The sequence below is a fragment of the Opisthocomus hoazin genome, chromosome 28, assembly GCF_030867145.1.
Source record: "Opisthocomus hoazin isolate bOpiHoa1 chromosome 28, bOpiHoa1.hap1, whole genome shotgun sequence".
In the NCBI taxonomy this organism is placed as follows: Eukaryota; Metazoa; Chordata; class Aves; order Opisthocomiformes; family Opisthocomidae; genus Opisthocomus; species Opisthocomus hoazin.
The window spans coordinates 8,592,540-8,726,060 of NC_134441.1; the positions used below are offsets into that span (position 1 = coordinate 8,592,540).

The 133,521-nt window shown below is 61.7% G+C and overlaps 10 protein-coding genes across 14 annotated transcripts in view; 5 read left to right on the forward strand and 5 right to left on the reverse strand.

The window, feature by feature from the left end:
• Positions 1 to 27,314: 27,314 nt before the first annotated feature.
• ZNF703 (zinc finger protein 703) lies at positions 27,315 to 29,675 on the forward strand. Its single transcript, XM_075444651.1, has 2 exons — positions 27,315 to 27,500; positions 27,744 to 29,675. Exons 1-2 carry the CDS (start codon positions 27,315 to 27,317, stop codon positions 29,112 to 29,114), a joined length of 1,557 nt encoding a protein of 518 aa, XP_075300766.1. The 3' UTR covers positions 29,115 to 29,675.
• Positions 29,676 to 41,829: 12,154 nt separating this feature from the next.
• Positions 41,830 to 54,548, forward strand: ERLIN2 (ER lipid raft associated 2). The gene is made up of 11 exons (XM_075444616.1): positions 41,830 to 41,983; positions 42,068 to 42,149; positions 42,344 to 42,390; positions 43,008 to 43,069; positions 43,987 to 44,112; positions 46,015 to 46,088; positions 46,488 to 46,546; positions 47,821 to 47,912; positions 48,258 to 48,347; positions 50,479 to 50,558; positions 51,677 to 54,548. The coding sequence occupies exons 1-11, from the start codon at positions 41,877 to 41,879 to the stop codon at positions 51,881 to 51,883; spliced, it is 1,026 nt and encodes a 341-aa protein (XP_075300731.1). The 5' UTR covers positions 41,830 to 41,876; the 3' UTR covers positions 51,884 to 54,548.
• Positions 54,549 to 55,365: 817 nt separating this feature from the next.
• Positions 55,366 to 61,733, forward strand: PLPBP (pyridoxal phosphate binding protein). 4 transcript variants are annotated; one of them, XR_012766330.1, is made up of 9 exons: positions 55,838 to 55,953; positions 56,310 to 56,417; positions 56,614 to 56,649; positions 57,231 to 57,306; positions 57,487 to 57,621; positions 57,820 to 57,962; positions 58,599 to 58,697; positions 59,009 to 59,240; positions 61,129 to 61,733. XR_012766330.1 is itself a non-coding variant. In XM_075444770.1 (8 exons), the coding sequence occupies exons 2-8, from the start codon at positions 56,367 to 56,369 to the stop codon at positions 59,144 to 59,146; spliced, it is 678 nt and encodes a 225-aa protein (XP_075300885.1). In that variant the 5' UTR covers positions 55,366 to 55,456; positions 56,310 to 56,366; the 3' UTR covers positions 59,147 to 60,697. The 4 variants fall into 4 exon arrangements, 2 of the variants coding, with proteins under 2 accessions (XP_075300885.1, XP_075300884.1); XR_012766329.1 differs by lacking the exon at positions 61,129 to 61,733 and adding an exon at positions 60,296 to 60,697; XM_075444770.1 differs by lacking the exons at positions 55,838 to 55,953; positions 61,129 to 61,733 and adding an exon at positions 55,366 to 55,456 and having other exon boundaries at positions 59,009 to 60,697.
• Positions 61,734 to 65,735: 4,002 nt separating this feature from the next.
• On the forward strand, positions 65,736 to 87,611 carry ADGRA2 (adhesion G protein-coupled receptor A2). Its single transcript, XM_075444609.1, is given in 20 exon segments — positions 65,736 to 65,795; positions 65,797 to 65,963; positions 73,810 to 73,881; positions 77,275 to 77,346; positions 77,430 to 77,501; positions 77,728 to 77,799; positions 77,887 to 78,050; positions 78,126 to 78,339; positions 79,049 to 79,213; positions 79,794 to 79,995; positions 80,069 to 80,218; positions 80,352 to 80,513; positions 80,725 to 80,934; positions 81,007 to 81,208; positions 81,470 to 81,678; positions 81,818 to 81,945; positions 83,814 to 83,937; positions 84,012 to 84,157; positions 84,341 to 84,430; positions 84,710 to 87,611. Coding segments are annotated over 20 exon segments (3,891 nt in total). The 3' UTR covers positions 85,920 to 87,611.
• A 6-nt stretch (positions 87,612 to 87,617) lies between these two features.
• BRF2 (BRF2 general transcription factor IIIB subunit) lies at positions 87,618 to 90,761 on the reverse strand. Its single transcript, XM_075444610.1, has 4 exons — positions 90,581 to 90,761; positions 90,005 to 90,064; positions 89,350 to 89,671; positions 87,618 to 89,057 (listed from the first exon to the last, which is right to left on the reverse strand). Exons 1-4 carry the CDS (start codon positions 90,732 to 90,734, stop codon positions 88,346 to 88,348), a joined length of 1,248 nt encoding a protein of 415 aa, XP_075300725.1. The 5' UTR covers positions 90,735 to 90,761; the 3' UTR covers positions 87,618 to 88,345.
• Positions 90,762 to 91,223: 462 nt separating this feature from the next.
• Positions 91,224 to 105,672, reverse strand: RAB11FIP1 (RAB11 family interacting protein 1). The gene is made up of 6 exons (XM_075444714.1): positions 105,332 to 105,672; positions 101,728 to 102,176; positions 100,479 to 101,274; positions 97,262 to 99,556; positions 96,074 to 96,179; positions 91,224 to 94,384 (listed from the first exon to the last, which is right to left on the reverse strand). Exons 1-6 carry the CDS (start codon positions 105,670 to 105,672, stop codon positions 94,166 to 94,168), a joined length of 4,206 nt encoding a protein of 1,401 aa, XP_075300829.1. The 3' UTR covers positions 91,224 to 94,165.
• A 999-nt stretch (positions 105,673 to 106,671) lies between these two features.
• LOC104332159 (prolactin-releasing peptide receptor-like) lies at positions 106,672 to 109,783 on the reverse strand. The gene is made up of 4 exons (XM_075444699.1): positions 109,311 to 109,783; positions 109,125 to 109,192; positions 108,335 to 108,944; positions 106,672 to 107,305 (listed from the first exon to the last, which is right to left on the reverse strand). The coding sequence occupies exons 1-4, from the start codon at positions 109,781 to 109,783 to the stop codon at positions 106,672 to 106,674; spliced, it is 1,785 nt and encodes a 594-aa protein (XP_075300814.1).
• Positions 109,784 to 111,941: 2,158 nt separating this feature from the next.
• Positions 111,942 to 113,231, reverse strand: LOC104332158 (nucleoplasmin). The gene is made up of 5 exons (XM_009937551.2): positions 113,168 to 113,231; positions 112,903 to 112,985; positions 112,674 to 112,793; positions 112,336 to 112,429; positions 111,942 to 112,027 (listed from the first exon to the last, which is right to left on the reverse strand). The coding sequence occupies exons 1-5, from the start codon at positions 113,229 to 113,231 to the stop codon at positions 111,942 to 111,944; spliced, it is 447 nt and encodes a 148-aa protein (XP_009935853.2).
• A 3,403-nt stretch (positions 113,232 to 116,634) lies between these two features.
• ADRB3 (adrenoceptor beta 3) lies at positions 116,635 to 119,211 on the reverse strand. Its single transcript, XM_075444746.1, has 2 exons — positions 117,923 to 119,211; positions 116,635 to 116,674 (listed from the first exon to the last, which is right to left on the reverse strand). The coding sequence occupies exons 1-2, from the start codon at positions 119,209 to 119,211 to the stop codon at positions 116,635 to 116,637; spliced, it is 1,329 nt and encodes a 442-aa protein (XP_075300861.1).
• Positions 119,212 to 131,870: 12,659 nt separating this feature from the next.
• EIF4EBP1 (eukaryotic translation initiation factor 4E binding protein 1) overlaps positions 131,871 to 133,521 on the forward strand; it is a 6,811-nt gene continuing 5,160 nt past the window's right edge. Inside the window, exon 1 of one of the 2 annotated variants that reach the window (XM_075444756.1) lies at positions 131,871 to 132,100. In XM_075444756.1, coding sequence (XP_075300871.1) covers positions 131,953 to 132,100 — 148 coding nt within the window. In that variant the 5' untranslated portion in view covers positions 131,871 to 131,952. The remainder of the gene's footprint in view (positions 132,101 to 133,521) is intronic. The other variant, XM_075444757.1, reaches the window with a different exon arrangement.

Here is a 133,521-nt window from a genome sequence, read left to right on the forward strand (position 1 = left end):
TCGTTAGCGCCCGTCAGCCGAGTAACGCGACTTGACTGAGGTAATCGGGGCCGACACACTGGCAGAAGGGGTCTCCAGAAACTTTACACCACGCGGTTTCCCAGCCCGTGCCGGCAGCTGCGTTCGGAGGCGATGCTCTGCCCAGCGCGCAGGAGAGCGGGGTTCGAGCTGCTGCGATGCCGCCTGCTGCTCGGCCAGCCCCGACCCCTCTCCGAAAATGGGGGTCCGGGGCCAGCCGAGAGCTCCTCAGCGGCCGGGCTGGACTCAGCCAAGCCTCCCGCTGGCTTGGAGGGAAGGCAGGGTGCAGGCAGAGCCCCTGGCAGTGCCACCCCGCTGCCAGGTACCCGCCGGCTGTAGCTCACCCCGCGCTCGTGGCTGCTGGCCCCGGGAGCGCCTGACGCACCGTCTGCGCCGTCGCGGCCCCGCGGGGCTGCCAGCGCGTCTGCCGGCGAGGGCCGAGCCGTCGGGCGGAAGCAGGAGGAGATTTGGGGTGGTTCCAGCTGCGGCGAGGCGGGGAGCGCGCCCGTCCCTCGCACCCCTTCCACACCCCCGTGCTGTGCCACGGCGCCCGGTCGGACCTGGGCAGCTCCAGAATGGCTTCAGCAGGAGTTTGCTGGCCTTGAGGAATAGAGGCAGTGGGGTCTGCGCTGGGTCTCAGATGTGCAGCAAAGGGAGGTGGGAGAAAACCTTCTCCAGCTGTGCGGGGCACCATGGCGGGGGGCTTCCCCCCACCATCGGCCGCGGTAGGAGCCATGCACCGGTGCAGAGAGACAGGCTGGGGGCCAGCACAGGCTGTGGGAATGGATCTAGGGGGTGGGAGACGAAAGAAAAAAGAGGTTTTGAGTCACCTGAGAGTTTCTGCAGCGTGGGGAACAGCAGGACTGAGGTCGCACCACTCTCCTCCTCCCTGCCGTAGGGTCTGGCAACCGCGCTCGCCTCCAGCCGCAGTGAACCCCAGCACGTTCCATCTGACATAAAACAACGTTGTCTCAGTTATTCCAAGGAAATTCTCCCCTGGGTGAGGAATCATGAGTGAAGGTCTCCTTCCTCATCCCCACCTCGTTGAGGGAGGGGTCGGGGGCTGCGGGGTGTCCGGCACCCGGCCGAGGGTGGCACAGGCAGGCGGTGGCACCCACTGGCCACCCGTCACAGCGGGCGTTTGGCAGCAAAGGGCCAACAGCCCCGGCAGCAGCGAGGTGGGGTGGCAGGGACGGCACCGCCACTGACCCCCAGCCTCCCTAGATCAGTTCATACGGTGGGGTTTGGTGGTTTGTTCCCCAAAAATACCTTCTCGCTGCAAGTGTCGTACATAACGAGCGCGCGCATCCGGCACTCTGGGGAGATCAATATCTCTGCAGCTGTAAACGTCCCGGGAAATCGATGGGCGACCTGAAATGTGTTTTGTCCATTTTCAGTGTTAACATCTCTTTGTAATAAAAATGCTGTTTTAATAAATGAAAATGGGGAGATTCACTGCTGGCCCACAGGGGATTTCTGCGGTGCTGGATTTTCGTCATGCCCACCAGCGTTTGCGGAGCTCTGCGAGTGCGAACCCCCCCGACGAGGCTGAGCTGCTTCACCCCCTGCCCCGTCCCCCTCGCGCCGAGCCGAGGGGAGCCCAGCGCCCCGGCCCCGGCTGGGAGCATCTCCTCGCGCCGCTGGCTCCGGGGCGAGCTCGTGGGCGCAGTTCTCCCCGCGCAAAGCCTCCGCCTTGCCAAGCTGCCCGCTAAGCCCTGGAAACGGGGACTGAACACCATGCACAGCCCGGTGGGCGTCAGGCCTGTGGGGCTGGCTCTCGCCACGTACCGCCAGCCTTGCTGTCCTTTCCGTGCGGGTCCTGACCCCGTGGATGAGGTGCACGGGGGGGGGATGGCCCCACACAAAATGCACGCCTCCGGAAGAAGGTCCTCGCTGTGGCTTGGGCAGCTCTGGAGATGGCATCCCAGCCTATTTGTCATGAGTGTGCAAGAGCTGCTTGTTCGTTACAACACAGAGCCTCTCACCGTGGAGAGATGGGTTTATGGATGAAAGTCCCCGATCAACTTTCATGGCAGCACCAGGAAGAAATGTGTGGGGTAGCAGGGAATTTTTTTTTTTAATTAATTCTCTCCGTTTCAATCTTGACTGACCTTGGAGTGTGTTAAGGAAGACTTAATGCTTGTTTCCAGGAGAGTCTTTCTCGACGGGCCCTGGCTGCAGGGACCAGCCGATGGAGGCACCGGTTGCCCGTGTGGGAGCGAGCTGCCAAAGCTCCTTTGCAGCTCTGTGAAGACAAGTCTGTGGCAGAGCAGCCGGTGCTGCCCCGTCCTCTGCCGGGGAAGGACAGCGAGGGCTCCGCTGCGGGAGCCAGGCTGGATCTGGGGGCAGAGGTCAGGAAGAAATCATCCCGGCAGGGCAGCCAGCCCGCTGGCATTTGCCGCGATGGATTTTGCATCTTCCCTTGAGGACCCGCTGGCATTTCGCTGCGGGGCTCAGGAGCAGATGCCGCCCGCTCTGAGCCAGCGTGGCAATTCCTGCGGTCCGGCTCCTGTTTGCCCAGATAATAGTTGGTTATTGGGCGGTTTCAGATGTTTACCCTCTTATAAAATGTTTGTTAACCGGATTTATGCAGGCAGCTCGGTGTTAGCAGAGCACCAGCAAGCTGCTGGTTTGGATGGGAGGGGAGGAGGGAGCGAGGCTGGAGCTTCCCCCTTTGCCTGGGAACGCGGTGCTGCCGTCCCCCCGGAGCCTCACCCTCCCCGGCGAGGGCACGGACGTGTCCAGGCAGGGTCCCAGACGTTCCTGGGAGACTGCACCCCAGTTCTGGGAGTTCCCAAAGCAATTAGCATCGCTGTGCTAACAGTGGTTTTCTCCTCTGTCTAGGCAACTCCTTCATCAAGGTGTGGATCTGCTTTTGTCTCCACGCCAGCAGCGCATCGCGGGGACTTTAATTAGAAGCTTGGCACGGCGTGCGCAGTTCCAACAGAGAAGCTTTGTCCAGGCCATCACCACCAGCTCGGTCAGTAACCCCGTGCTGCCCCGGGTGCTTCCTCCCTCGGGATGACAGGTCCTGCTCCGGGGATACCTGCAGCACGTGCACTTTTCCCTGCTGCAGCTGCGTTTTTCCCCGCTCCGGCTGCCATCGCGGTGAGGTTTGGCTGGCGTTGCAGCCACGTTCGGGGCACTCGGTGCCAGGACCAGGTTGGATGCAGCCCCAGGACACAGCACCTCTCTGAGCACCATCCCAGCCGCACTCTGGGCACTGGCTGAGCGATGCAGCAGCTTGGCAAGCCGGTGGCAGCTGGCGGAGACACCTTTGGTGTCTCTGAGAGCAGAGGGGAAGTCAGCACAGATAATTAGAAGGCAGCGCATCTCTGTGCCCAGTGACTAAGGCAGTATGTAGAGCAAAGGTAGGAACAAACCACCAGAAGAGCAAATAAATAAAGAAGGCAGCCTTAATAATGGGGTAATTACCTAGCTTAAGTACACAATCATCTAGCATTTTGCTAAACTTTATGACACATGATGACAAGTTAATAAATGAGATGTCTTACCAGCAGTAAAACAGCTGTTACCAGCCACCTCGTGTGTCTGGGTAGCCCAGAGCGAAAAAACCCACCAAGCCAAATGAAAAGGAACTGGTTATTTCTGTTTGTCGAAATAGCCCGGGTAATAAATCACGATTAATGATGCTGTCATTTATCAAAGGGAAAGCTCTTGTTGCAAAAGCCTTTGAAGTCATGGCACCTATAATTTCCTACCTATAAAAAGGTACCTGTGTGTGTGTGTCATACCTGGAGCCGGCGGCAGCCGGGAGGTGCTGGGAGTTCGCCGCCGCCCCGCGCCCCGTCTCACGAGCGCGGCACTGCCGAAGGAGCGGCTGCCCCGGGCTGCGGGCTGGGCTGGACGGGCCGTCTCGGGGCCCCGCGTCTGGCAGGGATCGATTTGTGATGGTTTAAAAGGTGGTTTTGCTCTCCTACCTGTACCTAATAGCTTGTTTACCCAGAAATATTTAGGTGGTAAATTCATGTTAATTAACAGGGATCTAATGTGGTTAAAATAATCAACTTGACATTCGCAACGGCAGGACCGGCCAGGAGCAGGACTCCGAATTACCGGCGTGGCGAAGCCCCTCTCGCTGCTGCGGCTGAGCGGGCAGAGCTCGCCCTGGCTGAGCCTCGCCGGCGCAGCCTGGGTCTCCCTGCTCTCCCATCCTCACCGGGCGAGCACACACGGTACTAATGCTGATGCGATTATCGCGTTATGGCAAGAATCTTCGTCTGCCATCGTGTCCTGGAGAAACGCGCGGGCTCTGGCTCCGCGGTCTTTCCTGCCCCGGTCCCTTGCTGCACAACCGCGGGGCGATGGTTACGACCGCGGGCCCTGAAGACGCGCAGCCTGGCTGTCATCGGGGATGAAGTCCTCTGTCACCAGAGAGCAGGAGGTACCAGCCGCTGGAGCTGAAGGAACATCTCCCTTCAGACCCGGGGGAGCAGCAGGCTCATGTTAAACACACGTGGGTGCTTGGGATCGAGGGGCAGAGCCCCTGCCCGGCTCCGGGCACGCAGAGGGGTCGAGCAGAGCAGGGCAGCCCCGCTCCTTCCCGCACCGATGCCCCTTGCAGAAGGGGAGATGCATTTCCCGGGAGACATCGCACCCAGCCTCAAGGCAGCCGAAGCCGAGCTGGTGGGAGCCAGCAGCTGAGCTGGCCCCGGCCGTGTGCGACAGCCCCCAGCTGAGTCCCGACTCGCCTGCAGAGACCACCCGATGGAGAGTGAGATGCGTCTCGATTTTTGGATGCTGTGGTGTTTTCCGGCGTTACCAACGCCTGCCGAGCGAAGCAGGGCGAGCTCCCGGGCGGGGAGCGGCTCGCAGCACGGCAGCTCCAGCTCTGCCCTGGCCGCTGCACCCCCAGCGCGTCCCTGAGTGAAGGGTTCCACCTGCCAAGGGGAGGCATCTGCTCCCCAGAGCATCCTGCTCTTCAGGAGGAATGTGTTTCTTTTCTGGGGACCTAAGGAGGTTTTTTTCCTTCTTCTTGACTATGAAATGAGGCAGCTCCTGTGTAGCTTTGTCATTTTTCCCCCGCTGAAGACGCTTTTTCTTTTCTTCTCATCTGAACGGCAGGCACCTCACCCGCCTCATCAGCATCTGCTGCAAGAAGTCTTCACCTGTCACCTCTTCCCAACTGACTTGAGAAAACAGGATAGGAAAGCTATAAATAATTAAGACCCATCCAACAGAGGTGCGGTGACTAACTATCAAACCTGCCTGAGCATCACCAAGGCTCCCGTGATAGCCAAGGGGAAACTAACCTAGTTTGGAAGGAGGACGAGAAGAGAGACAGGAACCACGTGCTAAAACTGCGGCCCGGCTGGCTTCAGCTCCATCGAGGACTGCTGACCAGGGAATAACCCACTCTTGTATCGGTGCCACGTGCTGCAGACGGACAAAGGTTCACAAAGAAAGACCTGGACAGGGCATCCCAAGAGAGAGAGCGGCTCCAGCGCCCGGGGCACGCTGCCTGCCCTTACCCCCTTGTATTTCTGGGGAGAGAAGAACCTCTGGCATCTCTCTTGCTTCTCCCTATTAACATGCATGATTTACTGATCAAATCCTACAGCCGTCTCGGAGCTTGTAAGAAGTTAACATCAAAGCAGTGGAAGGGAGGGAATGGCAAGTGCTGGAGAGAGATGTCACATTAGTGTCTGGCTCTCCGAGAGCTTCTGCATTTTAAACCTTGTTCGTCAAGACTTCAGCTTCATTGCCCTGCTTCGCGGGGAGGAGGAGATGCCACGCAGAAAGAACTCGCCTTCGGCAGCCGGGGCAGCCCTGGGACAGCAGGAACGGGTCTGCCCGCGGAGAGCTGCAGCCGAGGGCACCTGGCCACGCCGAAGGACGTAAATCCTGCTGTTGTCAGGGCATAACGAGGCTGACGAGGGTGAGATGGAACCTTCCCCTTTGGGCCCTTCTGTAATTGTTCGTAAGGGCGTCAGTTCAGCAGAGTGTGATTAAATTCCCAAGTGAGCAACCAGGGAGATAATTAACTTTTGGAACAACTTACCTGTGAGACAGAGTATCCATCACTCAAGGTCTGTACGGAGCAAGCGATGCCCTGCTGAAAGCTCCTGGAGGTGACCCTGCAGCCCAACTGGTGGGAAATGTCCTCCTGGGACTGGAAAACGCTGATTTACCTGAATCTAAATGATCTGCAGTAATACTCCTGGCTCCAACTTGCAACAAAAGATAGGCAAGCTGCAGAATGTGCTGTCAGCCTGCCCAGGCCTGGGGACACAGGGTCACCCCGAGCCACGCGGCCGGGCGCGCTCCGGCTCCCCGCTCGCCTTCCCGGGGCTGCCGGCTGCCGCCCCGGCGTCGGCCTGCCTGGGAGCAGCATTTCGGCTCTCCCACCGTTCAGACTTTCCGCAGTGCTGTCTCCGTGCACGCCTGATTTCTTTTGAAGTTTGATTTTGCCCCAGTTGGGGAGGAAATAATGACCATTTTTGCAAGCCTTGTCACTGGGACAGCGAGCACTGGGACGAGCTGGGACGTCTCCTGCTGCCTCTGAATGCCGGGAGCCTGGAGACAGCCTGGACAGGCGGGAGCTGCCTCCCCGTATGTGCCCAGAAAAGAACCAGAGAAGCTTTGCCCGGGACGAGCTGCACGTGTTCGGTGGAGGCTCGGGGCGGGAGGACGCAGGGCGCCCGGAAAGCGTTCCCAAGGTTTGCTGCAAACCCTGCGCCAAGGAGCGAGCTCGGGGCTCTCCCCACGCCGAGCAGAGCAAAAGCCTTGGCCGGCCGCCCCATGCTGGTCTCTGCTGGGGGGCTGGCCCCAGCCCGACCCCCCTGCCCTTCCCGCGGGGGGCCAGGACGCTGGGACCCTCCTGGACACCCATTAAGCCCAGGGAGCTGCTTTCATTTGGGCTCCGTGGCACAGTCGCCAGGAGATTTATGGCCTGAGCGCCTTTGATGTGGGCCCCTGATAAGCATCAGGAATATTTTTGTTTCATGACAATGTCAGCCCGGGCTCTGACGGAAGGGGCTTTATGGGCAGCGATGTTTCCTGCAGCTATCGAGCCGGCTGCCACATTCCTAGGGAAGGCCAGCCATTAAAATCAAATCATAAAACCCCCTCTGGAAAGCTTTATAAACAGAGGGAAGCTTCTCCTTTAAGGGAGAGGATCGGGGAGCATTTCCATTTCAATCAGGGGCATCTCTGGAACAAGCCCACAGCCAGGACTGCGCAGAATTTGTCAGGGGATTAGCTCTGGAAAAGAGGGAGTGCAGGATTTTTCCCCTTCGCACTCAGTCGGCTGTTATTCCAAATTAGGCTCTTCGTGTTGGGCTCGGAGTTGGGTAATGAAAACCAGCAGGGAGCCGCGGCGAGGGCCTGGCTGGGGACAGGGACGGGCGCTGGCGGAGTGCACGGGGCAGCCCGGGCCCCGCTGCTGGAGCAGAGGGTGGGCAGCCCCGGGGCTGGCGTGGTGCGGGGTGCTTCGTGGCAGGGTGTGCGTGGCACTGCTGCTCTCCTCGACGCTCCGCTGGGAGCAAACCTGGCGGCAGGAGAAACCCCTGCCTCGGCCATCCACACCGCCTCGTGCAGCACGACGGGCGGGGGGCCCTGTGTTGCCCCCCCAGTCGGGGTCCCGGCTGCGGGGAAGCTGTCATGGCTGGGCTCTCCCCCCACGGCAGCCTCTGCTCGCTGTCAACTGCTGCCTGCGTGATTTATTTGAGGTTTGCGCTCCGATCTGTAACGCAGACCCGCCGAGCGCGTGTCTTCCTCCCCGTAATGAAAGCCCCCGCCGCTGAAGCGCACACCTGGTGTAAACAACTCTAAAAAATCGACCTGTGCAGCGCCAGCGTTGTTTTTAGGCTCCAGGAGCAACGCCCAGCACCGGGTGCCCATCCAGGAGGCATCGGGCCTGACGCAGCTGCCAAAGCTGGGCTGCGATTTTCCCAGGGTTTTTTGGGGTGCGTTTCTTGGGCAGGGCTGGGGGTCCCTTCCTCAGCCATCCCTCCCGGGGAACCCTTCTCCCCTCAGGGTGTAATTCCAGGGCTGAGCTCCAGGCTTTAAAGCGAGATGATTGATGCCCGATAGGTTTGAACTGCCCAGTGGCCGGGAGATTTATATAGCAATGGTTTTCCTGAACTTGGCTGAAATGCCGTGGGCTGAGGCCAGCGTGGATGCTAAAGCGCGTCGTCGCTTGGAGGCAGCAAGAGCCCCTCGCTGAGGAGCCTCGGTGGGATGGGGGGGAGCGCGCGGGGCTGGCGAAAGCCCTGTGGTCGAGTAGTCGGAGAGGAGAGCAGCGACGTGCCCAGCTGGAAACAGAGCATCCAGCTAAGGCTGAGCGCTGCTGGAGGGGCTGTGCCGCGTGGCTTTGCGGGGACCCTCTCTGACGGCCCCGGCACAGCCTCGGTGTGGGGCTCCCCGGGGAGGGAGCAGCACCGCTGCATCCCGGCCGAGAGGGACCAGGCTCCGTTCCTCCATCCCCTGCTCGGGAGGCTCTTCCAGAACCTCGCTCCCCTGACGATTTGAAGCTTTGTTCTCATTGCCAGCCTAGATCTTTTTCATGGCTAATTTATCCCCTTTGTCCTCGTGCCAGCATTGTCCTTCAAATTAAACAGCTCATCCCCCTGCCTGCTGTTTACCCCCTGTGTGTTTATGAAGAGCCATCGTTCCCCCGCTTGGCCTTGGCACTCCTGGATAAACAAGCTGAGCTCGGCTGGTTTTCGGTTGCTCTTTCCCCGGCGCTGGCAGTGCCGTCCTGCAGCCCCCAGCCAGCCCGGCACGGGATGAGACCCCCGTCCCCCAAGACCCCTGACCTCCATCCCTCTGGCTACGGCAGCAAGGTTTGGGGTGGGAAGGACCCCCGGCGAGGGCTGCGTGCCGATTCCTACCGGCACCGACACGAGCATGGTGAAACCAGATGGAGGTGGGAGGTGGGACAGGCTGTGCTCGAGCATGGGAAGTTCCCCGGCCTCCCCGGCAGGCAGCACGGCAGGACAAACAGGTTTGGTGGGTGGCACGGAAAAGAAAAAGGGAAGGTGGGCCCCAGCGTACCGTGCTGGCAGAAGAAAGTCCCAGGCCAGCGCGGCTCCTCCTGCGGAGAAGCGGGCGCTGGGGCCATGGCCAGCCGTCCCTTTGCTGTTCCCCCGGAGGGGACGTCCCCACCGACATCGCGTTCTGCGGGGTGGTTTTGCGGGGCCTTCCGTGACCGCCCGGCCGTGGCAGCAGGATGAGCCCCTGGCCCAGCCCCCCTCTGCCTCAGCCCACGTTTCGCAGCAGAGCAGACACCCATCGGCCATGGCACCACAGAAAACCAAGAACTCAAAGCAATTTTCAATGAACTTTCAAAATGATGAACAAAGAGCCCTTGTCCGTGTTATACAGCCGATAAATCACACCAAAATGATAGTTGTAATTCCCAAAAGTACACAGAGAATTGATTTTCCGATGACATTTATCATGATAAACCGGTGCCGCAGCATGCAGGCACATCTGAAGTTGCAGCTGGGTGACTCCCTCCCGTTTATCTCTCGTCCCATCTTCGCCGGCCGCATTTGCAGGGTTGCACAAGTGATCATTGCCGCTAAGGACGACAGTCCTGGGACCAGCTTCAGCTCACCCTGCACCAAGGCTGAGGCTGGGTTTGCCTCTCGCCCCACGCGAGGAGGCGTTTTCGTGGCTCCGTGAGCACGGCGCCCGCAAAGGCGGCTCCCGAGCCGTGCGGACTGCGGCTGGGTGGGCACGACGCACCGCGGCACTGCGGAGCGGAAGACCGGTGGGGTCTGGGTTGGTTTAAGCCACCCTCCAGCCCCAGGCTCTGGAGAAAGCGCCCGGGACAAAGCTCCTGGAGCAGCTGGGTGGGGATGCAGCAGGTCCTGACCTAGCAGAGCCCGGCAAGCGGGAGCGCCGGACTGCGGGTGTTGCGGCGGGCTGCAGGCAGGCAGGGCTCTGCCCTCCGGAGACCCCACAGCCTGCGGCGCGTGGGCCGGTGCCGCCGGGGAACAGCGTGGTTTGGCTTTGGGTCTCACCCAGCAAACCTCCTGATGCCTGCGCTGCTGGGGCGGGACGGACCGGGAGCATCCTCGGCCACGCTGGGCCCCAGGCATCCCAAAAAAGAACTGGAGACGCCGCTGGGCTTCGGAGCCAAGACCAAAACCCTTCCCAAACGCTAAGGCCGTTCTCCCAGAACGCGGAGCCAGCGCCATTAGGGCAACGCTGCTTTCAATCCCCAGTCAGATTTCTAAATGATCTGCGGCTGTGCCGGGGTGTAGATCTCCCTTTGTCAGAGCCTCGCCAGCCTCTCCCGCTCGCCTTTATTTGTCTTGCTGCTGTTGCAGCGAAAATGTATTGGCTTTGCAGTTAGTGATTACACGTCATCACATACCCAATTTATAACACCATACCCCAAAGAACAGATGTAATAAAGCCAGGCCAGGAAACAGCGATGTTATAAAACAGAGCAGTCGGCTCAGAGGTCCTTGCATCTGTGCAGGAAAGAAAATATTACAGACGCTGGTTTGGGGAGGGGGCGCGGGGAGGCAGGGACTGGTGGGACGGGGCCGGCGCGTCTGCGTCTCGCAGGGATGCGGATGGGGGGACCAGGGGTGTCCGGTCCCGAAGCTGCGGCCTGGGGTGCTGCACTGGGGGGGCTGGGGGCTGCAGCTCCGGGGTCTGGCTGGGGCGGCTGCTTCGGGAGGGGCAGAGGGGGTACGTGGCTTCGTGTCCAACTGCACAAGGGTTTCTCCCAGAGCCAGGCGCAGAGTCAGGGTCTGCTGGGTCTCAGCCCCCTTCTCTCCAAGGGGAGGAAAGGCGAGGCGGTTTGTTATCGCCAAAAACCTTGGTTCCCCCCCTGCCTTCCCACGAAGCCCCCCAAGCCCCAAGCTGTTGCATCAGGAGATGCTCCCCAAGAAGACTTACCCAAAGCAGCACTTTATCTTCCGTTCTTCGCAGGCCGGGGAGACGCGCACTCGCGCCGCGGGACCGGCAGAGATAGAGGCAGCCCCGTCCCGATAGCAGCGCGGCGGCGAGGGGCTGATAAAGCGGCAGCCGCAGGAGCCGGTCTGCGGCAGCCGGGCTCCCACTCCGACAGCAGCTGCTGAGATCCCAGCGCCTCGTTATCGGAAAGTTTTTGTTTAATAATCCAAGGTAATAAAATGCACCTCTGGAGGGCTTCGCCCAGATAAAGGAATGCAAGTTGGCGATAAAGAGTTTTGAATTTAGCTACCACGGAGAACGCGTTAAAGCCCATTGCTCCTCGCACCTCTGCCAGTGACCTTGGCCATGTCCGCGCCGCTGCGGCCGGTGCCTCTCCTGCGCCCCGGGGAGGGCTGGAGGGAGGGATCGGCTTCCCAGTCGGGGGGCCCCGGGGCTTTGCTGGGGAGCTGGGGGGGTCCCAAGGCGCTGGGGTGGGCCAGGCGGCGGCGGCGGCAGCAGGACAGCGCGTGGACATCTTCCAGGGCGATGCCGTTGTCCGGTGGCAGCAGAGCCAGGGCTCTGGGAAAGGGCTGGGGGAAGCATGGGTGCCCAAAAGCCGGGTGCCCCCAAGCTGGGTGCCCCCAGATCCCCGAGGCGCTGGAGACCTGCCCGGAGCCGAGCACGCGGGCGGGAGCGGGGCCTCGTCCGGGGGCTTCCATACGGAGCCCGGCAGCTTGCGGCCGGCTCTGCTGGAGAGGAGAGTAAAGGAGTGCACAGCAGAGAGAACCAGTCTGGTCCTAGGCTGTATGCGTGTGCAAACTGGTTAACTTCCAAAGCTAATCACTGGAAAGGTCAAAACTCATATTCATAATCGGACTAAACAAAAAGCTAATTAGAGGCCTTTGTTGTGCCTAAACGAGGCCGGAGACTTCTCCCTGCTCCCAGGGGTGAGGGGTGCTCAGGAGGGCTCCTGGCAGGATGATTTCTGCTGCCAGGTATTTGCTGGTACCTCCCCCTTGCCGAGGGAATGGAAATAATGACACAGAAATGGCACCGGAGCCGAAGCCGGCGTTAGCGTAACACTAAACTGCCGTTACGGACTGCAGCGTCAACTCGAGAGAGGCCGGAGCTGGAGCGCGGTGCTCGGAGCCAGCCCGCTCCCGGGGTGCAGCGGACGCCCACCACGGACGCCCACCACGTCCACGCCGGGCGCCGGACGGCTGCTGCCTGCGCACGCGGGGAGCGGCGAGGCTCCATCCTCGCTTCCCCGGGTCTTGTGCTGCTCGGCGCCCGGGTCGGCAGAGCTCTGCCAGCGGCGAAGCTCAGCTCCGCCAGCCTGCACCAGCTGCAGGTTTGGCCCCTTGGCTCTGCCGGCGCCCGGCGCGGTGCGGAGCAGCACCCGCAGCACCCACGGGCACGGCGATGGCTGCGGCGCTTCCCCCGCGGGACCCCCGGCCGGAGCCGCGGGCCCTCGGCGCGTTGTCGCGCGTCCCCAGGAGCAGCCCCCGGGCTCACCCCGGCTGTCAGCGGCACCGTCACTCCAGCTGGTCCGGAGCGCTGGAGTCCTGTTGCCAAGATATGGATTTGGTTTTAATAACAGTTAGTGCAAACATTGTAAATTTACTGCTGCTAGAGAGAGTTTTTGAAAACGTCCAACTCTGGCTATAATTCTTCAATCGCACCAGCTGTTTGTGCTCTGCTCATACCTGACATGCTGCTTTGAAATAGCAATCACTGTATTTATAAGAAGGGAAGGACTCATAAATATGTCAGGAGTGGAATATACAACGCCATATTTCACCATTTTCTATTTTAAAATTGTGAGTTATGGCTACAGAAATGTGGTCCCATTAAAGGTGATATGATGTATTTTGTGTCTTGTTCAGGAGCCCATCCATCACTGAGACAATAAAGAAAACCGCACTTACTTTTTTTCCCTGTCGTCTGTAATTTATGATGCCCAAAAAGCTGTAACCTTTTGGCAGGCTTTGCAGAAACTGCTGCACTGTTAGCAACTAAATAACCTTTTATAAGGTTTTAAATGTGTTGCTACAGTCTCAATGCACTTGCTGTATCGATCCAGAAGATCCTGCAAAAAAGGGGAAAGGAACATGATCTATACCAGGATCGATAACAGTATATAGATCGTTGAAAGATGCTTCTAATGATTTTTGCCAGCCGTCATCTTTCAATGTGCTGCTCCCCATCTTTTAGGCTTCAGTCTTTGCTCAAATTAATTAACCTTGCTCAGCCTCTCAGCGTGCCCGTGCTGCAGACAGAGACTGGGAGCCCCGCGGCGTGCTTTCAGCCTGCAGGTGAATCGGGGAGGGTGGGAATAGCACCGGGCTGGGGGGCCCTGGCAGGGAGCAGCACCCCGAAACCAGGACGCAAGCCCCCGGTCCAGCCTGGCGCAGGCAGCTGGGAAGGGTGGGAAGAAACGGGGCGTGCAGAAGCCCGGCTCCCACTGCCCATCCCTGCCTTAGGGAACAGTATTGCTGGGTTTTTCCCATGGCAAGGCACTGGCCCTTCAGCGGGAGCACGGGGCATCCTCTTCGGGGGGTCAGGACCTGTGAAATGCACCCAAAACCTGGTGGCACCCCGGGACGATGCTCCGGCTGGTGGGTGCGACGGTCCATGCCGCCGGATTTAATCATTAACCCTTGGCCCGGGTTTTAAAAGCGCTGAGTGGAAAGCAATTATAAGGCAGAAGTCTCTGTGTCCACAGGGCTATTTAATCAAAAATAAAAGCGAAGGAAGCCGAAGCGGGGAGGTGCGTGGCTGGGCACTGGCAGCGCGCTGCTCCTGACAGCACAGCTCCGCTTACCCTCCCGGCCCGGCCTCCTTGCTTTGTCATTTATGTTTTCCCCCCAGAGCAGCCACCAAATCATTATTAACATTAAAAATAAAATGAGAGGGCAAGTTATTAAATGTAAAATATGTGGAGTCCTCCTTGAACTCACTGCGTAGTTCATAAATATGATGGCTTAATTTCATCTGTAATCCAAACGGCTGATGAAGCATTACACAGCTCTCTGTTAATTGAAGTTGTTAACAAAGCTGAAGAGAGAGATTATTATGTATAGACTTTTATCCTTCAGGGGTATCATCATAACAGATCATAAATGGAAATGAATTCATCTCTCCCGCATGCCATCACGGGATCCCTGCGCGCAGTTTTATGCCAAGCGGGTGCCCAGCGTGGCTGAGGGACGGGGCACAGGACGGGTGCCATCTGGGAGGGTCCCCCGTGCCCTCCCGCAGCCCCAGCGCCGAGCCCCGTGCCCCGGCCAGCCCGGGCTCGCCCCAAGGCTCTCCTCCCGGCACCTTCGGGATGAGCTGCCCAGAGTCCGGCTGTCGGCGTGCGAAGCCCCTTGGCAGCCTTTGGCTGTGACGCGCGGTCGCTGCCATCGCCCGGGGCACGCGGTGTGCCGGGGCAGACGGGACGCCCGTTCCCGCAGCCGACACACCCCGGCCAAAGCGCCCATGGGCGGGGGGATCCTCAGAGCTCGTTCATTCACTGGGGGGCACGAGGCGAGTTTCTGTGCGGGCACCCCGGGCTCGATGATTTCTTGGCTCCCTAGACAAGGGATCGTTCCTGTCTCGGGCTGGAGCCTCTAGGTTTTCAGCACCTTGTTTAAAATAATAATTGGTTGGCTTCTAGCTAGTGATGGGCTGTTTGCTTTACGGAGAAGTGGCCGCGTGGTGCTAAACGTTGTCTGGGAGGAGAATCCCCCTTCCCGCGGCTTGCCGTGCTCGCTCCTTCCCCCCGCTTCTGCCGGGCCCCGGGAGTGCGCCCCAGCCCCCCGAACTCGCCGTCCCCGCGGCGAGGAAGCCAGCCCGGCCGAGGGCTGCAGCGCTGCAGCCGGTGTTTCTGGGCTGTGCTGCTTCCAGGTGGAGTTACGCAAACACACAATGCCGCTGCCTTCTCCTGGACCCCATTGGCTTTTTCCATCCAGCACATTCTCCAGGAAATTCTCGTCTATACCTTTGAGGAGTTGCTGTGATTATCTGGAACGCGTTACTTGCACACAGCAAATGCAAATTAATGTAGTCTTCACATTTCGCCATGGCAATAAAGGGGAATGTTGACATCAGCCTGAAAGTAGAATTAACTTTTGCATTATGTGGTGTGAGAGCGAGGTGTTGAAACCCGCACCCGAGACTTTCCAAGTTACAGTAAAGACCGTTCTGGCAGCGCTGCAACAACACGGCGCGGTTCCCAGCAGGCAGAGGTGAGCTGAGTGGTCTCTCTGTTCCCGGCTGGATTATTGCTTCTGCTGGGCTTTCAAAACCCTGCCATTTTGTCTCGTTACCTCTAATGTGCTCCTTGCGTTATTGCAAGCTCATCTCCTTAAGAAGAGAGAGTTACGGCGCTGTCAGGCTCTGCTACTCGCCGATAAAGAGCCCGCTCCGCTCCCAGCAGCGCCAGCCTCCCTCCCCCCGTACTCCCTCCAGCACCGCTCCTGCCATCACAGCCATGGAGCCCTTTGAACCGGAGCAGACCGGGGCTGGAGGGACCAATCCTGCCGGGGCCCTGCCAGCTCCTGCGCAGCCAGAACGCCGGCAGCTCGCTGTTAACACCTTGTTCGCGGCGGCGGCGCGTCCGTTACCGGAGCCCCTTAAATCAGAGGCCGAGGCTGGATGGGAAGGGACAAGGCTAAGAGCTGTATCGATCCCTTCTGCAGCGCACGGGCATCCGCCGCGCTCCCACCTCCCGCAGCGAGCACAAAACCTGGCGTGGAGCTTCTGCCCCGGCGAGGGCATCCCGGGGGCTTCGAGCCCCCCGCCCGCTCGGGGGGTCGGTCCCACCGTGGATGCTTCGGGCCCCGACCAGCGCGGGACGAGGAGCCCGGGCACGGCCGGCGGGTGATGCCCTGGTGGAAGCGGATCGGCTTGGGCTCGCTGCCACCGGCCGTGCCGGGGCGAGGGGCAGCGGCGGGGCGAGGGGCAGCGGCGGGGCGAGGGGCAGCGGTGGGGCGAGGGGCAGCGGGAGCTGCGTGGGGCTGGCGTGGGGGAGAGCAGGGGCTGCCGTGAGCAGCGCTGAGCGGGAGCGGAGAGCGAGGGCTGGGCCGGCGCGGCGATGGGCTCACCGGGTCAAGTGGGCTTCGCTTGCCCAGCAATTACACCCGGTCCTCCCCTCCTGAGGGCTCCGAGCAGCAGGGGAAATCAGGCTGCGGGATTTGAATTAACCCCTTGTCTGCCTCCGGCCTCGGCACCGCAGCGTGGGAGGCTGTTTGCCCGGCAGCGTCCCAGCGCCCAGCACCACCCTGCCCGTCCCGGCGGTGGACGCTCCGGCAGGTCCCTCGCGCGCGACCACTCCACCGTCTGCAGACCGACGTTGCCACGCAGCAAGGCCCGGTTCCATCCCCACTGCGGTCGGGGGCTTTGCTGGCGGTGGCTGCCTGCACGGAGCGGGGGGACGGGGGCAAGGGGAGCGGGGAGAGTTTGGAAGAGGAGCCCTGGACGTGCCTGCGTGCACGGGGCCGGACGCTGGCTGCAGGCTCGGCTTGGAAACCGCTTCCTTAATAAAGAGAGAGTTCAGTTTCACAGCCGTGAAGGGCGGCCGTGCCGTTACCCAGCGTGGGGCATATGAAACAGGTCGCTCTGCCGAGACCCCCCGGAAGGCGCAGAGCACAGTAACAGGCGGCCGGGGCGGCTCAGCCGCCGGACTCGGACCCCCGGCACTGGGGGTTCGCAGCCGGTGCCAAGTGCCCGGGCACGCAGCGAGCACCGAGCACCACGTCCACGCAGAGCAGAGGCGAGGGGGCACCCGGAGCACCCCGTCACCTCTGCCCGGGGTGGGGGACATGTGGGGCAGCTCTGGGGGCTCGTCGCGGCCCTTCGAGGGGGCAGCGGCCCCCTGCCTGGCCGGGCTCCAGGGCAATTTGGGCTGAGCGGGCTGTAAATGAGGAAGAAGGGAAAACAAATGATGCCAGCAGCAAGTGAAGGAAGTGTAGGAGCATTATGTAAAATATTAAACTTAATGCTATTCCATTTTCCATCTCAGTTATTAAATTAACTGGGAACTATGCTTGCACTTAAAAGATTCCTGTCATATTTTATGCACACGATGATCTCAGAGTAATTCGTGTTAGAAATATGTCATGTTAAATTACAGATACCAATAAACCTTACTTAAACTCGGCATTGATCATGTGCGGGAGATAAACTCTGCCGGGCCAGAGACCCCCCGGGTCACGCAGAACGCACCTGGCTGGGAGCAGCGGGTGACAGCGGGGACCCTGCTCCCCCCTTCCCCCCCCCGCAGCAGCAGCTCCCACCGCGGGGCCGGGCACGGCGGGGATGCGGGCGCGGGCGCTTATCTGCCGGGGCAAGCGGGTGTTGCTTGACGTGCGTGGGAGAGCCGAGGGCGCCGGGCGGGGGTGAGGGGTGATGGCTATCCGCGGGGACGCGATACCACTTATCGGTCAAGATTTGGTGTCGCCGTATCAAACGTGGCGTGGCAAGAGTCTGTCTCGTATTTGGTGTCACCTCTGCTCGCGCCGGCCCTGTCTCTCGCTTCCCCCTCCCGGCGCGGACGGCGTGGGTGGACGCAGCGACGGACGCGGTGCCCTCGCTTTCCCGGGTGCTGTGCGGGGCCACGTAAAACCGGCACCCCCCTCCAGCGCTGAACGGGCGGCTTTTAGGGGCGCCGAGGCTGCACCCGCACGCAGACTCACCCCGACCCTGATCGCTGCGGCAGCCCCGAGGAGCTGGGCACCCCGAGCCCCGACGCACCCCCGCTGCAAATGGGGAAACTGAGGCAGGGAGGTCAGCCCTTGGGGTGCTGCCCCGCGAGGAGTGCCCCCCAAACCCCGGCCCATCGCTGCGGGGCGAGCGGCCACCCAAGAGCCAGGGGAAAGCGGGCAGCAGCAGGCAGGCTGCCCGGACTGCAGCGCGGTGCCCGGCCGGCCACGCTCGCCGCAGGGCTCCCTGAACCCTCGGAGCCGGCGTCCGTCCCCGGCACAGGCAGGGCAGCCCTGGCTGACGGCTCCGCGCCGTGAGAGCGAGCCAAAGCTGCATTACGAGGCGCCAGGCTCTGCAGGAGAGGGAAAATGCTAATAATAGGCCCAGGCAGAAAGCAGTGCACGCTGCCTCCCAGCCCAGCGTCCCACTGCCGGCTGCAGGATGCGACCTCCGGTCCCCAGCGCCCGAGGGATGCTCTCCTGGTCCAGCAGCCTGCGCGTGGAGCGGAGCCCTCCGCCGAGGTGCGGGGCTGAGAGCCCTGCCTGCTCGGGGCCCGCCGGCTCTGTTTTGCAGATGCGAGCGGTTCCGGTGTGCTCGGGGCGGTCACACGCGTTCGGTCCGGGGGGTCGTGGTCGTGCCCCTGTGCCCCGTCGGGGCAAAGCTGGCACCTGGGGACCGCAGAGCCCTCAGCAGGACAAGGGGACAGAGCCCCGTCCCAAAACCCAACCTGTAGCCTCCCTGGGGCTCGCCCTGCTCCCTGTCTCTGCTCCTCATGTGGTCCAAAATTCATCTTTTGCTTTATTAAAACAGCCTCTGCCTCCCTGTGCAGGAATCACAAGCTCCGGCTGCCCCGGGGCTGCTCCCGCCGCAGCGCAGAGGCTTTTCGAGAAGGTTTGGCTTCTGCCTTCGCTTGAACAGAGCCGCTTGTTCTCGGGAGCTGGTGGCCCCGGCTGCCTTCCGCCCGCCGCCGGGCTCCAGCACCCTCCTCCCCGCCAGCCCAGCCCTCGCGCCGAAGCCCCGGCGCCGGAGACGCAGAAGCCCCAGTTGCTCCCCAGTCGTCCCCACCTTGAGTTACCCAACGGGAAAACCTGGGCGTCCCTGGGGAGCGCTACTGCTAACCCAGACCCAAGGAGCACCCGAAAGCTCGACCCTGCTGGTGCCTCCGCCGTGTGAGTCACCCCCAGGGATGGCCACAGCCCAGCGCGGGGCAGGGTCTGAGCCGCTCGCCAAGGCCACCCGGCCGTGCACCCTCCGCTGCGAGCGGGGGCTGTGTGCGACCGTCCCTATCGACAAGAGCTTCCCAGAGACCCCGAGAGCCATCTTTGGAGCTGCTCCCATGTTGTCTTGGAGCTGCTCCCATGTTATCTCGGCAGCCAGGCGGGTGCTGGCGATGCTGGTCGGGTGCTGGGTGCCGAGCACCCTCCGGCCGGGTGCTGAGCTCCCGGCACCACGCAGCTGAGCATCCCCGGTGCCAACAGCAACCGACGCCTGCCGCGGCCGCACGACACCACCAAACCGCCCACGTCGGCGGCCGTGGTCCCGCAAATCCAGCCCCGCAGCGGGCACCCCACGGCTGCCGGGGCCACGGGCACCCCTCGGCGCGGCCGCCCGCTGCCGGGGAGTCGTTGGGTGCAGCAGCAGCAGATGCTGCAGGGCTGCTTTCATCCTGCTCCAGGTGGCTGCAATCCAGTGCAGGATTTACAGTGCCCTGACCCTGAGCTGTCAAGAAGGAGCAGGCAGATTAATGGGGTGGGCGGGTTCCTGCAATAATCGTTTGTTTGATGTGACAAGCCTGATAGGCGTTGATTTACTTACAGACTGATAGGCTTTTAATTGAGCACCTCTGTCCCAGTCACATCAAAGGCAGAGGTTGACAAGGGGCCCCTTTTACCAAAAGCTCCCAGTGACTGACAGAGCCTGGATGCTAATTCTCCCGGGGAGGGGGTTCCCTCGTTTTCTCTTCTTGTTTTTTTCTCTTTTTTTTCTCAGAGTCGGCCAGGCCGGGCGCAGAGAAAGCCCCTGCTCTTGCAGGAGGGGGTCCCTCTCTGCCCCCTCCCCATCCTGCTTACCCAGAGCCCCCCGGCAAAGCCAACCCAGCCAGGCTTCTGTCCACCTCCATGAGACCTTCTGGGGTCCCCCGGCACCTCCACGATGCCCGGGCTGCTGCAGGCAGGAGGGTGCCCGCTTCCCCCTGGCACTGTCCCCACCACAGCGATGGCCGCAGCCCGTCTCGTCCCCTTCCTCTGCGAGGGGCCGGCGGGCGCTCCCCTCCTGCCTGGCTTCTGCCCCCAAAACTTTGGGCTTTGGGCTTGCCCTGGCTAATTAATACCCACCAAAGAGCAGGTTGCTGCAGGCTCTGGGTTGCTGCAGGCTCCTCGCCGGCGCGGTGCCACGCTCGGTGCCAGCACAGCCAGGTCAGGAGGTCCAGGTACGCCCACGGGCACCAGCACCGCACCCTACCCCCGTCCCCAGAGCCAGCGGGACAGCCTGGGGCCCTTGCCCCCATCACGGGACGCTTCGGACAGGACCACCACGACACCAAGAGCATCCCCGGACGGTCCCAGCGGTGAGTCGGTATCTGCTGGGTGCGCGGCACGCGCCCGTCACCAGACCCACCTCTGGGTTCGGAAAATGGACAAACGGTGGTTTAAGGGAGCTGAAAAGCGGGCAGCAGAGCCAGTCCACGGGTGGTTTATCAGTCACTGTCCGTGTGGCAGGGCGGCTGACCTGCCTCACCCACAGGAGAGCTCGCGGGGTCGAGCAACCCACCGGGAAAGGGACCGCGTGGCTCGGCCGTGGAGGGGCGGCGAGGGAGAAGGGCCAGGAGCGCGTGGGCACACGTGTGTGACCGTGCACCCAGCGACCCACCAAATGGATCTGGAAAAGCAAAAGGGAAAAAAAAACCCCGAGTGGCTCAGACATTTTGTGAAAGACTTATGGAGATTATAGTCTTAATGGGAAATTTAAGGAAGCGGGTATAAATCACAGCTCTTTGCTCTCACCTGTGGTGTAGCACTCGCCTGAGCCTTTGGGCTGGATTAGCTCTTTATATTTATGTTTTAAAGTCTGATGTGTTTTTCAGTATCTAAATATAAATTATTTTTACTGTATCAATGATTAAATATTTTTCTTTGAGATCATAGAGTCCAAAAAAATAAATGCTTCTGAAAAGGCATTCGAAAAATTTAAAAGAAGAAAAAAATCCCTCTGAGAACCCCTTTTGTCATTTGCAACCAATAAAAATGCCTATTGTTATGAAGGGCTCATAAATAATCTGATTTTGGCATGCTTTCATACCATACAGAAAATGAATAAATTAAACTTGATTTACAGCCTTTTTCATTTTTGTTAGAGCCGCTCCAAACACTTCATGTAACGTAGGTGCCAGATGAGCTACACCAAATGGTTTGAGGCTCCAGTCCTGATATTATAGAAATTAAGTTGTTTTAATTTGCATAGTTTAATTAACTAATACTGGCAAAGAAAAAAAGTAAAACAGAAGTAAAAGTGTTGCAGTTTTTTTGTTCCTGGGTGTCTGAGGACTAAACGAACCCTCCGGGGCAGAGATCCCAAAAGCGCTTGAGCCCGCGCCAGCACCCCAGCAGCGTTTTCTGGGGGAGGAGGAAGCACCCGGCCGCCCCAGGGCCCCTTCCCACTGCTCCCGTGGTAAGGGACGTCAGGAGGGTCACCATTGCCCTCCCATTTGACAGATGGGGAAACTGAGGCACGCAAGCTAGACCGCTCCGTACAGCTCTCCGCAGCGCTACGGCGAGGTGCAGTGAGGCGGGCTCGTCGGGGAGCACACCCCGAAGCGTCCTTATTAGCAGCCCATCGCCGTACAGGCCATCACTCCCCTTGCAGCCGAGGAAAACTCGGAGGAACAGGAAAAAGCAACAAAGAGCAGGCCTTCCGGAAAGCGGCTGCGGCCGCCGCCAGCCCCGCTGCCTGGCTGCCGGCCCTGCCAGCCGCGCCGAGCTCTGCCTGCCTCCCCTGGCAGCGCTTTGATAAGCCGGGGATGACGTCCTCCTCCCCCTCCTGCGATTTATCCCCTGGAAATTCACACCAGGAAACAGCTTCATCGCGTCCACCACAGGAAGACCCCACTGCTTTGTCACACAGCGAGCCAGCTGTTAGTCAGACATCAAGGGAAGAGGGGAGGAAGACGCCCCTCACCTTCGTTTGCTTTAATGTTCACGCCGTTCCTTCATCTCAATCGCCCTGCAGAGGCAGGCGAGCTGCCCGGCCATTCAGCGCGTACCCACCACCCAGCGGGCACCAGTTAATATCCAAGCGTCTTCCTGCTTCTCCTGCTACACGATTGCTTTGGAAAGAAAGATTAATTCCAACTTTAAAAAAGAAAACACTATTTTTATCATTGCCAGAAGTCTATATGGGTTTAAAAAAGAAAAAGCACTTGCTTGTCGTTTTACATCTTGCAGTTTTGTCAGTTGTTTTAAAACATGTCTCCTGTAATAAATAAGATCATTTTTATGCACTTGTTCCGCAGCTAAAAGCGAGGCCTCGGCTCGCACGGCGCTGGGGAGAGGTGGGACTCGGAGCGGGGAATGGAAACCGCTGGCTCCGGCACTTCGGCTTCCAGGGAGGCAGCTGGGGGGCTGCCCCTGCCCTCGCCCCGTCGCGGGGGTCTCGGGGAGCACCGCTCGCCTGACGCAGCAGCTACGCGGAAAGCACCGCCGCGCCAGGAACAGCTCGGCTCCTAAGCAGCGCCTTGGATCCCCATCCCGCAGCCACGGCCGGAGCCGACCCCGGGCCGGGACCCTCGTGGGACCCGACCCCGGACCCGCTGGAGCGAGGGCTGTGCCTCTGCCCTGTCCCTCAGCCGAGGTCCCCTCGCTGCCCTGCCCAGGTGGGAGACGCTGCCGTCGCTGCCCGGGGCCGGCTGAGCTGCTCCCGCACAGGCGCAGGAGCGTTCTCCCAGGCTCCCTGAGAATCCTGGAATCACAGAATCATTCAGGTTGGAAAAGACCCCTAAGACCTTCCAGTCCAACCATCCCTGCCCCCCCCATGCCTGCTAGACCGTGTCCCGCAGGAGGGAGCCGGGAAAGGCGTTTATTCCAGAATACAGCAGAGAGAGGTGCTAGAAGAGTTACGGCGAGTTAAACTGGTGTCCTATCGTATCCCACCACGCTTCTCGGTGCAGGCTGCGGTGCCCCGATGCCGCTCTCCTTCTGCCCTGCAGAGTCTGGACGCCGCTCCCTGCCCGCTCAGCACCCCGGCTCGGCCGGGACTCGGGATGCGGGCGCCCGGAGCCGGCCTCTGTCCGCGCCGTGGTACGGAAAACCCAACGCGAAGAGCAACCATATCAGCGACACGAGAAGATGCTGCAAAACTGGAGGGGGTAGAGACTAAAGGCGCCGAGGGCTCGACAGTGTGACGTCCACAGGTACGATCCTGCGACGCTGCCAACACAGGCGGGCAGAGGAAAGCACTTGACGCCCCGGGAAAAACCCTTTCTTTCGATGGAGGTCGTGTTTATGTATTTAATGTCGTGGTTTATGTAACGGCCGCCTCAGAAAGCAGTTTCCTAGAAGCCAGGGCTGCGGTCCGGCCCGTCACGACGGGCACGCGTGCGGCGCAGTCAGCGCTGCAGGCAGGGCTGGGACCCGGGGGCTTGCAGCAGTCCCTGCACATCGCCCCTCTCCCTTCCCTCGCTCGTTACAAACCCCCGGCGCCTCGGCGTGCCTTCCTCAGCATGCCTTCCTCGGGAAGCGTCTTCCTCGGGAAGCGCCCTCCTGCACGCCCAGGGCCGGTGGGACGAGGCCGGAGAGGGGCCCAGGGAGCGAGGGCTGCCCCGCGGCGTGTCACCCGAAAGCCGTGGTGGGAGCCATCCCAAGTGGCTGAAAGATCTTCATCTGCAGGAGACCCACAGTCCCCTCTGCCAGGGCCCCGCTCCGCACGTTGGAAAGACGTCAGAGGCCATCGGCGCTGCTGAGGCTCTGCGCTGGGGAGACGTCCTTGGGAAAATAAAACCTCTTTAATGGCAGCCAGGTGGGGCGAGCCCTGATTAGGGAGCGAAAACATCATTAGTCATTTCTGAAAGCGCTCACGGAGGCTCTTTGTCTGCTTTGGCTTTACTCTGATTCAAAATATTTTGCTTTTCATTCGGTGCCGGTGTTATTTTTATGTGGCAAGGGGTCTCGCTTATTTTATTTGAATGCCCTCGGTGACGAGCGATGCGTGAGGGGAGAGTCCAGCCGAACCGGAGGGGAAACGGGGCGGCTGCGCTGTCCCTCGGCTGAGGGCTGCGGCCAGCGGCGGTGCGGGCACCAACCCCGAGCGGGACTCAGCCGCGACGACCCCCCTTGATGACACTTTCACCCAGCGAACGCCAGCCGAACCCCGAGACGTCGCGAGGTGCCCAGCACCAGCGCAGCGTCGGGCCCTGCGGCGGCCGAGCTTCGGGGCAGCGACGAACGCAGCGCCAGCGGTACCGCGGCCCCGGGCCCCCGCGGCGTTTCGGCGGCTGCTGCTGCTTCGCCGCTGCTCCCGCACCCGTCCCACCTTCCTCCGTGCTGCTTTGTCGAGGCCGTGTTGCTGTTGGCGTACAACCCGAGCGACTTTGAGGAAAGATTTTTTCCTCTTTCCTCCGTACTTGAATGGCTCCTTTGACAGGCAGCGCCTCTCCGTTTACATCCCCGCCGCCCGGATTGCATCAATCTCGCGGTCAGCTTTGGAAGGGGGGAAAAAAAGCAGAGAAAAGCCTCACAGAGAGGGAAAACAGACAGGTCCAACCATCGGCGCGATGGGTAGCGGCGGGAGAAGAGGGGCTCGGCAGCGGGCTGCGCCAGGGCGATGCCGGCGCTCGCTGGGGACACCCAGCACGGCCTCCTGTCCCAGCGCCCGGCGCAGACGGGCTCGGTGAGCGGCGGCCGCGTGAACTCGGTGACAGCAACGCTGTCGGAACGTACAGCATCTGTCAGGCGTCGGCATGCTTAATTCGAGGCGTCTCCTCTCCCCCTCTGCCTCTTGGGGTGGGCAGGGGGGACTGGTACCCAAGCCCCGGGGGGCAGAGGTGGGTCTGTGCCGTGGCGCTGGCCAGAGCGGGCGCCCGGCCGGAGGAGAGCTGCTTCCTCCCCACGCCGTCGCCGGGCAAGCTGCCGTGGGCAAACGGTGTGCCCGCAGCCGGGGGTGCGGGACGGCGAACGCCCAACGTCCAGCGTCACCAACGCGCCGGTGGCACACCGCGTGGCGGGACGGGCGGCCGGGCTGGCCACAGGGAGTTTGTCCCCGATAAGCCTCGATTTTGGCAGCGCAGCGATGACCTCACCCCGGCACGCTGACTGCTCCTTCCTCCGCTTTGCGGTACCCGGCGTGGCAGAGGGGTGCCGCGGGCGCAGGGCGCGAGCATCCAGCCGGAGCACCCAGCCAGCTCCTCGCCTTCCTCCCCTTCCTCCTCTTCCTCCTTCCTCCAGGCCAAAGGTTTTCAGGACTCACCCCAGCCCGGCCCCCACGACCTTCTCCCACGACCCCACGCTCCCACCCCTCTGCACATCTCTCCCCAAGCTCTCCCTGCAGCTCCCAGTCGCAGCCCCGCAGAGCCAGGGGAGCCTCCCCAGCCCACCCGGACCCCGCAGCTGCCCCACGCTGGACGCTGCTCCAGGCTGGATGCGACGAGGTAAAGCCCCAAGATTTCTCCATGTGCCTCGGCTCCTCATGGAGTCCAGCGGAGGGCTACGAGGATGGTGAGGGGACTGGAACATCTCTCCTACGAGGAGAGGCTGAGGGAGCTGGGCTTGTTCAGCCTGGAGAAGAGAAGGCTGAGAGGGGACCTAATAAATGCTTACAAATATCTGCAGGGTGGGTGTCAGGAGGACAGGGCCAGACTCTTTCCAGTGGTGCCCAGCGACAGGACAAGGGGCAACGGGCACAAACTGGAGCAGAGGAAGCTCCAGCTGAACCCGAGGAAGAACTTCTTCCCTCTGAGGGTGACGGAGCCCTGGCCCAGGCTGCCCAGGGAGGCTGTGGAGTCTCCTTCTCTGGAGATATTCCAGCCCCGCCTGGCCGCGGTGCTGTGCAGCCTGCTCTGGGTGACCCTGCTTGGGCAGGGGGTTGGGCTGGGGGACCCACAGAGGTCCCTTCCAACCCCCAACATTCTGTGATTCTGTGAAGGCTCTCAGCGGGACGGGGCGCAGGGCACGCGCGCTGGGCGCAGGGTGCAGGGGCTGGTCTGGGTGCGGGGGTCGGGCTGGGCAGGGGGCAGAGGGGCGGGGGGCTGGTCTGGGGGCAGGGCACCCAGGCTGGGGGCAGGAGCCATTGCAGCAGGGGTGCTGAGCCGTGTCACGCCATGCCCCGCCACGCTGCGCCAGGCTAGTCTTGGCTGAGCCACGCCAGGGCAGCCAAGCTGTACCATGCCATGCCAGTTCAGCCATGCCACGTTTTATCAGCCATGCCATGCCATTCCAAGTTTTGCTGGCCATGCCAGCCAAGCCGTGCCGTGCCATACCAATCGAGCTGTGCTGTGCCATACCAAGCTGTGCCATGCCAGCTGAGCCATGCCATGCCAGCCGAGCTGTGCCATGCCATTCTAGGTTTTGCTGGCCATGCCATGCCATGCCAGCCGAGCTGTGCCATGCCATTCCAAGTTTTGCCAGCACTGTCATGCTGTGCCAGCCAAGCTGAGCCATGCCAGCCAAGCTGTACCATACCATACCAAGTTTTGCCACCCGTGCCATGCCAGGCCAAGCTGTGCCAGCAGTGCCACACTCCGCCAGCCGATCCGTGCTGTGCTACGCCATGCAACGCCGCTCCACTCTGTGCCATGCCATGCCATGCCATTCAGTGCCGTGCCGCTCTGCTCCATGCCATGCCGCTCCGTGCCATGTCATGCCATGCCACCCCACGCCGTGCCGTGCTGCTCTGTGCCATTCCATGCTGTGCCATTCCACTCTGTGCCATGCCATGCCATGCCATTCCGTGCCATGCCATGCCACTCCGCTCCGTGCCGTGCCATACCGTGCCATACCACTCCATGCCGTGCCGTGCTGCGCAGTGCCATACTGTGCCATGCCATACCGCTCCATACCGTGCCACACCGTGCCATGCCGTGCCATTCTGTGCCATGCCATGCCATGCAGTGCCATGCTATTCTGTGCCATGCCATGCCATGCCATGCCATGCCATACCATGCCGTGCCGTGCCATGCCATTCCGCTCCGTGCCATGCCATTCTGCGCCATACCGTACCGTAACGTGCCATGCCGTGCCATGCCGCACCATGCCATGCCATATACCGCACCATGCCGCGCCATACCGCTCCATACCGTGCCATGCCATGCCATATCGTGCCATATCGTGCCACACCGCACCGTACCGCACCGTGCCACGCCACGCAGTGCCATGCTATTCTGTGCCACGCCATGCCACGCCACACACCGCTCCATACCGCGCCGTGCCACGCCACACACCGCACCGTACCGCGCCGTGCGGTGCGGCGGGCGGCTCTCCCCCACGCGGCGGCGCGGGGCGGTGCGGCGGCTCGCCCCCCCCCCCCCCCCCCCCGGCTCTCCCCGCCCCGGGGGCCCGGCCGGGCGCGGATTGGTGCGCGGCGCCGGCCCCCTCGGCGCGCGGCCGCCATCGGGGCTATTTGACGTGTCGGCGGGGCCGCGGAACGGCTTCTCTCGCCGGGGCCGCCGCCGCCGCCGCTCCGCCGCCCGCCCGGCCCGGCCCGGCCCGGCCCCCCCCCCCCTTCCCCCCCAACCCCCCCCCCCCCAAATGAGCGCAGCCCCCGGCGGGCCCCGGCCGAGGACCCCGCCGAGCCGCCCGCCCCCCGCCGACCCGCTGCGCCAGGCCGGCCGGCTGCCCATCCGCGTCCTGAAGATGCTCAGCGCCCACGGGGGCCACCTCCTGCACCCCGAGTACCTCCAGCCGCTCTCCTCCACGCCCGTCAGCCCCATCGAGGTCAGTGCCCGCCGCTCCCGGCCCCCCCCGCCCCGCCGCTCCCGGCTTCCCCCCCCCCCCCCGCCGCTCCTTCCCGGTCCCGCTCCCCCCCCGCCGCTCCTTCCCCGCGCCCTGGCTCGCCGCCGGGCCCGGCCCCGCTGGCCCCGGGGTTTGGGGGGTGGGATTGGGGAGGGGGGGTTGGGGAAGGCCGGTCCGGGGGTGCCGTCGGGGTCCCCCCCCTGACCGGCTCCGCTCCGCCCGCAGCTGGACGCCAAGAAGAGCCCGCTGGCGCTGCTGGCCCAGACCTGCTCGCAGATCGGCAAGCCCGACCCGCCGCCCTCCTCCAAGCTGAACGCCGTGGCCTCCGCCGGGCTGCCCGCCGCCGAGAAGGAGCCCGCCGCCCGCCCCGCCGCCCTGAAGCCCCCGGGCCCCGGGGACCCCCCGCCGGAGGACAAGTCCAGCTTCAAGCCCTACTCCAAGGGCGGCGGGGAACCGCGCAAGGAGGGCGGCTCGGACAAGGCCGGCTTTCGGGTGCCCAGCGCAGCTTGCCCGCCGTTCCCCCCGCACGCCGCCGCCTCGCCCGGCAGCTCCCGCGGGGGCTCGCCCCAACACGCCGACCCCAAGGCCGCCGAGGAGAAGAAGGAGCCCGAGGCGGGCAAGCCCAGCCCCGAGGGGACGGGCGGGGGGCTGGGGCGCGGGGCGGCGGAGAGCGGGGCGCACGGCGAGCCCCCCTCGGGCCGCAAATCGGAGCCCCCCGCCCTGCCGCCCGCCGGCCATGTGGCCCCCGTCTCGCCCTACAAGCCGGGCCACTCCGTCTTCCCCCTGCCGCCCTCCAGCATCGGCTACCACGGCTCCATCGTCGGCGCCTACGCCGGCTACCCGTCCCAGTTCGTGCCCGGGCTGGACCCCACCAAGCCGGGCCTGGTGGGCAGCCAGCTGCCGGGGGCTCTGGGGCTGCCGGGCAAGCCGCCCAGCTCCAGCCCGCTGACCGGGGCCTCGCCGCCCTCCTTCATGCAGGGATTATGCCGGGACCCGTACTGCCTGAGCTACCACAGCGCCTCGCACCTGGGCTCCAGCAACTGCTCCAGCTGCGTCCACGACCCCGGCAGCCTGAAGAGCGGATACCCCTTGGTGTACCCCACGCACCCCCTGCACTCGGTGCACACCACGCTCTCCTCCGGCGGCACCCCCAGCCACCCCCTCTACACCTACGGCTTCATGCTGCAGAACGACCCCCTGCCCCACATATGCAACTGGGTGTCTGCCAGCGGACCCTGCGACAAGAGGTTTGCCACCTCGGAGGAGCTGCTCACCCACCTACGGACCCACACGGCCCTGCCGGGGGCCGAGAAACTCTTGGCGGGTTACCCTACCTCCGGGCTGGGCTCCGCAGCCTCCTGCCACCTCCACCTCCCGCCCGCCGCCCCCGGGAGCCCCAACACCTTACCGGCCTCCCTCTCCTTGAGGAGCCCACACACTTTGGGACTCAACAGGTACCACCCCTACGGCAAGAGCCATTTGCCCACGGCCGGCGCGCTGCCCGTGCCCTCCTTGCCAGCCGCCGGACCTTACTACTCGCCATACGCGCTCTACGGCCAAAGACTAACTTCAGCTTCTGCACTGGGATATCAGTAACCGCGGCAGCCCCCGCTCCGGCCTCCTCCTCCTCGCCCGGCCCCTCGCTCCCTCCTTGGACTGTGTATTTATTTACTGTATGTTAGCTTAAAGCTGGGAATATAAGTGCATTAATACACCAATGAATCGATGGTATGCAAAAAGTCTGTGTCCAAAAAAAAAAAAAAAAGAAAAAAGAAAAAAAAAAAACCGCTCTTTACTTTGCAGGTGTGGGGCTTTTATTTTTCCCTTCTGTTTCTTTTGAATTTTTTGTTTTTTCCTCCTCTTTCTTTATTCCCCCCTGAGAAATTCTTGCATGACTCCTGACACACAAGGAAAAAAAAAAAAAGGCATTTTCCTCCTCCCCCTCCACGTTTATCGTTCTGGAATTCTGTTCCTCTTCGTTTGTAAAGTTAACAGATGTAATTTTTTTTTTTTAAATCTTTTTTCTTTTTTTTTTTTTTTTCTTTTTAAATTTTTTTTTCTTTTTATTTTTTGCGATGTGCCGGGGGCGGCTGCAGCGGGCGGGCGGCCGCAGGCCTGGCCCCGCCGCCCCCCCCCCCCGTCCCCCCCCGCGGCCGGGCCCCGCCGCGGGCAGCAGACCCGCGTACCCCCACCCCGCGGCGGGGGGGGGGGCCCGAAGAGCGGCGGCAGGACCGGAGCAGCGGGAGGGCGGACGAGCTCCGGCCCGGTAAGTCTGATTTTGGGAATAAATGAGTCCTGGTTGCACCCACCCACCCTCTGGTCTCGTCTCGTCCCTCCCGGGGCCGGGGGTTGCGGGGCTGCGGGGGCTGCGGGGCCGGGGGCTGCGGGCTGCCGGCTCCATCTAGCGGCGGCGGCACCGGGAGCGGGACCGGGCCCCGCCGACCCCTCCGGGCACCGCGGAGTGGGGAGGGGGGGGCTCCCATGGGAGACCAGGGGCGAGCGGGGTCTCCCCCCCGGTCCGTCGTGTCCCCGCCCCCCCCCCCCCCGGCCCCCGCGCGTCCGTTCCCGGGGGGAAGCGCCGGGTCCGCTCGCGCGCGGAGGGAAGGTTCCAGAAGGCGATGGAGCCGAGATGGGTGCGAGGGGGCCCCAGGCACCCCCCCAGAGACCCCTGCCCCCCCCCTCCCCGCGGCCCCCCCCGGGGGGAGCTTCGGGGACGGAGTCGCGATCCAAGCGGGGTCCGGGATCGCGATCCAGGCGGGGTCCGGACCCGCTCCCGCGGAGGGGGGGGGTCTCGTGTTCCCCCCCCCCCCGTCCCCGTTTAATCTTTTTGCTGTGTTGGAGGAGCGCGGGGGGGGTCGGTGAATGGCTCTGGAGGGGGCACGGCGGGGTCCCTGGGGCGGGCAGGGGCAGGGCAGAGCTGCCCGGCTGCCCCCCCCCCCGTGCCCCAAGGAAGGACCCTCCCCAGGCTTCCTCTCCGGCAGCAGCCCAGCCTTCGCCGCGGGACCCCCGGCCCCCCCTTGGACCCCCGGCCCCCCCTTGAAAGCCCACCGGCTCCCGGTGCCCCGCATCGCTTATTTTTTTGGCTCCTGCTGTCGAGTGCTTTGCTCCTGTTGCATTTCGGGTGAGTCACGCAATTAATCCCAGTTAATTGCCTGCTCTAAATTGCCTTCTGCCCTGTGTTGGAATTCCTTTGTGTCCTCCGAGCTGAAAAATAACGCGCTGAAAAGAGGGGCTTGCTTCGCCGACGGGATTTTTATTTTTCTGAGCGCGGCCGCGGGCGTGCGGCCGGCGGGGAGGGCCCTGGCCGGGGTCTCCCGCTGCAGACCCACGGCCGGGCGCTGGAGGTGGCAGAGGCTGGGGGTGCTGGGCGCTGGCGGCGGGGTGGGCAGCCCCGTCCCGAGCCCCCCAGGGCTGGGGGGCACAGGCTGTGCGCGTCCGCGGCTGCCCCTCGCTCCGCTCGCGACGCGTCTCGTGTCCGGCTCTGCCCCAGCTCTGCGTGCGGTGGTCCCGCTCCCTCGGGGCGCGATGTTCGCAGGGTGGGGGTCTGGGTTTGCAGGACGGGGGTCCGGAGCAGAGGGGGCTTTGCTGCGGCTGTTTTTGCTCTGCGCGTGGGTGCCAGCCCTGGGGCTGCCGCGACCGCGCCGGCGTCTCCCGTCCCGTGTCCCAGCGGGGAGCTGACCCCTCTGGCTCTGGGTGTCGCGGCCGACGTTCCCCTCGCAGCGGGGCGTTAGGGTTGGACAGGGTGACCCGCAGAGGTCCCTTCCAACCCCTGCCAGTCTGTGATTCTGTGATTCTGTTGCGGGGCGGTGGGCAGCACAGCTCCCGTGCTGCCGTCCCCTCCACCGCGGAGCTGCGCGGTGGGATCTGGAGCATCGCCGCGCCCTGGACAGGGACCCGGTCCCACCGGCCATGCTGCTCAGCGTCGGCCTCGCTCGAGGGCCACCGGTCCCTGGCCTAAATCAGAGCAGCTCCAAAGTGCCGTGCCCGTCGCGGGTCGCTGCCGCGGGGTTTTGTTCCGCCGCGGTTCTCCCCAGCCGCGGCCGGAGAGCCTCGTGCCGCGGGGCGAGAGGGCAATGGCCACGGGCGCGCACGAGGCACCGCAGCCCGGCGCAGCCGACGCTGGGTCACGGGGCTGCCAGCGCCGTGCCGCAGAGCAGCCTGGGCAGGGGACGAGGGGCTCGCACAGCCCGCTGTCCTGCCGGAGCCCTGCTCCCAGAGCTGGACAAGCTGCCGGCCGCGTCCTCCCCGACAGAAAAAGTCCATCTGCCCTCTGCCCCCCGAACCCCTCCTCGCACCGGGACGCTGCCGGCTCCAAAACCGAGCCCGTGCGCCTTCCCTCCGCCGACGGTGGGAGCTGGGTGCTGCTCGGATACGTCCTGCCGTGCAAGATATTCCCCCGAGGAATATTTTTTTCCCCTCCCTAAAGACTGCAGCACCGGGGCCCGGCTGTGTAAACGCTGCGAAGTATCGTCTGATAGCAGTCGACACTCGGGGGCTTTATCTGCTCGGGAGTGATTGTGTCGCCAATACATTAAATAACTCCTATCTAATGTATGCCCAGGTTGCTGCGGAATTCATTTTATAATAAGAGCGCTGGGATGCACTTTATTAATCATTCTGTCTAACAACCTGCACTCCGCAGTTTCGGTTTGATTTGATTCAATCCTGTCTTTCTGCAAAATATATGGCTGAGTGGGTCGGATAATGTATGGCTTAATTTAGAGTTGTATGGGTTTGAATTACCATTTTCATAATGTGCTGTGCATTAATGTGTTGCATCATTTATACAGAAAAATGTGCGAGGTTTCAAACCTCTCCGGGAGGCCAAAGTCACCTAAAGGGAGCGTGGAGCGGCAAAAAAAAGGCCGTTTCGAACGCAGCCGGCGGGGTGCGGGTTGGGGTGGGCGGGCAGGGGCCGGGTGACGCGGGTGGGCGCTGGGCACGGGGACGCGGGCGCGGGGCTGCACCGGCCGCTCCTCTCCCCGTCGCACAGCACCAACTTCTCGGGCTCGCCCCGAGGTGCCGGGGACCTCCGGCGCTTGACTCGCCGGTGACCCCAGTGCCGGCGCTCGCCGCAGTCGCGCCCGCCGTCAGTCACCCCGCGCCGCGAGGAAAAAGCTCTGATTATCCAAATACAGTCATTAAAGGGGAAATGTGTTTTTAGGACTGTCAGAGTGATTAATGAGGGTTAGCAATCCTTGCAAATGCACTTGTTTAGTCTAACTGGCAGCCTCTATTTTCCTATTGATTTATTGCGGCAGTTGCCGGGGCCACGGTGTGCGTGGAGAGGGCCGGGACGCGCCGGGAGCGAGCGCGGTTTGGACGGCGAGCGCAGGGCTGCGTGGTGCGCGGCGGCGGGGCCCGGCTGCGCGGTTCGGCGCGCTCCGCTGCGCCGGGCGCTCGGAGGCAGCCGAACAAAGGCGACGTTGTGCCTTGTGCCGGGGAAGGAAGGACTTGGCCGCACACGCCGCACAGCTCCGCCGCGCTGCGCGCCGGATAAATATCCCCGTTTGTAAAGCCGGAGCCCATCGACCGCAGGCGATCTGTCCACCTAATAAATACGTGAATGAGAGAGCAAGGCCGTGTTTTTGTTGCTGTTTTCCTTCCTCTCCTGCACGCGAGTCCCCGGTGTCTTTAGGTGACGCGGAGGTGTCTGCCCGCAGACGTACGAGGCGTTGCAGAGACCGGAGCGGAGCGCGAAGTCTTCGAGGGCTGGCGCGCGCCCGCCGGGAGGAGGTCAGGTCGGGATGCACGGGCGAGGGCCGGAGCAGCAGCCATGGCGGGCGGATGAGAAGCTTCTCCGCTGCACAAAGCGGCTTTGCTTTCGGCGTGAGCCCTGCTGGAAGCCCCGGAGAATACCGGCTCTGTTCGTCATCCCAGCTGGAGCGGTGCGGACGTCTCCCATCCCCGCGCTCAGCCCCCGGGTCGGGGCTCGGCGCTGGGGGACGCTTCCCGCTGCCCTGGGCTCTGCTTTGCCCCCAGCCGGTTTCAGCAGCGGGACAGACGACGGGAAGCCTTGGAGGAGGAGCGCGGAGAAAAGCAAAGACCTCGAGGTGCTCAGGGAGCCCCCCCAAGCCAGGAGACCATGGGCAGGCGCCCGGGGCTCTGTGGCGACCGGGAACGCCGTGCGTGAGAGAGGGCTTTCCTATGGCTTTGAAGCTGCTGGCCATAAACCGGTGTGTGGTGTGAACCCTCCCAGTGCCACCAGCATCGGCTCCCAGTGCGATGCGCCAACATCTGCCCCACCGTACCAGGACACCCGCCTTTGGCTGGGCACCAGTTATCCCGTGGGAAGTGCCCAGCGTGCCCCACAGCCGTGCCTCCCCCCTTCTTCCGCAGCGTCTGATCCCGGGCGCTGGAGCCGGCCGACCCACGCGGCGCGGCGATCCGGTGCGGGGCCGCGGGCGGGCTGGAGAGCACCCCGGTCCCCGGGCTGAGCCCGGACCCGCGCTGGGCTGCAGCCGTTCCCGCGGAGCGCAGCCCCGCTCGCGCAGATTTCCACCGGTGCGCGTGTAAGCGATACCGTTCATTACCATGATGCGTGGTTAATAGTTGTCTCTCTGTTTGTTATCGTGATGAATAACTGACGAGTCGTGATTCTGTACACACAAACGTTGCAGCTGAACGCTCGCTGGAGAACGCCGGGAGACGCGCGGCTGACAGCGCGGTTTGCAGAGCCTGTCCCTGCAGCTCGGCTCGCGATAGCAAACACATTTCCGCAGACCGTGGTCTGCTCTGACACGGTGTTTATGGAAACCTCTGCCGTGACTTCATCCCACCCTGCAGCGCGGTGCACGAGGCGGGACGGGGGATGTGGCCTCTGCGAGGATGGACCCACGCGGGAGGAGACGGTGGGACAACGCCGATGACGACGCGCCGGCGGAGCTGACCCCGCCGGGCTGAGCAGAGCTGGGTGGCACGCTGGACGCCGTGCAGGGCACAACGAGACCTCCACCAACGCCTCGTGGACCCAAACTCCATGGATCGTCACTCCCGGCACGGAGAGCCAGAGCCCCCCCGGCCCGGCAAAACCTGGAGGCAGCCAAAGGCCATGCAGCGTCCCGGGCACCGGTGGCTCTGGGGGGCTTCATAACCCGCTGTGAACCCAGCCTGCAGACCCCCCGCCCGAGCAGAGAGCTGAAATGGCCTTTTTTTGTCCTGGATGGTGCCTCACTGCTCTCCACACTCCTCTCCCCAAGGATGGGGCTGCCCATTGCCCCCTCGGCGGCGGAGCCGGGGGCCCCGCTCCGCTGGGCAGAGCTCCTCTGGAAGCGGCGAATTGTTTCTGCTGGAGCGGCGGGTGCCGTCGCGGGGTTTCGTTCCGGTTCCCGGCACGGGCTGGGTGACGTCTGCGGGGCTGGAGCGGGACGGTGGCCAGGTCCTCCCTCCGAGGTGGGAAGAGCCCTGTTCTGTGGAAAATGGCTCCGACACGAAGCAAAGCACGAGCCGGGGAGCCGCTGGTTTGTCGCAGCCACGGAGCAGCCTGGGGTTTGCAGGAAAATTATTGCTCAGCCTGCCCCGCAGAGCAGCCCCTTGCGTGGCAGGGCTGGGCAGGGGGATTTGCCGCCCCGGCTGCCGGGAAGGGGAGCCGAAAAGCCCTGCGCTCCGCCTGGGGGTTCTGCCCGTCTCTGGGTGAATCTCGTGTGAGGAGCAACTGCTCGGGACGGGCGCGCAGCTCACCCGCTCCTCCGGCTGCGCAGACGGCATGCTCGGCGCCGAGTGCTGCGTTGATAATTCCCAAGCGTTGGTAACTGGTGTACGCCGGCACAGCACCGGCGGGGGTCCTGTGGCACGCGGTCCCCATGCCCATGGCCATGGCCCGCTGCTGGCTGGTGAACCTGCCCGGCTGCTCCGGCGGCGAAAAGCTGGGAGAAGCCGTGGGGCCGGGCTCGGTGGGGCTTCTCCCCACGGAGCACCATGGGGGGAGCGGCAGCCGCATCGCTTGCTGGTGCAGTGCAGTGCGAGGCAGAGCCCGCAGCCCTCCCCGCCGCTCTCACAGCGCTGGGGTCTATCCCGTCATTTTTGGGGTCTGGCTCACGCTGCTCGAGTGCTGGGGGTTGTGTACAGCACCCGGGATGCTCGTGGAGGGGTTTGGGAGGCCAGAGCAGAGCCGGCGCGGGGCTGGCAGTGCCGGGGGCTTTGCAGGGATGCTCCGTGTGGGCTGGGGCACGGGGAGGGCTCAGCACCGAGCTGCGGCACTGCCAGAGGAGCCCCCCAGCTCCCGGCCTTTGGTTGCTCCAGGTTGCACCCCGCATCGCACGCTGACCCCCGTCCCTTGCCCCCCAGCACGGCGCAGCGATGGGCTTTGGGGAGAGGAGCCAGTTTTCCCCACGGTGGGAGCGCGGGGCGGAGCGGGGTACCAGGGATGCTGCCGGCATCCTGCATCCCACCGCCGCCCCGGGGAGCCCCTGCGCGTCCCTCTCCCCTGCGCCCTTGCCTCCCCCGCCGCGAACGGCCCTTTTATCTCCTGGGTGGGTACAAATGGAGCTGTCAGATGCGATCAGCCCCGCGATATGACAGGTTGCGGGAGCCGGGGCCCCTCGAACAGAGCAGCCTTGTCTGTCAGAGCCGCCTGACACTCCCCATAATGGCCAGATGGATGAGACTCTGAAAGTAGGGCCCGGCGCGTTTTCAACTCTATTTTGGGTGAAAACACTTCTTGAAAGATCTTGAAAGGAGCTGGCAGTTTAGTAGTTCAAATGATTAATGAGCCCTGGCTCTGCCGGGTGGATTTCTCGCGCCGTGCCAGCAGCCGGGCTGCTCCAGCGGGCCAAGACACGCCGCTCTCCCCCGGCTCCCCCCGAGCCCCCCTGGCTTTCCCGGAAATGACACCAGCGCGACAGGCCCCGCATATGGAAAAAGTTAAATATAAATGACTGCTGAAAGAGGCCTCGCTGAGCGGAGTTAGTTAAAGATGTTTATGGATTCAGAAACACGGGCCTGCATATGTATTTAGGGATGACAAATGTGATTCAATAAGTCAGGAATTTCTCCGTGGGCTGAGGCGGGACCCGCGCGGCGCGGGCGCTGCTCTGGGCTCTCGGGCTCAGCCACGCCAGCGCCATAAATCCTGCAGACAGGCTCCTTTTTCCTTCCCGGGCAGCTCGGCGTTTATTTTCCTTTTTTTCCCAGATCGGACCAAGTCGCTGCGTCTCCTGCTCTTGGGACGCGAGAGCAGCGCGCCGTGCCCGAGCCCTCCGCCTGCGTCCCCCGGGGCGGCTTCGGGGGGCTCGGGAAGACCGGACGGAGGGGACTGCACCGTCCATGCCGCCACCGGTGCCAGGCACGTCCCTGTCCCCAGGCTCTGCCGTCCCCCCGGAGAGCCGCGCTCGGCAGAGCAGCCGGACCCTTCAGGGCTGTCAGCGGATGATTAATGACCAACAACCCCGAAACTGCCCCCGTTGCCAGTTTCGGGGTTGTCTGACCCAGTGCTTAACGAGTTCAGCCATGCTGCTGCGAGCTGCCGCACGCGGGCAGCTGGGCGGTGGCGTGGAGCCCTGCGCTCCGCGCTGCTGGGGTGCACGACGGCGGGGACCCCGACAAACTCATGCAGGGAACCCCTGCACCGAACTCCAGCTGCCGTGGTGTGGGCCGGGCAGGGACGCCGGGTCCCAGAGAGGGGTGCTGGCTTTGGGGTGACAAACCCCAGTGAGCCCACAGAAATGGGAGCGCCGGAGCCAGCCCCTCGGCTCCCCCCATCCCTCCTCCTCCTCCGTGGGGCTCGCAGGGAAGCGCCTGTCGGGGGGTCAGCGCCCGGCCGGGCTTCTGACCAACAGCCACATTCCTTTGTCCTGATTTTATTCGTTAGCAGCGTTTGGCCTGGACACAGAGACAGCTAATGAGGGCCTGAGTTTATTGCAGTTTGATTTTTCTGTTAAAACAATACAATAAAATAAATGCACTTGGAAATCTGGTATGTGTTTGTACATAGTAGATTTATGGCTCTGGAGGCTTCCAGAGAGACGCAGCCTTTCATTCCCTTCCTTATTGGAACAGATCATATTGCAGAGTTTAAAGGGCTCTGGAGCTGTGATTTATTTGAAGGGAGAAACTAGGGAAATCCAACTATCTGTTCCCTGGCTCAGAGCGTGCAGCAGCTCCCTGGCCAAGGGGACGGATCTGCACCTCCTCCTCGGAATTTTTTCTTTTTTTCCTCCGGTCGCTTACATTATCCCGCTCTAAATATATCACCGAGACAGGGCTGACTCCTGACCTGGGCTTCAGCACCTCGCCGAGGCTTCCCCAGCCCTTCCTGGAATCCCACAAATAAATCACCCTCCTGGAGCCCTTTCTGAGCTCCTCTGCGCCGCTCACGGGACGGAACCCATGCGGGGCCAGCCGCTGCCTTGGTCCAGGGCAGAGATCTTGGTTTCATCTCGGGATCGGGTGATAAATCCTTGCCACCGGTCCCTGCTTCCTTTCGAGGGAGCTCTTTCCCCCCCCCTTGCTGCTCTCCCGGCGTTTGCACGGCCCCCGGGCAGGTGAGAGCCCAGCAGCTCGGATCCAGGTCAGGATTTGTGCCTGGAAGCCTTTTTCGTGCATTTCCTAACCCTCCTGCACAGCCTTGCTCCTGCGGCGCGGCCGGACCCGCTGATGCGGCGATGGTGCTGCGGCTCCTGCACCCGCACAGAGCTGGGCTCTGGGTCGGGGCTGCTGAGGCCGCTTCCCTCCTGCCCTCGCGGAGGAAAACCACGTTCTGCCCTCTCTGAGGTTCCCCCCCCCAGGGACGAAGCACCTCGATGGCTGTCGTGGGGACAACCGGAGCATCACCGTGATGGCTCGACGCTCGGTGCTGCCGTGGTGCACCCCAGCGCCGTCCCAGTCATCCCAGTGGTTCCCATCAGCAGGAACAAGGTGAGATTGTTCTCCCCAGCCCCAAACCGGGCTTTTTCTAAAGCATTTGGCGTTTGCAGGCAGGAACTCTCTGGGGTTTGGTGCAAACCCCCTCCTGCTTCTCCCTGGTGCCGGGTACCTCTGGGACATTCAGGAACCACCAGTGTGGGTCCCACCGCAGCACCCATCGCTCCCCGTGCCGTGCGGGCAGCCCCACGGGAGGAGGTTTCCATTCTCCTTTGCCGTGACCGTCGTGGCTGCGAGGCAGACGACGAACGGGAAGGAGTGACCGAGGTCTGCAGCCCGGGGGGGCACGGGCTCTGGCAGCCGCTCTCCTCCTCCCAGCCCTGCTCCGTCGCAGCTTCCCCAGCCGCTGTTTTTCGCGGGGTGTTTTCTCCCCCTGCGCACAGACGGGCTCTGTTTGCCATTAGCTTCCCCTCCTCTGCCCTAGGAGCTGATCCGAGTGCTAATTCTCACGCATGTTTTGGGTAAATCTACTTTCTTTCCCAGGATGAATTGTGGTTTCCAAGCGCCATTAATCATTTCCCTTTAGAAAACAGCGTCGGGGGGCTGGAAACATTGCTCCTTTATTTACTGGGAGGATGACCTGGCACGCTGGCGCCCGGCCACGGGGCTGGCGTCTGCGGGACGACGCGGAGCGAAGCCTTGGGGCGAGCTCCCCTCCGCTGCGCCGGGACGGCAGCGTTGGCTCCCACCGGGACCGTTCCCCCCGAGGACAACCCCCCCGGCCCCGAGGTTAGGGGTGAGCAAGAGCCCGCGGAGCAAGAGGGTGGAGGATGGAGAGGAAAACACAGCCAAATCGCCGCGTGTTTTAACCTTTTCCCGAGAGCCTCTCCCCGGAGGGGTCGTTCCCCAGGGAGCTGGTTTGCACCGTGGGACGTGGCGTGGCGACGGCAGAAGCGCCAGCCCTGTTCTCCGCCTGCCCCGCGCCCCTCGGAATGCCCGGGACGTGAAGGCAGGACCCTCCGCTCATCGCCCGCCGGCGGGGCTCGCCTGGGCCGGAGGAAGCTTCTCCCACCCCGATCGCAGCGAGGGTAAAGAGGTGCAGCGAGCACATGTGGACGGTTTCCTCCTTCCCAGCCCAGGACTGTCAGAGGATGATTAATGGCCAGCGCCGCAGAACTGCCTTGATTGCCAAGTGCTGTATTGTTAGCACTGACATGTAACGAGCCCGGACATACTTTAACACAATTCTGCTCCGTAATCTGCAAATAACGTTCGATAGACTTAATTTGTTAAGTATTTCCCCCCGCGCGGTCCCTCTCCCCACCTTCTCTCCCTTTCAAAGCCACGTCAGAGAGGCCAGGGGCCCGGCCGAGCGCCCTGCAGCCCCCAGCCCCACCGCAGCCCCCCTGGGCTCGGCTGCTCCTTCAGGTTTCGGCTAGGGAGCAGCTTTCTCTCTTCTCCCCAGGCAAACAAAATAATCGACTTTTTCTACACTTTCAACCCTGTGCAGATTCTGTCCCCTGCTGCCGTGCGTCGGTAGGAGCTGCAATAGTCACTGGCAATTTTGGGGTTCCGCCAGATGACTTTGGGGCTCCCCAGGCCAATAAACACGTCACCAGGCCAGCCGGCACCCGGGTGAGGGGCCCCTGGCACCCGGGTGGGAGCCCCGGCGGAGCCGTGGTGGGCTACAGCAGCGCCGAGGGCTCGCGGGCGCCGTTCCTCCTCCAGGCACCTTACAGAGCTCACCATGAGCGGCTGTTCAGCATCCCAGGCAGCAGAGCACTCGGTTTGCCCCGTAGGGCATGCCGGAGGGTGCTGGGAGCACTGATGGGTGGGATGGGGATGGGATGGGGATGGGATGGGGATGGGACAGGAATGGGATGGGGATGGGATGGGGATGGGGATGGGATGGGGATGGGATGGGGATGGGGATGGGGATGGGATGGGGATGGAGTGGCTGGAGATGGGGATGGCAGCGGGGATGGAGACGGGAATGGGGATGGGGCAGGACTGGTGAGCGGGAGCTTCCCACCCCAGGAGCTTTCCGCCCCACCACTCTGGCCGCGCACGGACGTAACCTTAAACGCCAAAGCAGGAGCCGTGGGGACAGAGTTTTTCCACCCCTATTCACAACTGTCAGGCGGTGATTAATGGCCAACAGGCTCGAAATTGCCTTTATTGCCAGCCCGGCATTGTTGCTTGTGACAGCTAATGAGGTTAGACAGACTGTTAGGCAGCGCTGTACGCCGGTCCCGGCGGAGCAGCCCTGGGGGGCTCGGTGCCCCGGGCGGGGGGACCCTCCCCACTCCCCAGCAGGGACCAAGCCCGGGCCCGTCCCGGGGGTCCAGGAGGGGCAGCGGGCAGGCCGGGACCATGGTGCTGACGAGAGCCCTCGGAGACCTTCCAACCTGTCTCAATCAATGTCACAGCAAGACCCACGAGATGTTTTCATACGGGCTCCGCTGCCGCGGGGCAGGGAGGAACGGGGCAGGGAGCAAAAAGTTTCCAAGTGCCGGAGCGAAGTGAGTGTAATAAACCATTTGTTCATACAGAAAAGTAAAAAAGCCCGTGCTGTTAAAAACCAGAGAGCCGCAGTACAGACACCACTGAATATTCCTGGCCCCGGGTCCAGAAGTAATGATATTTGGGGCTTTTTTTTTTTTTTCCTTTTGTGTTTTGAGGATTATTACAAATAATATTTACCTTTGTGCTGGTTCACATCTTGATGCTGTTAAACACGTGGGCGCAGCTGGTTTCCCGTTCAGGGTAATGATATAGCGCCGATGTTATGAAGCAAAACCTCGCCTGCGAGCCAGAACACCCCACATTTAAAAATCTATTACTTTTCAATATTATATGAACGTATTTTGCTTCAGCTCGGAGCAATTTCCTAGTTTACCCTTATTAAACTGTGAGGGGGCTGAGCAGAGGTTCTTGATTTATGAAACACATACTAGATTCATTAAAACCTTTAAAGATTTAATACATTTTATCAAGGCCTTAAATCTGGGCAAGCGCTTTAGAAAAAAACCACACGCAGGGTGTATTTCATCTCTGGCTCCCTTTCGCGCTTATTTAAGACCTGTAAAATTTGGATTGACAAATATCGTGGATATTTCATTCCTGATTTCTAAACGGCGCTGAATCCTCCTGACAGGTTTTTTATGTATAACCCTCGGAGATCTATCAAGTGTAAAGATCAAATTATTCTGCTTTATTGACGTTTTATACATCTCTCCCCTGCTTTTTAAGACCCCTTCAGCAACTGCAGAGGTGGAAGATGGAGGATGTTTCCGCCTGGCCTGTGTCACTGCCCGTGCGGGGCCCAGGCGGGGGCCGGGGGGCTCCGTCGTGGCGGGTCCCGGGGCTGCGCATCCCCCCCAGCCCCGCGGGGCGCGCGGCGGGGGCGCGGGCGGGTCTCGAACCCGCGGTCCCACGTCTCCCGCTCCTCCACCGCCCCCTGGCGGGGCGCCGCGGCGCCGGAAGGGGCGGGTCGCGGGGTGATGACGTCGCGGCGGCGGCGCCGGGCCGGGCCAGGAGCCGCCGCCGCTGCCGGGCATGGCCCAGCTGGGCGCCATCGCCGCGCTCTCCCTCAGCTTCCTCGCCGCCGCCTTCCTCTCGGCCATCCACAAGATCGAGGAGGGGCACATCGGCGTCTACTACCGGTGAGGCGGGACTCGCGTCCCCCGCATCCCCCCGCGCCCCCCGCGGCCCGGCCGCCCCTCACGGCCCTCTCTTTCCTTCCGCAGCGGCGGGGCCTTGCTGACCGCCACCAGCGGGCCCGGCTTCCACCTCATGCTGCCCTTCATCACGTCCTACAAGTCCGTGCAGGTGCTGCTGGGCCGCCACCGGGGCCCTTGGGGGGGGGGTCCCCCGGCTCGACCCGGAGCCGCCGCGGTAAACGGGGGGGGGCGGCGGTCGGGGCTGTCCCGCCGCGGCGGGCCCGGGGGAGGGGGTGTGGATGGGGGGGGGGTTCGCAGGGCAGAGCCGGCCCCTGCAGCCCCCTCCCCTGCACCTCCCTGCAGACCACGCTGCAGACCGACGAGGTGAAGAACGTGCCCTGCGGTACCAGGTGAGACGTTCGGGCCCTGGCCCCGCCACCCTGCAGTTTCGCTGCGAACCTCTGTGTCCTCTCCCTTTCCCCCCACCGCCTGCCCCCGGCCACTTTAAACCGGTTTAGATCAGGTGTGGGGAAAGGCTTCCCCACGGAAAGCGTTACCGAGCGCTGGCACAGGCTGCCCAGGGAGGTGGTGGAGTCACCATCCCCGGAGGGACCCGAGAGACGTAGACATGGCACTCGGGGACACGGTTTAGTGGCAGGCTCGGCAGCGTTAGGTTAACGGTTGGACTCGATGATCTTCAGGGTCTTTTCCAACCTAGATGATTCTGAGTTGTCGTGGGCCGGATTTCCCACCGGTGAGAGGTCCGTAACGCATCGCCCGAGCTGGTGAGCCCCGCGGAGGTGGCTGATGTGCTGCCGTCCGCAGGGGCTGCGCTGGATTTTCCAAGCCTGGGCCCACGTTTCACAATCTAATTTCTGGAGAAAGGTGTAATTGGAGCCTGGAGCAAGGAGCGGGGCGTTGGGGGTTTGCTGCATGCCCAGGGTGGGTGCCTGAGTGTCCCCCGCCTGCGCAGGCAGAGAGCCTGGTCTCCAGCAAACATCTTTCTCGCTTTTCCTTCCTTTTGCAGCGGAGGAGTGATGATTTATTTTGACAGAATCGAGGTGGTGAATTTCCTCATCCAGAGCGCAGGTGAGTGCTTCCCCTGCGAGCCCGCCGGTCCGGCCGCCCGGCGCCGCTCGTGCTGCGGTGCGATGAGCTGCGGAGGCCGTGCTGCGGGCTGCAGCCGGCGCCTGCCGCGCGTGTTCCCTGTGCGCCTTGTCCAGCCCCGCGCTTCCTGCGCCGAAACTTTGAACCAGCTCTCGCAGCCGATTGTGCATTTATTAGTTCTTGCACATTCTTGTTCTGCGCTGCGAGGTGCTTCGCTAATACCTGAAGGCCATCCATTGCTTTTATCATTTGTGCTGTTACGGCCCCACTGGGCTTTGTGCTTCAGTGAAGATCTTCCGATTCGAATAACGAGGCGTTCAAGAGGCAGGGCAGAAAGAGTGTCCGCAGGCAGAAGGCTGCCTCCGAGGCCCGAGGAGAATGACCCGTGCAGCCTTTTTCCCAAATTCTTTGGTTTTTAACACCCTGTTGGTTGCAGGCACGGTGTAACTGCCTGGCTCGTGGGTGGCCTGCTCGGAGGCCTCTGCTTCGCCCCAGCTGCAGGATCCCCTTCCCCTCCTGTTTGCAGACCGCGCAGCCTCGGTGTTCTGCAGCTCAGACACGACCCGTGTGTCGTCTCGACAGAGACTTGCAGATGGTGCGGACAGACGGATTTTGTAGGCAGTGTAGGGCTGTTATTAGGTGTTCTTCTGCTTACAAAGCTTGTGACAGAATATCAGTTGGGGTGTTATGAAAAGTTAGCAATAAATAAAGCTCCCCCAGACAAAGTATTTGCGGTGCAGGCTTCTCTTGTGGGTGCACTCCCCACCTCAGACTGGCACTACAGTTATTGCTGGTGCTGCTGTGACTGAGCCACAACATTTTCACTGCAAGCACTCAGCCCGACCCAAAACACCCCTCCAGCCCAGCCATCAGCACCGGCTTCTCCTCTTCTTTTGCAGTGTACGACATAGTGAAGAACTATACCGCCGACTATGACAAAGCTCTCATCTTCAACAAGATTCACCACGAGCTGAACCAGTTCTGCAGCGTCCACACGCTGCAGGAGGTCTACATCGAGCTGTTCGGTGAGCTGCCCCTCTGAGCTTTCGCTGTTGGATTGACAGCTCCTTGAGCAATGTTTCTGGTGGTTGTTTGCATGGTCACTTCCCCCAGCTGATGGGCTTTTTATCTGTCAGTCCAGCTCTGTTCGGAATCAGGATTGTTAACCAGCTACCATCGTTTACTCCTTGTTATCTTTTGGTGCTGAGCGCTTCAGTATGTTGTAACAAAAAAACCACAAACCCGAGCCTGCCAGTAGCAGCAGAGGGCTCTAGGGAAGGGAGCAGTAATTCTGTGGCGTTCTTTGTGTGTTTAGCAAATGTGCCTTGTTGAATCAGTCGCAGGGTTTGCTAGTCTGGATGGACAAGCCAGTCTTCTGCTCTTTGCTGTTACAAAAAGTGTGAGGCAGCACTCCCTGGCCGGTGGGTTTGATTAGCTCTGTGTCGTGCCCGTGGCTGCCGTGCCCGGCACTGCGCGTGAGCACTGGAAAACGGGACTGCTTGGCAGGGCTGTGCTGACCGTCCCTCCCTCGCTGCAGGCCGCTGGGAAATCGGGCAGCACAGACACCGGGAGAACACATTGCAGGAGGCCGACTGGAGAAAAGTTGTGGTTTCTTGGTAGAGATAGACCAGCTGCTGCCAGCGCTGAGCGCTTTGCTTATGGCTTGGGGGTGGTGAGAAAGCCCTTGCAGCGTTTCGGCCCCGCAACAGTGCTGACAAAGTGTTGCTGTGAGCAGTCTGGGACCCCAAACGGACAGAATTTGTGCCCAAAAGAACACAGGGTGTTTGCAAACTCCTGTTCTCTGCTCAGACTGGGCTTTCTAAGAAGCCTGGCTGTCTGCTTGCTGACGGGCCTCAGCACCAGATGCAGAGCTGGGGCTCGGTTCCCCTCCAGTTCCTTTATGGGACTGCTGGCGGGTGTACCGGTTCTGTGCCGATGGAGTCTCCAGATGTCAGCAGCTGCTGACAGCTGCTTGAAATGGACTCGGAGTCGCTGATTTGCACAGAAGGAACTTGTAAAAACTCCCGTGTAACTCTGAGCTGAACGTTTGCTGGCTCAGGAGCTCTGAAGTGGGGCGCAGCCCGTGCCGAGCAGACTCGCGTCATTCTCTGCCCCACATCTGCAGCCAGGTGTGGGGAACTGATAACAGCTGTGGCCGGGCTCCTGGCCGGGCTTCGTCACGAGCGCGAGTTCCAGGGAGCGAAACCGGCACCAAAGCAAATAATCAAGGAGTGCGATCTGATCACTCTCAGGGCTGTTAGGTTTTTATTTTCCCTTTGCACTTCTCGGCAGGCCCCAGCTGGAAGCGCTGCTATCCCTAGAGCTTTTCACTAAAGCGGCGTTTTGGTTCGTATTTCCTTTTGAAATTTCTTAACTACACTGGAGTTAACTGTTATCCATCAAGCCAAACAGACGTTACCAATGATTTTTTTGCAGACTATTAAAATAACTAATGCAGCCATTTCACATTGCTGCCTTTCCATTTTCTTTGTCTCCTGCTGGCACAGATGCAGTTTCTAATCAGTCACAATTTAGCCAGACCATGTTACTTCAGGGTCTAGTTGGGAAGACGTTAATGGGGAAGTGGGTTAGAGCACAGATTATTCTTTATCGTAAAGATACTGCTTCTGGCTCAGAAAAATTCCAACCTGCAGGTTAGGGGAACCTGGAAAGAGTTTCAGTTTATGCCTGCCACGTTCCTGTAGTCTGTCCCAAGGGTCAGTGCTGCTCGACTTGCTGAGAGAGAGATGCAAACCTGCCTTGGGGTCAGGGATGGTTTTTCTCAGCCCAGCACTTCCACATCAAACTTGATTTGTACTTACTTTCCAGGAAGAAGAGATCTGAGCCATTCCAGCTAATTCTGTGTGTGTTGACAGCAAGCTGCCTTGTGGGGTTTTTAGTAATTTTTTTTTTCCCCTTCTAATCAGATCAGATTGATGAAAACCTTAAACTGGCCTTGCAGCAAGACCTAACTACGATGGCCCCTGGATTAATTATACAGGTAATCAGGATTCCACTTTGAGATGTTTAAGGTGCAGATCGTAAGGACTAGAAGGAAATAGGAAGCTGTGAAACTTGTTTAGAAAATTGCTTTCTGATACAGACTTTAACTTCAGGAATGAGAACAGTATCCTTTCCACCCCACCTTAGCTTTGATGTGTTGGGCTTCTTTTGGTGGTATTCTGGGTGCTGGTTTACCCAGGTTACAGTCTCCTGTCGTGTCAGGAGATGGTTCAGTCCTACGTTTGCTCTGTGGAGTCTGGAGCTGGTCACAATTTCTGCAGCGTGTCGAAGCTTTGTGTGACAGAGCGTTGGCTCCCCCGTCCTCTGCAGCCTCAGGGGCTGTTTGGCTTTTGATTGTTGGCTGCTTGCCTATGTTTTCTTCGGTCTCTCTTTCCAGGCAGTTCGAGTTACAAAGCCAAACATCCCTGAAACAATCCGGAGGAATTATGAGCTCATGTAAGTGCCTGAGACTTGCACCTTTGTCTTTCCAAAAGGAATCGGTCATCCAGATTAATGTGTTTTCACAGCACGCAGTGATCAGGGTGCCCTCTGCCAGGCCTGCTCTTGGCCTCGTGCTGCTGTCCAGAAAGGGTCTGGTGAGGCTGCAGCAGATGAGCGCGTGTCTGTCACTGTGAGTGGCTGGCAGGCCGCTGCCGAGGTAGAAGGTATTTCTCCATTTCGAACGCATGAGCACGGAAATTATTTGACCCAGGGGTCCCTCCTCTTGAGACTGGCCCAATTTTAAAGAGGCCTCCCGGAGCGTGTGAGTGAGTGGCAGGTGGATAGATTCCACCACTAATCCTGTTGTTTGACTAGGATGGAGAAACTGTTGATTCAACAGGCTGAAGACTTGCAAAGCTTTGAAATAACTTTCTTTAATAGCACTTGACATACTGATCCCTTTTCAATGCTTGGAGCCAGCTGTCTTCTCTTGCACTTGATCATTCAGAAATGCTTATGTTCTCTGAGCTCTCTGCCAGCAGAGTCTGTGTAGGCCAGAATAAGATCCCTCTCCTCCATTTTGCTCCCCTAGCATTTCATATGACCTTTTGCTATCCTGGTAAGTCATGTGCGGTATGGTCATGATAGGCAGAATCCCAAATCAGGCTGTTACCCGTTGCCATAAATACAGCAGGGTATGTGTTGAGAGAGGCTTGTTCTTGACTAATCTCTTTTCCCTCATGGGGAGCAGGAGCAGAGTATTTTATTTATATACATGCTTTTAAAACTTACTAGTGTATGAACAAACCAGTGAGACAGAAAAGGTTTTAGCATGTGAAATGCGCAGAGCCATTTGGATGGTGATTTCAAAGCTGTGTACTTCCAGGTGAAGAAGAATAACCATCCACGAGGGCAAGGCTTTTACAGGATTTTCATTTCTTGCTTTATTTAAATAATTTCCTCATTAACAGTAGCCCAAAAAACTCAGATGTGTATGGTCTGTGACCTGCCTCTTGCAGAAGGCATTGTGGAAGCCTGCAGCGAGCGGCAGGGACTGTTTCACACTGATTTGACTCAGAAGTCTTCCTGCTTTGGAGGGGAGGAAAAGGCACTTTGGTTTAAGAAAAAAGGTCTATGTGTGCAGGTACATGCCCTCGCTTTCCTGACTGCTGCCTGCCCTGAACACGTGCTCGAAGGAGGACGGAGCCAGCAGCTCATCCTGGAGATGCGGTAGGCCACACCGCTTCAGTAAGCTCAGGGTTTGTAACTGGCTTCTTCTGGCTCACTAGGGAGAGTGAGAAGACAAAGCTGCTGATTGCAGCGCAGAAGCAGAAGGTGGTGGAGAAGGAAGCGGAGACAGAAAGGAAGAAAGCCCTCATCGGTCTGTATATCTTTGCTTGAAGGCAGTAACTACAGGGGCATCTGGTCGGGCAGACAGCAAAAAGAATCCAGACACTGGGGCAGAATGCGCCTGGATCCCTTTTGGGTGATCTCTCTGCTGGGTCTGTTTGCTGCTGAACTGAAACTCTTCCAGAGAAACTGAAGAGTTTTTCGCGTGGGTTCCAGCTTTGCCCACAAACGTAGGCTGATGCCTTCTGGGAGCTGAAGATTCTTCCCACAATTTGTTTCCACCAGAGGGGGTGGTGAGGGCTTTCATGGGTGAAGCTACTTCTGGCATTAGGAAGACTGTGTGACGACAGCGTGGATGTGTTCTTTTTCCTTTCAGAGGCAGAAAAAATTGCACAAGTTGCTGAAATAACTTACGGGCAGAAAGTGATGGAAAAGGAAACGGAGAAGCGAATTTCAGAGATTGAAGGTGAGTGGTGAGCTTTCCAGTAAGTGAATGGTCTGTGGTGAATTTTGTGTAAGGTCCTGAAGCAGTTCGCTGTGGAGTTAAGTAGTTCTTGAAGTGTGTGTATTGGCTCTGCTCTTCAATCCCAGCTGACGTTCGCAGGGGTGAAGTTACTGGTCTGAAGTCTTTCATTTTAGCCCACGTACATCATATCTTATGTAATGCATTGCAGTTCTGACTAAATCTGAATACTCAGATCCTCCCGACATTTCCACAGCCTCTTTTGCAGTGGATTTTTCAGGGGGGCAGATCAGTCAGGAGAGTAGAAGGCATTCAGGATACTTGGACAATGACAGAGTTAGTGAAGCTTGACTTTGCATTCTTAGGTGATTCTTCATATGACCTAAGTGCAGAAATACAGTTGTCAGGTATGGAGGAAAGGAATGGCTGGCTGGTGTCTTGCTAAGAGAAGTCGTGCCAGGTTTTGGATAACAGCTGCAGACTGATGGAGTGGAGGCATCCTAAAATGGGGGCAGCCACAACTCTTGATTAGCTGCAGTAGGGCAGGGTTGTGGAAGCTTTCTATCCTTCTCTTGCTTAGGATTCTTCTAAAACCTGTTTCTTTCTTGGAGGAAAGAAGTGTTCAAATTCAGCTTTTTTTTTTTTGTGTAGTGTGAAATGTTTAGAAAACAAAGTGTAGTTATATACACACTGTGTAAGGGCAGGGATCTGTTACGTAGCTTCCAGCTCTTAAAGGTCAAGAGAAGGGGATGGGGAGCTTCCTAGAAATAGGAATGTTTTTTTGCAGACTGCGTTTCTTGAAACTCCCTTTTTCAAGGTGATCTTTCTAGGAGGTTGTAGTGTTAAGAGGCTATCTCCCACCCATCTGATGCAGTGCTTTGTCAGGCAGCCTCCAGGAGGTGAAAAGGGGTCTGCATGTCCAGCTCGGAGTGGCAAGGGCTTATTTCCAATTACATTCATTATAGGTCCTGTCAAGCTTTGCAGAATGCCACTGAAGAGCCAATTAAGAGTTTACAGATCAGCAGCTTCTCATTAAGAAGTTCTTTGCAGAAATACAATGTTTTTTATTTCTTATAAATGTGTGTCACTGAGTGTCAGGCCTTCAGTTCAACTCTGTGCGGGCAGAGGATTCCTGTCTCCCTCATTCTTTCTAGTGTCTCTGACTGGGACCACTCTTTTTAGCCAAAAGAAAGGAAGTTGCAGGCCAAACCATCCAGTTGCTTACATGATTTTAAAGTGCAGCAGCTCACAGGACTCCCTGCTAGCATACGTGAACAAATGGTTTATCCAGCTGCGCAACTCTCAAATCCAGACCGGCACGTATTGCAATTGTGCGGCTCCCTGTCGTGGAAGGAATGTCAAGAGATCACATCAAACCAGCTAGGTTAAACTCATCTTAGCCTTAACACGATGGCTTGATATCGCATGATTATCAGTGGACAGATAAAAAGTCAGAAGGAAAAAAAGGAGTGCAGTACAGAAAGGGGAAGCGTTTCCTTCCTTAAATGCCTTTGCTAGGAGTCAAGGAATTTCAGTATCCTGCAGGATCAGACCCCTTACGCAATTGTTGATCTTGCAGAGAAACAGCTCTCCAACATCTGTCCAAGGGGCAGAGCCTGTAAAGGTTAAAATCGCCTGCCTCTGCGTGCCAGAATGTAAACCTCAGTATCCCAGACAAAATCCCATCTGGGGAATTGCATTCACAGTCACAGACTTCATCTGTAGAGCAGTCTGCTGTGCTGTTCTTGGAGTCCTGGGCAAATGTCATGGGTAAATACCACTTTGCAGTGGAACAGTTGCTGCGTTTTCGGCACGAGAGTTAGTGCCTGGCTAGAGAAGAAAGAGTGTTCTCAGCCCGCGTGACAGGGTTGGTAATAAAAACCTTATGTTTATAAAATGCTTTGAGGTCTTCAGCTGCAGATGTAATTTACTTATTTAATGCTATCATCCTGCAGCGTTTTAGATGCAAATTGAGATCCCATTTCTGGGTTTCCCGTTTTGTTCCCTCTTCCCCTCGTTGTATCCCGCACAGTTTAGATGTTGTATTAGCCACTTGAAAAAGTTCTCAGCTGCAAGTGTTGCTAACCTGGCTGGAAAGAAAAATCTGACTGCGAGAGTATGTGTTTTCTTCCAGATGCTGCATTTCTTGCAAGAGAGAAGGCAAGAGCCGATGCTGAATGCTACACTGCTATGAAAGCGGCCGAGGCTAACAAGGTATTGTCACTTGTTTATGCTGTGCCTTGAAGCAGGGCCCCGTACTAGGCTGGACCGAAGCAAAAGAGCAGCTCTGTGTTTATTGTTTGCTTGTTGTGCTCATTGTTTAAGTTGAAAAGCAAAACAAAGCCATCTCCTCTCAGGAAAATTTTCACTGAGCCTGAAGCAATTAGATCCTTATTTGCAAATTCATTTTCTTCTCTGGATAGATAAATTTACCTCGGGATGCGTGAACCATCTGGTCATCTCTGGAGACAGCTCTGCTAGATGCTAATGGGGCTGTGGCTCCCTCTGTAGAGAGAGTATCCAGTTGCAGTGTTGCCCTTTCACGCTGTTGTAATCAGAAATGTCGATTCATTCCGATCTGCAAGCTGGCAAGCAGTCAAAGCAGGGAGATCTCTAGAGTGACAGGCAGGCTGAGAGTAAACAAGTGTTCAGGTAGAGAACAAATGGAGCTGATATTATACACCAGACTAACTAGCCTGGCAAAGCCTTGGTCCTGCAAAAGGGAAAAAACAAAGAAACAAAAAAAAAAAACCACCCTGGAAACAGAGAAATTATATGGATAGAATTGCCAGGCTTGTTACTGCCTACAGCACGTTCCCAGGACATCCCAGGAGGAAGACTTTCTGTTTTGTAAGGGTCAGTGAGAATGGACAGAGGTCTGGGATGTTTGTGCACAAGTTTTGTCCCAGTTATTCTGTCCTTTCTGTTATAATGTCATTATCCTGAATGAATGAGCTCTGCTCTCCGAAACAGACTCGTCAATCTGCTCTCTGGGAAAAAGCCAGTGGTATTTTTTCTTTCCAGTAGCTTGCATTGCAAGGGCTTTCAGTGAGTTATGTGCTTTCGAGCATCTCCATCTCTGGTACATTTGGATTGAACACTTCCCAGCTGCTTCCATCACTTTCTCATTTTGCCATTTAGTCACTGGGATTTAGAGCTTCACTTAGACATACTGAAAGAGAGCCTTCTGCTGGGCACTCCGTCTTTTCAGCTGAGGAGAGGACAGGCATGCCTGCTGGTGTTGTTGAAAAGTAGACGCCTCGTATGCTCATGACAGAGATTTGCTTTTGGCTGAATCCAAGCTGTTGGTGATCCATTTTCTTTTTGTGCAGCTGAAGTTAACTCCTGAGTACTTGCAGCTGATGAAATACAAGGCTATTGCAGCAAACAGCAAGATATATTTTGGCAAAGATATTCCAAACATGTTCATGGACTATGCGGGAAGCCAGACCAAATTTGCAGAGGGATTGGCTGAAGGAATCCAAGAAGAGGACGGGGCAGGAACCAGTGAGGACACAAAACTACGTAACGTCCACTGAAAAGAAAGATTTCTACTCGTTTTATATCAAAAGAAACATGGACTGGGAAGTTCCTCTTTGTTTCCCCCTTTCCTCTACTGAAAAAGATGATTTAGACTTAATCCTTTCCATCTTTTATATGACAATTAGACACAAAGACTTTGGTATTTATGGGCTGTTTTTTCTGGTAACTTCTAAGCAGCCAGCTCCAAGTATGTTGTCTAGATGCACTTCTCCCTGCTTTTGGACATACAGACCACGTTATTCTGGAGAGCCTAGCTAGGCTATTTGTTCTGCACCCAATTTAGACAGGTACTTAATTTTGTATTGAGGTGGTTCGTAGCAGTTGGAAGTAAAGAAATTTTGCGGTTTTGGAGGGAGGGGAGTTGCTGCTACAACTTGTTGTTTTGGGTTTTTTTTTCTTGTTCGAAATTTCAAGTACTTTTATTTCAAACCCCATTTAAAAAAAAGGTGCTAGACTTTTGTACACTACGCGTGTCTGCTTGAGGGCCCGGACCTTGTGCAAACGGCAGGTTCTGCCCGGCGTGTGGGGCGCTGGGGTGATCCAGCAACCGGCGTGCGTGCTCCAGGTCCAGCCTGAGTGCGGGCTGCAGCAAACGCACGAAACCACCGTTTGCCTAGGTCTGAGACAACGTGTTTTGCCTTGGTGGGGCAGCTGAGACCACGTGTGCAGGGAGTTGCAGGATTTCAGGTGAAATCCTGCAGGTTACCTAGTTCTGTGGGAGGATCTAAGCCTTAGACCATGTGTCATGCAGGTGGTGGCCCGAACTGTGGATTTTCTGCATCTTGACACTGGTTTGTTTTCCATTTGTCGTATTTGGGGACGGCAAAGGGGAGTCTGTTTTGAGGCTTTTGCCAGCGGTTTAGCTGCTAGGTGTGAGGGGTGTAGGCGTGCTGATGGAGGCAAAGCCCTGCCCGTGGATAATCGGACTTGATTTTCAGTGAAACCAGACTGCGAGCATGGTACTTGTCACAGTCGTCATAGTTAGAAAAACTATTGAGAAAAGAATTTTTGTCTCAGGGACCCTGACTTTGCAAAAAGCATTGCTGGCAAGTGACGGCTTGAATGACTAGTCCCACAGTCATTACAGTACGTTACCTGCCTTCACAAGACCAACTGGATTTCAGTGTTTACAGTGTCTTATTAGGAAGGGGACATTTAGGTAAACTGAAATGAATGGGACCGAGTTACTGTTGTTTTGGGGTTTTTTTTCCGAATAGACCTTGTGAAAGGAAGATTTCCTCGTAGCAAAGGACACAGAACATAGTCACAGGGCAAAGAAAAGAACCCCTGGACTGTCCAAAGATAAATTTTCCTTTTTTGCTCAGAACAATGCTATACAATGTACCTTTCGTTTCAGAAAACTGATTACTCCTTCACGTACCAGATGCAAAGAGGTAATAGGGTTTTGTTTTTTTCCACAAGTGCAAAACATGAGGGGGTGTTAAAGACAAAAGTTCAGGCCTAGAGAGAACATTTTTTTTCTCTCCCTAAGCCATCTGCCACTTGGCAGGAGAGCCTGTTTATTAATTGCTGTTACAATTTGCAGCCAGCACCCTAACAGGAGAGAATGCAAGCGTAAGTGCTAGCTGAGTTGTCAGAGACCGGCCTATTGCATTTACGATCTTGTGCCCCAAACACTTGCTACCTACTACACTTGGTTCCACTCCTCAGTGTTTTAAATATGCATTAGTCTTTTTAATAAGGCGATCACACTAAGATAGAAATGTGAGGAATTTCAGCTGCTGGTCCCAGTATTATTACTTCAGTTTTCTTTTTCCTGTTAGGAGAGTGAATACTGATACTTGAAAATGCAAAACAAGAGATAAGCATCAGTTTCTGCTGGAGAAAAGTCCCATCGCCTATGCATCTTCTTTGTATTTGTTGGAAAATAGGAGCTAAGGGAAGTTCCATCTCCAGACCTATGTACTACGATAGACAACACAGCAGTCAAAAAATTGCATCAATAGGTAGGCTGTTCATAATCTTCCTGCAGAAACTTAGGAATGAGGTCATAGTACCTAAACCTTCGTGGATGATCTCATTCGGGATTGTTCTGTGTTCATGTTAGAGTTTTCCACTAGTAACTAAAACCTACTTTTTACACGAGTATTTTTCACTAATGAAAAGACCCAAATAAGCCAAAGTGGTATTATATATAAAGTATGGTTTTGTATGACTTCATGGTAAGACAGTAGTTTGAATAAATAGGTCTTAATGATTTTCTTTTTAATTGAAAACATGACTGCTAAAGTATTCTTGTTATTTAGTTAAATGGCAGTAAGAGTAAAAAAAGCAAAAAACAAGTTGAAATCATACCAATCTTCACATGCCAAAATCCATTGTTGTGTTTTCATTCAGGTTTCTTCATTATATGTATAATTTCATTGATTTTCCAGAGTAGATCTGTCACTACATGTAAATCTTTATGCCATCTATTTATCCTAATTTCCATAATCTGAAATCTTGAAATGAAGATCTGAATTTTAAAACCGCTGTGTATAACAAAGGAAATACAGGGTTGTGGCGCTGCCGATACCTGAGAATTGCTGGCGGGAGCGTGGTGATGCTTTACCAGTACAGTCTTTAATCTTCTTATGTATTGAATTAAAAGCCTTTTTATTTTGGTATTTGCTATGACAATAAAATGGCCTTCAATTTTAATATTAGTCGTCTTTTTTTTTTTTTTTTTTTTTAATGGATAACCTTTAACACAAGGTGTAGATATATTTGCAGGGGAGAGTTTTCCAGGGGTGCTGTGCCGGCTCTGCCTTTCCAGCGAGCAGGAGAGAGGAAAGCGGAGCTCTGGCAGAAGAAGAGGGACAGAGGTGTCTGCGTCGGCTCAGCAGCCAGCCGAGGAATGCCGCAAGCATCTTTGCTAACCAGATTAGTGAAAAATACAGTAACAAGACTTCAGTGGCAAATATCTAGGATTTGGTAAAGTTTGCAGAAAATCGTTGTTGTGTTTTACCAAAGGGCAGGAACCTTCTGGGTATTTTTAAGCAGCTGTGTAAATACTGTCACTGCTCAAAATACGGGGAGGGAGAGTAAGTTCTGCACATTAAGGCAAATATTTTCGTTAATGGGTTCCAGCTGGCAGCGTCTGGTTCTTTCCCTCTGCTGTGCTGATAAAGGCTGGCATTGTCCGGGGGCCGGGGGCTTCGTGCCTGCACTGCCTGCCGCCCGGCCCCACCTGCTCAGCTCCACCTGGGAGCACGCAGCGAGGTTTTACCGCGTTATTTTCTGTAGCAGTTGTAACTTCCACCCTGGGGGGGCTGTTCTTGAGGAAGGTGGGAAGGACACGGGTTTTGGGAGGTGGGTTGTGGGTTTTCTTGGTTTGGGGGTGTTTTTTCTTGGAGCACGTAAGGTACACGGGTCAGAACCAGCTCCGCAGCGTCAGCGTGAGGGGCAGCGCTTGCTGCCAGGTTCTCTTTCCAGGGGCGATGGCCAAGGCTTTCCGCAGACGCCTTCCTCGCCGCTGAGTGAAGACTCCGGCCCAAACGCCCGGGACCCCGCTCTCCTCGCAGCCCCTCGGAGCGGCACCGGGCCTGCGCCCACCCGCCAGCGGGCAGGTAGGGGGGTCTGGGCAGCGCCGGGCGGACTGGGGCAGCGCGTCCTTCCCTTTCCCGGGGGCCTGGCTTCCTCCGCCATTTTGGCCAAAATACGTGCAAGGTGTGAGGGGAGGGAGGAGGGCACGGCAGCGTGTGCGCTGCAGGCAGCCCTGGCCAGGCCTCCGCGGCCCGGCCGCCCCCTCCGGAGCCCCCGGCGGCCGGTCCCGAGCGGCTCGGCGAGCGGGGCTGCCCCGGGCCGGCCCCGCGGCCAGGCCTCCCCCCGCGCTGCCCGCCATGGCTCCCGCCGACCTCCCCAACATGGCGCCGCCGCTCTGGGCCCCGCCCCGCCGCTGCCATTGGCCGGCGGCGCGCCGCCGGGCGATCCCATTGGGCGGGGCGGAAGGCGGCGGGGCCGGCCGGGGATGTGGAGAGCGGGCATGGCCGCCGGGGACGGGCTGGGCCCGGCGCTCCGCGCCGTCACCGAGCGGGTGCAGCAGGCCGCGGCGCGCAGGCCGCAGGTGAGGGGCGCGGAGGGGGCCGGGGGCTCGTACCCCGCCCGGGCAGGCCCGCTCGCCGTGGCGGCAGGTCCGCTGTCAGCGTGGAGACGGCCCCCATGGCCGTGGAGACGGGCCCGCCGCGGAGGAGGCAGCACCTCGACATCGTCCTCAGGGCCAGGCCTCCCCGTCTAGAGCCGGGCCCCCCACCCTGCAGAGGGACGGGACCCCCCTCACCGAGGAGGCCTCCCTGGCCCCCGCCCGCGGCAGCCCCGGGCTAGGGGGCGGCTTGGCTGGGTCCTGCGGGATGCCGAGGGGAGCGCAGGGGGCGGCGTTGGAGTCCCCCCGGGCGTCCCACTCACCCTCGGGTGCTCCCGCAGGGGCTCCCGGCCGTGCAGCCGCGGCTGGTGGCCGTCAGCAAGACGAAGCCGGCCGAGATGGTGATCGACGCCTACAGCCACGGGCAGCGCAGCTTCGGGGAGAACTACGTGAGTTGGGGGTCCCCACACCGGCCGCAGGCGCCAGGCAGCCTGGGGAGCTCAGCTTGGTGACATTGCTAGGCCCCTGGCCTTGTATTTCTGAGGCACGCGTTGGTCCCAGGACCCCCGGTTCCAGAGAGAGCGTTCTTGCGGTGCGGGCATGTCTGGTGTGGTTTTAACACGAGATTTTCTTGAATTCTCCCAGGTTCAAGAGTTGCTAGAAAAGGCATCGGACTCCAGAGTAAGTATGCAGTTACTTGTATATTCTCTCTCCTTCTGTAGCGGTGTCCCGAGAGCTGTTGAGCAAAAGTCCTGGTTTCTGTTAGGGTTTTGGCAGTGGAGGCTGTTTGATCCTTCTCTTTTCAGATAAGTGGTGGGGTTCTTAGCTCTTTGCCTCTGCCCTGTTACCCCTCCTTGCCTTGCTGGCTCTGGAGGATCCTGTGAATATGTGTGCCTTAGTCACAAAGTGTTTGTTGGAACAGTGCTTTACTTTTTGTGCTTTCTGCTGTAGGAGACGCACAGCCCTCATTTAAAAACAAAAAAGGTAACAGTTTGAGGAAAATATCTTTTTATGACTGCTGGGTTACAAAAGAGCTTTGCCTTCCCCGTTCACCACGTAATGCTGTGCAGCCCCAGCCCTGTGCCTCTCCAGACTGTGAAGCAATCTCAGTACACACCGCAAGCACTGCCTGAGCTGGGTCTTTCAGAGTAAAGAGAAGATTGGGTGTCTGGTATTTTGTTTGTGGGCAAACTAAGACTAAAGTGCTGCGTGGGGGAAGGGGGAATTGTCATTCAAACCTAAGTGTTCCGCTCTGCTTTCAGATTCTGTCGTCTTGTCCGGAGATAAAGTGGCATTTTATTGGTCATCTGCAGAAAAATAATGTCAACAAGTTGATCGGTAAACCCTATTTAATTTTATGTGCAGTGACCCTGAGGGCAATAGTCTTGTAATAACAACAAACCTCACGTTAACCTACATTAACTGGCCGATGCCTGTCTCTGTGAGTGAGCTGAGTTGTAGGTACAAAAACTTGTGTGGCAGCAGTTCTGCTGGCCTCAGCCTGTGTTTTCTCCCCAGCTGTCCCTAACCTGTTCATGTTGGAAACGGTGGATTCTGTGAAACTGGCAGACAGAGTCAACAGCTCGTGGCAGAAGAAAGGGACATCTCAGAAGCTGAAGGTCATGGTGCAAGTTAACACCAGTGGAGAAGGCAGTAAGTGGCTTTCTCTAGTGATATGCAGCTTCGTCCTGCTGACTTGGTAGAAACAACCGGGATGGGATGGGTTGGTTTGCGCTCTTAAAGCACTTTTCTAAGCTGAGATGAAACTTGCTCGTCTGTTGGCTTCTGCCTGGCTGCAGGGAGGGGAGGTTTCTGGCAGAGCTTGGCACAGATCTCCCTGCTTCTTGCCAGGTAAGTATGGCCTTCCTCCCGGAGACACCGCAGCTGCTGTGGAGCATGTCATCAGCAGGTGTCCAAGCCTGGAATTTGTGGGGCTGATGACGATTGGCAGCATCGGGCATGACCTTAGCAAGGGGCCAAATCCTGACTTCCAGGTAAGATTTTTCCAGAAGAAAATGTGAACTGTTGGCTGGCCTCCCGTTACAGTCTGTTGTCTGTCCCAGCCAAACCGGTACGCAGTCAAGCTGTGAGCCTGACTGTAGACTGTCGGTAGAAACGCCTTGTTGGGAGCAGTACAGACCTCAGAAGTGTCAGTATTAGTGCAGGTGTTAGGCTCGTGTCGGCAGAGGCCGGGTGCCCCTGTGTGTTCGGCCCCATCCCTTCTCTCAGGCTGTAGCCAGGATATTGGCAGGGGCACCTTAAGCAGCAATGTCTCTCCTGGATGCTCCGGCCCTGCTTTCAGGTGAAGGTTCAGTCAGCGCCCAGGGCTGCAGCAGGCAGAGGAGCTGGGCCTGCGTTCCCTCTCTGTCGTGCTGGTGTGGTAATTGGATGTCAGCAGAAGATGTGCAGACTTCAAAGTACGTGTGTTGTCAGGAACGTAGCCTGTAACGGAAACTCTCCAGGCGCCGTTACAGTGATGCAGAGCAAGCTTCAGTGTGAAGTGTGGGAATTTCATGTTCCGGGTGAAGGAGACTTCAAAGAAAGGCAGAAATTGTGATCTGTGACACTCTGAAACTGAGCTGGCGTGGCTGTCAGGTGTGTGATCCTCTCTTCTTCCTCCTCCCTTCTAGATGCTGCTGTCTTTGCGGCAGGAAGTGTGCGAAAAGCTCAGTCTCCCCGTTGAGAAGGTGGAGCTGAGCATGGGCATGTCCACAGACTTCCAGCACGCAGTAAGTCTGGCTTCCTTCTGCCACCCCTTTGCTCAGGAACCAAACGTACCAGCAGTAGGCACCCCAAAGTCCAGCCCAGGCATCATCCGAACGGGCCTCGTAGGGCTCCCCTTGGGTGGCGATACTGATGGTTCTGGTGTGGGGATAGAGTTCTGGGCGTCAAAGCCCTACCCCTGGCTGTAGCTGCGGGTGGCGAGGACATGGGGAACCGTCCCACTGCGGCGTGGTGAGCATCGAGGCTGGGTCTGGGCTGCGTTGGCAGGCGTGGGTGGCAGCCCTGCCCTGAACCTCTCCTTTCCGTCTCTTCGTAGATCGAGGTCGGATCCACCAACGTCAGGATTGGAAGCACTATTTTTGGAGAGCGAGATTATTCCAACAAAGCAGTCGGTGGCAAGGCTCCCGCTGAAACGAAAGACAAAATGGAGACCTTGACAGTGCAGGGTCATTAGGTGGAGGAAAAAAAGCGGGCTTGACAGAGGATGGATGATGGGAGACCTCTCTATGCATTCTTACCTCCCTCCGTGTCGGCACCCGATCATGATGGTGAGAGGGAATTCCTTGTAACTGACCAGAGGCCAGAAATGCCTCGTGATTTATTGTGATTATAGAGTACCCGTAGAAACTGGAAATTTTTATAACAAACGATAAGAAAATTTATGGTTGAAAGTGACTGTGGTGTCTTGGCTCCTTCAGGGTCGTTAAGAGCAGTGACTTTTGGATAACGAGGTCGAACAAATGGAATGTTTTTCGGGATGGAGTTGCTAATGAGCAGGATGTATCTGCAGCAGTGTCAGTGATTATGTTTTCACTGAGGACTAAATTCTTCCTTAAACAAGCTACAGTCTTGCCAGAGACCTACAAATGTTTCCCCAAATAAAAGTTTTGCACGTGGTCACTGCTGCGGGCTGCTTGGATAGCAGCTGTGACAGAGACGTTCTGTGACACTGGCGAGGCTCTGTCCCCTTACACAGGATGTGCAGCCGGCACACGAGGGGGGAGAAGGAGCACAGCTGCTGGCACGAGCTCCTGGCGTCATGGTTTGGATGCAGATCACAAGTGTGGGAGTGTCTTTTCAGCTGAAGTCTGTATTTGTCCTTTTCAGGCTGACACTGCTGACTTTCCCCATTGGTTCCATGTTGCTCAGATCTTCGGGGATGCTTTCAACCATCCCCTTCCCCTCTCGTGAAGTGCTGCTGGGAGCTATTTTCATCCTGTGTAGTGGTTCTTGATGCTGTTAAGTTCTTTTTGGTCAGGGTGGGGCTTTTCTGCGAGGTCCTCGGCCCACCATCAGCTCGCCGTTGCTTTCCAAGTCGCTTGGCCGTCTGGGGCCTCCGCCCCCCTGTCTGCATCTGTGTGGGGATGAAGGCGCGCGCTTGTCTCACAGCGCAGCGGTGGGGTTTGCCAGAGGCCCTTCAGGAAAAGTACGTCAGAAAGTGAAGTGTTGTTATTTCACTGTGTTCTGGGCTCCTGAAAAAAAAAATATTATCGCCACTGACACAGCTTCTAGGCTGTGTCTTAAGCTCTTAAGCGCTGGTCTAGCCTTCACCTCTCCTGGGAGAGGGAAACGGGACTCTCACTGCAGTAACTGTTTCATTCAGATGTGAGCAGAAGCTCCTGCATCGTCGCCTGCTGTTTGGCCAACGGCAGCTACAGCGAGTGTGAGCCGTGTTACAGCTGCGTTTTTGGGCTTTTGTGTGCTGCTAAGAGGAGGAGACATCGGCTGCCGGCGGAAACGTCCTTCCCAGGCTTTTTTCTGTGTGCGTGTGGTTAGATCTAGCTGCTGGTTTGACTGTCTGACCATAAATGCTGAATGTAAACGAGAAGAGTCAGCGCTAACTCCGACCTGTCATAGCTACGTGGTTTAGAAGCAACATGCAGTCTGAGCTGCCCTCCTCAGCGCTGCGCCGTGTGTTGTTTCGTAGTCATTAATAAAAAGTGGTGAATTTTAATACCATCTGTGCCAGCTATGAAGCTATTAAAGATGTTATTTTTATGTTCCAGCGTTGTGAATAAATGCCCTGAGTTGTCATTGGAGCTGGTGCCCTAGCCTGGAGCTGCTGTTGAGCAGCGAGGCGTGCTTCTCCCGGGACGGAGGGAGGAGGGTGGTTTGAGAGACCTGAAACAGAGCTGGCGAAGCAAGTGGAGCTTGCTTTGGTCAGAAGGGAAACCAAACTCGCTGCTGGGCTGGGCGAGGTGCCGGATGGTGTGAGCTGTTTCTGGGGAAGCCCTCTGGGTGGCGCTGCTCCCCAGCTCCTCGGCAGGTACGGGTCAATGGCGAGACCCAAAAACAACCGGATATCCCAGCTGATGGTTGGAGTGCATCCCTCCCTTTTCCACCTCGTTCTTCCCAGAATTTCAGCACTGCGCACTGACTACAGATCCTCACGCTCGCAAGTTTCACGACATTAAAAAGCTTCTGTTTATTTTGCAGAACAAACTCAGGACACCCGTTCTCCTATCTGAACGTGATTCCGACGCGCAAAGACTGCCCGTGTCCCTGCGCTGTTTGTCTGCTGCTTGTAAAATGTTGGCTGGAGCTCTCCGTAGCAAACAAGGAAGAAAGGTGATCTGCTGCCTCAGCTTACAGAGGTAGCCCAGCACCGGAGCAGGTGGTCCTGAGCCCGAGGGGGTGATCGGGGGCCCCCTGCTCTGCTCACCCCTCGCTGACGGCCCTTTCCCACTGGCCCGCGGCTCCAAGCCCAGCCGCGCTGCCCCAGTTCCTTCTGTTCGAGCGCAGAACAGCGGGGTGGGTGTACGTTGAGAGTTGCCGTGCGCTGTGGCTCACGGCCCCTCTTGCTTTTCCCCTCTCGGGCATTTTGTGCTTATTTCCTGAGTTGAAACTGGACAGTAGCCAAGCTTAACGAAGTAGTAAATGGTGTAAACTGGGAGGTGAGTGTGCACGGGTGGCTGTGGGGCAGGGCAAGGCTTGTCCTGGCTTCCGTGCCCTGGAGCTCTGACACAGGAGTAGTTATGGAGCAGACTGGCTCATGAAAGCGTGTGGTCCTCTGGTTTTCCAATCTGCCTGCATCCTGTCTGCTAAAGCCTTCAGGGCTCCCTCAGCTTTTTTGGTGGCCTCCTGCGTGAGACCGGGGCAGAGCTGCGTGCGTCTCCGTGGTCACGGAGAGCCCTGGGGCTGCTCTCGGCTGCGGGGCACCTCTCCCTTCCACCCTGTCACCAGGCAGTGGAGAGGCGAGGGGAGCAGCAAGCTTCTGCTCCCGTGCTCTGCAGCTGTTCCTCTCGCCCATCCTGCTTCCAATGGGTTTTTTTCTCCCGACTGCTCCGTGCCCGAGGGCTGGGCTGTGCTCCCGTGGCCGAGCCTCCCCGACGCCAGCGCAGCAGGCACTGCCCGCCTGCGCCTTCCCTTCCTCCCGGAGCCCGGGCCGGGGGTTGCGGAGCCGTGGTGACGGTGACGCCGGACACCTGTCCAGGGGAGCGGGGCCCAGACCACCCGCTCCCTCCGCAGAGGTCACCCGGCAGATGGTAACTGTTGGTCACTGGAGAGGAGCCAACGAGCCGGAGATGAAAGGCTCCCTGGCCTCTTAATGAACCGCTCCCCGCGCAGGCACCTCGGCCCCTGCAACGCAGCCTTTATTTACATCTATTAAAGCACTTGGCTGGTTTGTCGAAGCAGTGGTGCTCTCGCTCCCAGCTCCTCGGGGCCGTGTCACTGTCAATATTTGCCTTGGAGGAAGGCGTCCAGCAGATGAAGGCTTGTTCTGCGGCCAGGAGGACTGGGGCTGCTCCTCGCTCCTGACCCGCAGCCCCGGCCACTGGCACAGCCGCCATTCCCCCCGGGAGCAGAGACACCGCCCTGGCTTTCCTGGCTGTCACAGGAGGTGACTCTTGTCTCTACGCTGTCCCTTGGGTGGGGGCTGGCCAGGGTGACCCCCTCCCCGAGCTGTGCCGGCGTACGAAGCAGGACTTCACATGCGCTGGGGAGAAAAACTCTTCCTGGGGATTTGGGGAGCATCTGCGGGCGGATTGTAAAAGGGATAAAACTGGGAAATATGCTGGGGCTGGGCAGGATGATGTGCTGCTGCTTCTCCTTTCCTGGCTGCCAGGGCGATGGGCGGACTGCCTGAGCCCATCCTCATCCTCAGGGAAGCGCCGAAGCAGCAGGCTCACTGTTAGAGGCACTCTCTGAAGCCGCTGAGCTCCGCAGGCTCCCGTTGCCCGTTAGGTGAGCGTCGAGGCTTCACGTCCAGCCATCGTTCACTCCCCTTCCTCTGCAAAGCCAGGCTTGATTTATTTTTCATCAGAGAACATCCTCTGTGTTGCGAAGGGCCTGGAGCGGCGCTTGGCCTCCCTGCCACGTCGCAGCGTAAGCCGGGCGCGCGGCGCACGCAGCAGACGGGCAGGGGGGAGCGGGGCCGAGCCCGGCTCTGCGAGCAGGGAGGGCTCGGAGGGACGCGAAAGCCTCTGCTTCCCAGCGCGCGGCACTCGGTGCCCAGCACCCCGCTGTCTGCGGGGCAGCCTTCGGTGGGAAAATCAAGAGATTTGGGTCAGTTCCCTGCTCCGGCCGGGGGTGCTGCGGGCAGGTGGGAGCCCGGGGGCGGGCGGGAGCAGCTCGGCCAAGGCAGAGCCTGCTGCAGCCCTTCAAAGTGGAAAGCGTGTTTATTCCCGGGATATCTGGTTTCCGGCAGGAAGGCTGGCAACTGCCGAGGTTTTTATTGGATCCCAGTGAAAGGAATTCAGAGTCTCCTGCGCTTGTTGTCTTTCCCTGTGCCTGCAGTGGTTAAGCAGCGTTTTTACCTTTGAGTGGGAGCGAGGGGCGCGGGGATTTGGCATCCGGCACCGGCACGTCGGCGGTGATGGGGTTTCAAACAGGTTGCCTTGTTGTCTCCCAGGCAGGAGGCAGCAGGAGGGGTCGGGGCTGGGAGAGCACGGAGAGGGGCTTGGAAGGAGTTGAAAGAAGCTGAGCTCCGTCGGGCTCAAAGCGTGTGGGAAGTGTTGCTTGAGCTCCACTCCTTGTAGCAGGACTGGGGCCGGTATTTCACATTTGTTACTAGCTTGGACAGGGTTTTGACTGTTCTTGGAGGTAATTTTATAGGAGATTTGAAATTCTGAAGACCACGTACAGTGGCTTGATTGCTTCAATGTGTCGTGGAGACAGCTCCAGAGCTCTGATTGCCCTTGGATGCTGCCAGCTCTGACCACCGTCCCCCAGTGCCCAGCCCCCACGCCAAGTCCCGCTCCTGTCCGTGCGCGGGGAGCTCTTGGCTGAATGCTGGGGCTTCCCAGGCGCCTTCTAGCCCGGCTGCAGGGCTGCTGCCCGAGGAAGGGGAAGAAGAGGGGCAGCGGCTGTGGTGTTGATCAGGGTGGGAGCAGGACTGCGAGCAGCTCCCTGGCTGTCCCTGCAGAGGAGCAAAACCACCATTAAGGCAACACGGAATAACCCAGGGCTGAGTGCTCTGGGGCACCTGGGCGAGGTGTGAGCCCAGGCTCTGCTCAGGGTCCCTCCCGCCGCTTGGCGCTGTGGCATTGGCCGTTCCCTTGGTGCCAAAGTCGTGTGTTGTGCTCCCAGCTCTTGTGCTGGCAGGCACAGAGGTGAGCGGCGCTGCGCGGGGGCTCCCGGGGTCCCTGCGAGCGCTGGAGTTCTTGGAGACGAGCGTTTCGTAGCTTAGGGCTTGATCCGGGGGAAGGCGGTGGCTGAGCCCTGTGGACTGCGGCGTTTCGGGATCGCGCCCCTGTTTGGTGCTGGGTTGGGTGTGCTGGGAGCGCCTGTCGTCTAAATTAGGTGTCAGACAAGAAATCTCTTCTCCGTGTAGGTGGGGACACCCGGGGAGAGCAGTGCAGCCCACGGGCTCCTCATCTCCAGAGCAGGAAGGACACCGCTCTTGCTTTCTGCGGAGTTTACAGCGGGAGGCACAGCTCGCCATTTTGGGTTTTGGGAGGGGTTTCGCGCGGTGCAGATGCTCGCAGGATCGCTGAGCGGATGCTGGACACGGGCGGTTTCCTGTTGCTCTTCCAGCCTCAGCTGCAGGGTCTGGGACCAGCATCCTGCAGCGCTGAGCGCTGGGGAGCAACTCCGCGGTGGAAATTTTGCTCAGTGGAAAAATGGGGAGGAAAAAAAACAACAAAGAGGGGTGGGGAAGATGTGGGTACGCTGTTGATAGTCAGGTTTTTGCTAACACGCTGGGGCTGGTCTCCAGGCTCTGGGGTCCCACGGCTGAGCCCCCGAGGGTGGAAGGCCATGGAAGAGCCCTTGGGGCCGCGGTCCTTGTCCCTGCCTGGCTGGTGGCAGCGCGTGCCCTGGGTGCGGGCAGGGAAGAGCGGGAGAGATGAGGCGAGCTCTGGCGAAGCGGCTAACGAGCTGTGCGGGACCGGGGCTGCTTGTGCGGGTGGAAACAGCTCGGAGCGCGATGAGCATCCCCTCTTCCCGACACCCACCGCCGCAGCGAGTTGTGTTTATTTGGAGAAAGGAGTGAATTTCTTTTCCCCTCCGGGAACTATCCTGAAGAGCAACCGCGTTCCCGGAGTCGTCTCTTGTCATCCTTCCATGCCCCGCTTCCTGCGTGGGGTCCGGGAAATACCGCTGCCTGCTTTTGCTCCCTCCCGGGCTGAAGCTGCAGTCAGCCCTGGCCTCGGAGGAGCCGGAGGGGGGGAAGGAAAATATTGAATTTAGGGCAAAAACCAGCGAGGCAAAGGGAGGGAAGGCGAGACGGGAAGAGCCTGAGCTGGGGCGCGGGGGGCCGGGGCGCCGGGGGCTGGCAGGGACCGGGGTGCGCTGGTGCGGGGGTCCCCCCGCGGGGTGGGGGGGGTCGGGGGGGCCGTACCGCGCCACGGCGCCCGGGGCTGGGCGAGGCAAGCTCTGCTCCGTGGGTCCCACCCGAGCACGGCTGCAGCCCCCCAGACCCGGAGTTGGGGGGGGGGGGGTCTGGAGCCGTGCTCGGGTGGGTCCCAGCGGAGCCCGGGGGCGGGGCGGGGGGCGTGGCCAGTCCCGGCGGGGGCGGAGCCGGCGGAGCCGCCCCCGGCGGGGAGCGGGGCGGCGGCGGGCGCGGAGCCGGAGCCCGGAGCCCGCGGCCCGGGGCCGGGGCCATGCGGCGGGCAGCGGCTCTGCTGCTGCTGGCGGCGGCGTTCAGCGGGGCGGGGGGGGGGGGCCGCGGCCCGGGGCTGCCCGGCGCAGAGCCTGGGCTGTAAGTGCTCGGCCGAGCGGGCCAAGGCTCCCGGCGGACCCCCCGCTCCCCGGCGGCGGGTGGTCTGCAGCGGCGGGGGGCTCCCCGCACCGCCCGAGCCGCGCCTGCTGCCACCCGGCACCGCCACGCTGTGAGTACCGCGACCGGCATCGCCCCCCGGCCCCGGGCATCCCCCGGGCATCGCGTCCCGGCCCCACGCATCGCCCCCCGGTCCCAGGCATCCTCCCAGGCATCGGCCCCCAGCTCCAGACATCGCCCCCCGGTCATCCCCCCCCCAGGCATCGCCCCCCGGGCAGCCGCGGCGCCGGGAGAGGGACGTGAGCCCACGCGTGGGTCGCTCCGTGATGCTCGGTGGCCCCGGGGATGGGGGAATTGGGGGGGGTGGGCTGGAGTGGAGCACGGCGGGGAGACCCCCGCATCGCCCCACGCTGCGGGGCCACACTCCCACGGGCGGGCAGGTGCTGGGGGCGGCGGGGGGCAGCGCCAGCGGCTCCGGTTTTCCCGTTATTTTCGGAGGTGGTGGGGGAATCCGCACCGGCGGAAGCGCCGCTCGGTTCTGCGTGACTTGGTTGGAGCCGCTTTAGAGCCGGGCGTTGTGGAATAACGGGAGCAGCGCGGGTGGGAAGCGTCGACGTGAGCTGGAAATCCAGGAAACGGGCTCCTTCGCCGCGCTTCCCTCCGCAGCGTTTGCTGTCGGAGCGCCGGGGGAGGGTGTTTGGGTTTGAAAGCTGTTGCTGGAAATATTTGCCAAAAAGAGATCGGGAGCAGTAAGTGGGTTTCGGGTCCGAAGCTGCCACTCGCTGCCTGAAAGCTTCCCTCGGTGCCGGGGAGGGCTGGGGCTTCGGCCGGCGCTGGCAGCCGGCGCGCCTGCTCGCTGCGGGATTGCAGGGTTTATTTATAACTCCGGAGGAGACGTTTGAATTAAAATCTGGTTTGGAGGGCAGGGCCGGCAGCGCCGTTGCTGGAGGGAACGTCGCCTTCGCTCCCGACGGCGTCCCGTGAGCGCGGCCGTGCCCGCCTGCCCACGCCAGCGTGCCCGCGGCCTCGGCTCTCCCCCTTCTGCTCCTCGGGTGGGTTTTGTTGGACACTGCGGAGGATCGGGGGCCGCGCGGGGCAGGGCTGGGGGCTGCCGTGCTCCAGGTCCCGTCTGCTCTTGCGTGCTTGAACCTGCTCGGCCGCGTTGCCGCTCGCGCACCGGAGTCGTGCTGTTTCTAAGCATCGCTTGGCCCCCGTGTGCCGTGCCGCTGGCTGCCGAGGGGCTTCGTGTTGGGGTGACGACGTCTGCGTTGCGAAAATGGGGTGGCTGCGGAGGAGACCCAGCCGACGGCACCGTCCGCCACGTGGAGCGCGGCCATGGAGCACGCCTGTGCTGCACGGGTGCCACGAGCGGCCCTTGGAGTGCGATGGTCGTAATTAAAGTGTAAATCGTCCCGGAGCAGCAGCACCGGTGCGTGTCCAGGGCTCGCCATGGTGGAGAGGCTGCAGGGCAGGTGGAGCCTGGGCTCTCCGCTCGCACTCTTCCTCGGAAGGGCCTTGCTCTTCACTTTGTCCCTCATACGGCCCTTTCGAACGTGTCAGCCCCTTGCAAATACCCACAGGGACCTCTGAGTCCTTTGTCAGTTTGTGTTTGGGAGAAGGATCCCGTTAAGTGCCTGCCCCGGTGCTTTCTCCAGCGTGAGCGAGTGTAGTCGCGATGTCGAGCACAAGTCGGGCCCCGCTGCAGCCCTGTGCCGGCGGAGCGGCCGAGGTGGGCTGTGCCCGGTGGGACGGGGGGGGGTTGGAGCCGCCGGGGCCGGCTCCCTCGGAGGGGCCAGGATGACCGTGCAGAAGCATTAGGGCATTACACGATCCCACTAAAACGTGACATGAAACCTACAGGCGTAGGCAGAACCCTACAAATATGCGGTGACCCTGGGCTCTGCTCTCGCGCAGTAAACATGATTTATTCTAAACCCTTTCCAGATGGAACAATCAAAACCAGAGGCTCCGGCTTCGGCAGCGTCTCCCGGAGCTGCTGGGGTGCGGGCAGGGAGCGCGGGAGGCAGCGGGGCCCGGGCACGTGGCAAGGGCCGCACGTGCCTTGGGGACGCCCCACTGGGGACAGCCAAATTCTGAGCCCCGCGGGTGAGCCAGGTCCGAGCAGGGCTCCTGCGCGTCCCGGGGGTGCTGAGGTCCCGTGCGTGCCCCGGGGGTGCTCAGCATCGCTCTTGCCCCAGTCGCGGGAAGCGCGTGGTGTGTTCGGTGCAGAGTGACGCTGAGAAGCGGAGCCCTGTTCCAGTCCTCGTCCAGTCCGGCCTGGAAGCAGGCGCGTGTTGGCGTTAACAAGCGGCACTGGTGCTGTGCACGGAGCAAAGCCGCCGGCGCGGGATTGCTGCTGTCCCAGCCGCAGCTCCGGCCGCCCGGGCGATGGCTGGGGGGGACACGCAGGCGGCAGGAGGGGGTCTGCTGCCCTGCGGGTCCCGCTCCCCGCCTCTCATTTGGCTTTTTCCCACACTCTCAGTTTGCTTCTTTATTTATCTTTAATTATCAGGCCTGCACTGAGGAATCCAAGGCTGCCTCTGTGGCAGCTGCTGCGTATTTACCCCGCCGTGCCTGAGGAACGCTGGCTGCCGTCGCAGCCCGCGGATGGCCAGGGCAGGGATGAGGGGTGCCCGCGGCCCCGGGACCTGCCCTGCAGCCAGCGCTGGGCTCGGCCGTGGTGTCCCCATGACCCAGGGGCCGCGGCAGGTTCTCGCGAGGAGCCATCTGCCAAGCAGAGCCACAGCTCCTTTTCTCTTCCCTCGGCCCCTCGCAGCGATCGCGGCTTCGGGAGGGCGCAAACCGGGGCCGAGGCAGATGTGGAGCTGCAGAAATCAGCTCCATGTGGGGAAGCCATGGTGGTGGGGAGCAGAGCTGGTGTGGACAGGGATGCTGGGACCCCCAGCCTGCCGGGACCGGTGCAGGCAGAAGCGCTGCCTTCATCCCGGAGCAGGCGCAGGGAGCCGGCACGGGGATGCGTGTGGGGTCTGGCGAGCAGGATGGTGCTCACAGGGGTGCGACGTCCCCCAGCAGAGCTGACAAGGCGTGTGCTCTCTGACAGCCGCCCCGTTTTATACCCAGAGCTTGATTCCTGCCCCCAGCTCATCGCAGGGAGGGAGGAAGGAGGGATGCCCGCCCTGACGGAGTGGCTCCTCGCCCGTTTCTGACTCGCAGCCCTGCACAGCTCGCCTGGCTGCGGCTGTCGCGGCAGAGGTTGCACGGCTGCAGTGCATCCCCCAGCCCCTCCATCGTGGTCCAGCCTCCTGGGACTGTGGTGTCCCCATGGTTCAGGGCCGGGGGCTCTGGCACCTCTCGGGGACGTCCCTCCGGCGCGGCTGCGAGGTGCCGGAGCTCTGCGGACCGGCATTAACAAGGCTTTAATTCCCTCCCCCTCCAGCTGACCCCCGTGCTAATCGCCTAATGGAAACAGCGCCGTATCCCTAACGAGACCCAGAACGCCGCGCCGGCTGCGGCCAGCCCCGCTGTCACACGGGCGGGAGCCCAAACCTCTTCCAGATGTGGAATCCCAGCACAGGCCTCATTTATGTGCACAGCTTGATTGCACTGAAATTACAGATTGTCTGCAGGGAATAGAGGGCTTTGACTTATGACCAATTTCCAGTTCTACTTGAACTCCCCTCTCCGAGGCCAGTTTATCTTGAGCCCTGCAGATGGTTGCTTTCCCAAACCTTGCTCAGCTTTAGGTTTGTTATTTATTGGGCTGCAGCTCTGGCAGGTTTGGGTTTTCCAGGGGCTGTGGGTCACGGTGCTGCCCGGTGCGTCGGAGCATCCCGGCCCTGCCGCGCTGGCTCTGGAGGTTTCGCCCTCTCTCCCGGGCTGATTTTTCCTGTGCTAACAAAAGCCGAGCGTTGGAACAATAATTTTCACCATCCAAAATAGCCGGGCGTGACGCGAGGCTGGAGGCAACGCCCCGGGCATGTCACAGGGAGGGGAAGAGCCCCCGAGCACCCCAACAAAGCGGGGAGGGGGCGGCCCCGGCCGTGTCGGGGCGTCTCAGCCCCCTTGGGCTGGGAGCTGCGGGGTCCCCCCTGGGTGCTGCCACCTCCAGAGCCCTTCCCAGCGCCGGAGCCCTCAGCACCTCACGGCAGTCCCGGGGCCCCTCTTTCCTCTTCCTAAAATCCCTCTGCAAACCAGCGAGCTCTGCTCGGGGCGCAGCCTGCACCGTATCTGCCGCGAGCATATGCTTTGAATTAATGCACTTGGAGAGCAAAGCGTAGCCGGGCTCCCCACCCCCGCCGCGGCCCCCCTTATTAACCTCCGCGCCGCTGCCGCTGCCTTGCCCCTGCGCGCCGGGGCCGGGGAGCCACCATCTCCCCGCGTCCTTTTTTGGTTGGGTCCAGAGGAAGTTTATTGTTTCAGCAGCCCAGTTTCTGGAGCCGTTATTTATCCAAGTGGATTCCAGCACGCTTGAAAAAACAATCTTGTTTTTTTCACTTTTGGCTCCTCTTTTTGAGATGAAAAAAAAAAAAAAGAAGAAGAAGAAGGGATCTCTATCTCCCTGCCTGCTGCCTTGTGGGGTCCGAGCCCCGGCGCGGGTGGGTTGGAGCGAGGACACTGAGCCCCTGCCAAGGCTGAGCCCCCCCAAGACTGGAGGGTGCTCCTCGGGGGCTCCCTCCCGCCGCCCCCGTCCTCACCACGCATCCCCCCGTCGTTTCTGTTTGACTCGACGCTCCGGTCCTTAATCCCCACATTGTCCAGAGAGACTTTTCCAGCCGTCGCTCAATTAGCCGATTATTGTCCCGGTGGCGGGGCCGTCCCCGCCCGCCCACGCGCCGCCATGCCGGAGGGTCTCGGGGCGGCCGGCCGGGCCGAAGGCTCTGCTTCGGGTGAGAGGGTGCTGGGGCGGCACGAGGGCGGTCGCGCGTCGAGGGCTTGGGGGGTCTACAGGGTCTGCAGCCATTGCCACCACGCCGTGCTGGGCGCGTCGCTCCGAGCCCGGGCTGGGGGCACCTCTCGCCGCGGCGTTTGCCGCCGCCGCCGAGGTGAGGAGTCCCAGCCTGGTCCGCAGCCAAGGCGCAGCCGAGCAGCGGCTCCGGAGGAGCACAGCTGTGCTTTCATGGCCTGCCAAGCCTGCGGACGGCTGGGACAGGGGGCACCGCGTCCCCCCTGCACCCCCGGCCCCGTGCGCCTCGGCAAGCCCCTGCCCGGCACGCTCCAGCCCGCTGGAAGCAGGAGCCACAGCGAGCAGGGGGAACGGGGGGCAAGGGGGTCTGCTTCCAGCCCCCTGCCCGCTTCCCTCCCCAGCCGATCCCTTCTCCCGGCTGGGTGCGAGAGCGGGGACAGCTCTTGGGGTTTGAAATCGAGCTGAGGGGTCCGGGTCCGGGTCCAGCCCCAGCCCCACGTGCCGAGGGCTGGGTGCTGGTGTGGGGTCCCGCTGCAGCTCGGGGGCTGCTCACCCGTGACCCCGGTGCGCTGGGCTGGGGTGGCCTCGTGGGCACACTGATTCCGTCAAATCTTGGGGTTTCTTGGTTAATCTGCTGTAAGGGGATAGTGCCAAGGACTGCGGACGTGCGGGGCCGGAAAGTCCCGTGGAGCCTGATGGGAACTTCCTGGGGAAAAAAAAAAGGAAAACATTTTAGAACATAATATCCATGAAAACAGCAAAAACAAAATAAAACCATGTTTGAGGATATGAGTTGTAACAGGGAAGCGCGGCCCAGCTGGCTTCTACACCATGGGGGAAAAGAGCCAGGATTGCTACCTGGAAAAAGCTTTTCTCAAAGGAAAGGGAGCACGATTTTGGTGTGCCAGGCGCTCGTTTTGGTCGAGGGCCTCTTTTCCTCAAGGAAGGGCAGGCCAGGCGCCGAGCAGTGGGCATCGCACGGGCGGGCAGTGTCTGCATCTCGGGGTGCCCCCCGCACCGTGCCGGGGTCCCTGCCACTCCCGCTCTCCCCGACGCCGAGGGGCCGGCAGCTCCGGGGGTGGCTTCGCCCTTGTCTGAAGCAGCCGCCTTCCCGGCCGTCGGCGGGCGAGCTGCCGGCCGGGCCGCCTGGCTGCGGATCACAGGGAGGCCGATCCCATCGGGGCCGCAGGAGCGTTGCCTTTTAAGGCGGGGAGTTCTGTTTTTATGGCGGAGGCGCGGATGGTCCCAGGGGTCCGCGAACAAAGCGAGCATCCCCGGCTCCGGGGCTCAGCCGGTTCCCGGCCGGGCGCAGCTCTCCGGTGCGCTGGACGCCGGTGCGGGCAGCCGGCCGCCTGCTCCCTGCCCGCCACGCTGGCGGCACGTCCGTGGCTGTAACCCCCTGCAAAGCCCGTGCCCCGGGAGGCTCTGGCACGGCCGGGTCCGGCTTGCCCGGGGTGCCCAGCTCCCCATGTCCTTGGCCGTGCTGGGGACCCCCCTTCCGCCCTGGGCTGGGGCGCGGGAGCAAACCCGGGAGGTCTGAGAGTCTTGTGCACTCGTCTGGTTCTGCGTTTGCAGCTCAGGCATCCCCAAGCGCTGTTTCAGCAGGGTCCGCCGTGCGTCCCAGCTCAACCCCCCAGCCCACAGCTTTCTGCCTGCCCCGGCTTTAGCAGGGAGCCCCCGAGGTCCCCCCGTGTGCGCGCAGCCTGCGGAGGCTCTGCTGGGTTGTGAAATCCGCTGTCGCTGGAATTAAAACCTTCTGGAGCTGTTGGGGCCGGCACGGCCTGGAGCAACAGCCCTTGTTGACGCCGTGATGGGGAATCGGGACGCGCCGTGGGGCTGCCGTGCCCCAGAGCCAGGGCTGCTCCGGGAGCGATGCAGCTCCGGGAGCATCCCTGCAGCCCCCGGCTCCGGACGGGGTCCCGGGGCTGAGCCGGCCGGCACCAGTGCTCGCTGCTGCAGCGCTGGGGCAAGCCAAGCCCTGTGAAAACGGGGTCCCCGCAGGGAGGAAGGGGCGAGAGGTGGCCCCGGCCACTGCAGCTCCGTCCACCGGCGTGTGGAAGCAATTTGCGGGCTGGCAGGGCTGCCAGCCCTTCTGCTCCCGCCACCGGCCGGGTCGCAGGGCCCCGTGGCCATGCCCAGTGGCAGCTTCTCATCAGCACGGGGTGGGGGGCTGCACTGCCTGCCCCCCCCAACCCTCCCCACCACCCCCAGGGGTGCGGCAGCAGCCCCCCGAGCCGCGTCTGGGTGGGCAGCCCTGGCACGGGGAGCCGAGCGTGGCTGGCGACGGCGGAGGGGCCGGAGCTGTGCGGCACACAGCCGCCATTCAGCGCGGCCGCAGAGCCCGCCCGTGTGTAAACAGCCCCGGCTCCGGAGCTCAATGAGCCCTTTTTTCCCCGCGCCGCTCCGCTGGCCGGGGCTCAGGGTGCCCTCCCGGCCCCGGCTGGCGGCTGCCCCCCGCTTTTGGGTCACGATTGCCGGCAGAGCATCGCCAGCATCCCTGGAGCACCTCTGCTCCCCAGGCCGGGGTCCGGCTCTGCCGATCGCCGCGGCAGCCCTCCAGCAAGCTCCTGGCTGAGCTGTGGGTGCTCGTGCCTCCCTCCCTCTCCTGGCACCCTGCAAGGGCCCCTGCGGCCAGCAAAGCTGGGGTTAAACCTCGGTGCTGGGAGGCTCCCAGCATGGCTGGGAGTGGGCCAAGTTGGTGGGGAGCAAGAGCTGGGGGTGCCATGGGGTCCCCTCCTGGCTGCCGGTCCCTGGGGTGCCCTCTCAGTGCGGATGCTGGTGATCTTGTTGCCCACACGTGCAGCTCCTTGAACCCAGGCTCAGGTACAGGAGCAGTGCCCCAAGATGCCATGTGGACCGTGGCGTGGCATCCCGACACGACCGCTGCATCCCGTGTCCCCACCTGGTCGTGCCAGCCTGTCCCTGGGACTTCACCACGGCCACCACCGCGGCGGCACGGCCGGGGCTGCCTCTTCGTGCTGCGGGTCCGGCCGTCCTCGCTCCCCCTCCAGCCCCGCGCGTCCCCCGGGCACGGATGGGGCTGCCCAGCAGGCCGAGTAACGGGGCGGCCCCTCTCCCTCTGCTCTTCCCACAGGCTGCTGGGTAACAACAAGATCACGGTGCTGGAGAACGGCTCCTTCTTCGGGCTGCGGGCGCTGGAGAAGCTGTGAGTGTGTGGCGGGCGGCTGGGGGGGTCGGGGCGGGCAGCAGCAGGCAGGGGGGTGCGGGCAGGGGTTCCGTGGGGTGCCAGCGGGGAGGGTGCTGGCAACACTGCACAGGTCCTGCTCCCGACGTCGCTGCTGGGTGCGGCGTTGGGGCCGGCACTGGGGTCCCCGGGCACCCCGGGAGCCGCGCTGGGGCGGGAGGCACTGGGGGGCCGTGCTCTGTGGGGGCCGGTATGAAAAGCGACATTGTCCCCCCGAACAAAGTCAACTTTCTTATCTCTCCATGAAAGGCATCTCTATGGAGGGAGCTGTAATAAGGGGAGATTTATGGCCCCCATATGGGTTTGATCTGTAGGTATGCAGGAGCGGGGACCGGCGCACTGAGGGCGTTTTGTTCCCCGCCGTGGCCCCACGAGGGTCTCGCGCATTCCTGCGCCGCGCGGGGTTGGGTGGGCTCCCACCGCGGGACACCCGGTGTGACGGTGGCCCAGCTGCCAGCATCCGTGGGGTGCTGTCCCCCACAGCCCACCGCAGCCCACCGCTGCCCTGGGCATCCTGGGCGTCAAGGCCAGGCGGGACGGGGCTTGGAGCAGCCTGGTGCAGTGGGAGGCGGGGTGGGACCTGGGTGATCTGTAAGGTCCCTTCCGACCCAAACCAGTCAGTGATTCTATGACCCTCTGTGGCACACGGTGCCGGGGTCTGGGGCTGCGGTGGTGGGGTCCCCTCCCGTTGGCCACGGGTTCCTGGCCTGGTGCTTCGCACAGGGCATCGCTGGGGTGCAGACAGGCAGGGGCGGGTGGCCGGGGCAGCGCAGGGTGCAGGCAGGGGCAGGCAGCGTGCTCGGGGACACTTGGGAAGCCGTCACCCTGGGACCCTGCATGGTTCCAGGCATGGAGTCGCCTCCTCCTGCCTCCCAGCACCGAGCCCTCATTAGCAGCAGGGATTAACGGGCCATGGCGGAGCCAGGGGGGCTGCATCCCAGGGGGACTGCGGCTCTGCAGCCCCCGGGGTCCCCCTAAAAGCCCCTGTGCTGCCTGCCACTCCGCTCGGCCGTGCCGAAGCCCCAGGCGGGTGGAAGGGGAGCAGCCAGGCACCCTGGGGGGCTGGGGCCAGCGCTCGCCCGTCCCGGGCCGGCCAGCATCGCGCCGCGCCCGACTGCTCTTGCCAGGAGCCCTGATTGTTTTCATCGGGTCGGTCCCGGGCCGCGGCGCGGACGTGCCCCATAGGGGGACAGCGCTGGCGTGGCGGGGACGTGGCGGGGGCTCCAGGGCCCCTCACTTCTCGTCTTGGGGCTCGCGGGACCCCTGCCCACCCTGGCTGCCCACCGTGGGTGCTTTGGTGTCGCGACGTGATGGGGGGAACCCATTCCCGGGGTCTCGGATGTGTGCAGGGTGCCCCTGCGGGCCGCTGCCCCTCCGGGCTTGCAGCTTGGCATCTCCGGTGATTTGCAGCAGCGTAATGAGATTAATGAGTCTGAGCGGGCCGGTGTGCAGCGGGGCGGCCGCGCTCATTAGCGCAGCCCCGCTTGGGAACGACCTGGGGCCAGCGCTCCCCCCTTGGCGCGGGTGGCAGCAGTGACGGGGATGGAGTCTGTCTGTCTGTCCGTCTGCACCGGGCTGCGGTGGGTGCTGCTGTGCGTGGGGAGCTGCTCCTGTGCCAGCCCTGGCTGCTGGGCTCCTCGCGGCTGCACCGAGCTGGATCGGGCCCCCTGCGCAGGGGCGTGCATGCGCTGGGCTGGCTGCGAGCCCCCAGGGCCCAGCACGGTCCCCGGTGGGTCCCATCCCTGGCCGGTGGTCCCCTGCAGCCCCCAGCCCCCGCCTGCATGCTGGCCAGAGCCAGGGACCCGGAGCTTTGGCAGCAGATGAGTTTTGGCTGCTGCTGCCAGCCAAGCTGGTGGTGTGTGCTGGGTGGGCGTCCGAGGCACGGGGGTCCCTGGGGACCTTCGGCTGGTGGTGTGTGCTGGGTGGGCGTCTGGGGCGCGGGGGGCCCTGGGGACCTTCGGCTGGTGGTGTGTGCTGGGTGGGCATCCGGGGCGCGGGGGGCCCTGGGGACCTTTGGCTGGCCCCCACCGGGGAGCGGGGTCTGCCTTGGCGTGGGTGGGTGGGCGTCTGCAGGGCAGGTGTTCGCGCGTTGGGTGTCGGTGTCGGCGCAGGTGAGCAGAGCTGTTCCTGCAGCACTGGTGCTCACCTGGCCCCTGCATGCATCTGCCTGCACATCTGCCTGCACATCTGCCTGCACGTCTGCCTGCACACCCGGCTGGGCACGCGGCCGTCGGAGCTGCCAGGCCACGATTTTGCCCGTCAGGGAGGCCGGGGAAGGCAGGCGTGGGCGGTCGGTTGGTTGTTTCGCCGACCGAGCAGGGCTGGGAGGATGCCAGCTGGGAAGGCGTCGCGCCACAGTCCCCCTCCCCGGGGCTGGCACCGCGGGGCCGTGCCCCCCCGCAGCCAGCCCTGCCCATCTGGGGTCGGCTGGGGACCCCCAGCAGCCGCGTGGGTGAGGTTTAGTCTGGAAGCAGAGCATGCCTGCGTGTTCGCGGGTGCAGGCAGCGTCGCCCAGGTGTCCTCTCGCCGTGTGGCTGATGATGGGACCCCCGCTCCTGCCTGCACCCCCAGGTCTGCTGGAAGGGTTTGCACCGCTCCCCCGTCCTGGGTGCCGGCTCCTGGCCTTGAAACGGGGACTGTGGCTCGTGGGGTGTCCCTGGGGCCGCGCACGGAGCGGTGGGCGGCCCAGCGATGAGCACCATGGAGACTGCTATAAATAAACGCGGCATCGCCAGATGGATCCCATTTCCTCTCCCGGCCAGCGCCAGTGCTCAGCAGGAGCCGCCTCGCCAGTCCCGGGGGCTGGATGGAGCGGCCGATGCCACCGGTGCTCCCCAGATCCCCCCGCGCCGGCACACGCCTGGCGAGCTTCTGATTAGATACGTGCCTCCAATCGGGCTAATAACCCAAACGAGCTTCCTGCGGGCCGCCAAGCCCATTTGGGGCCACGCTGGCAGCTGCAGCGTGCTCTTATCCCACGTGCGGGAGATAACCCGCCGGGATGCGGCTGCTCTGGAATAAACGCGCAGGGGGGGACGGCGGCCACGGCCGTGGTGCGTGCTCGGGGCGGGCAGCGGGGCTGGCATCCCCCCCAGCAGCGGCGGGGAGCCTCACGCGTTCCCTGCGCCCTTCGGAGAGATAACGAGAGGGAAATGGGACGGAAAGCTGCTAATGAGGCTCTTGCAGGGGGCTTCGCGGTGCCTGGGGCTGCCGAGGAGCCCAGGGCTGGGGGGACCGGGGTGCGCTTGTGCCCCTGTCCCTGCTGTGCCGGGTCTGCAGTGGACGGGGCAGAGGACGCGTCCCGGGCTCCCTGCGGCACACCCTGAGCTCTGTGTCTGTCTCCTCCCCCCGCAGGGACCTGAAGAACAACCTGATCAGCACGGTCCAGCCAGGCGCCTTCCTCGGCCTCCCCGAGCTGAAGCGTCTGTAAGTGCTGGCGCAGCTTCTCGGGGAGCCCCGGGGACAGCGGGACCCCCCCGGCCCCGACAGCCCCTCCGCTTGCCTTGCAGGGACCTCTCCAACAACCGCATCGGCTGCCTGAGCGCCAGCGTCTTCCAGGGGCTCACCAACCTCCTCAGGCTGTACGTAGCTCGCTGGGGACCCCCGCGCAGCCCTGTCCCCTGGCTCTCGAGGGGACCCCCGGGGCTGGCTCCTGGTGCCGGGGCTGGCTCGGCTGCGGCTGCCCCATGCCCACCCCCGCCAGGTGCCGTGGTGGGGTGTGCGGGCACGGCGAGGGGCCTGGGGGGTGTCCCCTCTCCCGGCAGCTCCCCGGTCCCCTCCACACCGCCGTTCTCTCCTGTCCTGCAGGAACGTGTCCGGGAACATTTTCTCCAGCCTCCCGCCCGGTGTCTTCGACGAGCTCCCCTCCCTGAAAGTCGTGTGAGTTGGTGCCCCGGGATTTTGGCACGCAGGGGGGGTCCCTGCCGGAGGGTCTCAGGGATGCTGGTGTGACGCCGGCCCTTGCAGGGACTTCGCCACCGAGTACCTGACGTGCGACTGCAACCTGCGCTGGGTGCTGCCCTGGGCTCGCAACTGCTCGGCGCAGATCACGGAGCGGACGGCGTGCGTCTACCCCCGGCACCTGCACGCCGTCCCGCTGCGCAGCGCGCGGGAGAGCCAGCTCCGCTGCGGTGAGCCGGGGCCGGGGCGGGGGCGGCGGCGGCGGGCGGGGGCGCGGGCTCACCGGCCGGCCGTGTCCCCCGCAGCGGGCGCCCCGGAGCTGCACACCCACCACCTCATCCCGTCGCTGCGCCAGGTGGTTTTCCAGGGCGACCGGCTGCCCTTCCAGTGCACGGCCACCTACCTGGACAACAGCACCCAGATCCGATGGTACCACAACCGCGAGCCGGTGGAGGAGGACGAGCAGACGGGCGTCATCGTGGAGGAGAGCCTCATCCATGACTGCACCTTCATCACCAGGTCAGGGATGGCGACGGGGATGGGGATGGAGATGAGGATGGAGATGGGATGGGGACAGTGATGGAGATGAGGATGGGAATAGCGATGGGGATGGGGATGGAGGTGAGATGGGGAGAGAGATGGAGATAGGGACAATGATAGAGATGGGATGGGGACAGGGATGGAGATGGGGATGGGAATAGCGATGGAGATGGAGATGGAATGGGGAGAGAGATGGAGATAGGGACAATGATAGGGATGGGATGGGGATGGGGACAGGGACAGGGATGGAGATGGGGATGGGAATAGCGATGGGGATGGGGATGGAGATGGGGATAGAGATGGAATGGGGAGAGAGATGGAGATAGGGACAATGATAGGGATGGGGATGGGGACAGGGATGGAGATGGAGATGGGGATGGGAATAGCGATGGGGATGGAATGGGGAGAGAGATGGAGATAGGGACAATGATAGAGATGGGATGGGATGGGATGGGATGGGATGGGATGGGATGGGATGGGATGGGGACAGGGATGGAGATGGGGATGGACACTTGTGGCCACAGGGCTTGCTGGTTTGCAGGTACCGAGTGCCGTGGGCGAGTTGCCAAGTGTGGGCACCTCCTGTGCTTCGTGGTGTGTGTCCCCTTGTCCCCAAGCTTTGGGGACCACGGCTGTGGGTTGGCTGTGGGGCAGACCCGCCGTGCCAGCCCGTCCCCTCTGCCCACAGCGAGCTCATCCTCTCCAACATCCACGTCTCTGCCAACGGCGAGTGGGAGTGCGCCGTCTCCACCTCCCAGGGCAACGTCAGCAAGAAAGTGGAGATCGTGGTGCTGGAGACCTCCGCGTCCTACTGCCCTGCCGAGCGGGTCACCAACAACCGCGGGGACTTCAGGTGGGCACCGGCGGTGGCCCGGCCGCGGGGTGGGTGCCGTGGCAGGGCAGGGGCGTGCGTACGGCGTGAGCAGTGCGTGCCGGGGCGGGGGCTCGCCGCAGGTGACCGGGTGTCTGGTAGTGATTAGCGGCTGCGGGGAGCGCGGGCGCCTTTGAAGGGCTTCCCGTGCCGGCGGCACAGCCCCGCTCCAGCAGCGAGAGGTGTTGGAATTTCTCTGGCACGAGACGAAAGGCTCCGGGCGCCCGCCGTAACCCCGGTGGGGCCATTACGGAATATAAATTACTGGTACAGTCAATGTGGCTTAAATTAGCGGTGCCCCCACCCTCCCCTCGCCCGCCTCTTCCCTCTGCGCTGTGCTGAGCCCGGTGGGATACGGGATCGGAGCCGGGGGCGGCAGCTTTCTGGGGAGCATCACCCTCGGCCCCCCCGGAGCCAAGGGGAGGCAGGGGCTCTTTGGGGGGGTTGGGGGCCGTGGTGTGGTGCTGGGCAGGGTCCCCACGAGGGGAGCAGGCTGGGGGTTGCAGCGGGGGGGGCTGCTGGCAGTGGTTGCCCCATGGCCACCACGTTTGGGTGCCCGCAGGTGGCCCCGCACGCTGGCCGGCATCACCGCCTACCAGCCCTGCCTGCAGTACCCCTTCGCCGCGGGGCCGGCCGGCGGGGGCTCAGCAGCCGAGAAGCAGGCATGGCGACGCTGCGACCGCGCCGGGCGCTGGGAGGAGGGCGACTACTCCCACTGCCTCTACACCAACGACATCACCCGCGTCCTCTACACCTTCGTGCTGGTGAGCCGGGGGGCCGGGGGGGCTCGGCCGGGCCGGGGGGCCGGGCGCAGCCGGTGACCGTGCCGCTCTGCAGATGCCCATCAACGCCTCCAACGCCCTGACCCTGGCTCACCAGCTCCGCGTCTACACGGCCGAGGCAGCCAACTTCTCGGACATGGTTGACGTCCTCTATGTGGCCCAGATGATAGAGAAGTTTATCGGCTACGTGGACCAGATCAAGCAGGTAATGAGCACTGCTCCCGTCCCCTACTTGCCCCAGCCTTGCCTGTTACTTTTGGGGTGGAAAAGCATGAATTGGGGTGTTTGCCGCTGGGGACGGCGGTAGCTCTTTGCGGAGCCGCTTGCTGTCCTCGCAGCTGACCGACGTGATCGTGGAGATGGCCAGCAACATCATGCTGGTGGACGACCACATCCTGTGGATGTCACAGAAGGAGGAGAAGGCTTGCACCAGCATCGTCCGCTCCCTGGAGAAGATCGCCGCTCACACGCTCAGCAGCAACTCCCAGCACATGGCGGTGGTGAGTGGGGGGCCGGGGGGGGCTGCCTGGAGATGGGGGGTCAGGGGGAAGGAGGAGGTGGTTGGGCCACTGGTGTGGGATCTCTGCCCATGCTGGGGGTCTCTGGCCACACTGGGGTTCTCTATCCATGCTGGGAGGGTCTCTGTCTGTGCCGGGGGGTCTCTGGCCATGCCAGGGCTGACGGCCACCCTGTGATTGCTGTGCCTGGCAGAATTCACGCAACATCGCCTTCGAGGCGTACGTGGTGAAGCCCGAGAGCTACGTGGGGCTGAGCTGCGTGGCTTTCCAGCGGCGGGACGGGGGTCCGGCTGGGCATCCCCCTCGGGCCGAGCGGGGGGCTGAGCCCGCATCTGACCAGCAGCTGAGGCTGCGCTGCACCACGGGACGCCCCAACGTCTCCCTGACCAGCTTCCACATCAAGGTACGGGTAAGCCGGGGGACGGGGGGGCACGGGGGGGCCAGCCCCTGCTCACCGGAGACCCTGTGCCCGCAGAACAGCATCGCCCTGGCCTCCATCCAGCTGCCTCCCAGCCTCTTCGCCAGCCCCGTCCCGGCTGCGCCGCTGGCCGACTGCAAGCTCCAGCTGCTGGTCTTCCGCAACGGCAAGCTCTTCTGCAGCACGGGCAACTCGTCCCGCCTGGCCGACGACGGCAAGCGCCGCAGCGTGGCCACGCCGGTCATCTACGCGGGGACCTGTAAGGGCTGCCTCTCGGGGGGCTTGGGGTGCCCTGCGTGGGGCTCTTCTTAGGGGATGGAGCTCCCTGGGGCTCAATGGGGCTCCTTGGGGTGTTGCCCTGGTGCTCCTGAAGCACAAAGCCATCCCTGGGTGTCCTCATGGGGAAGTGACAACGTGCCTGTGGGATGCAGTGGGGGGCTCCCCCATATCCAGGCTCCTTTTGGGGTGCAGGTGGAGGGGTGGCCCTTGTCCCGCTGACCAGGTTTCCCTGTTGCTGCAGATGGCTGTGGAGTGGGAAACCTGTCGGAGCCGGTGGCCGTGTCGCTGCGGCACCCCGGGGAGGGCGCAGACCCCGTGGCTGCGTACTGGAACTTCGAGGTGCTGGGGGGCATGGGGGGCTGGAGCGTGGAGGGCTGCCAGCTGGCTGCCCGGGAGCCCAACGTCACCTCCCTGCACTGCCGGCACCTCAGCAACGTGGCTGTGCTGATGGTAGGTGGGGGGGAAGCAGTAGGGCTGGGAGCCTTGCCCAGGGGGTGCAGAGCCTGGGGGGTGCAGGGGGGCGGTGGGGTGGGACGGGGACGCGGGGACAGGTGGCATGGGGACTGACGGGCTGCGCTGTGCTGGGCAGGAGCTGAGTGGTTTCCCCAGTGAGGCACGAGGTGCCGTGGAGGTGCTGCACCCGGCCATGTACACCTGCACAGCCGTGCTGCTGCTCTGCCTCTTCGCCACCATCATCACCTACATCATCAACCACGGGTGAGCTGGCGTCCCGGCGCGGTCCTGGTGTGGTGACGGCTGGAGGGGCTGTGCTAGGGTGGGTGCCTCTGTGGGCAGCTGGAGGGGCTCCCCATGCACTGCCAACGCCTCGGAGAAGGTGTCCGCATGGCATGTCGGATGGCTGTCTGGAGACATGACCACCCAGGAGATGGCCCTCCAGGAGCTGGCCCTCCAGGAGATGGCCCTTCAGGAGACAGCGCTCCAGGAGCTGGCTCTCCAGGAGATGGCCCTCCAGGAGACAGCAGTCCAGGAAAGGCTGCCAGGCAAGTGGTGCTGCCACAGGAGCCCATCTTGGGGCGATGGCTGGATGTGTTCTGCCTTTATGGTGGTGGAGGCCTTGGGCTCGTCGGCTGTGTCTTGTCCTGCAAAGTGGGGCATGGAGGAGGTGAGCAGGACTTTGAGGGGGGGGTGAGAAGACCCCCTGGGACCTCACTGGGTCGGAAATGGTGAGCAGCTGGGGCTCAGGGATGGGGTCCCCCCATACCTGGGGCCAGCAAGACCCCAGGTGGGGGAACAGGGGGCAGCAAGCAGCGCTCAGCAGCAGCTCATGCTGAGGGCCCTAGTGCTGCAGGAGCCCCTCGCTGCCCCACAGATACCACCGAGCCCCCCCTCTGCCCCCCACCAGCACGTGGAGGGGGTCCAGGGCAGCAGTCGCTGGGTGAGCCAGGGTGAGACCACCTCAGCAGGCCACTACCAACAAGCTGCCTTCTTTAAAGCAAAAAGAAACAGAAGCAGTTAGAGCTAACACTTAATGAGTCTTTAATGAGCTGCACATAAGGCCAGAGTAAGACCCTCCTGCTACAAGTGAAACACTAACGAAGCCAAGCGATGCCCTCGATCCATGTCTATTACCCCTTGGAAGAACCCACTGAGAACGATGATATCTAACACTTAACAAGCACTTAATGAGATACAGCTAAGGCCAAAACATTTCTCTTACTATAAGTGAAAGAAAGACTAATAAAGTCAAGCAACGTTGTTAGCTAAATCTGTTATCTGTTTCTTAGGAAGAACCCAGTAGTAAGTATTGTATCTGACAAGTACTTAATGAGATAAATATCAGGGCAAGCCATGCCTCTTACTGCGAGTGAAACAAACACTGACAAAGTCCAGCAGCGTTATGAGCCCACGTCCATTACCTATTTCTCAGAAATAACCCAATAAGAAGTATTCTATTTAGCACTTAGCAAGCACTTCATGAGGTGCACCTGCAGCCAGCCCCCTCCCCTCGCTGCAGGTGAAGCAAACGCTAACACAGAGTCCAGGAACACTCCCAGCCCCGATTTGGAAGAACCCCATGGTAATTCCTACATCAGATACTCCTCAGCACTTAATGAGGTGCAAGGCCCAGCCGCTCATTTTGTGCAAAGTGACTCCAGTGTGGACAGGTAGAGCCGAGCACCACTGTGAGGAACCCCGGGATAATTACGGCAGCTAGCACTAACGAGGGCGTTTTTAGAGGAGCACAAGGCCAAGCCCTTCCTGTAAGGGAAGCGAGCAGCAGCGGAGCCCGGCCGCGCTGTCGGCCCTCGTCTCGCCCTGGAAACACAACGCTGCCCAGGAGCAGCCCTGGGCTCCAGCCCAGCTCCTGCCATCCCCTTCTCCGCGTCCCAGCAGCGGTGGCTCGCTGCTGACAGCCCCGTGATGGGCACGCTGCGGCACCTACGAGAAGTCCTTTGCCCACGTGCACGCACGTCTGCAGGTGGCTTCTTGCCCAGCCACGCTCCCTGGCCCGGCCGGGCACGGGCTGTGCGGAGCATCCCTCCGGAGCAGGAGCCGTGCCGGCAAATGACTGTCCCGCTCAGGGCCGGGCAGGAGCTCACAGGCGCCCACTGTGCCTCTTCCAGCACCATCCTCATCCCGCGGAAGGGCTGGCACATGCTGCTTAACCTCTGCTTCCACATCGCCATGACGGCCGCCGTCTTCGCGGGAGGCATCACCCTCACCGGCTACCTGATCGTCTGCCAAGCGGTAGGGAGCGGGCAGGGGGGACGCAGCCGTGGCTGCAGCCCCCCCCGTTGCTGACCACCGCCTCTCTCCCGCAGGTTGGCATCATCTTGCACTACTCCTCGCTCTCCACGCTGCTGTGGATGGCGGTGAAAGCCAGAGTGCTTTACAAGGAGGCGACCTGGAAGGTGCCGCGGCAGCCGGACGGGGACGCGTCCCAGCCGGCCCCCAGACCCATGCTGCGGTACGACGGCCCCTTCCCCTCGCCCCGGCCCCACGGAGGAGCAGGGAACTGGGGCAGCTCCCCCCATGCCACGTCCGGAGGCTGGGGCAGGACTTGCTCTGCCGCACGAGCCCGTGCTGCCTGCAGCCGTGCTCTCCGAGGGCTCGCTCCGGGCGTGCGGTGACACCGTTCCCCCCCGTGCAGGTTCTACCTGATCGCCGGCGGGATCCCCCTCATCATCTGCGGGATCACGGCAGCCGTCAACATCCACAACTACCACGACAACAACCCCTAGTAAGTGTCCCTGCTCGACCGTGCCTTCCTCCCCCAACGGGTGCCCTCCCTCCGCCTGGGCAAGGGGAACCAGCAGTGCCAGGAAGCCGGGCGAGCCTGGGAAAGGCTGGTGAGATCTTTCCCGAGAGCAATCCCCATACTGGGAAAACAGCACCCAGCAGCCTCCGCGGAGCCCGTGCCATCGGGGCAGGGGGGCCGAGCATCATGGTACCACGGCGCGTGGCTGCCGGCCGCGCAGGCACCCGGGTCTGCTCCTCAAAGCCCCTTTCCCCCGTACAGCTGCTGGCTGGTGTGGCGGCCCAGCCTGGGGGCTTTCTACGTCCCCGTGGCTTTCATCTTGCTCGTCACCTGGATTTACTTTCTCTGCGCCGGGCTCAGCCTCCAGTGCCGACCGTTGAGCCAGAAAGACGTCCCCGAGCCTCTGGAGCCGCCGCCGCGGCTGGGCGCTGCCGGTGACCTCCTGACGGACTCCGGCTCCATCTCGGTCACGCTGAACTCGGGGCCGCCCTGCCCCGAGGCGGACGGCGTCCACTCCCTGCAGGTGCAGCTCTGGGCGCTGGTGACCACCCACGCCTTGTACCTCGCCCTGTGGGCGTTCGGCGCCATGGCCGTGTCCCAGCGCTGGTACCTGAACATCGTCTTCAGCTGCCTCTACGGCGTCACCGCCGTGGCACTGGGGCTCTTCATCTTCGTCCACCACTGCGTCCGGCGCCGGGACGTGCTCAGCTCCTGGTTCTCCTGCTGTCCGTCCTACAGGAACGCGCTGCCCATGCAGGCGTACGTCCACCCCGGGCTGGTGCCGGAGGACGGCTCGCAGGTCTTCATTGGCTGCGACCCGGAGCTGGCTCGCTCCGGCGCCTCCTCCTCCTCGCCCAGCAGCGCCGGCTCGGCTGGGGGCCGCTGCAAGCTCACCAACCTGCAGGTAGCCCAGAGCCAGGCGGACGCCCGCCCGGCTGCCTGCCCGGAGCCGGACCCCGCCGACGGGAAGCCCGCCGGCACCGGCAGGCACACCAGCAACCTCCACGGCCGCAGGAACCTCCGGGGCAGAACTAAGCAGTGCCGGGACGGGAAGCACCACCGCTTGAAGGTGCTGCGGGGCCCCTCCTCGGAGCACCCCTCCAGCGAGAGCGGGAGCCTCCACAACAGCCACTCCGAGAGCTACCACAGCGGCAGGAACAGCCCCGGCAGCAGCGGCCGCGCCGGGCCGCGGGCCCCCCACGACGGGGAGACAGCACCCAGCCACTCGGAAGGCAGCGACGGCGGCCGACGGGCGCCCGACTTCGCCGAGGCTCGCCGGAGGAGTGCCAGCAGGGACAACCTGCGCCAGGCCGGCGCCGCAGAGAAGGAGGCGAAGCGCCGGTCCTACCCGCTCAACGTGGCCAGCCCCAACGGCGGCCTCAAGGGCAGCAAGTACGACATCAACCTGGCCAGCGCCGACAGCGTGGCCGGCATGAAGACCGGCCTCTGGAAGAGCGAAACCACCGTGTAAAGGTGGGGAAGAACCGGACGGCCGCAGCGTTTTCCTCCGGGAGCCGCTCGGGGTGGTGGCGAGGAGGCGACGCTGCGGGAATCGCCACGTGCACTAGTGGGGACGGGCGGCACGGTCGGGGGCTCCGGCTCGGCCCGGGCGGAGGGCGATGCCAGCCCGGCCTGTCCCCTGCGGAGGCTCAAAGCTTCCCGCGGCGGCACCGGCGTCTCGAGGTGACGGGCAACCCTCGCTCCTCGGCGGCCCGAATTGCAGCCGTACTTTAATCGCTCCTGCATGTCACCTAAGACTGATCCTAAATGCTATTTTATAATATAAAGAGGAAACAAATGTCTATTTTTCAAAGCTATATTATTGAATGTATATATGTACAGACAGATCAGTAAGTGATGCGCGTGCCTCGTTACCGACCAGTGTTCTCCGGGAGCGGGCAAGCCCTGCCCGTGCCGCGACTGCAATCTTCCCTCCGAGGGGACCGCACCGGGCGCCTGTCACTTGCAGGCTCCGCAGCGCCGATGCCCGGGTGACCCCAGCCTGAGCAAGCGGCTTCTGAGCGAGCCAGAGAGCAGCTTCCACACCTGAAATGTTTTTACATGCAAAAGTTTTTACCCGCCTGTGTTAGACGCCAGCGTTTAGCCCTGGGGGTGACGCGGCTGCCAAAGGAAAAGCCATATTGCAAAGCAAGCACAAGGGGAGAGCAGCCTCGGGCGCAAGGCGAGGCGATGGTCGGCGCTGTTTTAATGGCAGACACCAAAGCGGCGGCTCCCCAGCCCTCGGAGGCAGGAGCCACGCCGTGGGGTGGGCTGGCAGCGCCGCGCCACTGCCGGGGCTGAGCCTGACCCTCTCCCACCAAGCACCAAAGAGCCGAGCTGTGGGCACAGACCCAACGCAGGGCCTCGTCCTTAACCCAGGGGTGCACGCTCAGAGAACGCTTGGGTTTGCTCTGCGGAGGGCAGAGAAAGCCCCCGGCTCCCGGCCGTGCCCTGGGTGAGATGAGAGGAAAGCGCCGGGGAGCAGCGGCCGCTCCTGGGACAGCGGGAGAAAGATGCCAGCTGCTTAGGGACCTTCCTGGGGCCGTTCACAGGATGCATTCAAAGGGCTGGAACTTGGATAAGCACTTATTTTTCCCCATTTGAAAACAAGTCCCCCCTTTTTATCCTAGCACGCAGCTACAGAAGCCATGCTGCGGGCAGCAGCAGGCCCTGGGAGCCGTGAAGGTTTCCTAACACAGGAGGAGGTTCGTTACCCCGCAGCCGGGCAAGGAGCGCCCGTCCCAGCTCCTAAGGGCGACGCAGAGGAGGCGGACGGGGGCCTGGAGCCTCCGCGGCCCCTTCCAGCCTCCCCCGCCCCAGTCTCCTCCTACGTGCAAACGAGTTTAATTACTCAGCTACCTCCTGCTCGCCCTGCCCCACCGCCGGCTCCCACCGCGCCTGGTGCTCAGTGCAGCTCCAGTCCTCGCCGGCCCCACAGCCTGCACGGGCTTGCTGATGCCGAGTCCTTATATACGCTTGCTGCACTGTGACAGTATTATATAAAAAGCTTTGTATTATTAATTACACTTCTGTTTGTCTGTTTACATTACGAGCAAATGACATATCAAGAGAGAGCTTCTTGCAATATACGCGGGGGAGGGAGGGGAAAGTATGCCAAAGAAGTGTTTTTAAAGGGGTCTTTTTGCATTTTTATATAAATAGAATGTTTCTAGCAGATATGTTTTGTTTAATATATTAAAGATTTGCCAATCTGCCAAGATCTACTGTCATTTCTCGCCAACTTTGCGTTCCGATAGCACAGGCCGCCGGGCACGGGGCAGGCAGGGTTTCCCGGAGGGAGCAGCCGGCAGCACTGGACACGACCCAAAGCTGCGTCCTCGCCACAGCTCCCAGCAGCTTCGCGTCCCTTCGCTAACCGGGACAGGGGCAATTTCCTCTCAGCGAGTTTCGGCGTCTCCCTGACCCACTCACAAACCCCCTCTGCCGAAGGAGGCGCAGCGCGAGGCGGGGAGACCGCCCCGGGAAAGCCGGAGCAGCGCTACGGCAAACCGGCGCCGAGGAAGGTGCCAGAGACCTTCCCCGGGCATCACGCAGCGTTCAGTCCCCGCGCTCACCAGACTCGCTCGTGATGCCGCTCCGCAGGACCGGGACTCGCCAAGGCACCTTTGCCAGAGGCTGCAAAGAGAGAAAATCCAGAAACCAGCCCTGGCGCCCGCACTTCTGTTTATTTCTAACGGAAACGGAACATAACCCAAAGCAGCTCCTCCATAAAAAGTCCTGTTTTGGTCCAGAACATGAAACAGGACACGGCCCACAGCCCCGCTCCCTTGGGCAACTGCCCCTGCCCCTGCTGCGGGCGACGGCTCTGTCACCGTCGGGTTTCCCCCTCTGGTCCCAGTCCCAGCTGTCCCGGTGTCCCCGGCAGCACCGTCCTCTTCACGGCCAGGCCTTGGCCTTCCTGAGGGCCCGCATCTCCTCCGGGCCCCGCAGGTACTGCTCGATCTCGCTGTCGGAGATGGGCTCGTCGCCGGTGATGGCAGAGGCCGACACGCTCGGGGCTGCCGTCCGCAGTCTCTTCCTCGGGCGGGTAAGGCATGGTGGCAGCAGGGGCCTCGGGCCGCCCTCACGCTGGCGCTTCCCTTCCAAGGGACAGGCCCGCTCCTGTGCCGTCCCTCCTGCCCCCGGAGCAGAGCCGGGGGAGCCTTCGCCCGCGGCCGCAGCACCCCGCTCCTCCCCGTCCTCCAGGCAGAAGGCGTTCTTCAGCAGGAAAATCCGGTGCTGCAGCAGGTCCCCGACGTGCTTGACCACAGTTTTCTTGTCCAAGTTAAACACGCGCAGCCAGGCGAGCTGGGAGGCCATTCTCAGGAGGATCTCGAGGAGCTCCTTCAGCCTCAGGTGCGCCGGCGGCGGCAGGTCGATGCCGGCCAGCGTGCAGAACCGTGCCAAGGTGCAGGAGAGGCGGGCGGCGGGCCGCAGCGACTGCCACGACAGGAACGCCGCGGCCGTGACGACGGGCACAGGGTGACGGCCGGTGACCAGCCACGTCTCGCTGGCCAGCTCCACGATCTGCGCGGTTCGGGCGACCATCTTCTCCTTGTCCTCCACAAACGGGGCAGGGACATCGGCCGCGTGCTGGAACAGCCGAAAACTGGAAGAGCAAAGCCCGCCGTCAGCACCAGGGCAGGGGGAACGCCCACCACGCAGCGCCTCACAGCCCAGCTCGGGTGGGTGCGGGCTGCACCAAGGGCCTCTCGGACGCCCACCGTGCCCACATTGCCTCGCGGGGTCAGGGTAACACCTGGCCAGATGACCTGGTTTTGCCTCGGTGCTCCCGTGCCACCCTCTCCGTGCTGGTGGACTTTGGCCCCGGCCGCGTCTGAGCAGCTTCTCCACCCACGGCGTCACCGCGGGCGCGGAGATGGCTGCGAGGGCCCCGTTACCTGTTCAGGTGCGTCTTCACCAGATCCCCCAGGCTCAGGGCCGGCACGGAGAGCCCGAGCTCTCTCTGCAGGCTCACGAAGACGCCGGCAAACAGCTCCTGCTTCGCGTACAGGAGGGAGCAGATCGTCCCCATCGTCAGGGGCCAGTTGTGCTGCCGGCAAGTCACAAAGACGCAGCAGCCCCCCAGGAGCTCCTTCTTCTCCAGGCTGACCAGGTGGAAGCAGGGGAGCTGCAGGGCCCTCTGGAAGTACGACACCGCCGTTTCCTCGAACACCGTCGGGAGCTGGAGGACTTTACAGAGATCCTGGACCCGCCGGATCCCTGCGAGAAGACACCGCGCTCACGCATCAGCTCCCGCAAGAGCACGCCCCTCCTCAGTACGACAGCGCAGTCTGCGTTCACCCGGCCCCTGGCAGAGCCGCGAGAGCTGCCCAGCGCCCGGAGCCCCGCAGGCAGCATGCAAGTATCTCCCAGGCCCCTCAGTGCAGGCGCAGCGGGGTGCTGAGGGCGGGCACTGGACCCGCCGTCCTCATCTCTTCCGGCCAGCTCCGAAGGCTGTCACCATTTCGGAGAGCGCTAGAAACACGTTACGCAAACCGAGCGGGCAGCGGCGAGAGAACCGGGGCGTGGGGGAAGCGAACGGCGCGCTCTTACCTCGCTGCAGGCAGCGGCTCCGCTGCTCTCGCTGGCCCGTGCTCTGGGAATACGCCACCTCTGAAAAACAGCCAGCGTCAGGCCAGATGGCGACGCCGGGGCACGGCATCATCCCGATTCTGGGCAGCCGGGTGCCCACGGAACCGGGTTTCCATTACCAGAACTGACCGGGCTTTGAGGCCGCCCTGCGAGGGCTGGCAGCGCCGGTCACGGAGCAGAGGGGAGCAGGAGCCCGTGGAGCCGCTGCTCCCCGACACAGGGCCGGCCCCGGGGCTGCTCCACTGCACTCAGAACAGATTTAAACGCCAGAGCAGGGATTTAAACACCGGGCCCCGCGCCGGGCAGAGCCGCGCTGTCGGGCCGCTCCGCTCATGGCAACGCCCCTGGGAGGGGGGGCCAGGCCCTGCCCCGCGCAGATCCCCCCCGGCAGCACGGAACCCGGCCAGCGGCCCCGCGGGGAGCGCTGCCTCGCTCAGACCCACTGGGACCGGCCGAGCCGCGCCGGGCCCGGGCAGGGCCGCACCAGGCCGGACGCCCCCGGGCCGCTCGCCCCGCCGGGCCCGGGCCGGGCCGCACCTCGCAGGTGCTCCTCCTCGGCGTAGGTGGTGGTGAGCAGCCCCTCGGCGAGGACGCAGCCGCAGGCGGCGCAGACCAGCTGCTGCTGCGCGTAGTGCGCGTCCTCCACCAGCGCCGCGGACCCGCACTCGGGGCACCGGCCCCGCGCCGCCATTGCCGCCGCCGCCGCCTCTGACCGGGGGGGAGCGCTGGGGCGGGCGCACCGCCGCCCACCAATCGCGGCGCCGCCCGCGGTCCGTCCCGCCGCCCGCCCGGCCGAGGCGCCGCCCCCGCACTCCGCGTTCCGGGCGCCGCGCGTTCCGCCCGGGCCGAGCCGCGGACCCCGGGGAGGGGGCGGAGGGGGCTTCCGGGCACCGGGCGGGGGGCACCGAGGGTACAACGCGCTCCCTCGCTCGGCGAAACCCTCAGACCCTTCCCCTCGGGGGACTCGTCAGCCGCAGCTCAGCGTCCCCATCCGCCTCCGCGGTGCCAGGGGACTCGGGGTCCCGTCCGCCCCCCGTGAAGCTCGGCAGCCTGCGGGGATGGAACCGGCCCCGAAACACCCCGAGGACGAGCGGTTTCGGGCAGCAGCGCCGGTCACGGGCAGGGGACGAGGCTGCTTTCGGAGCTGCTCCTTCAGAAAAAAGACAAAGTGCTCGGAACACCGGATTAAGGTATTTTTATTTTAGTGTTCCACAAAACCAAAAGGCATTTAAAAACAAACAGGTACCCAGGCTAAAAGCAGACAGTATAAACAGGGAAAAATACATTCAGATCCTTCAATAGTAAAACAACAGATTCGATTCTCAAGGCCCTTGAAGTCACGGTGAAGCACCTTGCTGGACATAGAATGCCAGTCCCCTTACGCCGCAGAAAGGCTTTAACTGGTGTTGCCAATAAAAGACCGAGGTACGGGGTCTGTGCGACGCTCCCACGGCCACGGAAGCCGGAGCGTGGCTGGCGCTGCCCTGGCAGGGGCTCGGCCTCCGCGACCGCCAGAGGGAACAACGCCGGGGGCAGGAGCCAGACGCAGCCCGGGTCCCTCAGCGGGCACAGCTGCGGCCGGCAAAGCAGCCTGCCAGGAGACCACGCTCCAAGCTCTAAGGCCTCCGCCCCGGGCAGGCCGCGCAGAGCCCGTGCCCCCGCTCCGTCTCCGGCCGCGCGGCATCCCTGCCCGCGGGAACGCGCGTTACCCAAACTCCACAGCAATCCCCGCGCCAGCAGCATCGCGCACAGCACCACGGTGCCCTCGGCAGCCCGCGACTCGGCAGTACCCGCACTGCGGTGAAACGAGCCCAGCACAAGGCCAGAGCCCAGTCTCGCTTCCCACACAGCCAGTTACGAGCACCAGTAACACCATTTTGGACTTCTGAACCATTAATTCACCGTTCAAAGGCACAACTGGTTTTTCTGACTCTCTGACCTAGAACATCAGAAAGCTGTGGAATCCAGTCTAGAAGACAAGTTTATTAGTGAGGTATAGGCAGCCGCTTCTTTCCAGAGATCCACCGAGGCACGAGGAGGAAACCAGTTAATCCTTCATCTTCCTCACTGGTTCAAGGCACGAGAAGCAGCCGCAGTTTTCAGCGAGGCCAACCAGTACCACTCCAAATTAAAACCACCGGCCAAGAGCTGCAGATGCCTCTAAGCCCTTCTGCGTTTCAGACCCTTCATTCACAGAAGAGGGTACAGCAGAAAAGAAGCAACCCCTCCACCAAAGACATCTGCTCGAACAAAAATAAAATTGGAAAAAAGTACCCGCAGTCTCTGAAGACCCTCAGCGCTTAAGGCTTGTTTCAGCTCAAGCTTCCCGTGAAGGACAGCTCAGCCAGAAGAGCTCCAGACTTTGGTAGTTAGTCAGTTTGCAGCAATAAAAATGTAATTAAGAGCATTTTAAAAATTTTCCCATAAATGTATACATCTCTAGGCAAATATATTAAACTACTCTTCACTACAAAAGTACAGTATTTGAGAAGTCTCCAGTAGTTTTCAGTGTTTTATGAACATCGCAGGCAGACTACTAGCAGGCTGACGGTCGCTCCAGCTGGTCTAGTCCCTCAATAAAGTGCTTTGCTGCAGAAAAACCGAGTTGGGAGCCTCCCCCCTCCCGAGCTGAGCCAGGAGCAACCCAACAGGCCCTTTGCACTTCCAAAGGCAGGAGCGTGTGCTTTGGTCCTCTGCTACCCACGCTTTTGGTACTCTCCCAACCCTGACAAACCCCAGGGCTGCAAAGAGGCATCTCATCTTTCCATCTTTGACAAGAGCTCACCAAAAGGAAAGCCACATGCAGTTTTTCCGTGGAGGCAGGCTGCTGTGGCAGCTGCTCGACAGCGCTACGCCGTTACCTGCTGCCCGATGAGACGGGGCGCGGAACGTACGTGCCTGGATCGAGCTGCCGCCACGCACTAAGGAAGCGGACTGAGGGTATCGATTGTCCAGCAAAACCAGCACTTGTTCTCCGCTGCCTAAAACCTTCACTCCTTTCCGAGCATCCCAAACCAGATCCGAGCGCCAGCTCAGCTCCCCGGGGGAGGGCGATTCGGCTCCTCTCTTGGCAAGACAAGGATGCACGAAAGAGCGCGCTGTAAGCCGACCACCTTTGCAGGCTGTTCCGAGGTAAGCCCCAGCCCCCAAATCCAAGCTAGTTAAATTTAACAAACTGCAACGGTGTAAAAGGAAAATTGTCACAGAACTCCCACACAGCAAGAGACACAGGCCAGGCATGTGTACGGCAAAACCCACACCTGTGCAAGGCTACAGATCAGAACAGGTGTACCTCTGCCTCCCTGGTTTGACCGACCTTCAAGTTAGGAATCTGAAGTCTGTGAGAGAACAGCTTCTGATTTAAATTGCACCTTTGGCCACATTCACTACTGCCATTCCTGTGGCAGACAAACGTACCATGACGTCTCAGTGTTTCCTATACCAGAAAAACCTTCCCCTTGGAGAACGGCTTTGAAACAGCGCCTACTTCATGAGATCAGCTAAGCTTTGCTTCTTCCTTTCCAATCTAAGGTTTAACCTGCACTTAACTTTCAGGGCTTCAGTTACTTCTAAAATACAGCCCACGCAGCCCTGGTCTGAAGCACACATCTTTGGAATTCTCCAGTGTAGTTATTAATATTGTTTTTTTTTTTTAAAACAATCAATTCCTCTAAGCTCTACTGTACAAGATTTCATATTGCACTACAACTTCAGATATGGAAAGAAGAGTAATTGATCTATCAAAGCTGCTACAAAATAAAACCACGGAAAAAATCTTCACAAAGGATCATCAGTGCCTCGCTTGGCAAGCAAAACACATCAAAAACCCTTCACCCTTCCTACCGCAGTCAGCCTTCGATTAGATGCCTCAACGAATCTTCCCAAATAATGGAAAGCAACCAAAAAATAAGTATGATAAGCTGACTCCACTTCTGGACTCCATACACAAGAGCTGGTGTAACAGCGACTAATGAAACGGAGAGTTGCTCAAGGCAGAAACAGGAAAGAGGTCATTTTCTGTGGGCAGCACGACCGGCACCACCCACTTCACATCGTCTCCTTATTAATCAAACCCCACTGGCAGGGATTCAGCCCTTTGCTCAACCAGCGTCCCGAGAGCTTTCACATCTTTCCAGCTTTCTTGTTTCCAGACGTTGAGACACGAAGAATGTTTGGGGTTTCTTCCATGACTCTGACAAGCAAGTTATCAATGTAGTCTTCCAGCTCACGCACCTGGAGATCCTTCTTGGTAATCGTATCCTTCTGCTTCAAGACCAGCTGGATCAGCTCATCGTGTGTCAGCTGAGCATAAGCATAGGCCGGATCTGAAGGATCATATTTCTGAGAGGGAGAGAGAGGGGAAAGGCAGGGTCATTACAGACATACGGGCATTTCAGAAGAGCAACAGAACGTTATCTGCCAGCTGCTTGCGGGATTTAGCGCAGCAATGAACAACTTCGCAGACGGTGCGTGCAGAACCACAGCTGCTCTTCAGAAGTGCTACTGCGCGTCCTATCTTTTTATAAAAATCTGTTCCAGCCAAACGACATGGCGGGACGTCAGTCAGTAGCCCTTCATGGTGAGGAAGAGCAGGCTGCCCAGGGCCCAGCTGCGCACAGTGGCAGGGGGAGGCTGGCAGCCCAGGCCAGCTTTCTGCTACAAAGCACCTTTCGGGCCATCAGCAAACCTACCCTGGAAAAATCCACGCAAAACACCACCCACTCGTGCCCTTGCAGCGTGCAGAACAGCACATTGAAAGCATTTGGAGGAAAAAAGAGCAACTACCTCAGAGTAAGCGCATGCTACTTATGGCACAGAGACACGATTTATGGTGCTTGGGCAGTCTTCTCCAGAACAGCAGGCAGGCTCAGAGCGAGACAGACGTTATGGACGGTAACCAGGCCATCGGTTTTAGCATAAAATCTGTGCACCATTTCAGTTCTGTAATTCGGCTCTGCTGCAAATTACGCTGAAAGAATGTCACGCTGACTGCAGGCAGCAGCCCACCCAGCTCAGCCGAGACGTACGGCAGTTACCGCCACGCACCATCAGCTACCACCATTTACAGAAGAGCACTGGAACAGCTATTGCTTAAAACACATCAAAGTCTAGGAAAGCCAAATTCAGGTTAAAAAGCAAGAAACACCCACCTAGGCACGCAGCATTTCCCTCTTACTGATCACTGTGAAAACCCATCACAGCACAGCTCCTCCGAAAAGCCTGCCTTCAGCCCTTAAGCAAGCTTGGGCGGCACGCGGCAGCTCCTGCCGCTCCTCCGGCTGCCTGCGCAGACGCTAACCCCCAGCGCCAGCCCCGGCACACAGCAGCAAGCATCATTTCTTACGTGGAGTCAGAGCACCACACCAGAACACTAATTACAAGTTTTCAACTCATTCGAAACAGCAACACGTCAGTTGGAATCACTCACCTCACACTTCCTTCTCTTCCCCTCACACCAGGAGGAGGCACTACGGTTATTTCAGTACTCGCTTCGCATTTTCCCCAAAAATCCCTCAGAGCCAATAACGGTACCCAGGGTTTTTCCCTGCTGACTCAGAGACGCTTCTAGCCATCCTGATCAACACGACTTTTAAGCTGTGCCTCAAGTCTGGAGGGCTCTTTCGAGGCCAAGATTACACAGAAACTCCTTTAAATCTGCGTGATCATGCAAGCGGCACAGCGAGGCTGTCAGGAAGCAGCCGCGCTTTAACAGCAGGCGCCTGCTCCCTCACCCTGCACAGGACATTAACGCAGCACGTTTCAAGGCAACAGCCACCCCGAGGTGACGTTTTCCCACCTTCTCAGCTTTAAGAGCCACAAGCTTATTTCAGGGTGAAAAGAAGCTCTGGAGACTGATCACGTCTGAAAACACACAGTGTCTGATTTGTCCAGTCTTCACGCGCCCCACGGTCTAGTAACCACTGTTCTTTTTCTGCTCAGGGTATGCGACATGAGCCCAAGCAAACCCCCACCAACACACGAACTCTGCTCAGTTTACTGCTTCAGCTTCCGTTTAAAGCGCCTCCGTACCTTCAGATTCACCTCCAGCAGCTTTTCGTGCATCGTGCTGATGACATTCAGGTTTTTACTTTGAGATTTGTTTGCCGTGGCATTCATTGGCTTCACAGGGTGGAGTCTGCAACGTTAAAGGAGGTTTATGTTATTTAGGCAGAGCACACAACACCAGCACTACACAGATATTCAGACAAAAAACTCATATAGCAAGAAATTGGGAAAAAATCCTACCCTTCTCTATCTCCAGAGAGATATGAGATTCACCTTCAGGCAGACAAGACATTTCTGTCTAAGCTACAGGCTTTTTAGAAGTATACTCCAGTTCTCTTTCTACTATCCTGACTGACTTCAGGCACTGGCGATAGAGCAGCAGTAGCAAGGGACATGCACCCCACATGGTATGCCACAAAGCAAAGGCAGGTCTGTCTACAGGAGCAGGCAGCACGCAGCAGCAGCTACTCTGACCTCTCACACACCAGGATTCGAGCCTGGCTGTCCTAACGAGAACACACCAAATACTTCTGCTATCCTGGGACAGGCACGTATTACGCCTTTTCCAGTCTGAACTTAGGCCATAAGCTGCCAAAAAGTGCTACCTTCATTTGCTTGAGCAGGGTTTATATTGCGAATTTTAACACAGGAAGAAAATTTGACTTGTATCTCAGCAAACGTCAGCCCAGAAGCGTCCTGGACCCTAGAGGGAGTGCTGCAGATAAAGTACCGAGGGCTGCCAGGCCAGCAGCACCGCTCCTCGGACAGCAGGACCTCAGGAGCCCAGCTCGGCAGCAAAGGAAGCATCCCAGTTTACCAGGCTTCCTGTGACCATTCTCCCATTTCTGAAACATGGATGAATTGCAATCCGTTTCCCCAATTTGATGAAATTACCCCTATTTCTTTAACTGTGACCAAGTTTCCCTAACGTTTTGTCCTGCAAGGCAGCACTGTGATGAACGGCAGGTCCCCTGGGCGTGCTTAATAGCTATGCAGATTTATCTGACGGCAGCAATGACCCTGCGCCGGCAGGACCGGACCCAGGCCCTGGCAGATCCACAGGCTGGAGGGAGTGAAGGCCGTACGATGCCACATCACTGCAAAGCAAAGTAAATTCCTGCAGCTGGAGAGACAGAGCTGCGCTCCCAGAAGAAAAAGCAAGGCTCACCTCAGCTCTGCGATACTTTCTCTGTGTTCCCCAGGTTCTCTCACCTGTGCTTAGGAGCCACGGTTTCACCACTCTGCTGAGTTTGGTTAGGATATGTTTCAGAGGGTGAAACCCAGGCCTGAAGAAGCTTCTTCTTGCCAGAATTTCCTGCTTTATCTGCGGAGCCCTCGGCTGTTGGCTTTTTCGGAGACTCTGCTCTAAGACTCGGGGTGTCACAAGGGAGAGAATGAGAGGAAGAGTAGGGCTGGGAAGGACTGGACAGGGAGGAAGAGGAAACAGAAGGCTCAGAGAAGTCACACTCCTCAACACCTGCACCTATTTTCAGTTCTTGTTTCTCAAAACGACTACTCCACTCTCTGGAATGAGACGTCATGCCTAAGCCTGAGTCAGCTACCTGCTTACTGAGACTGTGAACACCCACTCTGGCAGGCAGCACGGGTGGTTTGCCCGGCTCACAGGCACCAGGAGCACTTCCTCCTCCTCCTCCTGGAGCAGCCGGGGTTGCCTGGGCTGCGGCAGAGCTCTCAGAGTGCTCTTTCAGCTCTCCGTGCAGAGGCATTAAATCCAGGGACTGCTTTGGAGTCTCTGAAACGTTTCCACCACCTGCAGCAACACCCCGGTTCTCCTGAGAGTCACCCAGCAGCTCGTCGTCGGAGCCTCCCTCCGGGATAACGGGAAGGCTGGCCAGTTTCGAACCACGGTCTCCACTCATGGGAACAGCAGACTTTAGATTTGTAAGACAGTCAAATAGATCGTCATCACCTTCATGTTTCAAATGCCAATTATTGATGTCATCCCTGAGCGTCACTGGTGAAGTGACAGTCTCTAACGAGACACTTTGGGGGAGGGACCCACGAGCATCTGAGGCTTTATCATCAGCTAATGGGAGCCCCGGCGCAGACTGGACACCATCCCCTGAAGAAGGCACAGCACCACTTAACTCGTCAGCCTGAGGAAGCGTTAAGGACCGCCGTGGTGCTGGCTCTGGAGCGACCAGCCCCTCACCGCCAGCCCCCCCTGCCCCGGCTTCCCCAGGGGACAGCGTGCCAGCTCCCGCGGCTGGCTTGGCAGATCCCGCTTGAGCAAATGAGTTTTTATCCAGAGGAGTTGCTTGGGGCGCACGTTCTCGTCTGTTTACACCAAGGATCTCCCGCTTCTCGTGGGGCTCCCTCTCAGGGGAAGGAGGCTGTTCAGCACTGACCCCTGCCACGGGGCTACGACTACACTTTGAGAGAGACTCAAAGCATTTGCTGGGCTTTGTGCAGGGCTCAGCGTTTACAGCGCTCACTCCCACACCACCCCGCACAGGGGTCTCGCCGTTTCGGATGGGACCTGCGCTGTCACTGGGGAGTTCTGACGATGGGTAGCACCCTGCTTCCAGATCCTGAGCAAACCCTGCTCGCTCTCCTGCCGCATCTGAACCCACCAGTAACACTCCAGTGAAACCAGAGTGCTGCTTTTCACGTTCCTGCCCACCCAAATCCTCATCACCCGATGTGACACCCTCCGATCCGTCACGGAGGAAGGACACAGGTTTCGTGCTGCCTAGCTCGCTTCTTTTCAAAGAAGCCTCAGCCTGAAGCTGGGGAGAATCGCACCGCTTCTTTGGAGCCAGAGCAGGGCTGTCAGCAAGGGTGCCGAGAGGCTTCGAGACAGCTTTGACGTTACTCGTTACAGCCACGTCTGAAGAGCTCCCTGAAGCATCAGGACCAGAGCATTTCAGCTCAGCAGAGCGTTCTGCTGAGGAACGGTCTTCATCACAAGGAAGGCCGAAAGGGGAAGAACCAGCAGCAGCTTTGACACCCGGTGCATCTGCTTCCCACCCAAGCCTGGATACAAAGGGATTATTGTCATTAAAATGGCAATCAGAGGGGAGAGAAGGTGCAGGTGGGTGAGGGAGACCCTGGGAAGCCTGTGTACCAGAGCTTTCAGGACCGTGGCCCCACGAGCTCTGCCCCGACTCAGGAACAAAAGGATTACGACCACTACCAGAGACCTGCCCAGGAAGAGGCACTTTGGGAACGGAGGCTGCAGGATGATGGGACGAGGGGAGATGGGCAACGCCTTCGGGATTCAGGGCTGCGGATGCCCTGCCCCAGTCAGAAATAAAGGGGTTCTTGCCACTCAAAAGCCCTGCAGCAAAGGGAGGAGGAGAAGTGACAGATGCAGGAGAACTAGTAATGTTTTCAGAGTCTGGCACTTTGACTTTCTGTCCCATTTTAGAAATAAAAGGATTATTGTCACTGCTGATACGGTGTGCAGAAAGAAAAGCAGGAAGGGAATCAGGTGCAAAAGTAGGAAGCGTGGCCTTGGTTTCCTCCTCTGAAGACACGCCCAGTCTGCAAAAAGGGACAAAAAACTCGCATGTCACTTGCAGATGCAACCCGAGGCAGGAACAGACAAGCTTTAGCACCAGACTCCATCAACTCCTAGCACTGGAGGTGAATTATACTTGCAGGAGACCTCAGAGCCTATCTGATAGGCTTTATGTACTTCAACGTGCCTTTACATGAGAACACTTCTGCTCTAGGGTTTGCACAGGTTACTGCCCCGGCTGCTTTTAAGCGCTACCTCAGCTTCTGCACCCAAGCCATTTTATTAGTACGCAAGACGCTTCATACGCACGATGTTTAAAGATGAGAAGCCCTGAAAATAAGGAGTTAGAGACAGACACAACACATAGCCCTATTAGTAGGACACACCCATATATATATATATAAATACACACACACAGATGGGGTTTTTTTTATACACACACACACATATATATATATATATGAAGGACAAAGGAGCAGAATTTCCGAAAAAGCCTTGTGTATAACTTCACACAAATGTCCCTCATGTTGCTGTGATAATGCCAGAAGCAGCAAGGCTCCAGGATGAACTCTTTCGAAGGCCACAAGCCAAATATGGAAGAGAGGAGCAGAGATGTTAGAAATGGTATTTCAGCCCCTGGGTACGTCCAAGCCCCACAGCTCAGAAGAATGTTAGTTCTTTCAGCAAGAAAAATCACCCCTAGAGTACCCGCAGATGCCTGTGCTCAGAGACCCACTATTTCGGCATCACTTACAAGGAACACCCCTGTATCGACCTCTCTTTCATCCCGAGAGAGAACTCGGAATGATTCTTTGTTACGAGGGCCCAGCGGCCAGCCCAAAGCCACGCGGCTCTGCGAAGCGCTGCTCTGTGGCAGGAAGCAGCCGCGCCACAGCCTGCCACCGCCGCTGCGCATCGCTATTTGTGTCACCCTCCGTGACTGACCTGGGCTTGACAGCTTTGGTCTTTGCCGGCGCTGCAGCTTTTTCAGGTTTCCGTTCTTCCTCAAAAGGGTTGAGCGGCTGCTGATTTGCAAAGACGTCTTCTGCGCGGTGACTGTCTTCCGAAGGATTCCCTCTGCTTGAATCTGCTGGAAGCTCACGGTGTTCGGCCTCTTGTTTGCTCTTCTCTTCTGGAATTCTGTTTTCCTCCTCCTGCAGGGTCCTGTCAGAAACATTCTCGGCACTGCTGGTCTTCACCGCTTCCTTCTTCCCCGTGACCAGAGAGAGTACGGCAGACTTTTTGTGGTCCGCTTTTTTGGTCTCTTTAACAACCTCGACACTCGGAGGAGCGCTGGTTTCCAGGTATTCTTCACTGCAAAGCAATTTGTACGACGGCAAAGTCATAGATTTAAAGGTCTCCAAGGATGCAGACCCAGAGAAAGCATGGCTAGGAGACGTTCTGCCCGTCTCCTCAGGGCCTTTAGCAGGCCTGGAGGACAGGTTCTCTTCTGAAGCAAAGAGCTGCTTCCTCCTGAAGTTGTGAGGAGAGGGGGAAGAGGCAGGAGTGTTGTCTTTCGTCGTGCTCTCTTCCATATAAACGTGACTGCCATTGATGCACAGACTAGACTTGGACACAGGATCGTTTTTGGATTTAAGGCCACTGAACAAAGAGAGCCCTTCTTTCTTGGTGTGGCCAGCGGTTACTTGGTTTAGCTGCCTGCTGTCCAAAGTTGCTGTTTTACGAGATTTCAATACAGGAGGAGGAGAGGACTTCTCTTCCAGGACATTTCCAAAGGCTTCTGGAAAAGACAAACAGGGAGAAATTCAAGATGCAAGAACATCCTTTCCTCTGTCCCTGGCTACTGACAACCTCCGTGCTTCACAGTCATCAGCAGATCGCAGCAACAGAAACAGGGCAGGCGTGGCTACACCAGCCACGGCCAAATGTGCCGGGTCCCCCACCGCCGCCAGCCCCCGGCACACCAGGGCGCACGCGCCGTCCACACAGATCACTCGGCGTGAAGCTGCACCGCCAGCTCGCGCGGACATCGCTCGCGCAGCCCCACAGTTCTGATGCCATCCCAAGGCAAGCTTAGCCGTGAGTGCCTGATGTCCTACACGCGTGACCACGTGGGTACCCTCTTTCTATGGATTCCTTCAGTAAGAAGAATTTAACGAGCAGTGTAAAAAGCGTGAGCAGTGCAAGCAAACCTTTAGAGCGAGGCCTTGTGCCAACCAGTGCCAACACTCACTTTCTGAGGTCGGAGAGATCTCAAACTCGTCATCGTCGTCGTCCCATTGCGACTGGAAGTCGCTGGGCCGGAGCCGAACCCTCCCGGTGACAGGCGACTGCGTCGGTAGGACTGACATGGACTGGGAGAGAGAAGTCTTCTGCAGGCCAGGTTTAGAAAACAGGGCTTTGAACTTTGATTTCTTCTTTTCCTTCTCAACCGACTCATCCTCGCTGTCAGCGGGGGAGTGAGTCGTGCTGGGAATGATCGCCGACGCCGTGTCGGAAAGGCCACTGCTCCTCTTCCCCTTGAGCTTGTCTTTGAGCTTGCCAAAGGGAGAGCGAGACTTGTCTTTCATGGACAGATCAAACATACTGGCTGTCATGTTGCTCCTCATAAACTGGATATCCACTTCGATCTCCCCTCTCTCCTTTTCTTTCTTCCCTGGTTTGGAGCGAAGCTTGTACCACCTGCAGAAACAAGGAGGTCTCTTTTACAGACACGTTCTTGAGAGGCACAGCTAATTTAGAACAACAGAGGCTGTTCACGTTTTAAAAACCAAATAAGCCTACAGTGTAGGGAAAAAAAAAAAGAGAAAAGACTTTAATCTTACAACTACGTGCCAAGGAAAACATGTCTTATCGTAAATAAGAAGTAATTTTTAAAATTTGTTTTAAAACACAGACCAGGAAAGGTTAAAAAAGAAAGAAGGTAAAAAAAGAAACACAACATGGAATTCCTGTGTTTCAGCTCAGCCACTCTCTTCTGTGCTTTTATCTGGCTTCCTGAAAGAAACGCGCCGAGACTAGGACTTTGAAGTGGGTGCGAAAGCAGCAGCCTCAGAGAGCTGAAACTGCTACCAGAAAGCTTGCACACGGGCCCCACGCCCTCATACCTTTCATTCCAGCTTCTTTTCAGTCGCTGCCTTAATGCCTCGTAAGCACAGGAACCCCTAATCAACACAGCCAGAGCCGAGCCAAGCCTCGCAGAGCGCCTGCGGATTTCCACTCCCCTCCACCAGCTCGTGACTGGAGCGCAACAGCAAGGACACGCGTTCCCCACAGACCCTGATCCCCCCTCCAAGGCAGCTCCAGAACATTAAGCGTACCCCGTGCGCGCGCAGGGCATCCTGCCCCGCAGAGCACCACCTGCACGGCGCCGTCTCACGTGCCCGGTCAGCGCTCAGTGACATTCAGACCACACGCGGGACGGCAAACAACCTTATCAGCACCGCGCACCACCGCCTTGGGTCTGCTGCTGCAGCCGCAGGCTTCCCGGCTCCACAGAACCGACAGGAAAAGCCGCCTGGAAAACGCCGGCTCCTTGCTCCTCAACAGCCGGTGCGGGAAAGCACGGGCAGCGAACGGAGCACGCCGACCTGCCTCTCCAGCAAACCCACTCTTCGTTCCTCCAAAGGTGCACGGGAAGCAACGAAATAAGACTGGGAAAAGGCAATCTGCTTCAGAGAACGTTCAGAACTAACGAGCATTAGCTGAAGGAGATGAACTCAGAAATCTGCTACAGAGGAACACATCAGAGGGAAACGAACGCTCGAGCGCCAGGCTCCAGTCCGACGTTCAGACCCAGGCTCCAGCCACCCGCCGCAGGGACACGGTGTCACACGGAGCTGCCGGCTTCTGCCAGGTCCCCGAAGCGAGGGAAGCAGGAATCCTCTGCCTTTAACGCAAGCCAGCGCTGGGCACTTTTGTTCTCAACCGCGCGATTTCTAGGAGCGTCCTGCGTTGGTACAGAGCCACAACAACTCGCTCTGCGCGCCCTCTGCCCCGGGGGAGAGCAGGCCCTGTTCCAGCGGCGCCCAAAACACAGACTCTGTGCTCAGCGAAGGGCAGCTTCGCGCCGAAACACGGCCATCGCTTCGAGAAGCACGCTGCTATGCCCACCTCGGAGCGGCTGAGAGCTAAGAACACACTGACGACCTCCCCCCCGAAACTACGCAACACAAAATCTCAGCGACCTCATTTAATAAGTTAGTGTGCACCTGTCAATCAACACGCATTTATTTCCCAAATAAAACCAGCTCTACAGGCATGCGGCAGCCAAGCGATGACAAAAGGAACAGGCTTCAAACAGAAAATCGAGGGCTGGGGGGACGCTAACTGGAACCATCAGCAGCTTTCCCAGAAGTTGGGGTTTTTTCACCCCCTCTATTTTCCCCTGGCCCAGACACAAAGAAACCAGCCCGGGAGGACTCGCCTCGCAGGGCTGACTCCCTGAACTCTGCTGACCGAAGGCACTTTATGCTCCGCAGCGTAAACACATCGGCGCCTGACACAGCCTTGATGGCAGCCGGGTTATAATTACGGCTTCCCCAGCGGCGAGGGCTTTGTCGAGAAGCGCGCCGCAGACCTCGGCTCTGGCCAAGGCGGTGTTGGTGCCCGGCTCTGCCCAGGTGAGCGAGCAGAGGAAGGTGACTCACTGGCCACCCCAAGGCACATTACAGAGCTGCTGACTCCCAGTAAAACCCTCCCAGTACCCACCCCTGGGATTTCGGCACACGGTCCCAGCGTTCAGAGGAGCAAGTATGACCCAGAGCTGGCGCGAAGGCAGAGCCTCCCAGCTCGGGGTCCTGCCGACAGCGGCGCAGCCAGCCGGCGTAACACCGAATTATCTGCTCCTCCACACGCTTGGGCTCTGCTGAGTAGTCATTAAGAAAAATGCACAAGCCGCTGGCTGGAGCCCGCGCTCGCTCTCCACCGGGAGACGGCGGTTGGCACACCGGGGTTTCTCGGGTCGATCTGGCCGGCCCCAGCGCACGCTGTTCGCGCTCACGGATAAAGGTGTAAAAATCAACCCCCCCACAAGGCAGGGCCGAAGAGCACCGGCCGCACTGCCCCAGGTGCCAGGGCCCCCGGCCCCTTCCAGGGGTCTGGCACCCCCCAGCCATGGGGGGCCAACCCACATCGGGGGGACCCTGCCCCAGGGGATCACCCCGTGGGCCCTGGCACGGCTTCAGGGGACCCCGTGGGGCACAGGGATGCCCCCCCCCCCAGATCCTCACACCGCCGGGGGGCACAGGGATGCCCCCCCCAGATCGTCACAACCCCGGGGGCACAGGGAATCCCCCCCACAAGATCCCCCCCCCCAGATCCCCAAGGGACACAGGGGTTTTCATGGGGCACAGGGACATCCCACGGGGAACTGGGGTCCCCACACCCCCCAGGGGGCACAGGGCTCCCCCTCCCCCCCAATCCCCACACTCCCGGGGGGCACAGGGCTCACTCCATCCCTCTCCCCGGCCCTGACGGGACCCGGAGCCCCCCGTCACAGCCCCGATCCTCCCGAGCCCCCCTTCACGGCCCTGATCCCCCCGAACACCCCCCCCCGCCCCGGTCCCCCCGAGTCCCCCCCTCACAGCCCCAGTCCCCCAGAGCCTCCCCTCACAGCCCCGATCCCCCCGAGGCGCCCCCCCGCCCCGGTCCCCCCGAGCACCCCTCACAGCCCCGGTCCCCCCCAGCCCCCCTCACGGCCCCGATCCCCCAGAGCCCCCCGCCCCGGTCCCCCCGAGCCTGCCCTCACAGCCCCGATTCCCCCGAGGCCCCCTCACAGCCCCGAGCCCCCCAAACCCCCCCCGCCCCGGTCCCCCCGAGCCCCCCCCCGGCCCCACCTGCTGTGCCTCCGGCCGCCGGCGGCCCGCAGAGCGGCCAGGTCGACCTCGGCGCGGCCCAGGAACTTGTCGAGGCCGACGAGGGCGCGGTGCAGCACGGTGAGGCGCAGGGCGGCGGGCCGCGGCGGCAGCTCGAAGGTGGCCTCCTCCCGCCACACCGGCTGCCCCTGGCACCGCTCCGCCACCGACGTGGAGAACTTGTCGCGGCCCAGCGCCATCACGGCGTACGCGTCGCTGCCGCCGCCGCCCGCCGCCGCCTTGGCCCGCAGCCCCCGCGCCCGCAGCACCGTCACCTGCACGTGGGTGGGCACCCAGCCCGCCGCCGGGCCCGCGCCCGACATGGCGGCGGGGGGCGAGCGGGGCCGAGCGGGACGGAGCGGGGCCGAGCGGGGCGGCGGGAGCGGTGTGAGCGGCCCGGGGGCGCCCGCCCCGCCCGGCGGCCACGCCCCTCTCGCGAGAGCACGGGGCGAGGCGGGGCCCGTGGTGGGCGGGGCCCGGGTCGGACAGGTGCGTGCAGGTGCGTACAGGTGTATATTCAGGTGTGCGCATGTGTGTACAGGGGTGTGCAGGGGCGTACGGCACGTACAGGTGTGCCCAGGGGTGCACATACAGGTGTGCACATGTGTGTGCAGGGGTGTACTTACAGGTGTGTCCATGTGCAGGTGTGTACAGGTGTATATACAGGTGTGTGCATGTGTGTACAGGTGTGTACAGAGGTGTGTACAGGGGTGCATACAGGTGTGCACATGTGTGTGCAGGTGTATACTTACAGGTGTGTGCATATACAGGTGTGTACAGGTGTATATACAAGTATGTGCATGTGTGTACAGGTGTGTACAGGGGTGTACACATGTGTACAGGGGTGTACTTACAGGTGTGTGCAAGTACAGGTGTGTGCATATGTGTACAGGGGTGTATGGCACGTACAGGTATGCCCAGGGGTGCACATATAGGTGTGCACATGTACAGGTGTGTACAGGGGTGAGCATGTATGTACAGGTGTACATACAGGTGTGTGCATGTACAGGTGTATGTACAGTGGTGTGCAGGGTGTATGTACGGGCGTGTACAGGTGTGCAGGGCTGTGTGGCACACACATGTGTATGTACAGGTGTGTGTATGTACAGGTGTGTGCAGGTGTGCGGGGAGCAGAGCCAAGCCCCCCGATGCAGGGCGGGAGGGAAGGGTGCTGCAAACCCCCGCGCAGGCAGGAGGACCCCGTTTGCCTCCGGTCGCACGGGCAGGATGGGCATCCCCGACCCCTCGGCAGCGGGGGAAGCTCTGCCGTGAGCAGGACTAAGCCCGCGGCAGGGGAGGGTCCGGGGAGCGGGACCCCAGGCTCAGAGCACGCCGCCGGCAGCCCCGCAGCTCCTGGAAGGGACGACCTTCCTCTTGCAGGCGAACATCTTGCGGAGCTCCCCGCGGAAGCGGTCGTGCAGCCAGGCGTAGAGGAAGGGGTTGCAGCAGGAGGAGCTCATGGCGAAGCAGTGGCAGAGCAGCTGGAGGAGCAGGAAGTAGCGCTTGTCGATGAGGCTGATGTCGACGTCCCGGATGATGTTGAAGACGTGGATGGGGAGCCAGCAGACGCCGAAGGCCGCCACCACCAGCACGATGAGGCGGAAGATCTTCCTCTTCCTCAGGCGGTCGAACTCGGCTTGGCTCTGCGTGGGGTGGCCGGGCACCACGCGGTTCCGCAGCTTCACCGAGATGCAGATGTAGGAGAGGGAGACGGCGGAGAGGGGCAGGATGTAGGTGACGATCAGGGTGCCGTAGGCGTAGGCCAGGCGCTGCGTCTCCTCCTCCATCCAGAACTCCTCGCAGATGGCGAAGCCCTCCTGCCGAAACTCCACGTGGTAGGTGTGGGCGACGGCGGGGGCCACCAGCCCGCAGGAGAGCAGCCAGATGCCCCCCACCACCGAGATGCAGCTGGTGACCGAGATGCGCTTCTTCAGGGGGTGCACGGTGGCGTAGTACCTGCGGGGAGAGAATCGGGGCAGCCCAAGCCCCAGAGCATCCCCGGGGCAGCCCAGGACCCCCCCGGCAGCCCAGGACCCCCCCGGCAGCCCAGGACGAGCTGGGGCCACGGAATGCAGAGCCTGGCCAGCTCCGGGTTTGGGCTAAAATAGTCCGTTTGTAGTAAATCCCAATAATATTTTATGAAGGTGCTGAGAACAGCATAACTTGGGGGCTGCCTCTTCAGCAGAAGCAGCAAATCACTTTTGCTCAAAAAAATGAAAAAAAGGGGGGGGGGGGGCTTTGTTTAAGAGCAAAAGAAGAACGCCAGCACTCCCGGGGACACCTCCAGCCCCCGGCGAGGGAGCACGGCTCTGCCAGCAGTCCAGGCTTGCTCCGCCATTCCGATCAAACCTTTTATTCTTTCTTTTTTTTGCCCTTCCCATCCTGCCCTGCCCTGCTCTCCCCCCGCGGCCGAGGCAAACCAGGGCGAGAGGCACGAGAGGCACTCCCAGCACTGCCGTCGGTGCTCCCAGCATCGCACCCGTCCCCGCGGGCTCTGGAGCATCTTTTACGAGAGGTCTCCCTGGAAACACGGTTTTTATAAACCACCCCCCCACCCCCGCCCGGGAGACACCAGTGCTCCTCGCCCAGGGGCGCGAACACGCTGTGACCTGGGGGCAGATTCATCCAGCGAAGCGTGAGGAGCCCGGCGCGAAGCCCAGCAAGCCCCGTGTGCGAGGGCCGCGCCTGCCGCGGGCACAGCCCCGGCCGCGGGCGGACGGGATGTCGGCAGAGATGGCTTCACACGGGCGGGCACGGAACCGCACACCACCGCTCCCCGACGCACCCCAGCAGCCGGCCGAACACCCCCACCCGAGGCCGAGCCCCGATGCTGAAGAAAAGGCTGCAGAGAGACTGCAAAGATCCCCCGGGCTTTTCCTTTCCCAATTTTGAGTGTTTGGCACGCAACACCCCGAGCCGAGCGAAGCAGCGGCCGCGGGGGGACAGACCCGGACCCCCCCAGCCACCCGCCCCACCAGCGCTTACCTGTCAACCGCGATGGCCGTGAGCGTGAAGACGGAGACGTAGACCGTCATGGGCTGCATCAGGAAGACAAAATAGCACAGAAACTTCCCGAAAACCCAGCCCCGGGGGTTGAAGGCGTAGGCCAGCGTGAAGGGCACGCACGTGGCGCACATCAGCATGTCGGAGAACGCCAGGTTCCCGATGAAGAAGTTGGTGACGTTGTGCATCTTCTTGGTCTTGCAGATGACGTAGAGGAGCAGGTAGTTGCCGAAGATGCCGACAAGGACGACCAGGGCATAGCAGGGGATGATGAGGGGTTTGAAGGACTGGATGAGCTGCACCCCGGTGAACTGCGCGCTGGCGTTGGAGGGGCCCTGCAGGGCGAGCTCGTAGACGCTGGCGTTGGCCCCGTCCCCCTCCATGGCTGCGGCTGAGCCCCTCTGTCCGCAGGCAGCTGAGAAACCCCCTGTCTCGCCCAGCCTCGGCGCCCCAAAACCGGCCGTGGGTCTCAGGTGCCCACGGGGCGCATCCTGCTCCTCGTCGCGGTGTTGCTGTGCCCCCCGCAGCTGCACAGGACCCTGCCCCGCGCTCAGGGAGGATCTTCGGGATGGCAGCTTTGTCCGGCAGCCTCCTGGGGAGAGAAATGGAAAATCAGGCTCAGAAATGGGGTGATGTGGGCGAGCACCCTGCGCCGGGAGGGAGACAGCCCCGGGCTCAGCAGCAGCTACGGCTCAGGGGGAAGAGGAGCAGGAGAACAGCAGCGGGGCTGACCGTGGGCTCCAGGGGAGCACTTACCGAAACCCAGTCTCACCAACACCCCTGAAACGAAGCGTTTGCAGCAGTCCTGCCTCTGCCCTGGCCGGCACGGAGGGGCAGCTGCTGGCAAAAGGACAAGGGAAGCAGCAGCCGAGCCAGAAAACGGCTCCCAGTGTTGCTGGAAATAACAGCAGACATTAATGGATAAACGAATGAAGATGCTCTGCCACTTCTGCGTTGCCTCAGAGGCTCGTGCGCCCGCACCCCGCTCGTCCGTCCCTCTAACGAGGTTAACGAGGCTCTGCTCAGCGCTGCGTCTGGCAGCCGCCAGCCTGGCGTTCGCTGCTGCTCCGGCTCAGGGGGCTCAGCCGAGGTGCGCTCACAGACCCCGGCACGGTCCTGCCGAGAGCAGCGCCAGGTTTTCAGGTAACGAGCTGCGAGGGGAATGCCCCCTTGCAGCGGGGTGACAAGGTGACATCCCTGCACCGGGGATGGAGACCATTTCAGTGCCAGCTGGGTGGGCGCAGCACCAGCCACATGCAGTGTGCCCAGGGGCCGCATCCTGCGCCGGGGCTGTCCATGCCCAGCTGGTGTGCAGCCCCGCACCTGGCACGCTCCGTTTGTGCCCGTTTTGTCTCCATGACATGGAGACTGGTCTATTAGATTCCTGGCAGTTGCCATGGTTATGCCAAAGCCCTCCAGGAGATGCTGCATGCAGGACGGGCCAGCACACCGCTGCCAGGGCTGCGGGAAGGGGCACAGAGCATCCCCCCAAGACGCTCCAGCCATGGGCCGTGGCTCTCCAGGTCCCACGCCGGGGTGGGCACGCTGTCCTGCAGACCAGGCTCCAGCATGAAGCTTGCAACCGGCGTGGGGTGACAGCTCGGTCCCTGTGTGCCCACCAGCAAGCTCCAGGGAGTTGGTCCTCGCACACAGGGGCAGATGGGGGGGCCTCGCCCCTGGACCCCCACCGCTCTTGAGCAGGTGCTGGCAAGCCAACCATCCCCACGGCTGCTGCTTGTGCGCTTGGCTGCCAGGTGCTCCCCTGACACGCACCGGGAGCTGGGGGGGCCACTGTGCAAATCCACCAGCACTGACCTAAATCCACTTTGTGTTTCTTTTCTTCCTGGATCTCTTCCTAGGGCTCAGTCTGCACCCCACGAGACGTCTTAACGCAGCTGCTGGGTCACGCCGAGCAGCCGGCATTCGGCAGGCTCTCCAGTTCCCAGCGCGCTTCATCCCCGGCGGAGGGGTCAGGAGCAATGGATTCATCTGCCCATACTCCCCCTCCTCGGCAGCCAGCACCCCCGCCTGCAGAACCCCTCTGGGCTGGGGAGCGGGGGGCCGCATCGCCCCCAGGCTCACCCCACGAGGGACCTTCAGCCCCGGCAGCAGGGTGCAAGGGAGAGCCCTCACCCCCAGACCGACCGCCTCGGGGCAGCGGCGGGTCCTCGAGCTGATCCCGGTGGGGGAAATCAGCCAGAATCGCCCGTTTCAGCGAGAAATGCGGTGCTGGGGCTCGGACGCTCTCCTCGGAAGGAGCACACGGTCTTGTGTGCTGGGAGAAGCTGTAACTGCTCCTTCTAGTTCTGCTCTCCCCCCTCGCTCGCCCGCAGAGCCCGGGGCTGGGCACAGCAGTGCCCTCCTGCCCCCCACCCCAGGGCGCGTCTCGGACCCCCGGGCAGGGAGGGGGCTCGGGGCGCACACTTGCCTTGCAGGAGGTGATGCCCAAGAAACCCCTTCCCAGGGCGAAGGCTGCGTGCGTGTGGTCGCCCTGCGGTCCTGTCCCCTCGCGTCCCCTCGCCAGGCACAGCCCACGCCAGCGGCTGACGTGGGGCCAGGCTGCAGCCCATCAGGGCTGGCCACTGGCTTCACCCAGGCCCATCTCTGGCCTCTCCCAGGCCATTACAGCGTGACGACAGCAATCATCCCTCTGTGCGCCCATCAGCTCCTCTCGCTGGCTTTTTCTATTTTAAGTGGGGAAAATAAAGAAAGACCTGCGTGCTCCCTTCCAGCCCACCCTGCCTGCGGATTCAGGGCTCCCCTTTAAAGTCAGCCTCCCTGCCAGGCAACACCACACTCGCAATGGATTTGGGCAATTTTCACAATTAGGAGTTTTAATTATATTATTTCAGCGGCTGCTTGTTCTGGGCAGCTTTTGGCTGCGTTTCCCGGGGCTGCCGCGCAAACAGGAACACGACTTTGTCCCGTTGATCCGAACGGGCGCTGGTGGGGTCAGAGCCATTCCTGCCGGAACAAAAGGCCCATTAGAAGGGAGCTGGCTAGAGAATCAGTGCCGGGGCTGCGCAGGGGGGCACGAGCGCCTCGGCCTCCGAGCATCGTGTCCTCCTCCAGCAGGGTGGCTGAGCTTGTGTGTCCATTTCGGAGCACGGTGACACACTGGGGCTGGAGAGCCCCCGCACCCCCCACCCTGGCAGTGGTCAGGATCTCCCCAGGGGCTGCTCGCTGCAATCCCCAGCCCCTCAGACCCACGGGTTCGCAGCACGACCCACAGCATCACGGTGATCACACCCGTGGAATGAGTTTTCCTGAGAGGCTGCTGGGAGCAGCCGGAGGCAGCAGGGACAGGGCAGCAGGCGATAGCGCAGGAGCACCAGAGCACTGACCAGACCGTGTATTTGCACTTACCCAGTGTCATTGCAATAAAAAGAGGCAAAAGGAGCATTTCTGGGAGCATGGGAGGAATGGAGGGGGCAGGGAGGAGACAAGGGATGATGTCCAGAGCCCAGTTTGTGTCCCCGGCAAGCCTCCACCCCCTTCAAGGATCATCCCGGCGCAGGGCGTCCCCACCATCACCGTCACGCCATCTCCACTCCCAGAGCCACAAAGTCTTCTCCAAGCTGCAGCTACTCTACGATGCTCTAGCATCATCCTCATCCCCTGTGTCTTCCTCTGAGATCTCTTCCTCATGGGCTTCGGACCTGGCATCGTCTTCCACTGAGAAGGGGGGAGACGCAGGGCTGCAGGGGGAGGGGGTGGCCCCGGCCCGCCGAGGGGAGGTGAAACCCCCCGGCTGCGGACACAGCCGGCGATCCCCCCCCACGCTGGGAGTGGGAACACAGACACCACCCCACCCCATGGCAAAGCAGAGCGGAGAGCCGGCACCGACCACCGTGTCGAGCCCACGAATGCAAACAAGGAGACCAGCAACCCCCCATCCCCGGGGCGAAGCAGCCCTGCCACCGCAGCCACCACGGGACCGTCCCCAGCGCAGCCCCCAGCCCCCACAGCTCGGTGGCACTCACGGGTGACGTGCTGCCCGCTGAGATAGACCGGTCCAGCTCCACACTTGAGCACGAAGGTGACGGGAGGGAGCAGCTCCAGACCTTTGAGGCTGATCTGCAAAGAGTCAGAGCTCAGAGCCCCCCCAGACCAGCAGCCCACGTTAACCCCTGCGGCTCTGTCACAGGGCGAGCAGCTCCTCTGCCCCACAGAGGGGTTTGCAGACCGTCGGATGGACACGGCCAGAGCGAGAAGAAGACCCAGCGTTGCCCGGAGCCTCACCCACAGCCCAGAGACGAGGTTCCTGGGGTGAAACCATCACCCTGCGGCCAGGGGCTGCATGCCGGGGGTTTGCCCTCACCATGGGGAGCACCGAGGTCCGCAGCGCCGCGATGGGCACCGGCTTGTTGTCTCCAGAAGTGTTTTTCGAGTCAACGGCCACCACGTGCAGCTCGTCCCCGGCCTCGGCTCCCAGGCAGATCTGCAGAGCCAAGCAGAGAGCCCATGGCAGGGAGCCCGGCTGTCAGCCGGCCCCGCTGCTGGGGCACAGGCTCGCTCCGAGGGGCTCTTTGGCAAGCCTTGGAGCTCACCGTTCTCAGCAGCACCAGGTGCTCCAAGAGGTCGTCGTCCTCCTTCACCACGCAGCTCCGGGCGCCCGCGTTCAGCTGGCAGCCTACGGGGACACAGCACCATCTGCACACGCGTGTGCTGCTGCCCCGGGCGAGCCAGAAGCAGCGGGGAGGCTTTGCTGGGCACACACACCGTGAGAAAGGGGAAACACCCCCCGGGTCCCCACGGGGCACGGCCACCGCCTCCCCACTCCACCAAGCCAGCCCAGGGTGCGCAGGTCCATACCCCACAGCGCAGCAACGGGTCTGTCCTCCGACAGCAGCCTGGAGAAGGGAGAAGAGTTGCTCATCCTCCACAGCTGACCCAACACCAGCAACCAGCTCCTGGGGAACAAACACCAGAGAAAGCGGTGTTCGGCTGCTCGGCAGCGGAAACGCGACTCACAAGCACCGAGAGCAAACCCTCCAGCCCCAGAAGCCCAGAGCCAGGAGAGCAGCACGCAGCTCGCACCAGGACAGCGGCTGGACCAGCCCTCCCTGAGCAGGAGAGGGGAGAGTAAATCCAGGCAGCTGCCTGGGCATCCGCTGGGGAAAGGAAAAGCCCCTTAAATGCCTTTACAGACAAAACCAGCTCTAGGAGGACAAGCAGCCTCCCTGGGGCAGGGGAGCACGGTAAGCAAAGGCAGCACAGGGAGCTCGGTGCAGCCCCCCAGCACAGAGCAATTTTGGCTGACCGGAGCAGCTACAACCTGGAGGAAGCCCTTAGTCACGAGCAAGCGCTTGGGGGCCTCGAAACGCCACGCAAGCATCCAGCGCTCCGCCAGCATCAGCACAGCCAGCCCGGAGCTGGGGTGTGGGAGGGAGCTGCCCCCCTCCCCACACACACAGTGGGGGTCTGAGGGGACCACAGGGTTTGTGTCCCCCCCAGCAGCCCACACCCAGCCAGGGAAAACAGCACCCAGAGAGGGAGAACCCCAACACCCAGTGCTGGCTGCTAATAAAGAGGAGGGGGACCTCGAGGGAGGTGCAGCTTGGGAACGCAGCGCAGGTGCTGCGGGAGGGGGTCTGCCTCCCCCCAGCTGGCACCAATGCACCCACCACCCCCTCCCCACCGCACACCCCCCGGGAGGACCCAGGGCAAGCAAGGAAGCCCATCTGAGCCAACTTTAGCTTGATTAGAGATGAGGACACTAGCCCTGGACAGGCAGAGACGTGGGACAGCCCCCCACGTCCCCTGGGACAGCCCCCCTTCACCCCCTGCCCAGGGCTCACCTGCCATAACACTCATTAACACGGTGCCTTCTGGGGGGCTAACGAGCGGCTCCTGGGCTGGACCATGTCCCTTTGCAGCCCGCAGTGGGTCACTGGGGGTAACCCAGAGAGAATGCAGCCATGGGGGGGCCTGGGGACACCCGGGACCTGCTTGTGCTGGGGGTCAGCTGCAGGGATCAGAGAGCAGCCCCCCAAGAGCCATCAGAGCCAGCAAACCAGCGCCTGAGGCTCTGAGACGGAAGCAGTTGGCGAGAGCTGTGTTTTTCTCTTTATTTCGTGATCTCACCCTTGCGGGGTACTAAAAGCAAAAGGCACCAAGGGACAATCCCAGCAGGGAGACCCCCAGCACCCCGGTCCCTGGGGCTGCAGCCAGACCAGACCCCCAGCACCCCGGTCCCTGGGGCCGAAGCCGGACCCCGCGGCTCCGTGTGGGAGCTGGGATTTCCCCAGCACGCAGAGGTGGCACTGGGCCCTCTGCACGGGCTCCCGGGAGGGATGGGGTGGCCAGGACAGCCTGGGGGGCACGCGGGATGCCCTGGCCATCGTCCTGGCGTGGGGCTCTCTGCCTCTCCCGAGCAAACGTTCACACTGTTAAGAAGCTCCAGATTGACGTGGGATAGAGGTGCCCTCTTGCTGGTGCACTCCCAGGCTGGCAAAGCCCTGGGGGGCACAGGGGAGGTGTGGAGGGCTGGGGCTGGCCCCACGGCATGCCCAGAGCCCGGCTGCTCCCTGCCTGCCCGCTCAGCCGGTCCTGCGGCCACAGCCTGGGGAGGGGGACGCAGCCCCGAGCCTCGGGCAGCCCCTCGGGAAGGGCGCATCAGGAACCATCCCTCTGCTCGGCACAGACCGGGAGGCATCGCAGGGTTTCGGAGATTTATTTCACCCAGAGGGTGGGGGGGGGGGGGGAGACAAAACAGGAGAAAAACTTCACAGTCACCGTGACGTATTTACAGCCAGCATTATCCCCAAAGTCACGGCGTGGCGGCGTGGCACGGACACAGCCACGGACGTACGCACGCCCCGAGCTACCGCAGCCCTGCCGCTGCCTCCCACCGCGCCGGCAGCACAGCGAGGGTTCAAGGCAAGAGCGAATCACCTCCCCGTCCTCGCCCCGCTGCCCCACGTACCCAGACCAGCGCGCAGGGGCCGCGGGATGAAACCCGCCCTCCTACAACGCTCTGCCCGCCTGACCCCGCTGCTGCTCCTCCAGCTCCATCTGAACTTCCCCCCATCCCCGAACGGCACGGACACCTGGACACCTGCCCCACACGGAGAGGGAGAAACAGGAGGAGACTGGACAAGAGCATAATTCACATTTTTTGCCCAGGCCCCCCTGCTCACAGCTTCCCTTGCTCCCCCCGCGCTTTTCCGTCACTAAAGGCATCGCTGCGGCTCCCGGAATCGCACCCAGCCCTGGGGACGCAGCTGCTGGGGCAGGCATGGATGGAGATCCTGGAAAGGGCTCAGGTCTGCAGGAGGCTCTGCTGCCCTTCCCGATGGGCTGTCCGACACCCGGCCGAGCCCCGGACGGCAGGGGCCTTTGGGAGGGCAGAGCTGCTGGCCAGGAAGCCCCCCCGGGTGGGAGCTTGTCCCCCGTCTGCCCGGGGAGTGCAGGGACGTCCCCGAGGCTGCACATCCTCTTGGCGAGCGTCTCGGGAGCTTTTTCCCAGCTGGCTCCAGCCCTCCACGTCTCGAGAGACCACAAGCGCTCCCGAGGAAGAGTCCCCCTCCTCTCCGGGTCGGTGCATGCACCGAAGGCTCCTTCCAGCGCCGTCACCCCCAGCACCGCTCCTCCGTCCCCTTCGCAGCGCCCGGCCCTGCAGGAAGATGGCGGGAGGCGATGCAGCATCACCCACCGGGCTCAGCCCTCGCCGGGGACAGGGACCCAAAGCCACCGCCCCGCAAGAAAGGGGAGCAGCAGGCACGGAGAGGACCCAGGACTGGAGCTGGGCAGAAAGCACCGTGTGTAAGGTCCGGAGCTGCGGCAGCCGTGAGCCAGCATGGCAGAGGCAGCCGCCCCGATGGGGGTCGAAGCACCTGGGGTGGGCAATGGGGTGTCAGCAGACGGCCGGGGGTTGAAGCCCCCCAGGGTGGGCAGTGGGGTGTCAGCAGATGGCTGGGGGTCCGAGCCCCCCAGGGCGGGCAGTGGGCTGTCAGCAGATGGCTGGGGGTCCAAGCCCCCCAGGGCGGGCAGTGGGCTGTCAGCAGACGGCCGGGGGTCGAAGCCCCCCAGGGCGGGCAGTGGGCTGCCAGCAGACGGCCGGGGGTCCGAGTCCCCCAGGGCGGGCAGTGGGCTGTCAGCAGACGGCCGGGCTGACGCCAGGCTCACGTGCCGAGAGCGGGCAGCTGCCTGCGGGCAGGCCAAAGGCTGCGCTCCCCGGGGAGGGCAGCGGGCAAACGGGCAGAGGAGAGGCGGCGGGGGACGACGGCCCGGCCGGGGGAAGCACACTCACTGTCGTCCCGGCTCTCGGCGGCTCCCGCTCAGACGGAAGGACCCGCTGGCGTCTCTCTGCCGGCAAACCTTAAAGAGCAGAGCACAGCGCGTGAGGAGCCCAGACCTCTCCCACCATTTACTGTCCCGCGTTCCCAGGACGGATGAATCCTTCCTCAGTACACGCAACTTCGGAAAACTCTTCCCAGCACCTCTCTCTGCACTTCCCTGCCGACGGCGGCTCTGCCTGCGCGTGCTGGCAGGAACCTCTCCTGCCTTCGGCGTCAGGAAGGGTTCCGGACCAGAGAAAGCCACTTAAAATCCAGACTAACCAGAAAAATTCCAATTTCATCATTCTGATTAAAAACTCAGGGGGAAAAAACCCACCCTGTAATTTGCCGACGGAGATGTGAACCCACGTGAGGGCGCAGGCAGGGGGCTGGCAGGGCAGAGCCCCAGCGCGGGCGTCCCCGCCAGCTCTGCCCCGGCACAGGGCTGCTGGCTCCGGGCAGCCCGGCTCCGTCCGCAGGGCTGACGGCAGCGAGCGACGGAGGGCGATGAAATAAATTCCCCTCCCAGAATGACTCTGTCGGAGGGCAAAGCGACCGGCAGAGCCCAGGCTGGCAAGAGTGACCCCCCAGCTGCCTCACTGCAGAGGGGCTCCCCGCGTTTTCCTTCTTTACCAGCAGAAAGTGGGAGTGGGGGGAGAAGGGGGGAAATCCCAGGCTTTGGGCATTCCTACCCAGCTGCTTTGCTCCCTGTTCCCCACCAGCTTTTTCTTCACCCAGGAGCAGCAGACCTGGTCCCGGCAGGCTCGGCTGTTCCCCGGGAAGGGACGAGGTGGGACTGGGACCTCAGTTTTGCAGCGCCGGGGTTTTAGGGGAACCTAAAGGCAAAGGGCAGTGGTTCCCAGCCCCACACCCCAGCACCTCTCCCACGCACCCCAGGCACTGCCTGTCCTCCAGCTCCAGGGTCTGCCTGCCCTCCGGCTCCGGGGTCTGCCTGCCCTCCGGCTCCGGGGTCTGCCTGCCCTCCAGCTCCGGGGTCTGCCTGCCCTCCGGCTCCGGGGTCTGCCTGCCCTCCGGCTCCGGGGTCTGCCTGCCCTCCAGCTCCGGGGTCTGCCTGCCCTCCGGCTCCGGGGTCTGCCTGCCCTCTGGCTCCGGGGTCTGCCTGCCCTCCGACTCCGGGGTCTGCTTGCCCTCCGGCTCCGGGGTCTGCTTGCCCTCTGGCTCCGTGCTGCGCCATCAGACCACAGCCCTGCCATCCACAGCCCCCCTGGTCACACCCCAAAGGTCTGGTCCCCCGGAGCCCCCCGAGCGGGTGCCGGCGGGTACCTACTCGTCAAGCTGCGAGCACAGCGTGGTCTGGGTGCCCTGCGGCCAGGACTCGCCCAGGGGCCGCTGCCGGTGTCCACTGCCCTGGGACGGGCTGGTCTCCTCCGTCCGGCTGCTGCAGCGGCTGCTGCTGCCGCTGCCCCGAGCCTCGCCATCCTCCCCGGGGTGCCCGGGGGCTGCCACCTTGCTGTCCTCCGAGGGGCCCCCCTGGGGGCTGAAGGCACAGGGGCAGCGCTGCAGGTCCTGTGAGACGGCATGGAGCCGGCGGTCGGCGCGGCGCGGGCAGCACAGCAGCTTGCGGAACGCGCTCCTGAAGTCGGGGCTGCGGCAGTAGATGATGGGGTTGAAGGCTGAGTTGACGTAGCCCAGCCAGTTGAGGAAGAGGAAGAGCTGATCGGGCACTAGCGGCCGGCAGAAGACCTTGATGATGTTGGCCACGAAGAAGGGAAGCCAGCAGAGCGTGAAGGTGCCTATGATGATGCCCAGGGTCTTGAGTGCCTTGTGCTCCTTGATGGCCAGCAGACGGGAGGGCCGTCTCCGCCGGCCACTCCTGGAGCTGGGGCTGGGGGGCTCCTGCAGGAACCTCATCTTGTCCTTGCCGATGAGCCGGACGTGCCGCGTAGCCACAGCAAAGACACGGACATAGACAAAGATCATGACGACCAGGGGCACGTAGAAGGAGATGGTGGAGGAGATGATGGCGTAGGTCACGTTGGTGACAAAGTCGCAGCAGCGCGGGTCATCGTAGCAGCGCAGCGCCTGCTCGTCCGCCCCGTCCCGCCACCAGTGGTTCATGATGGGCAGGAAGGAGATGAAGGCAGAGATGGCCCACACCAGGCACACCACAGCCCGCGCCCTGCCCTTGGTCACCAGCACCTTGTACTGCAGCGGCGACGTGATGGCGAGGTAGCGGTCCACGGCGATGGCGCACAGCGTCTCGATGCTGGCCGTGACGCACAGCACGTCCAGTGAGGTCCACAGCTCGCAGACCACCGTCCCGTAGGGCCAGTGGCCGCTCAGCAGGATGGTGGCCCCCGGCGGCACCACCAGCAAGCCCATGATGAGGTCGGCGCAGGCCAGCGAGGTGATGAAGACGTTGGTCATGGTCTGCAGCCGTGGCGTCTTGGCGATGGCCACGATCACCAGCAAGTTGCCGGCCACGATGACCAGCACGGTGAGGCTGAGCGCGGCCCCCACCGCCCACTGCCGGCTCAGGCTGGGGGTCCCGCTGCAGTTGCCCAGCGCTGCCGTTGCCCCCCAGGCGCTGCCGTCGCCCCCGGGCAGGGGACCCATCGCGGCCGGGCCGGGGGGCTGCGGGGGCTGCGGGCCGGCAGCCCCGACGTGCGCTGCCCGCTGCCGGAGCGCGGAGCAGCCCTCGGGGCGGACCGGGGGGGCGGACCGGGGGGGCCGGGCTCCCCTCCGGCCGCTCCCCGGGCCCTCCCGGAGGAGGAGCCTCTCAAGGAGCGGGGCCGGGGCCGGGCAGCCCCCGCTTCGGAGATCAGCGGAGGGAGAGGGGGCTGCGGCACCGCCTCCCCCCCCGGCCGGGCACCCCCCTCCCGCCCGCTCCCCTCGGCATCCCCCCGGTCCCGCAGCATCGCTCCTTGTCCCTCCCCACGCACCCCGTGTGTTCCCCCCCGCCGTCCCCCGGGTCCCGCAGCATCGCTCCCTGTCCCTCCCCACGCACCCTGTGTGTTCCCCCCCGCCGTCCCCCGGGTCCCGCAGCATCGCTCCCTGTCCCTCCCCACGCACCCTGCGTCCCCCCCGCCGTCCCCCGGGTCCTGCCCCGCTCCCCCCTCACCCTGCTCCCCCCATTCCCCTCACCGTGGGCTCCAGCCCCGCTCCACGCACCCCGGGGTCTCGCCCTGCACCCCTCACCGCACACCCCGGGCTTGGCCGGGTGCCCCTGGCCGCGCTCAGGCCCTCCCTGGGCAGGGCGGGCTGTCCCCGGCGGGGACGATGACACCCCTGTCCCCCCGACAGCAGCAGCGGGACGGCCGGCTGACGGCCCCCTCCCAAAAGATGACACCCAGGGCATCTCGCAGTCCCCATTTCGCTTCCACGTTTATTGCCCAAAGCCCCTTCCCAGCTGATGGAGGAGGATGGGCAGAGCTTTGCCGCTCCCCCTCCTGCTTTCGGGTGGGTGCTCCTGCTCTGGAGACCCCCAGCCGCCTCCTTCCGCCCTCACGCGTGGCAGCAGGAGCCGTCTCAGCCTGGAAGGCCCTGGGCTGCTCCAGAGCCCCAGCCCCATCACTGCCCCCAGCTCCGCTCCTCCTGCGGGCCCCTGGGCAGGCTCCAGAACGGGTAAGTTTTTCACTATCAGCTATTTATACAAATACTGGAACTTCTAAGACAGGCGCTCTCCAAATAAGGCATTTTGAAGTTTCAGCCATATGGGGGAATGTTGACAAAGAGGAGAAAAATACGTGTAAAAAGTTACCGGGTTGGCATTTCTCCCCATTCACGAGCTAGCAAAACAGAGCCCCATTTTTACAAGCCTGATCTTTACAAGATTGTTTTGGTTCTTCCAAGCAGTCAGACGAGGGCTTGATGCAACCGCTGTCAGCTCCGGGCTGGCTTGGCCCGCGCCCTGGGCTGGCTGTTCACAGCGCGTCTGTCCCCCCAGCGCCGCGCTCACGGCACGAGCCGGACGGGCACGGGGACGTCGCTGTCTCTCGGACGTGGCTGCACACCCAGCGTGGCAGCAGACGGGGCTGCAGCTGGATTTTGTGTCTGAGAAATAAGGTGGTAGCATCTGCGGGGATGTCCGTGGGTAACGAGGGCATTGGGCTCGGCGCCGGGGAGCCAGCAGAGGCCGGGCACGGCAGGAGGATGGTCAGCTCTGTCACAACGCCGCTGGGTGACCAGGGGCTGGTGGCTCCTCATCCTCACCTCCACTCCCCATCTTCGCCTCCGCTCCCCATCCTTGCCTCCACTCCTCATTCTTGCTTCAACTCCTCACCAACACCTTCACTCCTCATCCTCACCTCCACTCCCCACCCTCACCTTTATTCCCCATCCTCACCTCCACTCCTCATCTTCACCTCCGCTCCCCATCCTTGCCTCCACTCCCCACCGTCAATGTCCACTTCTCATCCTCGCCTCCGCTCCCCACTGTCACCTCCACTCCCCACCCTCGCCTCCGCTCCCCACCAACACCTTCATCCTCATCCTCGCCTCCACTCCCCACCCTCGCCTCCGCTCCCCACCCTCGCCTCTGCTCCCCACCTACACCTTCATCCTCATCCTCGCCTCCACTCCCCACCCTCGCCTCCGCTCCCCACCCTCGCCTCCGCTCCCCACCAACACCTTCATCCTCATCCTCTCCTCCGCTCCCCACCCTCGCCTCTGCTCCCCACCAACACCTTCATCCTCATCCTCGCCTCCACTCCCCACCCTCACCTCCGCTCCCCACCCTCGCCTCTGCTCCCCACCTACACCTTCATCCTCATCCTCGCCTCCGCTCCCCACCCTCGCCTCCGCTCCCCACCCTCGCCTCTGCTCCCCACCAACAACTTCATCCTCATCCTCGCCTCCACTCCCCACCCTCGCCTCCGCTCCCCACCAACACCTTCATCCTCATCCTCGCCTCCGATCCCCACCCTCGCCTCCGCCCCCCAGCAGCCCTGTGTGCGCCCACCCGTCCGAGCTGGGCTGTGCACCGGCTCCTGGGCGCTGGGGGGGCTGTAGGGCTCAGCCCCAGGGGTTTTACGCCGTGTTCTCCCGCAGACGGTCCCTGCGGCGTGCTCAGACCATCTCCACGCCACCGTGCCCTGGAGGGGAGCTCCCACCACGCTCGAAGTGAGGAACAGACAGACGCGCTGCCCACAGCAGGACACACAGCCAGGCTTTGCTGAGGCTTCCAGAACGCCACTGCTGATGTCTGCTCCCCGGCACTTACACTTTTCCTCCCAGCCCCAGACAGGAGAGCCGGGCGCCCGCCTGCCTTCCCCGCGAGCCGGCTGGACTGGGGAGAGGAAGGGAGAGTCCCAGGCGTTCCGTCGAGGCAGGGGAAGTAACGTGGCTCCGTATCTTTGTCCCAGTTTTACAGCTGGAAAAGCTGAAGGGCAGAGATGCTGGGTCTCGCTCCGCCCTGACCCCCCCCACCCCGCTCTACAACCTTGACCCAAGCCCCCACGCGCCGGAGACCCCGGCTGCACCCTCCAGCCCAGGGCTGAGGCTCCAGGGAAAGCAAGCAAAGCATCCTCTCCCCTTGCCCGTCCCTGTCCTTAGCCCCTCGACCTGAGCAGCCACCACGGGCAGGGGAGGCAGAGCTGGCCCCGGGGAGACCTTGCAGGGAAACGCTGCCCGGGGGGGTCAAGTGGCTGTTTAGAAAACTCTGGGAAAATATGTTTATGCTGTGGATCAGAGCGGCTCCTTTGGCTGTCACTGCAGAGTAAACAATGGGTATTTAAAAATACTTCTTTCTACACAGAGAGAGAGTCCAGATGGATTAGGGAAGATCCCTGCTTGGGGAGCACTGGGATGCGGGGAGCGCTGGGATGCGGGGAGCGAGCAGTGCAGCTCTCCTTGCAATGGAGCCTGCGGAGGTGTCTGGAGGAAACAGACACCTGAGCTGGTCCCAGGCACGTCCAGCGGGCACAGGGTCTGCCATGGGGGCAGAGGGGTGAGATGGCACGAGAAGCACCAGCTCTGGAGCCCTTTGCAGGGGCGGTCTGGCAGCACCCGGAGGGTGCCCCGTCTCGGGGCAGTTCCCCCCGCCAAGCCAACAGAGCCTCTGCCTCCAGCCCGCTCTGGGGAAGGGCGATGCAGCCTGAGGGTGCCGAGCTGGCGCGGGTCGCAGCGTCAGCGCTGCAGAGCGAGCCAGAGACGCGGCGGAGCTGACCCTGCCACCCGCAGACCGGGGAGCCAGCCCTTGCCCAGAGCAGAGGTCCGCCGGCGTGCCTCTGCGGATCTGCACCGGGGGGAGGCTGGCCGAGGGAGGACCGACCATCTCCATCCACCCAGGAGATGAATCCAGCCTGGGCAAGCGGTGTGCGTGCCCGTGCCCGGGCAGCTGGCAGGGAGGAGGGTGCCAGCGGCCGGATCCCTGCCCAAGATCCCAGGACCTGCCACCTCGGGTGTTAAGCACTGTTTTAATCCTCCATCCCTCCTGCTCGGTGGGTAATCGCATCTGTGAGCTCGCTAAAGCTGGCTGGGCCCAGGGAGGGCAGGCGGGCACCGAGGAGGGGCTGAGGCTCGGCGGGAGGGGAGCAGAGACCGGGCAGCAGCAGGCAAGCACCAGCTTTGCCTCCAGCATCAGGCGCAGCACATTCAGACTCTGCCAAGGCTGGGCCCGGCTGGTGCCATGCTAGGATAAAACGAAAGCTTTTTATAGCTGGGAATTCTTGCTCTCCTCCCTGGCACGCTGTTTGCGTACTCGCCGTTACAGCACGAGTGATAAAACCCAGCACATGGCAGAAGCCACAGCGGCGTTGCTTCTCGCTGCCAGCACCGCTGCCGGAACACCGACGGCAGGGACTCCGGCATCCCCCTCTCCCCGGGGCCGCACTGCTCGCAGAATCACAGCATGGTAGGGGTTGGAAGGGACCTGTGTGGATCACCTCGTGCATCTCCCCTTTGGCTCAGCCTTCCTCAGCTTCCGCACCGCAGCGGGGGGTCAGAACGCAAACCAAGCGCAGCACGCGACCGCACCGACGCTGCCGACGCAGCATCTGGGGGGTTTTGTCTGTCCATGCCCAGCCCTTCCCTGGAGCGTGGGTGCGGGGAGTGGAGCAGGGGAGAGGCTCGGCTGCACCCAGAGAGATGCAGTTCAGCTTTGCACCAGTAAGAGACCGTGCCAGACCCCCTCTTGAGCCAGGCTTGCGTTGCGAAGCGTTGCCCGTCCACGGAATTCAGAGCCAGAGCCGTGCTGGCACAAGTCCCCAGCCCGGAGCAAAGGGCAAGGGCAGCCAGAGAGGTTCACCACCACCGCAGCCTGGAGAGCCGCGAGCCCCAGCACAGCTGCGATGGGCACCAGACCCCCACAGCTTCATCAGCACTCATTCCCCCACCACGCTTCCAGAAAGATCTTTGAAGAAACCACACATACTCTATGACCCAGCCTAGCCAGGGCAACCTGAGCAGCCACTAAAGCCCTCAAGAGCTTCAAAACGTGATTTGCTCACGCAAAGCCTCCAGGGAAGCACCCAGGCAGGCGTGGGGTGGCAGGCTCAGGCTCTGCGGGCAGGGCTGTCACTGCTGAGAGCTGCCAGCCCACATTAGGTGAGTCCCACCAGAGCAGGACCCCGCAGCATCCCCATCCGCACAGGGGCTCTGAGTCAGCCCTGCCCAGAGACCCCCCAGCACCGGGCAGTGCTGCGTGGGGCTGGTCAGACGTCCCCTCTGCAGCAAACCTGCCCGTGCTCAGGCCATCCAGCACACAAAGCCACCCACCCTGTCACCACCTGCCCCGGAGCAAGCCACCAGCCCCTGCCAGGCTGCTGCCACACCGCTGGCTGCCCTCGGGTCCCACCAGCTCCCCAGCTTCATTTGTTCCTCCCTCTCCAATCCCAAAATGCCTCCCAGGTGGAGGGGGCTGCATCCCGCTTCAGCACTGACCCCCTCTCGCTGGGCAGGCTGGGGTAGCTGAGGGGTGAGATGGGGGAGACCCTGCCTGCCCACCCAGGGCCTCGGGGGACACCCGGGGACAGCGCAGGAGGTCGGTGAGGACCGTGCGATGCTCTCCCCTCTGCCCACGCACGAGCTGCTCAGGGAGCATCATTTCACCCCGAATCCCCTTGGAGCCCCGGGGCTCGGCGGGGTGGGCACGGGGCCAGGCCAGGCACTGGGCTCTTGGCAGCGGGTCCTGCTCTGCCTTTAATGTCCACAGCGGTAATTAGTCTGGGGCTGTCCGCGCTGAGACCTTAGGAATAGTTTCCATATCGGATCCACAAATCTTGCTTTGAAGTTGTTTGGGATTATCTGTCATCATGCTTCCTCGTCAGCACATAAACACGCTGTGATGGAGCTCCAGCCCGCTGGGTACTGCCTGTCCCGGGAAGGCTGCGGGAAGCTGGGCATAAACGCTCGGCTCGAGCTGAACTCTCCTCCCCCGGTAAACGCAAGCGCAGCGCTGGGAGCCGCAGCATCGCGTCAGCCGGGGCTCAGGCAGCGGCAGGAAGGGAAGAATTCTCTGTCAGAGCAATAAAAAAATAATAAAAATGTGCTGTTTCACTGACTCTCACGCAAGCTGCTGCTTTTAGAGGTTGGGTTAGCACAGGCACGCTCGGTACCCCGCAGCACCCGCACAGGGGAACACACTTCCCGTCGCGAGGCAGCAAATATGATGCCTTTACAGGGGTTTAAGCCGGTGCTTGGTGCTTTGCTTCTGGGGCAGCTCAGAACCCCCGGCGCAGCTATGACCCGCCTGCCGCCCCGGCGCAGCACGGGGGGCAGCCCCGGTGCCACCCCGGTCCCGGCTCGGGGCAAGCCCTGCTTCCCGCAGCAACGGGGACGGGAGCGTCCCGGCGGGCTCCGAGCTGCCCCGTGTCTGGGAGGGCGAGCGGCCGCCTCGCACGCTCGCACCCTGTTTTCCAAGCGAAGCTGCTGGGAGCAAACGCGTCGCGAGTGATGAAAGAGGCTGAGTGTGCCCTGGGTACCGAGTGGGTCAGAGCCCGCGGCTGGCTGCCCGCGCAGGCAGGGCTGAGGTCACTCGATCTGCCCGTCCCCACAGTGTTCTGCCCTACGGACACACAGCTTCGACGGACGGAGCCGTGGTGTCCTCCGGGCTGAAGGATGGGGCCGGACAGGGCTGGTGGGGTCCCTTCTCCTCGCCTGGGGCTCCCTGGGGTGGCTTTGGGGGGACAGACAGGGCTGGAGGGGTGGGAAACCTGGCACGGTGAAGGCAGCTTGTTACCCCCCGCGACGGTGAGCAGCGGTGCTTGCTCCCGGAGAGGAGACGGAGGCAGGAACCCGGCTGCTGGGGCCGGTGCTGCCCTGCCCAGAGCACGGCCATGGCCGCTGCGGGGCTGCGGCTCTGCCCGGGGCTGCGGCAGCGTGGTGAGAACTGGGGAAAGGGACACCGAGATGCTGAAACCCAGCCAGGGTCAAAGGCTACACTCGAGCAACCTCAGGTCCTTCTCCTGTCCCCCAAATCCCTGAACAGCGACGTTTTCAGATTTTTTCTTTTAAAAAAATCTTAACAAAGCTGATTTCTTTCCCACGTTGCTGAGGGGAAAGCCTGCAGCAGCAGCAAGAGCAAAGCCTGCGGGCAGTTCTTCCCCATTTTTGACATTTTTCAAGCCCCTCGCAGCAGGGTTTCATTTCTGACATCGCCCGTCGCCCTCCGGGTGCCCAGGGGAGTGAGAGTCCTGCTGCCGCTGCCCAGATCCGCAAGGGTTTTACAGAGGTTTTCACAGCCCCTTCTCCACCGTTTCTGGTTTCCCCGCAGCTATTGCTAAAGAAAAACAGGGTGGGGGGGAAGGAGGGAGAAGTTTGCAATAACACTGATACGGATTTCACAAAAAGTGTGGAAACTGGTGAGGAATTTCAGCAACCAAACAAGGTCTGAGCGTAGCTGTGCTCGCCGGCGGAGGATTCCGAGGCAGAGAGGAACCTCCCAGCCGTGGTTCTCCCAGCTCTGCCCTGGCCGTGAGGCAGCGGGGTGCGTGTCTGGCCCCACTTTGGGGAGAAAAGGCTGGTTTGGGCAAACCGTCCCGGCGCTGCGTGCATCCCCCTGCCCCTCCTCTGCCCCTTCCCTGCCCCGGGGTCCCGGCCGAGCCCTACTGCCGAACCCCATCGCCGTGTCCCACCGCGGTCCCCTCCCGGGCCTGACCCCGCTCCCAGCGCCCGGTTGTGCAGCCCCGGGCTGGGTTTGCTGCCAGCCCCTGACGTGTGCCGGGTGGGAAAACAACAACAACAACAACGAGGAGGAGGAGGAGGAGGAGGTCAGGTGCTTCCCCTCTGGCTCTGGCCGTGGGCACAGGGTGGCTCCCATGCCATGGCGACTATTTTTAACCCGTGCACTCCTCCTGCATCCCTGGCGTTTCTCAGAAACCTCCTCCTTGAGGGAAGCAAATGGGGAAAAGGTTCCTCCCCACCAGCATCCCGGAGCTAGTGCTGAGCGCTGGGAGAAGCGGCTGCCCCATCGCCCTGTCCCCGTGCCCAGCCCACCCGGACCGAGACCCCCGGGGCTGCGAGGGGCTCCGGGTCCCTCGGCCCTGGCAGGTGAAACTTCCTGCCCCGGGCTGGGAGCTGAGCGAGACTTCACAGCTCCAGGCACCCTCGTCACCGCCCAGAGCCATCTCTCCGAGCCCGGCTCCAGCGCCCACAGCCCGTGAAAGCCGCCCGCTCCTCCTGGCGTGCCACGGGCGCGCGTTTCCATCGGCTCGCGCCTCGCATCCCGCCCGGAGCCCGGCTCTGACGCTTGTGCAAGAAGCCCAGCCAGCAGCCGCTTTTTCGGTGACTCCCTTTGGTGGGGAGAGGCGAGAATATGAATGGGGAGGTCCTGCGGCCGCAGCGGTGGGAGCAAGGAGGAGGAGGAGGAGGAGGAGGAAGAGGAGTCAGACACTGAGCCGGTTTCCAAAGCCCGACTTTCAGGGAAGGCAGCACCCGTGCTGGCAGCTCGGCCTCAGCCCCTGCCTGAGCATCCCGCTTCACGCCGGAGCCGGCACGGCCACGCGCAGCCCGGCTGCCCAGGGCAGGTGACTCTCGGTCCAGGCAGGGAGTCAACACCTCTCCCCGTCGCGGGGGTCTCTGGGGCTGCGCAGGGCAGCGGCGGCTGACCCCGGGCAGGGCAGGCAGCCGTGGGAGCGGGGAGCCTGCCCGCAGCGGCTCCGGGCTGGCGGCGGGACCGAGCCCCTCCGAGGCCGGGAAAAGTCCGAGGAACATTTCTTTTCCCAGCTGGCACATGGGCCTTTTGGCTCCCAGCAGCGACTTGGAGCGCGAGCGAGGGTGGCGGGGGACTCGGGTGCTGGGACCCCTGGTCGGGGTGGCTGCGCTGGGAGCTGCCCCCGCTCTCTCGGCTGCTCTGCCGCGGGGAGAGCCGGGCATCCGCACGGCAGCGCGGGCAGATCGCTCACCAACGCCGTCCGTCTCCCGGGCAGCTCCCAGCCCACCCGCGGAGCACGGCACGCGCGGGCAGGGGCGAAGGCAGCTGCCGGCACATGGCAGAGGTGCCATGCAAAGGGCACGGACGTGAGCCTGCGGCCGACGGGCAGAAGCTTCCCGCCCCATCCAGGGAGGCATCCCAGCTCCCAGGAGTCTGACTTGGTGCCGTTTGCTGTCCCGGCTCCATTTTCCCCCCCCGCAGTCATTTCTGACGAGCTTTTCCCCCGCCAAGCAGCCAGAGACCCCCAGCCCTGGGCGCAGGAGAGCCCCTGCGGCCCCTCGCTCCGGGGCAGAGCTTGCCACGGGTTCGAGCAGAGTCATGATCAGTGTGAGACACCGGTGCCAGGCGTGTGCCCACACCGTGCCAGCCCACAGGGACAGCCCTCCCTCTGCCAAATTCCCTTCGCAAGAGCTTGAGCCAAGCGTCACGCCCCAGGGTGCGAGTCGGGGTGCTGAGCTCGCCCAGCAAGTGCCAGCCCGGGGGTCAGGGACATTGGGGACCGCGGCCCTGCCCAGCCCCGAGCCCCGTCGCGGGTCTTCCTGCCCGAGGGCCACGGGCAGGGCGGAGGTGCGCTTCCCACGGGCAGGATGGGCTTGTTTACCAGGGGCAACTTTTATCTGCACAAACAGCTCTCGGGCGGGCAAAGTGGATGTGGGTTTGTCGTTATCTCCGCCGGCAATCGGAGGGGAATGTAAACACGGATGGGGTGGAAATGCCGCGGCACAGGGACATCCTCGGCGGGGGGTCACTGCGGTGGGCAGCAGCGCTCGGAGACCCACCGCCACCCCACCCTGCGTGGGGCTGGAGCTGGGTTTCGCAGCCGCGGGAGAGCCGGGGTGCGGCTGGAGACGAGCCGTCCCGCCCGGGATCCGCGCAGACGGGGAGGTGATGGATGGGGCGAGACGATAGCCACCGGTCCCCGCTGCCCACCATGCAGGAGTTTATCGTCCCCCTCGGTTTATTTTCTTCCTCTCTGCAGCAAACCCTCCTGCAATCCGCAGCCCGGGTCGTGCTGGTCGCAGTGCGGCCGGCGATAGCCCGGGACGGGCAGGAACGGCCCCTCGCTGCCCATCCCCGGGGGCTGCTCTCACGCCAGGGACCGAGGGTCCCGGCGTCGTGTGTACAGCGCAAACTTCATCATCTCATGACTTCCCGAGAGCCACGAGGCAGATTTCCCTCCCTGGGAGCCTGCCGGAGGAGCGAGTGCTTTCCAAAGAGCCACCCTTGCTCGGGTAAAAGTGACGTCACCCAGGTCAGCCGCAGAGACGCTGCAGCTGCTGGTGAGCGGGCGAGGGCACAGACACCTCCAGGCAGCCCTTCTGCTCCCGATTCAGAAGGCCAAAAGGCGACAACCCGCTACCACATGAGGATGACGAAGGGCTTTCCAGCCCTGTTCGCAGCCCGGGGAGAGGGCAGATAAAGCGCCCTAGGGACGAACACCCCGTAACCAGCGGGCGCTGGTGGCCCGGGCAGGCGAACGCCGGGGCCCCGTGGCTCCTCCCTGGCAGCAGGAGCTGATGTTGGGGGGCATCTCACGAACCCCCCGGCCAGGAGCATCCCTGGTCCCTGGGGTGCTGCCGGCAGCACCGAGCTCCGGCAGGCGTTGTCATGGGGCTGGGGTCCCCACGTCCCCCTTTGTCTCTTTTCTCGGTGGCTGTCGGTGCCGTCCCCCGGCGCAGAACTGCCAGGCGCGGCAGGGACAGGCAGCACGGGGGTCCTGCTCCCCCGGGGGCATCACTGATTTATTGCCCGGGGCCAGTTGTTCCCTGGCCCTGGGTCCAGGTGGTTTCCCCTTTCTTTCTTCTTGCTTTTTTTCAATCTCCAGCCCGTGTGGGAAATGGGAGACAGAGACGGATGAGGAGGAAAGGCTATTGTTAGGGCTGCGGGCTCCGCATCCCAGCCCGGCTCGCTCGGTGCCAGCTGGTTTATCGGGGGGTCTCTCCAGCGGGGATGGCATCAGCAGAGCGCAGGAAGGACGTCGCTGCCAGCCCGGGCGAGCAGCGTGTTCCCCACGACGGGCTGGAGCTCTGCAGAGCTCAGCAACGGCAGTGAGACCCGAGCATCCGCGTCCTCGGTCTGGGAGGGGACCAGCGTCCCGCGCTGCCCAGCTCCGCTGCAGCCTTCCGGGGTCTCCTGGGCACCCCAAGCGCCTCACGGGAGCCCCCACCATGGGGATGTGCCTGCGGGTCTCAGGGCGAGGAGAAGCCGTCGCTGCGGGACAGGAGGGCTCCGGTTCCCTGCAGGGGCATCCCCAGAAATGGGGTTTTGTGGGATTTTGAGCGCCCTGAGCGTTTTTCCCTCCGCTTGTCCTTGCCTGCACCCCAAGCTGGGGTCCCCCAGGCCCCGAGGGCAGATGCCCCAATGAAGCGGGGGGCTTGTGGTCCCCTGCTCCCCCCCAGACAGGGTGTGCCCTCAAACCCTGACCTCCCCTGGCTCCTTGACCCCGTAATGGTCCATTCTCTGGGAGGAGGAGGAGGAAATGGCAGCGGACCTTGTTGTTTGGCAGCGGGACGCCTCGCTGGGTTGGGGGTCACTGCTGATGTCACTCGCCACGGCCGGATGTGTTCCTTTTCCTGCCTCAGTGCCCGGTGATCGATTCAGCAGCTGGCACGGGGTGAGGGCTGCCTGCCTGGCACCGCAGGCTGCCCGGGGTCCTGGGGGTCCTCGGGGGGCACAGCAGCCTGTGTGTGTTCTCAGGGGTTCTTGGGGGGCACCGTAATCTCCCTGGGTTCTCAGGGTTTTTTGGAGGGCACCACAGCCTGCCCAGGGTCCCGGGGGTTCTTCTGGGGCACAGCAGCCTGCCTGGGGTCTGAGGGGTTTTTGGGGGGCACCGCAGCCTTCCCAGGGTCCTGGGGGTCCTTGCGGGGCACAGCAGCCTGCGTGGGTTCTCAGGGGTTCTTGGGGGGCACCGCAGCCTGCCCGGGGTCCCAGGAGCCCTCGTATCTTCCCTCTCCATTCCCCAGCCTGGCAGGAGCCCCCCCGCCCTGGCCACATGAATGCTGCCCTGGAGAAAGGGCTCAGAGCCCCCCCAGGGACCCTCGGCACCCTGTGACCCCCCAGGGCTGAGGTTTCACGCCGCGGGGATGGGGCAGCGGTCAGGGGGCCGTGGGAGCTGGCAGGGCAGCAGGGAGGGCAGCGAGGCAGCTGGCGGCGGGGTCTGGGGGGGCCGGGGGCCGGCTGCATCCCCCCCCCCCGCCCGGGACCACCACTGCCACAGCCCCGGCACCCCAACGCCGCCGGGGAGCACCCGGGGGGGGCTTTTGCGGGGGTCCCGCAGCTTCGGGGGGGATTTGCGGGTTCTGCCCCTGCCCGGGGGTGCTCGGGGGGGCTTTGTGCCAGCGCTTCACCCCCGGGAGCCCCAGCTCTGCCCCCCGCAGCCCCGCTCAGGGCGCGTTGCAGCCCCCCAACCCGGGGCACGGCGTGGGGGGCGGCGAACACGCGGGCAGGCGCTGCGTGGCCCCCCCGGCCCCTCCCGCGTTTGCTCCCAGCCCCCCACCCCACCCCTCCACCCCCGGGGGCGGCAGAGCCATTTGGGACGGGGGTCTGCCCCCCGGGCGGGCTGACATCTGTCCCGGCAGCGTTCACACCGCGACCTCCCACAGCGACCACCCCGCGTGGGGTCACTTAACGGGGGCGGGGACACACCCACCCCCCTCCCCGTGGGGAGCAGCGCTGCCGGCATCGCCCCGCGACCCCCGAGGGGTCTCTGCACGGCGCTGGGGGCACGGCCCCCGGGAGCGGGGGGCACAGGGACCCGCCGGCCGCCCCGCTCCACGCCCCGCCCCTCCTAAACCCCGCCCCCTAAAACCCCACCCCTCCTACCACGCCCCTAAACCGCGCCCCCGGGCCCGCCCCGCCCCCTAAACCCCGCCCCCCGCTGTATTTCCCGCCGCACCCCGCGGCGGAAGGGGCGTGTCTGGAGGCGGAAGCGGAAGCGGCGGGCGGGGCGGGCGGCAGCCGCAGCGCCCTGTCGCGGTGGCGGTGCCATGTCGGGCCGCTGCTGCCAGGGCCAGACGCCGAGTCGCGATATCCCGGGCCCTGGCAAACGCCTCGCCCTGCCCGACGGCGCCCCGCTGCCGCCCGGCGACTACAGCACCACGCCGGGGGGCACCGTCTTCGGGACCACGCCGGGCGGTGAGCGGCGGGCCCCGGGCAGGCCTCTCCCCGCGGCGGGGGGGTCCCGGGCGGGAGCGGGCCGGGCCCGGGGGTTTGCGGGGCTGCGCGGGTCGGGGGGTGCGGGCAGGGTCCCCCCGCTGGGGCGGCAGCGGCTCGCCCGCCTGCGTGGGCGCTCTGCCCCGGCGCTGGGGCCTCCCGCCCCGGGAATGCCGTAGCAGGGCCGGGCTCCCCCCCGCAGCCGGGCCGCTGCCGTGCAGGGCCGGGGGGAACGCGGGGCGGGGGGCTTCCACCCTGCCCAGGGTGCCCCGGAGCCGGCGGCCGTGTTTGCTCCCGGGCAGCCTGGCAGGCGGCAGACTCCCCCCGCAGCCCGGGTTACTCATTAATTCCCGTCTCCGGTGGCCGCCCGCCCCTGTGGCTGTCCTTGTCCTGCGCTGCTCTGCTCCCGCAGCTGACCGGCGGCCTGGGCCCCCCGCTCCTGTTGCTCGGCCCTGCGGGTCCCACCACTGTGCCCCTGCGGCTGCTGGACGGAGCCCAGAGCAGCGGGCTGAGCTGGGCGTGCTGGGAGATAGCTCTGCTCGAGGGGAGGCAGCGAAGGGGGGCTGCAAGCACACAGCCGGGAAGCTTGGCGTCCGCCTTGGCGGTGCCTCGGGGGTCTTCAGCTTGGCGTCCGCCTTGGCGGTGCCTCGGGGGTCTTCTGTCTCGGCGTGCAGCGCTCCCGAGAGGGCTCGTCCGCCGGAGAGGCTCTGCCTCTGCGCCGCTTCCCTGAGGCTCTGTTTCGAGCAGTTTGGTTTTCGAGGAGCGGCCGCTGTTCCGGGCGGTGACGCTGGATGCCTGATCGGTTCTGCGCGTTTCCAGCTGCGGCAGCTGCCCGCGCTCCCACTGTCAGGGGTTGAGACAATTTTTTCTGTTTCTTTAAGAGTTCCCCCCCCAATGGTATTGCATAAAAAATCAGCGTGAGCAGCAGGAGTGATGAAACTGTGCTTGAAGCTCGGCCAGGGAACAAACTGAACAGGAGGCGGTGGCCGATGTGGTGTTGGTGCCTCAGACCGGTCTCTTCACAGCACAGCATTTCAGGGGTTAAAACTCAGAGAGAAGGGGGAAGTCAGCACTGCTGACTCAGTTGGTGCTTTGTGTTTGTGCAGAAAAGCTTGGCTGGGGAGCTGAAGTTCCTGTGTGATTTTTGCCATATGGTCTCTCTTCTCTGAAAGCAGCAAATAACTGAAGTACTTAAATGGCACTTGTGGTAATTACGCCCTGGAAGACAGAGAATGAGAACGACTTTCCCAGCTGTATTCATGTGCTCTGAGTAGCAGAATAGAAACGAACAATTAACGCTGCGCAGCGTAATGAGCCTGCCAGGGTTATCATCTCTGTTTGTCTCTGGTGCAGAGTTAATGAATGTCTCGAGCGAGGAGGAGAAAAGCAAATGGTGCTTGTGG

Bases quoted from the DNA above. Each gene is read 5' to 3' on its own strand.
- BRF2 (XM_075444610.1), bottom strand. From the start codon at position 90,734: ATGGCGGCGCGGGGCCGGTGCCCCGAGTGCGGGTCCGCGGCGCTGGTG. The intron at 89,672-90,004 runs GTAAGAGCGCGC...GTCTTCTCGCAG, and splicing joins GAGCCGCTGCCTGCAGCGAG to GGATCCGGCGGGTCCAGGAT. The intron at 89,058-89,349 runs GTAACGGGGCCC...TTGCTCTTCCAG, and splicing joins GTGAAGACGCACCTGAACAG to TTTTCGGCTGTTCCAGCACG.
- ADRB3 (XM_075444746.1), bottom strand. From the start codon at position 119,211: ATGGGTCCCCTGCCCGGGGGCGACGGCAGCGCCTGGGGGGCAACGGCA. The intron at 116,675-117,922 runs GTAGGTACCCGC...CTGCTCTTTAAG, and splicing joins CTGTGCTCGCAGCTTGACGA to GTTTGCCGGCAGAGAGACGC.
- LOC104332158 (XM_009937551.2), bottom strand. From the start codon at position 113,231: ATGAGCAACTCTTCTCCCTTCTCCAGGCTGCTGTCGGAGGACAGACCC. The intron at 112,430-112,673 runs GTGAGGGCAAAC...GACTCTTTGCAG, and splicing joins GGACCTCGGTGCTCCCCATG to ATCAGCCTCAAAGGTCTGGA. The intron at 112,028-112,335 runs GTGAGTGCCACC...CCCCCTTCTCAG, and splicing joins CAGCGGGCAGCACGTCACCC to TGGAAGACGATGCCAGGTCC.
- ZNF703 (XM_075444651.1), top strand. From the start codon at position 27,315: ATGAGCGCAGCCCCCGGCGGGCCCCGGCCGAGGACCCCGCCGAGCCGC. The intron at 27,501-27,743 runs GTCAGTGCCCGC...CTCCGCCCGCAG, and splicing joins CGCCCGTCAGCCCCATCGAG to CTGGACGCCAAGAAGAGCCC.
- LOC104332159 (XM_075444699.1), bottom strand. From the start codon at position 109,783: ATGCAGCATCTCCTGGAGGGCTTTGGCATAACCATGGCAACTGCCAGG. The intron at 109,193-109,310 runs GCAACGCAGAAG...TCCTTTTGCCAG, and splicing joins CGGGCGCACGAGCCTCTGAG to CAGCTGCCCCTCCGTGCCGG. The intron at 108,945-109,124 runs GTGAGACTGGGT...TTCTCTCCCCAG, and splicing joins GCTTCGTTTCAGGGGTGTTG to GAGGCTGCCGGACAAAGCTG.
- PLPBP (XM_075444769.1), top strand. From the start codon at position 55,858: ATGTGGAGAGCGGGCATGGCCGCCGGGGACGGGCTGGGCCCGGCGCTC. The intron at 55,954-56,309 runs GTGAGGGGCGCG...GTGCTCCCGCAG, and splicing joins CCGCGGCGCGCAGGCCGCAG to GGGCTCCCGGCCGTGCAGCC. The intron at 56,650-57,230 runs GTAAGTATGCAG...CTCTGCTTTCAG, and splicing joins AAAAGGCATCGGACTCCAGA to ATTCTGTCGTCTTGTCCGGA.
- RAB11FIP1 (XM_075444714.1), bottom strand. From the start codon at position 105,672: ATGTCGGGCGCGGGCCCGGCGGCGGGCTGGGTGCCCACCCACGTGCAG. The intron at 101,275-101,727 runs GTGAGTGTTGGC...TGTCTTTTCCAG, and splicing joins GATCTCTCCGACCTCAGAAA to AAGCCTTTGGAAATGTCCTG. The intron at 99,557-100,478 runs GTCAGTCACGGA...CCCTTTTTGCAG, and splicing joins ACCAAAGCTGTCAAGCCCAG to ACTGGGCGTGTCTTCAGAGG.
- ERLIN2 (XM_075444616.1), top strand. From the start codon at position 41,877: ATGGCCCAGCTGGGCGCCATCGCCGCGCTCTCCCTCAGCTTCCTCGCC. The intron at 42,150-42,343 runs GTGCTGCTGGGC...ACCTCCCTGCAG, and splicing joins CGTCCTACAAGTCCGTGCAG to ACCACGCTGCAGACCGACGA. The intron at 46,547-47,820 runs GTAAGTGCCTGA...CTGGCTCACTAG, and splicing joins CGGAGGAATTATGAGCTCAT to GGAGAGTGAGAAGACAAAGC.